This window comes from Daphnia carinata, chromosome 9 (genome assembly GCF_022539665.2).
Source record: "Daphnia carinata strain CSIRO-1 chromosome 9, CSIRO_AGI_Dcar_HiC_V3, whole genome shotgun sequence".
NCBI classification, from domain to species: Eukaryota; Metazoa; Arthropoda; class Branchiopoda; order Diplostraca; family Daphniidae; genus Daphnia; species Daphnia carinata.
In genome coordinates, this window is record NC_081339.1 from 8,905,793 (window position 1) to 9,033,852 (window position 128,060).

Sequence of the window (128,060 nt, forward strand, 5' to 3'; positions counted from 1 at the left end):
CGAACCCTTCAGACCCGTCAGTGATTTCTCTAATAGCCCGCTTTCTGACAAGATCCCTCACTTCTCTGTCACAAACTGCCTCCATCTCTTTGGGCATTACAACAGAGACAGGAATTGTGCGATGAGTAGGTGAAATGCTGAAATCGAGTTTAACGCCATGCGATAAACTATCGAGGATCCATTTATCGTCCGTTACCACCGTCCAACGATCCGCAAAAGCTATCAACCTAGCACCCACTTGCTCTTCCGCCCGGCGTTTAGAACAAATAATAGATTGGGGATTAAAAACGTACCTTTGGCCTCCCCGTAACCAGGAACTAGCCCCAGTCGGTCGTCCTCTTTCCCCTCCAACTCGTTGCGGTGGCTGCTCCCTCGTCTTCCTCGGGCGCAAAACGAAAGGGTGCTTCGATGCTGATTGAGAATGGTCCATTGACCCATTTCCTCTGGACCTGAAACTTGTCTTGGTCTTTGAGATTTTAGCCAATGTTGCGTCCTGCGATGCTTCTTTAAGCATCGACTCCAGGAACTTTCCCGTAAAAAGGAGCTCTCGAGCCTCCTTTCCGGGTGCAAACGCTTCCGGGTCAGCTGTAAGAAAGTCAAAACCGGGTTCCACTAAGGCAACCACCGATCGCCTTCTCTGCCGGGTAACGTGGTGATAGGCGCGAGACCACTGCTGTAGTGCGTCCTTTACCAAATCCTGGGCTTTTCTTTCCGATTCTCCATCACTGAGGGAAAGAATGCGGGTATAGAGGTCTATAAGTGGCGGGCCAATATCCATGATCTTGAGTTGCGTCGTGACCAGCGACTCCTCCGCCGCATTGACTGCTTTTAACTTCCCTTTATCCTTTGCCCGTCTATACATGTAGCCGTCGAGTTTGGGTGGTCTTAACGAAAATTCTTTGTCCACAAAATCAAGCGGAATCCTCTTTGAAATTGCTTTAGATTCGTCAGTTGGTACTCCTTTCGTCAACCAGCTGGAAAGAGCTTCGGTGACCTCTTGTGGCACTACCAACGGTACAGGTTCTTTACTACCATTCGACCTTAGACTACGGGGCTCTGGGGTACGCTCCTTTGATGAACCCGGCCTCGGTGAGCTGGGTACGGCTGGCGACCTGGCCGCTTGCTGCCCTGCCAAACTCTCTGGACTTCGATTTGCTGGGCGCCATGGCCGCTTAAAGAATCCTTGCAGACGATCCTGATCTTCGTGGTCGTCTATCACTATTTCTTCCACCTCATCCTCTTCTTGCGGTGGTCCATAGTCTTCTTCTTGCTCGTCGGTTCTGTGTCTATTGCCACAGTCAAAACTCTCACGACTTGGCTCACGCTCGCTGTCCTCATCCGTATATTGCCTATCCTCCACACGATTATATTCCGCACAAAAACTGTCACGGCGGGAATTATAATTCGCCGTATCACTCCAAAACCCTCGACCGGCCTTACGTGTGTAAAAATCCCGCACGTCATACCCATAGGTTGGTCTGACTCTGCCATAATCTTGGTCGTAACGGTCGTAGATTGGGGCGAGGTAGAGACGGTCGCGATAAAAACCACTCGGCGTAGGACGGGGGGAGGGACCTTTCCCTTTCTTGATAACGTGAATCGTAGTAACTTTGGCGATCACGATAACGAGAGTGTTCTAAAAATTCTCTTTCCTGCTCCCTATTTGAAAAATTTACGGCACGTGGATCAAACCAATCGTTTCTATGCCTATCTCTGTAATTTCCAGGTGCCGACATCCTTACTCTGTAAGAGCTAAAATAAGTCTGAAGAGAGGGGGCGTATCCAGGCATTAGGAAAGGAATAGGTGTTCCTTTGTTTTTGTTTTTTTTTTTGGTTTTTTTTTTCTTTAAAGAACTAAATAAATGGGTCTACACCTTTAGGGTCTAACGAAATGGCATTTCGCAGCACAATTCGGAATTTGCTGAAAGGGTCGTAATTTGTTTTATATCAAAATATTTCTAGTATATAGTCATATACGATTTCTCTAGCATCGGCAAGATACATGAACAAGTTAACACGAAACTCATAGAAAAATCACAAAAGAGCGAGACCACTGAAATACGACAACCCAGGATCCTCTTGGTGATCCAAGAAGGAAGTATTAGTATACTCATTTGCTGTGTCTTACACGCCAAAAAAATACAATACCTTTCTGTCCCTAAACTATCATGGTGTCGTTGCCACACGGATATAATGCTGACATAACGAATTTTCTCAGGAAACGGATAAAAAAGGCATCTTTTTGGACAATAAAAATTTTATTTAGACAAAAAAACGGAGTCCGTCAAAATAAAAAAAATTAACAAGAACACTTTTAACAGAGTAAAATTCAAAATTATCAGAAATCATCGAATTTTCTCATTTTCGTTAGTCCACAGTTGAAAAGCCAGCGTCGTCATCATGAATGATAGCCGCCTAATAACCAGAGCACCCACCAATCTCTTTCAGAAAGAAACCTACTGATCAAGCTCGATGTAGTTAAGCTGATTCGCACTTGACAGTTTCTGTCATCTCAGTCTTCTCCGAAATGACAGATTGGTTATCGGTCACTGCTTTCTTCTCTTCCACGATGCACATCCAAGGGAACATTTGCTTGAGGCACTGTAAAAAAAAATTTTTTAAATTTGATGAGGAAAATAGTTTAATGAAATCGAACTGTACCTCTCGGTATTTAGGATGGGAAATGGCATAAATGAGTGGATTGTAGGCGCAAGATGTTTTAGCCAAAATTACTGGAATGGCAGATACCAACGGAGTAATCTTTGAAACGTCACCAAATGTGCCCAAGATGCAGATAACGGTAAAAGGAGTCCATGCGGTCAACCACATCGAGACGTTCATGATGGAAACCTTGGCAATGCGGATCTCGGCAGACACCTGCTGCTGGTCGTTGTTGCTGCGAAGAGAAGCAACATTCATCTTCTTGGCTTGCGCACGCAGTTCTTCTTCGTGCTTAAAAACAGCATGGACGATGAAGTAATAACAGCCAGCAATGACAATGATTGGCAGAATGTAGTTTGCAATGGTGGCTGCCATAATATGGGTTTTGTTATTCATATTTTGAGAGACATAGTCATACGAACATCTGTTTATTTGTGGTGAGAAAAAGAACTAAATGTTATATGAATATAGCCACGCTTACAGATCAAAATACTCACGTTCCCATGATGCCGTCCATGGCGTACGCACCCCAGCCGATCAGTGGGCAGATGGACCAGCCCAAAGCCCAGATCCAGCTCATGGTGATGATGGTGACAGCGCGGTCTAAATTTCGTTAAGGAAGTGTATCGATTATTTTTAAGGTAATTCTTCTATATAAGAATAATTTTAGTAATTTTTTGAGAAAAATCATACTGAAAGTAAGTGGAGTCCCACTGAATCCCTTCACAATCACATTATAGCGATCGTAAGAGATCATGGTCAATGTGAAAATCTGGTTGTACCCGAAGCAAGCCCCTATTTACAGAAGTCAACAGACGATTAATAGTTAACATCGTATCAAACCATTCAGCGCGTAAAATTATTAATTCGCGGCACACCAAGAAAAGCATGGATTTGGCAGCCCATTTCTCCAAAGCGCCATGGTCCGCCGAGGAAGAAATTGTAGACGCATTCCGGGAAGAGAGCAAGCATCAACAGGAAGTCTGAGACAGCCAAATTCATCACCAAGAGGTTCGCGGGGCTTCGAAGAGCTGGGAAACGGCTGAAGATTTTCAGAACGACAGCGTTCCCGGCAACGGCGCAAGTACCGACGATCAAGTACAGTAAACCCAAAAAGTAATACCAAGCCGGGTGCAGAGCCTTGTAGGAGTGCCAGTGAGGGTGAAGAAAGCTGCGGATATCCTCCGGAGCGTAGGCATAGAGAGTGAAGGTATCGGGCAAAGCCCACGGATCGAAAGCCTGCTTCTGGGCCATAGCCACCACAGCATCACCAGTCAAATTCGCCATTTTTCTAACGGAAAAAAACATCCATTTTTGTCAATTAGTACAACAAATGAAAATTATGGTATATTCAAAATGATGTTTTACCTGGAAAAGAGATTTTGTTTTCAAAGAAGACAAAAGAATCTAGCACAGAAAGAATTGTCAAAGGAAATGACTTTGTAAAGATTGAGGGCTGACAAGCAGAAGAAGCGACCTCGAAAGCAAGAGCTTACAGACTGACGCTATGAATTGAACAGATGAAACGGTCGTTTATATACAGAATTTTCACACGGAAATCAATGTCTTGGCGATGACGTCCTCAAGAAACTTTATTGAATTAGGACTTGTCTAAGCTGTTTACTAGGACAGAAACCATACAAATTGTTTGTGGTTTTTACCCTGATGTTTGTATACAAAAACGATAACGAATAATCATGGCACAATACTCACCCACTAAAATATCACGGTACATTCTTTTAAAGCAAAATTTTATCAAACCATTTACCCTATTTTGAAAAAAACGCAAAAAGTCGGCAAAAATTGCCTTAGAACGTCGTAGTATTTGACCGATACTTTTCGATTTTGGTTCCATGTATAATCATGCTGTTGCATTATTTTTTTTGCACATAGCTTTTTTTTAAAACTGTAATTGATTCGTACGCCATTGGTTATCAAGAATACATCTAACAAACGAGTTAAGCATACGAATCGTCAAACTCTTTCCAATGGATGTTTCTATATTTAGCATTTCAACGGATTTTTAAGAAATGCAAATTGCAAAGACAACGTCCAAAACATAAACTATCGCTACCATAATTCAAATCAAAGTTTTCCTAAGGAATCATTGATGCTTTTCGTCAAGCTACCGTCTAATGTTTTAATATCAACCTTTTTTTAGTAAAGCTATGATGTTGGAGATATATTTACTGCTCCTTCCATTGTTTCAGTTTTAGATCCCTTATTCATCCCCATGATAAGTTCAAAAAGAACCGAATGTCTCTCATATTTCTTCGATTAAACGTAGCTTCGCGTTTAATGAAAACCATATTCAATGCCATCTTGCTGTTCATTTTTCAAGTCAACTATCTTACAGAATATTAGCGTATGCTGAGTTGCGAAATCTCGTCATTCCGCTTAGTAATTCTCGAGTTTTCTCATCATTAAATCCTCAAGGAATATACTTTAATATAATCATTCAAATGGAAAAATTTACATAGTAAGGCATCATTAGACATCAGATCTAAAACATCACGATAATATATCATATCATAATAGCAAACCGATATTAAATCAACTCAAACGCCTGAAAAGCTTTTGTCTACATTGGATTGCCCCCCCCCCCCCCTGACTAAAGGTAAAAGTAAGACAGTCGCTTTCATCATTACTGTGTGTGAGACGGTAAACTACAAATAAAAGTGTACAAAGTTAAAAGTTCCACAAAGTGAAAAACAAAACAGGCAGTGCAAGAGAGACCCCTCCTGCTTTTCAGATGGCAACGTGGGAACGATTACAATAGTTATGGCATGGGTATTTCAAATTTTTCAAGCTTATTTTCCTTGCCCAAGCACATTTAGAAATAGATTCATTTCTTTTGACGAGAGGATTTTTGAAAAATTATGCAAAAGTCTGTAGTAAAACGTTAGGGCAACATGGAGGGTAGTTTTGATACTGTCCATTCGTTATAGTTTTTTTTAATCGAAATAATGCAGGAGAGGCTTTTCTTCAAATGTTTATAGGTAGGCCTACTTCCAAATAACAGCGGAAAAACCTTTCATCACAACCACCTCTACTGATCGCCTAAATCCTGCTGAAAAAAAACAAGCACACACTTTCTTTTTTCATTAACTATCGGCCTGTCATGCCACATCTAATTCCACGCGTAAGGAAGAAGCAGTTTTCATCATTAATGTCACAACCCGCTGATACCACACGCTCACGAAGCCATCAGAAAACCCATCAGGAAAACCATGAAAAAAAAAATCCAGGCTAATGCCCTGTCTGTGCACTACGTGCTCGCCAATATCCCGATTATCAAACACGGTACTATTGTTCAATTGTCGAATCAACCACCAAGGGCGGGGGAAATTCCAACTAAAAATTCTTACTTGGCTCAAAACAGGTTATTCAAGTTGGAAATGCACCTCATTCAAAAAAAATTAAAACTGGTACAAGGTATGGTAGAGACACCACAAGACAGCGGGCCCCTGATTTAGCCATCTGTGAGGGAAAACGGAATTTTCGCGGCGATCTGCAGAGGTCCCTGAGAGCCCATATTACATTGTGTAGATCATTCATGCATTCTTCCTAGAAAAATAAGGTATTTAAAAAAAAACGAAGTCTTCTGCCGTCGTCTACGTTCAAAGTTGCCTACAGCCAAATATATTGCACGCCCATCCAGCATGAATCCTTCTCATTTGAAGCCGACAAAAATTGTTGCTGTCCATCTTTCATGAAATATTGCAGTGGGTGTTTAAAAAAATCGCCGAGCGTGAAACCTACCTTCAGTGTTTTTGTAAAAAAAACCTAGCAATGTGTCACATATGGATTGCAATTCACGAGTATTTCGATGACTTTGCTTTACCGCGTCCAAACTGAAAAAAAAAACGAAGACAAACAAGGGTACCATGAAAAAGTCAGTATATTGCCGGAGAAACGAGAGGCGACCCATTTGATTTTGCGAAAAATGATGCGCAGCCCATAAATGCATGTGTTGGTTAGTTAAGTGTTATAATACTTGATTCAGCGGGAAGTGACTCTTTTAGAGCTCATGGTAGAACAAGAAAACGAGGTGTAGTAGTCTATCCAAGAAGTGTAACAGCTATTGCAAATGTCAAGAGGAAACGCTAAAAAACTTGGTATCAAACATTTTGTACGTTGCAAATTTTCAAAATATATATAAATTTGGTATGCACTTCAAGAGATACAGCACATGTTTCCTTATTAATCCCACACACTTTGATAGAGACAAAAACAGCATACAGTGAAACGTGTTCCAATGAAACCTAAGAAATTGTTACTTTCCGATGTCAACGATTCAATCACGCCTGCTGAAAAGGCGTAGAGTAAAGGTCGGTAGTTATTCTGGTTATAACAGATTTCATAGATGAACAAGCCATGGCCAACAGCGGAATTCGTCGTTGGTTTACGGTGACAGTTTCAGCGATTGACAGTTGATCGTTTTTCGGTTAATTTTGTATGGAGCACACCTTTTTATGAAACGGTCATCTTGAATGCAGATGGAACGTGGCGTTTGTGAATTGGTGAGTACTTTCGATAGAGGCAGTATTATATAGTTTTTCACATCCTTATGATGCTTTGAATTAAAAGCCTTTTATGTGTCCGTATGTCTCTAGAGATGAGAGAATCACGTAAGCCATCCACAGGGCCACGAGAAAGATGGCTGAAGCGTAACGAGTTCCAAGAGGTCCTCCTAACTCTCCACGGCCACACGCAGCCGAGCATCTGCGTAAAGAAATTGTGTAAAATTTTTCCTTCTTTTTTCCAAAGAGAAAAATTAGCGGGAGGAATGGAAGCATGGCCTCACCTCCTTATTACGAGTAGCGCTAACGACAGAACGGCAGTGATAGTAAAAATGGTGATTGAAAATCCAAGACTTCCGGCTTCCACCTTAAATTCGGCTCCCTAAATTATTTGCAGAATGGGAACTTTGTTATCTATCCGTATTTTATTGAATTTAAATTATTTTTTTTTTCTTTTAATTTCTAGTTCGTTACCTTTGAAGCATGGTATATGCTTGCGATCAGCCAAGGTAATCCAAGGCCAAGAAACACGTTGACGGAATTACTTCCGGTAACATTTCCAATAGCGTTATCGGCATATTTCTCATTCATTGCAGCAGCCCGACTTGCAAAAAGATCCGGAAGAGATGTTCCCAGTGCAACAAAAGTGATAGCTGCCCAATGTAGGAATCAATCAGCCAATTTATTCAAATAAATCAGTTTCATCTTTCTTTCTGAACTGTTGTAACGAGAACCACAACATACCGGTGACGGCGTCATCAAGTCCAACGAGACATCCGAAAATGCTGGCCAGGTCTCCAACGATTGCTGTGAGGGCGCCAATGACAGCCAACGAAACAAAGAACGACAGCCAGCCGCCCCAAATTCCCGCTGGCGGAACTAACGCAAATATCAGCTACGATAAAAAAGATGATTAATTCTTCTTCTGGTTGTGCTGGTTGATATTTTGAAACATTCAAACCTTCCATCCAAAAGTCAAGAAGTGCATAACGTAGTCCGACGTAGTGGCATTCTCAATATCGCCTCCGTTTACATTCATAGCCTATATTGATTATGAAGTATTATACGATTATGTCTTATATTAGCTTCAATATAAGGCTAAGTAATAATGTCATTACATCCTTTATCTGGCTGGTCCAAGTATTGTGGTGCACTTCCAACGAGTCCACGTTAGCTGTAGTCATATCCGCTAGACGATTCAATACCGAGTTGAATTCTGTGATACAAAAGAGGGTGTAATAGAAGCATAAATTTTTTTTTGAGCAAGCTACTTGCAAGAACTATGAGAAATGCTAACCTTCATCGTTCGTGATAGTAACGGCCAACTTCGTGATAGATCCTAGAACAGCTCCACCAGTAGGATCGGTTAATTCTACCTCGAAGCATTCGTCTTTGTCCGGTAACATGTCATTCGAAATTGGAATTTCGATAACACGTTTCATCTAATCAAAATAAACCGGTAATGTCGCAGTCTAATCATCCCTTTTTGTTATGTTGCATCGGTTTTCGGACACTGGAGGTTATGAGCGTTTTTGGCTACAGTGCTTAAATGACGTACGTACCTCAGCATGCTTAAACACCAGTTTGCCTTCACCTCCGATGTAGCCCTTACCACTGATGGCGTTTTTGTCTGTGTGAAAGAATAAGTGAACGTCACGGCTTTATATTGCTAATTTTTTTTTTCTTTACAAATTGATTGAATCCAGATTCAATCAATTTGTAAGAAGATGTTCAAATGACTCACCAATAGTACGCCAGTGGACACTCACTTCGCCGTCAGCACCATTTTTACGCAGCACAGGTATTTGAGCTACACCCACAGATTCTTTAACTAAAATGCCTCGTTCTTCAAAAGTAATGGTACCAGGATCTATTACAATAAATGAGAGAATAAACGTTTGCGTTACGCTCTTTGTACAGAGAAAAACCACCAGCGTTGTGGTGTATGATGGGTTTTTCTTTTGTTTGTTGACTGACCATCATCGTTTAGAACAGTAACTTCCATGATGGAAATGCGTCCTAGCGCTACATCCTGCTGCTTCGACGTTCTGGTCCCAGTTAAGCTTAGTTTCAAATAGAACTGCTCGTCCGGTTCGTATTGAGTATCATCCAAGATCTCCACCATTACCTGCGTCAGCAAATAGGCATATTATTACAATGTTTTTTCACTGTAGAAAAAAGAAGCAGTAGTTAACAATTAAATACTTGGTATTCCAACTTACCTGTTTCTCAACTTCGTTGGCCTCGAAAACAACCATTTGATTGAGAGCAACGAAATCTTCTCCTCCCACAGCACTACCATCAATGGTTTCGACTCTGAAATAAAAATAATGAAAAGGCGTAAACATTTAGATATTTTTTTTTGCGTCACATTTTACATCATAAAGTTGTTAGAGAGTAACGACCGAAAGCTATTACCTGACAGACACGGAGTTATCCGTTTTGCCGTGGCGCACGATTGTGATGGGAAATCTGCCGACGCTTTCGGGCACTGTAAAAAAAAAATAAAATGAACCATTTCGCCATATAAAAAGATGGAACGAAAACACGTTTTTCGTGAGCTACAGCCGGTACATGCTTCACTTTATTTTTATTATAATTGTTTTTTTGTTTTTTAAGTTATATGATTGATGGTACGTGCATTTATAAGGGTCTTACCTGCACAGGCAATTGCATGGAATTCGATGGTTGCTTTGTTCTTCGGGGTGGTCTCGATCAACGGGCCAAGGCTGTCAGCATCCGGGTGCTCATTGATGGCATCATAAACCTTCGTTACCACCAAACAAAAGAAAGGCATAAGAAAAATGATGAAATGAAAAGAAATGTGTCAAAAAATATATCATCCCAAATGGGTTGCGCTTCGTGGCTCTAAAGCCCTTGGCTCAATTCAACATCGAAACCAAAGTGAATGAACTCACATAACACAAGCAAAAATTATAACAAATACGGCAGCATTTCCAAAATTAGCAAAACAGTCACTTAAATCATAAACAGGCAAAATCTATAGGCTACTAAGAACTGAATTGTGCGAATCCATGCCGACGTGTGTGAATGAAAGTTATAATTATTGTAAGCTCATAGAAATCAGCCGACGATTCCAATGAGATGAGGAAATCGTTATTTTAACCTGTTTCGCCAAAACTTGAGATGCGTCTAACTCCCGATCGCATGGCACAATATATTTTTAGTAAAAAAAAAAATAATAGCAAACGTTAGAATTTTACTTTTTTTTCAAATAGCACATATTAGGCTTCCACATAACGACATTTGCAACGTCGTCGAATTCTTTAAGAAAAGGAAAGAGTTTGCACTAAGTCAGTAATCGATAAAGAAAACCTTTCTGTGCAGAACGTGGTCATCCAGTAATATGAACAGCACGTTAAGTTAATGTGATTTTTCCGATTTCTATTGGATCACACTACAGCATTTTGAAAAGCTTCACGAAAATATATATATATACATTAACGGAAGGGAAGTCTGTTGGTTGCATTTTAAAGAAACGCTTTCGCCTTCATCGGTTGAGCCTATCTTGTCACTAATCCACCAAAATAACACTCTTAACACGCAAGAGAATTAAACTGAAAATAACATGTTTTCTTGTCATCATCTAACATGCAACGAGCAGCTTTGTGGGAAACACACGAAACAATCGTTCTTCTTTTTTTTTTCTCTTGAATTTCCGAAGATTCAAGCTGTGTCACACTATAAACATGCAAATGAACTCCTGGTAGTAACACAGTACCTTCAACGTATTTTGATCCTTTTGTGTACGCTTCGTTTAGCGTCGCGTTTGCATTTCAGGGAAAAGACAAACCAATGGAAAGTATGTATGCTTGTTGACCAATGCAAACAACAAATTATGCAGTTTACAGATCGTATGGATATGTGAAAGACAATATCGGTGTATACGGTGCTTGCCAAGCACGCTATACATATATACCCGTCAAGTTGGTGTTTACAGCTTACTTAGGCAACGAAAGTTCTCGCATGACGTTTTTTTTTCAAACTTTAACAGAACGAGTTCGTTCAAACTAGTATCTTTAAATTGCTGATTGACGTTAAACATTGGAAAACGAAGGGTTCCCGTTGCTTAATAAAGCTATTATTTATGTGAATAAGTTTAGATATACCTCTTTGAGTTTGATGCTAAGTTGGGGCTGAACTTTCTTGCTGCCGGAGAAAACACGAGTTGCTCCAATTCGGTACCAGGCTCGCGAATGCTCCTTGCTCGTGATAAGCCTGAAGTTTTTTGCACAAATCGAAATTTGGTATCAATCGTTGTTTCTTTTTCATTAATCTACCTAAAACAAGAAAAATCAAACTTACTTGTATGCGGCCAATTTAGCGGCGTCTTCTCCAGTGAGACCCATACGTGTAGCTTGTCGGACCCATTTGGCTAACTCGTTGGGATCAACCTGTCCATCTTTGGTGAGAGTGAGTCCTTCCACCATGGCTTCCACTGTGTTTACACGCAGGACACGACGCGTCAAGTAAGGCGATGGATCATGTCACGCAACGCATGCATTTCAGGGTGGCACACCATTGTATCGGGGTTTTATATAATAGGTGAGCAGCGGGTGTTTATGCACCCCATAGTAGGAAAACCATCGATCACGGGCGAAATCACGAAGAATAAACAGCGCCTTGCATGTGTCGCGAACGAATGGGATGGAGTACCCATGACGAACGACATGAAGGGTTGGGGCGAGAGAAATATTGTACCGAACACGAAGAGAGTTGAGGTGTTTCCGCAGCCACACAGTCGTCATTCAATAAGATACAGTTCGGATGTGGGGCAAGAATCAAACAGAAAGAAAAAAAAAGAAGAAAAACAAAAAGAAAACAAGGTGAATATCATGTCCCATAAGTGTGCATAATAGAGGTCATTCCAAAAGTTGTTTTTGCATTCTCATTATGCCAACCAATCATTTGCTGATCGGCCATAATGTAAAACAACCTCGCCTTATCTTAGATATAGATACAAACGAAATGTGCAGCAAGCCGAAAAAAATAGGTTAAACGAAATGGTGCAGAGCATTCGCAAGACAAACGCTTTTAAGTAAAAAGTTGGTTTAAAAAATAACAATAGAGCTGCTTTTGTTTTACGATTAAGATTGTTAAACACGTGAGGAACAGATTTTGCAACAGCTGCTATCGCACTCAACAACAGCACCAAGGAATATTCCGATCATCCAAAAGTGAAAGACGGTGCGTTTGAAACCGAAAACATTAAGTAAAAGCGACGGAATCACAGATTACGAAATAATCAATTGAATTTTTTTTTTGTGGAAATAGAAGTCAAAAGCATCAAACCTGCTCGACCAACCCCCCAAAAAATTACGCGATTTTTGCGGAAAGGGAGCCGGCAACATCGAATGCCTGACACAGAAGCTGGCCGTGTTATATACTGATGCCGTCAGTGAAGTTATACGTAATGCGTATATAGCGCCAGAACGAGATAAGTGGGCCAAGTTGGAATCACAGAACGAACTTACACTCACCCGGCTGGATGGAACCAAGCTCGATTTGCTTGCCGTTTGCGGTCGCGGCGCTTACGCGTGACTTATTCCACGGGAATCCTTTGTCGGCCAGATACGCCAGGTAGACCAAGATGGGGAATAGTAGGAAAGTGACGACTGCCTCCCAAATTTCAACCTAATGAGGAAGACAAACGAATGGTAGGAAAATGTGATAGAGTTGAATGCAATATCGGCTGGGTGTACCACATTTTTACTGACGCCCATCAAGACGAAGATTAACCAGAGGTAAGCCAATATGCTGAAAACGGCAGTGATTGCGAAGACTCGTAGTCCTTCATTTGAACAAATAATCAATGAAATCAAATCATAAATAAAATAAATAGACTGTTTTTTGGTTGATTTGTAAGATTGCCAGCAGTAACAGGACGCATGAGAAATGGCAGGTTAACCTTTGATTTGGCGTGATTCGACACCAGGAATAGCAGCAACGCAGACCGCGCTAATACCCATCAAATTGAAGGCAGCTGAACCAACAATTGTGCCTGGTCCCAACGAACCGGATTCAAAGTTGTTCCCAACAATCTCTATTATATAAAAAAATAGAATTCATGTATAGGATTAGAATATGTAGATCATGAATACAAAATGTGCAATCATACCTATGATAGACAGGAGGATTTCGGGTGCCGAGGAGCCTAGGGCCATTAGCGTCAAATTGGCCACTGTGTCGTTCCAGATGCGCACCTCAATTACTTCGGGTTCCTGAGAATCACCTCTCGACAGATACACCTACTTGTGCGCATCCATTTTTATGAAGTGATTCCGTAAAAGATGGCGTGATGTAAGGAGAAAGACATGAGTACTACTCACTTTACGGGTTGTGGAAGTGATTTTCTCGATGGCGCCCATAAAGATGTCGGCGATGATGGCCACGCCCATGAAGCAGTACAGCAAGCCAAATAAGTAGAGAAACGCTCGCACCTCGATCGACCACGTAAACTCGCTGATCAGCGGTAAGATCAACGCATGCGAGCAGGTATAGTCATCCAACGTCCCATTGTTTGGCGTCATTTTTTCTCAGAAAGCACTACCTTCAAAATATTCATAAGTGAAAATATTTTTTAAAAAACATACATTCAAACAACCTAACGCCAATTATTTTATTATTAAGGCATGACCAACATAAGCTTCAGTGTTGGTTGTAAAACAAAAATGCCGTTAAGCGGTCTTCGTTTAAGTATGGTTTGACCATGAAAAACTCGTTCCCGTAAAATACCCCGCGTCTCATTGATAACAAACTTTTTTATCCCGCGGGACACGTGATGATGATATTCGGGTGTTTTACAGCGTAACCGTAACCTTACGTGTTTCACAGGAAGGGAGAAAAAAAAATATGATGGAAGAGTTTCAACGGAATGTAAAAAGTCCGACGATGGAGTGTTTTGCTTTCAAGTTGCCAGGTGCGCGAGAACCCAGCACTAGGAACGCAGAGCTAATACAAGGCCATAGAACGAACGTCCCCGCGTACATCAGGTGCTATTTTCCGTCCTCGTGTGACGATGTTATTTTTCGTCTTCCCTTTTTTTTCTTTTTCTTTTTTTTTTTAGATTTCAGGGCCAAAGTTTTTTGGAATAGAAAGGGCGGTAGAGAAACGAACTAGCAATCAGTAGGCAAGGCAACCATCTGTACCGGCGTCATGCCAGATGCCGTCAGATTTCCATATTAAGCCTCTATATGTATATACGGTGTATACAATGCTGAATGGGTATCCTTTACTACTAATCGATGTGAATCCGAGTACAATTGAACTGGCTAGGTCTGAAAATACCGATGGTCTACTTTGAAATAAAAACTTCTGTACATCTCCATGGATACTGTGGCCTCGTCATGATTAATAATGAACGTCTACTTTCGATCCCTGCCGTCACTACTGGCCGGCGGAGAGGTGATGTCATGTCTCAACACGAACATCCTTCACCGCAGCACAGACTATTTCATTGTATTATTCGCACACCAAAGACGAGGTCTGTGCTAGGTGCAAACCTGGCGTGAAATTTTGAAAACAAAAACAAAACAAAAAATGAAGAGGAAAAAAAAGGAACTAGAAAATGGGTGTTTCTGCATGACAGCGGCTTTTCTCACGCTCAAAACAGGAAAAAAAAAGTCGATGCCAAGTTATTAACAAATGCCATCGTGTGACAGTAACCACTCTTCCAGATTGGGTCGAAGAATGAAAGCATTTCAAATTTTTCTCGAACAGCAACCACTTTCAATTTGGCTTGTCGCTTAGACGTGTGATGCGAAACAGAATGGAACCAACAAATCCATGTGTTGCCTACCGTTCGTCGCATTAATGGGCTCCATTTCCTTTAAAAGCACAACTATTTTTGTTTTAATGATCGATTTCAGAGGAAAAATGGCTTCACACACACAAAACAAACGTTCGCTTTTAAATTAGTTTTTTATCCTGGTTTTCACATAGCAAAAAAAAAAAAAACAGAAAAAAAACAAGCGTCGTGTGGGAAAGGTTGCCGCTGACTGTTCGAGCAAAGAAAAACAGTGTGAGGGCGTTACCAACGTCCAATTGATTTCACAAAACAACCGTTACTATTTTGTTATTGTCAATTCGATTTTCCCTAATTCTGCGTTCGTCGGCCAACTAAAAAAAAGACGGGGAAAGAGATAGGGCGGCTTTTACCTGCTGGTCGAAATGAGTGAGGCTGCAGCAGGTTGAAACGAGTTGGTTGGGAGGGCAGCGAGAAAAGATTAGGCAACAACGGAACGACTCGGCGTTCGCAACCAGACTGCTGTTCGCTCTGTCGTGGCTGCTACACCAATTCCCGAGGGGGCTGGCAAATATGAACCGAGTCTCAACACGTTTCTTCGCTCGCCGGATGTTCAAATGAAATGTACTACATTGGCCATTTTAACTCTGATTCAAACTTAAACAACGAGATATCGATTTCTTGAATGCTAACTGTCTCAGAACCTGTTTCACGGCGGCGGCGATTTTTTTAACTTACGACGTTTCATTTTCAAGGTTAAAAAAAAAGATTGGGGGTTAATTCATCTTATAGTTTCAACAATTTGTTATTTGAGGTTTACGATATTTGTGTTAGTTTTCTGTATTTGGAGTCCCCGTCCATATAAGAATGGCGACTTGTTCTTGCGACTCAGCACCACAACAGCAGCTACGAGGAAAAAAGAAATGCCATCAAAATATCAGATGCCCTGCGGGATAGTGTGAACTTTCCCGTTCGCCCGTGCGTTTCAGACTTCTGCATGATATGGGGAGAGGGAGGGGAACGAAGGTAGAAATAAAATAGAAAACGAGTTTTGTACGGTCAGGTGACCATGCTGTGTAGGTGGTGAAGTAATAAAAACGTCTGTGTGCCGCGTGGACGCTTCTGCACTTGCCAAGTATTTTTTGATTCGGCCTTACCGTTAAGACTACTAGATACGACATAGAAACCAATCAATAGTTAAAATACGATGATCCTGCTGTTCTTTTGCTTAGTTCTGCTGTTCAGAAAACTTGTGTCGTGTTTACCTCTTTTGTCATTGTCTCTTGTCGATAGCTTTGAACCCAAGGCTCATAAATCGAACCAGCGTTGCCTTTGTCTAAATGCTACATGCTTTCCAAGTTGCAGTCCTGCATGTACGTCATTTCGATTCACCATTAGTTTCTTATCTCTACAACCGAATTTAATTACTAGTTCTGTTAGTTTGCAATTCTAAATAGCTGAGATTTATCAACAGAATAACAAAAAAATTTTAAACCTACGATGCTGTCGCGTGTGGGCGTCGTGCAGCGCCTCACTCAAGGACACGGCCACAAAAGACTGAACGTGAATCATCATTGAGGCCTATTCTTCCACCTTGCCTGCAGCTAATCCGACTCGGTTGCTTTTTGTTCTCTTCGTCAAGCGCCTCATCCGCCGCGTGTGCATTCCATTGGAGCGTATGTAATGGCACATTTCGTGTATGCCGTGTGCGAGAGGAGTGGCAATCCTTTCTCCAGGCATTCACTGTTCTCAAGAGAAGAAAAAAACCAAACGAAACAAAACAAAACATAAAACTCTCTAAACTATAAGTACATCAATCAAGATGGTTAGATCAATTCAAGAGTGCAAAATAGCTAGTAGACAATAACGTTCGTACGATAAACAAAATGGAACAAACGATCACGTGGTCGAGTTAGCGATGATGGTCTTCAGTTCATGTTTGTATTTTTCCCTTGAAAGACTGACAAAGTTAGCGTGGCCTCGCGCAACAAGGGAAACGTGCAAGTTCTCGCTTGGTTTCTCATGCCACACCACGCGATGCATTTCTTTTTTTTTTTTTTTTTTTTTTTTTTATTCTGCCTCTATCAAGCCTTGTTTCCGACCAAACGACCTGGTTGGCTTTATATAGCGTTTATAGAGAGTAGGGGGCTTCTATAGGCTTTCTAAGCAGCGTGGTATGGAAACCGCTGCTAACATCTGAAACATCCGTGCCGATTGAATGGACAACCAGCGACTGGAAGCTATAAAGGACATGATGATCGGGACGATGCACTTATTTAGACAAGCTGTTGCGGCAGCAAGCTACAATAATACAGTAAAACGGATACGGTATGGTCCCGACTGTTAACGCGACATTGTCTTGTCCGCGCAGTAGTATCTACAAAAGTGAACCTAACATGGGAGTCAAGTAGCTATGGAAGATGTCAGCATAGAACTGAATCAAGGGAAAAAAAATAGTTTTGTTCGTCTTGGGCTTTTAAAATGTTTGATATGATGCGCTAACTTTCCTTGTTTAAACTTTTTCTGGGTGTAGGGGTAACGTTAACGCACACGCGGCTCACACCGTTCGTGAGTTTGATGGAGGCAATAGGGCCTACAAGGATTTGCTGACATTAAAGCAACTTCTTCTGGGTTTGGCCTTGGTTCCCCCGTAACCGCCCACTTGTAACAAAAAGAAATTACGTACGGTTATTTCGCCTGCGGCTGCGCCTTTTTCACCTTGGAAGAAAATGGGCACGAATCCATTCACATTATATAGTTGTCGTTCGAGATTCTAAGAAAGAACTAACATCTTCAAATGGCTCGAATAAGTAAAAACTTAAAGAAATATTGAAAAAAAAAACAAGCAAGGGGGTCGAGTAAATTTTATGCCATTAGTTCCACTGAATTCCGTTTTGTTCTCCGATTGATTCGGATTCCTTGCATTTATTTGTTTGTGGCCCTATAAGAACGACATTGCTTGGATTAATTTGTACTGCTTAGTTTTCGACAATACTTCGAAGCGGCCTTTCAGATGATTTTTGAAAAATATCATATAATCATATCATATCATATAAATAAATAAAAAATGAAACAGCTCACTGAGGATTTCCGTCTAAGTAATTTTGGTTGCGAAATATCCGAAAATTCTATGAGCGCGTTTCCTTACGTAGGCTTCAAACATGACGGAATGTGAACTTTATCGTTAATTCAATTCTGTTTCCCGATGTGTGTTCGTGACGACAGACAGGATATGAGTAATATGACCCCTCTTGCCTATTTTCGTGGGGGAGGTTACACGAACGTTAATCATACAAGCATTTCATTTATGTAATAATTTTGTTGTATTAAATTGACGTTGCGTTCGTATTAGCCCTTTAAAAATGATTCGTTTAAAATTGGTTTATGATTGTGAATGGAATCGTATGATGTGGGGGCTGGCCGATTTTTGCCATAGTTCTAGAAACATGATGATAAAAATAATCACTTTCATATTACGGCCTAGGAATCAGCAACCGAACCCTTTAGCTGTAATCGGAGTACTCCCCCCTGTCCTCGAGAAAAAAAAACAATCGGAAAAAATCGGGGGTGTTTGTCATCGGGTTGGGACCCTGAAAACCCCGATACCCTTTTTTAAACAGTGTTAATGATGCTACTCAAAACTGCATTGACCTATTAAGGAATAAAGAATACCCTTTTCTCCAATGTTGTGAGAGAGGGAAGATTTTGATTTTTTGGTCGGGGCTGTTTGTGTTATGCAATGGAATGCATTAGTTTCCGATTGTGTCCTGCGAGGTTTCAATCGGTGGGTTTAACCGATGTGCAACCCGATTACAGCTATTGATCGATGACATGAACATAATTTATCTTCTGGTTGTCCCTATCACGATTCAACGCCATCAAAGATGTTTTTTTAACGCGGGGCCCCATTTAATCCCGTTTATGTGCCACTTTTAAGGATGGTACTGGCGAATTTTGAAGTGACCCCCGGAGTCCCTGCCCCACTGGAGAAATATCCGCAATATCCCCTGAGTTTGCCGGCGATCGTTCTATTTTTCGGGGGTCGGATGGGGCCCCCGATCACAGCCAACCTGGGCCAGGCCCCAAATTCTATCTCTTTGCTCCCGAGCTTACCTACAACTGGCAACATTGCAGAACATTGGCATGTTTTCCGTAACACGAATGAGTCTGTTTTCTTTACTTAATAAAGATACCGATGTTAAGGCGAAATTAGCTTCAATGTCATCAACTCGAATTTTGTGTAGAAGGCCAATACCTCAAAAAAAGCGTCACACGAAAGCTGTTGTGGAGCCATAAAATTTTTTTTCCCGTGCCATTATTTGAAGTATCCAGAATACAAATACCAGGGAACTATGTATGCAATTATGTAAACATGAAATGTCTTACCTGTTTACATGATTTGAAAGCTTTTGAATCCTTCAACAACACCTACCTGGAAAGTAATTATTAATATATTATAAATTTTTTTCTGCCTACTAATGAAATGAATGCTTAACCTGCGTTCAAAGCCAAATCCATTCAGAGCCACCTGTTGTCATCTGTGAGGATAAAAATAAGAAAAAGAAGTCCCAATTACCCCAAAGTTATACTTGCATCACATTTCTCTGTCTAGTTTCAAAAAACAAGAGATGGATTGCTTAACTGAGTGCATGATTCCATTTGTTAGACACTCACATGAGTTTCACGTAAGCCTAAGCAGTACACAAAGTTTTAGTTCATGCTTATAAATTACGATTGCCTATTTAGATCCGACTAGAACCAGACAGGTAATTGATTGGCACAAGTGGCCACTATAACCGTTTGGGTGAAGATTATACCAGAACACTGCACTGCCTTTCCGAAGCCAAAGAGATTAATTGAATTTTGGAAAAACTGTTGCCCCCCCTTGCCTCAACATAACCCATTTACGGTAATTAAAAACATTAACTAGTAATCCAATCGAAATCTTGATGGTGTGTTAAATTTCGGTTATTCGATTAATCAATTATCCCTTGGTTTTTTTTTTTTTACGTATCCGCCTTTTTACGATACGTGACCATCTCTTCATTATTTTCCAAACATCATATTTGGTATCAAGGCGATTAGTAGTCGGTTCATTTTCATATGTTAAATTTTTCTACACTACCTTGCATGATGCTTTACCAAATCTGTTTGGATGAGCATTTACTACTTAACATAAGTTTAGGCGACTAAAAGTATTTTTCCAAGATTCTTTGGAACCACAACGACAAGCTGCGTAAAGTGTCTCATCTATATAGGTAAAGGGGGGGGGAAATGCTACGTCTTTGTCCGTTTAGTTGTTTAAATCGGATTTCTTCATTTTAATTCAGTCCAACCTCCTATTAATATGAATCTTGCAAACCTTACTTCCCCGCCGGTTGCAACAGTTTTACCTTCAGCATGTTTTACTTAAGAAGAATCTGAGGTATTTTTCCATAAATAGTAATCTTTTATTTCTTTCTTTATTCCTCTAGATTTTCCCGTGTAGCTAATTCCGCTGCTCTACTTGCAGTCTAGGAACATCAGCCGTCCATCCAAGAATCAGGTATGCTACCCTTTTTATATTTACCCTAAACCAAGCCTGTTTGTTGCTTAAAATTTATTTAACCGTAGCCCACGAGAGAAGTGATTTGAGCGTAGAGTTCTTCTACTTTACACTATTTCGAATTTTACCTTTTCAAATGTTCTAACGAATTTTATAATAAGCCGTAGCTTCTCACAGAATAACACAAATTAGTAGAAATCAAAAGGAACCATTTGTTTTTCAAGTATTTTATTGACGGTAATTACGAGAGACTGAAATTGAAACTACAAGTGATTGGTATTAAAGCATAAAGAATGATGACCCTGTTTCACTTAGACAACGGCAAGCTTGAAAACTTGATGTGTTTGCACAATTTTACGCAAAAAAATTGCAGCTTTTGGATTTCATATTCATTTGCGATTCATTTGTTCAAGGCCGCCCGACCACTTGACAACACTCAGGTCACTATCCCCGAAGTCAGACTTGCCGCGATCGCGATCAAAAATTGATCGCCGATCCGATCTTTGAGAAAGATCGGAGATCCCAAAAAATTGATCGCGATCCGATCATTTTTAGCGATCAAACTTTTCGCCATCTAGCTGTAGATTTTGCAGTCGCATGGTTCTCTTTCACCATTATTTTTGCGAACGCCAATTGAGGGAAACTGTTTAGTGATCACCCTCAATGGCCGTCACTGACTGTCGCTGTGACAGCCAATGCAACATTCGTTAAACAGTGTGAATTTTAAGCGCTAGATGTCGCACAAAAATGATCGGTAGAAATGATCGGCAAAAATTGATCGCCGATCCGATCTTTTGCAGTTTGATCGGATCGCCCGATCCGATCAAACTCAAAAGATCGGATCGGAGATCGAGATCGGAAAATTGATCGGCGCGTCAAGTCTGCCCGAAGTAATACAAATATATTCAATTTGCAGCGACTGCAACTTTGAATATATTTAAAGGCCGCCCTACAGGCGTCGAGAAAAGTCGCACTGTCATGTTCCAAAAAAAACAAACAAGCTGCATAGTTAAGAGGCACGCCGTGTCATCGAAGTAAAAATTCTGTGTTTGGCGATGCATTGCGATAAGTTTTTTTCCGATTACTAGCATGGCGGGTGAATCTCAAACGCCATCTATATTTGATCACTGTTGTATTCATGCGATAGCTTATGTGTAACTTAAATTTTCATTTCTTGACTTGTATAAAAGTAGCTTTGCCGATTGACAGGCAATTTGTTCCTGGCAACACAAATTTGTTTAGCTTAGACATACATTGAATCGGCTCGTTCCAGGTTGTACAGCTCATTTTATTAATGATTTTTTTACCGAAGTTCGTTTCTATTTTTACCTTGATTTGTTTGATGTCCATCGTTTTTCCATCTAACAGTACCATCCGCGTACCTTTGCTCGCTTGCTCAACTTCTCTTGTTTGGCTTGTATTTCCGCTAGCTTAAGCTCAGGCGTAAGACGGAGGCAAGCAGAAAATAAAGGTTCGAGGTTAGGACGACGAACCTTTGCTCTCTTGCGTCGCTTCCGTTTTCTACTTGAATTTTCGGCGAGCTTCTTTTCAGGCACAAATTTGAGACTCCGTCGACTCGTAGAATCCGCGTCGCTGGTAACAAGTAGCATGTAAATTAGAAAGGTTTTTCAATACAAGTAAGGCAATAAAAGCACAATTTATCCGTAAACCATCACAGAGATACGAGAATGCTCAAATTTCAATGAGTTTTAGATTGACGCACACACACTGGTAATGGAACAAATTTATGGTATGTGCCACCACATAGTGTCTTCTTTATCGAAAGCTGTGCTTGACTATTGAGTTCCTGTTTTCGATCCAAAGAAACGCGATCAAGCTGATGTCGTGCCGAAAATAGAATTGTAACTGCATGCCGATGAAATTTTGAAAGTGACGCGAAACGATGTGTTAGGCTGTATTCGTTAGTGGCTTCGCCAGCGGAAGATTGATCTGCAAATGGCTTTGGCTTTTCTAATCTTCTCCTTCCTTCTGGCTTTCCTGATTAGTACATCCTCGGCTTTTTCCTTTTTCTTTACTTCCTCAGTAAAGCGCTTGTATTGCTCTTCTATCTTGGGGCGAACGGCGGCCAGAGCCTCTGTTGCTGCATCCAGCTCGGAAAGTGCTGAACCCGCCCAGAATCCCAACTGTATTCTGGCTTCTATCAGTTTATATCTGTTCGTCTGTTGAGCGAAACGCTTTTCAGCTTCGAGCTGCTCACTGTATGATGAAAACATTTTCTGATACTTCGCTGGGTTCTCCTCTTTCAAACGTTGCAATGCCTCGAGTTCAGCAATTAGTTTTTTGAGCTCGTCGTTCTCGCTCTCAAGTTCTTGTATTTTGTCATCTATCTCTTTACCACGACGATGGGGCAACCCGGTTTGACTGTCAATGCCATCAACACGGCCGCCAACCATCAGAGAGTGCAACTTAGGTGTTTCAAATTTTCGTTTCCTCATCTTGGCAAGGCTGTTTAGCTCTTCGTCTTTTCTTTCCCTTGGAAGCATTTTGATAGAATCCGAAGTGGCCGTCGCATTCGATAGGAGTGGTTTTACTGTTTCCAGTGCCCGTTCAGCTTGTGTTATGGCATCTTGTAATATGTCGATTACATCGTTACACATGGATATTTCATCTCTGTATGATTCTGTGGCTATTGCCATAACGCGAAGAGAATCCATTTTCCGTTCGTGGTTCCAAGAATCGAAATCGATCTGATCCTTCAATGGTTCCAATTCTGACAGCTGGCTTTTATGATCTGCATTTTCTCGTTTTAGTTCTTATATCCCGCGAGGTTCGCTAGTAACTGGTGAAGAGGATGAATTGATCTCTGGGCTACGTTCATTAAAAGGTAAGCTCTTCCACCACATACTCTTTGTGCTGTCATCATTATGCAGAAATTTGAACACTTGCTCTCTTGGAACTTCTAGGATCCCCTCTGGTTTTCTTATCGGCGGCGTTGTTAATGTGGGACAAAAGTATCTGCCACAAGTATGTTCATGGTGTAATCCATCAGTATCCGATAGGCATTCGCTGTACACCTCAGGCGTCTCGTCCACGGTTTCTACCATCGTTATCTGCTGCGTTTCAGTGGCATCGGTTGTACCCGCAGATACGTGTTCTCTATCGTAGGCATTTTCCATTGATGAAGACGCTCCTGGAATTTCAGTCAAGACAGCAGATAGAGTTCCCACCACTTCTCTCTGGGTTACGGCTTCGTTGGTTAGCAGATTGCTGTTCCACACTTCAGCCACGTCAGATGTCGGTGACGCAGTTTCTGGTAGTCTGCGTGAGTTTTCTGGTTTATTTGCTGGTTTTGCTTTTCTTGCTGTTTCTGGTGTAAAAGGAAGTTTGCGCCATTCATCGTAGATTACCTCTCCAATCACCATTAAGCCAATTCCCGTAGGAGTCAGCCAAATGAGCGAATATAATATATAGAGCGACACTGTTAAAATAGAGGAAATGATTTCGTAAAACAGCACGTCCATTTTGGCGTATTTATGGGGAATTCGCTGATATTGGATTTCGGCGAGCTGGAGGACGTCTATACACAATTTTCGCCTGCAATAGCGAAAGTACAAGAGCACCCAGCTGGCTTATTTCCCGGGAAATAAAATTTGTAGATTACTGTGATATTGGACAATGTGGTTATTTTGGATTGGGAGTAATTTATTCACGTAGTTCAATAGACGTTTACAAACAGTTATGTAACATTTTCATTTTTGCCGATTGTTGTATCCACAGGAATTGAAATGCCGCATTGGATTTAAAGGTGTTTGGTTGCCATGGTAACCAGTTCCGTCCATATCCGATTTAATATGAGGATGTTCATTAGTACAACAATTAGTACACATCTAATGGCATCGACCCTCACTTTCTCTATTTCCCGAAGACGGATACTTCAAAAAACGTTTCGACAAGCTTATTTTGTGACAAAAACCTTTTGCCTGCATGCCATTATGTGGAAATCTCCAGAGCAAACAAGTATCACAGCGGCGCTGTATACAAACATGGTAGCAGAAAATATCTTCCCTACTTACATGATTCGAAGCTTTTGAATCCTTCACTAACACCGATCTGGAAGGCACATATATCTATAGTTAATATAGAATATATATATAAAATATACATCTCGCTTCAAGCTCAATACATGTAAAACCATGTGACATTAACCTCGTGTTAACGAATTTAGAAACGATATTTCTTTAGATAACGATTCACTATTTTTAAACATTGCATCGTCACTGGCTGTGGCTTGACAGTCGACACAAAGTGAGGATGGAAAAACCCATGTTTTGAAAAATAACACTGGACGATAAATGACATAATGACCCGAAATGGGGTGAAACTGACAACATTGTCACGAGCCGCAATAATTCCCGCTTGCTCCGCTCAATTGCCAATACGCCGTCTTTTGTTTGGACTTTTTTTCGCTTTCTTAAGGAAATCCATGGTCCATACTTAAATTCAAAGCAATGTATTGCTATACTTCTAGTTCTCAATTAGATCCCCAGTGGGAAGGGCAATCGTGTCTAGTTGAGCCACGTGAAATGGACTCCTCGATAAATACATAATATTTAAACAAACGTTTCTAATTTAATGGACTTCAAGAAAAGTTAGAATTGATCAGTCTACGCAGTATCTCGTATGCGCTGAAACCTGAGAGCAGCTGCGCGATACGCTATCTTTCGTGTCAGCTAGAAAGAGAAACATCACATACAGAGTGGAGCGCTCTATGTTCCTCTGTTGGCTGGGCGGAGTATAAGACCTGCGGAAAATTCAATTTTCCTCAGTTATTTCTTAAGTTGTTCAACTTGCACGGCAACAAACGGAACATTGTTGCAATGAAGTTGAGACTGATTTGCTTCACTTTCTTTTTCGTTTGCAGGAGATTCACAGTGATTGGGCAAACAGTGGATTCTAAGGAAAATGATGGAGCCTCAACAGAAACTCTGGTTGCCCCTGGCACACCAGAAGGCCAACTATCTTTAGTGCATCGCTTGGAAATAATGGAAGATGCATTCCGGGCTATAGTTTCCGCACTTTCAAATCAATCCAACGAATTATTCGCTCCAATTAAAGAAATCTTGGTACAACATCCGTCTGTCAGGTCGTTCCTTTCATCAACACCATTTTTAACAAATGCCACTACCGTCCCTGTAAGGGGCATCGATAAAAATGAGACCGTCGAGAGTAGCACACGAGAAACAAAAGGTAATTTAATTGAACACATAAATTGTGCTTTTAAAATTTATAAATAATAAATAATTTACGTTCTATTTTCCCGTTTATGTTTTTATGGAATTTCAGACATCTTCCAACAAGGAGAACACATAGTGGATAACCTTAAAGGAGTGGTGAAGTGTTCGTTGGCTCATTTGGTTGATATTAATACCGTCGATGGTAAAAATTACACAGTTCTGTGCTTTAGAAAATTCGAGACTAAAATCGATTATTTTTGTATAGATTTAAACTCCAGTCTCAACGGATCGGCATTAACTGCTTTTTTCGCTAGCAATGAATCGCTTGAAATCAATTGGCCAATGCCCTCAGATGAGTGTCTGAAATTCAGTACCGGCATTTGGATCAGGGTATACCAGTCTGGTGATGAATACAAATGGCCGGCAGAAACTCTTCTAGCTGTACCCCAAAAGTGCATAAAAAAGAGTTCGAACATTTCGTATTCGATTGTTCTTTCTCCGCCATCACCGTCTGCGGCTGAAAAGGAAGATCCTTGTAATTTTTATTTGACCAAAAATCTGATTCAATGCAGATCTTACGTCATAGAAGTTATCCCCAATTACCAATCGCTTAGAGGAAAAACTTTACGGATAGAAACCGTAATTCCTCCAAAGGTAGTTACGCTTTTAATAACTTATCGTATCACAGTTATTTTTTTACAATAATGACTATGGACAGATAAGTGCAGATGGGAGCATGAAATCGTTACTAACTGCCGTGGCAAATGGAGATGTATTGAAATTGAATTGGGAGGATAATTCTGGTTGCAAGCCTCAGATGACTTCATTAAATCTGAAAATATTTCAAGTAATTTGATAATGACCACCGAATATATAACTGAAGATGATTGAATTAAAAAAAAATAGGATGGATTTGTTGATATTCAAAGACAAAATGTCAGCAATATCAGGATTCCGCGGAGTTGTTTGAGACAACATGTGAATAATGATAACCTATTCACAATGGTTTTACCAGCTAATCCGCAGACATGCCCGATTGATTGGAAGCCATTAGACAAGTGTCGCAAATACAGACTTGAAATCAGTCCCAAGTATACGGACACTTGGAATGGGCCTTCTACTTCATTGGATATACTTGCAAAAGGACAGGAAGGTTGAAGAGGAATTTTCCTGGAATATTTCGTTTCAAATTTGACTTTTATCACACTACGTGTGAACATTCAATATGCCTATTTTTAAATTTAGCTGTATAAGCAGTAACATTTAAATTTATTTGTGAACAATAGCTGCAAACAGTTCGTTTGCTTCGAATGACATCATTTGGAGATGTCCAAGAAAGCATTTCTTTTGTGACCACCGTTGTTGGTCGTCAGACACACCCTATATATGTGACGGACGAAATCACTGTACAAATGGTCGAGATGAACATTACTGCGATCCTGTAAGTTATTTTATCCTCCAGTATTCCGACACAGGAAGAGATTACCAATATCCGCTTTCTTTTTTTTATTGCTGGGTTTTCATGACTGACTCTTGTTCTATAGGTATGCAAAGATGGGTTTAAATGCGGCCGGCAGTGCATACCGAACGAACTAGTTTGCAATGGAAAATTTGATTGTTTCGATGGTTCCGATGAAGACTATACATGCAGCAAGTTTCAATTATTACCCTGATAAACTATTCATTTTATTATCTTTTCTTCCTGAAGGTTACGGCAACATGTGTCAGCAATTCACAAATTCATCCGGAAATTTTTCGTCGCTGATAATCCCCAAGCCTGCCAATGAAATTCACTCGGATAGAATGTCCGATGTTGTCCGTAAAACTACCGTTTTGATATCGGTAGAACCCACTCATCAGATTTGGCTAACGTTCGAAAAATACCTTACTTTCGAAAACATGCATTTTGTTAAAGTAACATCACATTAATATCAGTCAGCTTTGGAATCGTCGCCATGATCTTGCAACTGTTCTATATAATAACATTTCAATGCAGATCTATGACGGGCCTTACTCCACTAGTCCTCTTCTGTTCTCCCGGGGCGGCTCACAAAATCAATTCTCCGTACGATCGTCTTCCAACGAGCTTTATGTAGAATTTCCATCTTATCATGATGTGCAATATGGAATCACTGCCCTTTACGCAAGTGTAAGTAGGCTATAATGGGTCGTGAAAAAGTTGTGAATTAAAAATGAATTCAATAAATCCCGGCATACAATTTGGGGAACTACTTTCAGATAAACGCAACAAGCGAACCGTTTGTACCAGGTAGATATCAGATGTACAATTGCCTGACATGATAAAGTATTTTACGTATTTGTTTTTGTTAAATCTGGATCAGGATGCGGCGGTTATATTAGAGGTGAAGGAGTGATTTCGACGCCAACCTATTCTGCTAATCCCGAAATCACCGACTGCTTTTGGTTTTTGGAAACGAAGAACAGCGAAGATACTCTTGCACTAAGCAACTCGGATTTCGTCTTGTATCAGCGGAGGAAATCAATTTCTACTACTGCGAGGAGCTCTGTATTTGGCCACTTACCTGTAACAGTGCCTCCGCCAGCTGAGTCACCCCCACTTATAGCAAGCTTTTTTTTCCCTCTTTCTTCGCACATTTCTTTTTGTCTGCTAGCATTTAACGTTCATGGCAATTACCGTTTGAAATCAACAGATTTATGACGGGTGGAGTACTGAAGGTCTCGTGCTGTACAATGGGGAAGCTGAAGATCAACAGAGGGCAGTCACCTATTCGATCAGCAACAGAATGATGGTTCATTTACCATCCCCTGAAATACGAGAAGAACCTCCATTCTCCTGGACGGTCTCCAGAGTAAGACTATTGTTCATTCTGTAGTAGATGTAATGAAAATTAAACTCAAAATGTCTTGACTCGCACAGATTTCTACACCACAATGCAACCATACCTTTGATGGATCTAGCGGAATAATCAAAAGCCCCAATTACCCTGTGGTTTATTCGCATTTAAGTGACTGCCGTTGGACCATCGAATTGAAACCTGGTTTAAAAATCCGGCTGCTTTTTGCTTTCTTTGAAACTCAGGATCAAGCAGATTTTCTCTATGTCAGTTAGGTTTAGACAATCGTTTAGAACATTAACAATTCTAGAATTTTTTTGACATTTAGGTTTACGATGGACCGACTATTTACTCGAAGCTCCTGTTAGAAAAATCGGGATCTGTTAGGACACCTTTTGAAATTACCTCGACAAGCAATCAAATGATGATTAGGTTTATAACCGATGCCAGCATTGCTCTTCCTGGTTTTCTTGTTGTTTATTCAACAGTTTAAGTTTTCCTTGCTTCATCAGCAATTCAACAACTTGTAATTTGGCCTCAATATAAAAAGGTTCCCTAGTGTCACGTATAACTGTGTCCTTGCGTCCGCTATGTTGAAAAAAACCTAGACTTAAAAGAACGTGAAACTTCAACCTTATAATAAGCTGAGTTATACCAACATTGACCTATGATGTCAGCCATCACACCACTAGACGAAGATGCAAAGCGAGAGAAAAAAAACTGATTAAACTGAATGTAGATCAAATGAGGCAGGAGGAAGATAAGGTGAGTCTCCTTCGAAATAAAATTCGCAGCCTCCAAAGCTTCATAGATAGGAGCTTCAGAGATATATTTCAGACAGCGAAAAAAAAAAAACCCTGGTGAATGCTAAGCGGGAAAAGGGCCAAAGGTGATCTTCTTGAAGCTAAGGGGATATAAAACAACGATCGCAATACGGAAAGTCGCAAAAGTGCGTAAAGAACTAGACGAGAAACAGATGAGATTGGGATGAAGCACAATAACGATACCACAGATGGTACCAACGCAGACATCACTGTAACTACAAAAGCGAAGATGATGCGAATGAGCAAAAAACAAGCAAAACGGCGGTAACGTATTTGAGCAAACAAGATAGCCAACAGTTTCATTAAACAAGGCCAGGCAACAGACGGTACAAGCGGTAATTCCAGTCTCAGAAAAATTTAAAAAAAATATTCACCTAGACGATTTACACATCGAGTATACGCCTCAAATCAAGCAATGGTAGAAGATAAACACTTACCTTGTGAGAAGAAACAGATCGTCAACAAAAAGACATGGAGATCTCATCCTCTTCTCAATGGGCCTGCGTAAATAAAATTTCGATTACCGATTGACGAGTAAAATCACCATAAAAACTAACTGAGGTTTCTCTAAGGAGAATGTCCTTTCACGAGGAGATTCCGTGTAGGTCTGAATGCACATACATCTGCAGAACACCTTCCCTGCAAAACTCAACTGAGGCTAATATATTCGCTTTCATTGATTTAACAGTGTAACTTGAACGGCAACGCATTAATAATAGACGAATGTTTGTAAGGTTATTGCATTCAGCATCACGGAAGTCGATTAATGAAGTGTTTGATTATGTCGCCTTTGGTGTCGTGGGAAAACTAGCTTCAAATGAACAACCGGAGAGAAAAATGGGATACCATAAACGAGCCTCACTCCACATTAAATCGTACGCGATGCGATCTATATGAAACCACTGCGGCTTCATTTTCGAAAACAAGCAAATTTTGCCAATTAATTACCGCAACTTCGTGGAGAAGCTAATACACTTTAAAATACCTTCGGTTTCAGTTACTTCTAATATAAAATATAAATTAAATTATTAAATATAATAAAAATAAAATAAAATTCTTATATAAACAGAACCATAACATCCCAGAAAATGAATAGTTAATTTAAATACTACAGATGCGTCAATAACGAAATTTTCGATTTATCGGTAGCGTTAAGTAACGAAATCTTTCAGCATATTATTGAATCCGCAATTTCACCAAAAGAAAACAGATTTGGCTGTGAAATGGCGGAATTTTCTAGAGATTCATAAAAACATATGATTGAAGGAAAAAAGGTAATGATTCGAAAGGTAAAAGTTATTATTTTGCCTTTTATTATTTTACTTTTTAAAAGGTAAGATAATAACTCAAAAACCTTTTGAGATTCAGATCTATTACACGGGGTTAAGGCCAACGACACCTCTTAAGTGCAGCGGCACGATCTTCAACGAGATTACAGGAGGCAACGATGGAACCTGAGGCGGCGGTGCGTGTGGGCACGAGTCCTGAGAGATCGCTGAAAAGCGACACTGCGGCAGTGGCTAGACAACCCGAGACGAAAGGCGCAAGGGGAAAGGCGAAACGCCGACCACTGGAAGTGATAGAGGAAGATTGCAGCGAAAACCTACAAGTGGAGGTGGAACCAAAGGCTGGGGTTCAGGAGGACGTAGCAGCGCAACCTGGTCGTCTGGTCCGACAAAGACGGGCACCAGGGTGGATGAAGAACATGCTGTTCTTGTCGGTAATCTGCGCTATTGGACAAAGTCAAACGCACAAAATGAGAGCCCAATTCGTGATGACCGAAGGAGCCGTTTTTCAACCAGAGGGAACCCTAGCGTTAGGCGATTCTGAATGGATCGTCATTTACGATGTGCCAACCAAACGGGGAGCAGGTGATTAAGCGTGTCACCAACTGGGTGGACGAAATGCTGCGTGCGTTTGACAAAGTCGCTACGGGAAATTTCCTAATGGAAGTGAAGCCATTCTTGGAGGGACCTGCGTTCGACTTGGTGGAAATCAAGTCTAGAGCTGAGCGTCGGCGGCAGGATTTCAGGGAGCTAGAGAGCCCTGAAGGGCGATGGAACCCGGCGGAGGCGCGGAATGTTCGACGCTGGAGGTAAGTTACTTAGCTGGTTATTTGGGACCGTTACCACCCAGGAGCTAGAGTCGGTGCATTGAAGGCTCGAATCTTTTGACAAGAAGGGCCTAGAAGTAGTGCATCTTGTTCAGGAACAAGCAACACTCCTGAATGTCACGCTGGGGCACCTGGCGGAACATGAAGCAGAAATTGACAGCTTGATGGCGGCGTCGGGACAGATGCGCCGCGAACAAGCTCAGCTGAGAAAGGCCTTCAACGAGAGCTGGACACACCTGGCGAGAGAGTTGCTTTATCTCCAAAAAGTGGCGAGATCAATCGAGAAAGCTAATTGCGCACTGGACTGGACGGCGGAGGTCCGGCACGGCTGGCAGACTGGGCTGGCTGACACCGCAATAGGGAAGCTGTCACCTCTGATTTGCCCCCCCGAATGTACTGACTCAAGCGTACGTTCGACAGGCGTTACCACAAAGATGGGGACTGACACCGGCGCTTCAAGGGGGTAATGGCTGGAGGGCCTACCAAGAAGCTAGGGTGGAGGCGGTACTTGCAAACGGCAGCATTCGGTTGTTCATTCATTTACCAGCATTCGAATTTAATACGCTTTGCAGATTTACAGCGTTTTTCCGATGCCAGTAGCCACCAGCAAGGGGGAATCGGTTTCCCACTCTTACGCTGGATTGGCTCCGTATCTGGGAGTGTCGCCGGATCGCCAACTGTTTGTAGAGTTCAATGCTTACGAAGCACGAAAATGCGCACCGTTCATGGGCAGTGTATACCCGTTCTTGAAGCCCATTGACAGAAAAGGTAGAATGAAGAGCTGCACGGCGGCCGTGTTTCTGTAGGAGCAGGGAGCCATTCAAAAGAACTGTGGTTTGGATAGTAAAAAGTGGGCATAAAACTGCCTAAGCTCCCAAAGCTTAAATTTTTTTTTAAGAAGGGAATTCCTGAAAATCAAGTTAGAGCATATAAATACCCGGCATAGATCTATTCTATGTCGGAGGACGAAAGTGGGTCTACGCGGGGAAAGACAATGTGACAATAATGCTCCATTGCCCGGGAAGACGGATCGGTGGAATAGGTTTGCCGCAAGTTCTTCCGGCAGCCGAGGTGATTAAAATCCCAAGGCTTTGTTCGGCAACCTCAGATGACTGGGTTCTGCAAGCGAGTTTTCGATAGATGCTGCCAATGATTGTCACAAGTGTCATTTAAGAAGAAGCGACCGGGATGCTGAGCAGCTTGCTGGTGCCGGTGATGGAACATCCACAGCCAGTGGTAATGGTGCGACGAATATTTGGTTACCGTTTAGCCCACCTTTTCTTCCCGTTTTCCCGCACTCTTATGTAATAGTGGAAGGATCGTCTGCAACGCTTTCGTCAGTCAGTAAAAATTAATCACAGCTAAAAGGTCACCGTTAATTCTGAGAAACATAAGTCTCGTTGTTGTATCCTCTAAAGTAGCTCTGTCTGTCGTCACTACGTGAGACAGAGAGTCTAGTAACATGGGGAATAAACCGTATCGGATTGGTAAAATAAATTAAGACATTGTACTACCGACCAACAATAATTGCACAAAGATTACTGAGTTATCAGATAAAGAGCCCAATAATGGAGGATTCTAGTTCGCATCTAAAAGCGGTCGAAGGCCTATGCCGACAATGGGAAGAAAAGGAGAACGTCAAGCGGTACCCATTTGAGTGGGTTATTGGATTTCTGTTTCCAGTGCCTCTTATTGTGTATCTGATGATTGAACATCGGAGGTTGAGGAACCACGTCGATGTCCTGTTAATGGCTCGTGTCGCTGAAGTGCGAGAGCCCAAAAACGGGGACAAATCCGATTCCAGCACGGTGGCGGGAACCTCGTCACCGAACATGGAATAGCCTTAGTAAATGAAGGCACTTTGGCCAGCTGAATGTTGGCCAGCGTTTGTAGGCCAAAGAAAATTCTTGCAATTCTTTTGGAAAGACATGCTCTACGAATTTGTAGTCCTTCCTTTCGGTTTGAGCTCCGCACCTTGGGGCATTCACAAAACTTTTAAGAGTAGTGGTTGCATACCTCAGAAAGAATGGGCTTCGTTTGGTCATTTATCTCGACGACATACTAAAGCGTCAATTCCCGGCAAGCAGCAGAATCAGCGGTTCACAGGAAGAGGTCAACACTAGAAATACTAGGGTCTATTATCAGCACAGAAAAATCGATAGAAAGCCCATCACAAACCATAGAATGCTTAGGCTTATCCATCAATATGGTTACCATGAAGTTCACCCTATATATACCATGAGTTTAATCGCAACGATACGGTGTGGGCTTGAATTGTTAGACCACAAAAAATTAAGCGCATTGGATACAGCGTCGGTATTTGTGTTTTTTTCGATGACGAGTTCGATCAATCGCAACAATTAAGTGTGGGTTTGAATTGTTAGAACTCAAAAACTGAATCGCACTGTATCCAGCGTTGGTTTTTGTGTTTTTGTCGATGCCGAGTTCGATCAAGAGTTTAATGGCATCGATTAAGTGTGGGCTTGAATTGTATCGACACAAAAGATGAAGCGCATTGTATCCAGCGTTGGTTCTTGCGTTTTTGTCGATGCCGAGCTCGATCAAGAGTTCAATCACATCGATTAAGTGTGAGCCTGAATTGTTCGAACACAAAAAATGAAGCGCATTAGATCCGTCGTTGGTTTTTGAATCCTTGTCGATGCCGAGTTCGATCAACAGTTTAATCGCAACGATTAGGTGTGGGCATGAATTGTTAGAACACAAAAAATGAAGCGCATTGGATCCAGCGTTGGTTTTTGCTTTTCTGTAGATGCCGAGATCGATCAAGAGTTCAATCGCATCGATTAAGTGTGGGCTTGAACTGTATCGACACAAAAGATGAAGCGCATTGTATCCAGCGTTGTTTTTTACGTTTTTGTCGACGCCGAGTTCGATCAAGAGTTTAATCGCATCGATTAAGTATGGGCTTGAATTGTTAGAACATAAAAAATGAAGCGCATTGGATCCAGCGTTGGTTTTTGAATCCTTGTCGATGCCGAGTGCAATCAAGAGTTCAATCGCATCGATTAAGTGTGGGCTTGAATTGTATCGACATAAAAGATGAAGCGCATTGGACCCATCGATGATTTTTGCGTCCTTGTCGATGCCGAGTTCGATCAAGACTTTAATCGCATCGACTGAGTGTGGGCTTGAATTGTTAGAACACAACAAATGAACCGCATTCCATCCATTGTCGTCCTTTGCGTCCTTGTCGTTGCCGAGTTCGAACAAGAGTTTAATCGCATCGGTTAAGTATGGGCTTGAATTGTTAGAACACAAAAAATGAAGCGCATTCCATCCATCGTCGTCCTTTGCGTCTATTTCGTTGCCGATTTCGATCAAGAGTTTAATTGCATCGATTAAGTGTGGGCTTGAGTTGTATCGACACAAAATATGAAGCGCATTAGATCCACTGTTGATTTTTGCATCCTTGTCGATGCCGATTTCAATCAAGAGTTTAATCGCATCGGTAAAGTATGGGCTTGAATTGTTAGAACACAAAAAATGAAGCGCATTCCATCCATCGTCGTCCTTTGCGTCCTTTTCGTTGCCGATTCCGATCAAGAGTTTAATCGCATCGTTTAAGTGTGGGCTTGAGTTGTATCGACACAAAAGATGAAGTGCATTAGATCCATTGTTGATTTTTGCGTCCTTGTCGATGCCGATTTCAATCAAGAGTTTAATCGCATCGATTAAGAGTGGGCTTGAATTGTATCGACACAAAAGGTGAAGCGCATTGGATCCATTGTTGATTTTTGCGTCCTTATCGACGTCGAGTTCGATCAAGAGTTTAATCGCATCGATTAAGTGTGGGCTTGAATTGTTAGAACACAAAAAATGAAGTGCATTCCATCCATTGTTGGTTTTTGCGTTTTTGTTGATGCCAAGTTCGATCAAGAGTTCTATCGCATCGATTAGGTTTGGGTTTAAATTGTTAGAACACAAAAAATGAAGCGCATTGGATTCATCGTTGGTTTTTGCGTCCTTGTCGATGCCGAGTTCGATCAAGAATTTAATCGCATCAATTATGTGTGGGGTTGAATTGTTAGAACACAAGAAATGAAGCGCATTCCATCCATCGTTGGTCTTTGCGTTTTTGTTGATGCCAAGTTCGATCAAGAGTTTAATCGCATCAATTATGTGTGGGGTTGAATTGTTAGAACACAAAAAATGAAGCGCATTGGATTCACTGTTGGTTTTTGTATCCTTGTCGATGCCGAGTTCGATCAAGATTTTAATCGCATCGATTACGTGTGGGCTTGAATTGTTAGAACACAGAAAATGAAGAGCATTCCATCCATCGTTGGTTTTTGCGTTTTCGTCGATGCCGAGTTCAGTCAAGAGTTTAATCAAATCGATTAAATGTGGGCTTGAATTGTTAGAACACAGAAAATGAAGAGCATTCCATCCATCGTTGGTTTTTGCGTTTTCGTCGATGCCGAGTTCAGTCAAGAGTTTAATCAAATCGATTAAGTTTGGACTTGAAGTATTTTGACACAAAAGATGAAGTAAATTCCTTCCATTGTTACCCATTTTGTTGAAGTCGATGCCAAATTGCATTAATGATTCGATTTTATTCCTAAAATCTGTTGTTGGAAATTCACTGAGCCGATGGAGGTTTTCTTGTTCTTCGATAAGCTAAATGGAAAATTCTTGTTAGAGGACTCCAATTTCAATGACGAAGAAGGTATTAAACTTGTGTGACTTCATTAGGCCTACTTTGATTTTTATTGATTGAAGTTGATTAACTACTTCATCGGCTGTAATTCTTTCTTCGGGTATCGTGATCAGCATTTGTTCTATCAATTTACGTGCTAAATGCTTCTCGTGTATCTCTATTAAAAATTTTTTTTAACATTTACTTATCATGCTTATGTTATGTATGAACTTTCCTCAAGAGGTAACTTACTACTCATTTTAACAAAATTGTTTTCCTTGATGCTCGTCAAAATTTCTAATTCATTTCCTCCGTAGATATGTCTTCCTTTCAAGAGAATATAACCGAACACGAGACCTTCTGCGTATACGTCGCTTTTGATGGAGCCTCTATTTACTTCATTGCTTTGGTTTTTCTCCAAAATTTCCAACATTTCGGGAGAGAACCAACGTTGAGTCCCCCTTATTCCACTCATTGTGAATGTTCCTCGTTCATTCACTGCTCGTGACAATCCAAAATCAGCCCACTTGATCGTTATCTCTTTACTTTGGTTAGTACGTTTCACAGAAATTAGAATATTTTCAGGCTTGATGTCACGATGGATTACATTCTGTGAATGAATGTATTTGAGACCAGTGGCTAATTGGGAGAAAACCTCGAAATCATTTGGTAACGCAGTTTCTTTATATTTCCGAGGATCGTTCTCATTTAGGAATACCTGATCCAATGATGCGTCGCACAATTCCAAAGCAAAGTAACTAAATCGCAGAAACCATATGGAAATCTCGTTTTAATTCAAAGTTATCGCGTAATAATCTTACTTGAAGTCTACATCGTTTGCGAAGTGGACAAATTTTACTATATTGGGATGGTCCAACTGCTGCAGAATTTTTAACTCGTTGTCAACTTCTTTCGGATTGCTTTGTCCTTCGTCGCTTCCACTCTTCCGAACTCGTTTGACTGCTACACGTCGACCTTTATATGTACCACGATACACATAACCAAATTGACCATTCCATAGGAAATCCTTGCGATAGAATTGGATGCCATCTACATTTACTACAGGAATCGTTGACATTTTTAGACTTAACTGCACCCGAGACTAGCCAGACAAGAGTTTGTGCGAGCAGCTGTTGGAAAATACCGTTTGGCACTGAACAACCCTCACTTGCAACCCGAAACTGCTTTCAGTTTATCAGTCAGTTTATCTGGCTATCAAGCATAAGTGCATAAGTGTAGGGGAGGTAGGGTGTGGTTGGAACAAAAAACTCATTTTTGTTTCCCCCGATTACAAAAATCGCCTAATTAAGCTAAAAAAATATATAGATTTGTATCCAGTTATACAACCAGCAACACAAAAATATTTTTTTGGAGGGGGGGATTCGTCAAAGGTGAACATCTCTTAGGGGTAAAAAAACTGGAGGTACCTCTAGATGTTTCAATTGCCAATCCTTCTCAGCAATTGAAACACGGCTTGAAACGTGGGTTTTTCCATAAGTGCTCGCGTATTTATCGAGGAGCTCCTGTTTTTATAAAGAAACTAAAATGACGATATCTCAGAATCTGGGACACATATTTCGATGAAATTTTTACTAGAATATAAAAAACTTTATTCTACATTTTTAAAGAGCTCGAGATTTTTTAAGATTTTGCGTCGAATTAGTAATTCGCTCTGTCAGTCTTTCCAATAATTTCTTTTAATGTTTTCTGCATACAAAACATTTTATCATAGAGTTTTACTAATTGCGCTTTGCACTGTTCGGTTTCGACATTTATACCTTATCCTATTATTTTCTCATTATCTTTCCTGAAGCTTTTCCACCTTCTTTTCTTTTTATATACCGTAAATATGCTATTAATATCGACTACGTCATTTCTATGATAAACGTAGTATATTTATTAAATTATACTTATTGGCACTGTTGGCGACACCATTTGGAAGGTAAGACAACAAACAATTTAATTCGACTGTTTTAGGTGAATCCGTTTAAAATACGTGTACTTGAAGCCGCGTACGAATTGCACAGTCGGCTTGGCACAAGTCAACCTCAGTTCGCTGTCCCTTTCATGCGGTACAAATAAAACTAACACTGATTACTTTAGTCGCAGCTGTTGAAGGCTGAGGACAAAAAGCGCGGCCAGATTAATGAAAGATGCCTTTCAAGGCGAGGCACCGCTGAAGTCGCTAATAATGTAGCTCTTTATGCCATTTTCCAATCATTTTTATTCTAAAAAATGTCAAATAGCAGTACTGCAATGACAAAAGTTTAATTACTTGGATCGCATCTTTACTCCTTACTTTGTAGTTTCTAGTATAAATGGAAGAGAATCGTTATCATCTCGCCTTAACGACGTAGTGTTACGCAAACTCGCTGATTGTGCTGCAGTGCAAGTGGTGCAACAGGTACACTTATCAGCCGAGCAACTGGCAGTAAACACATTTATTGAATCTAATCAAACATCGCGTTTACGTCAACCTATCTGATGTAGCTACAGAATATATAGAACGTAATCTTGTATTTCGTTTGTCTTTTGCTACGATGCAAACTGTCTCTACAACTGGCAAATCTTACTCTAACCTTTAGCATCCAAAACTATGTGGAAAACAAAAATCGTTATAGGCTAGATACGTGAAAGGATGAACAGTTTAATCAACTACAGTTTCAGAGTAATTTAAGGCCATGGCCTCCAGGATCAGTTTAAGAATTCGAATGGACAGAGCCGGACTCAGTAGGCCTACATACGTCGCCATCATGTTCTTGTAAGTTTCTTCCATTTCGAGGCTCATTCCACTTTCGCCCTTAACTGGTTCCACATCCGTTTCTTCGTTCACTAAAAGGCCAACAAAACATTGCAGAAGATTAAAGAGCCCTGATACCCAAACGCAAATCAACTTTCACCTGGTTTTGGCTCTTTTAGTTGTTCGTCTGCATCCAAATCTTGTAAAACGGTCACAACCGTCTTATTCTGGGTCATGGAAACGATCATGGCGCCTATCAAGATCCACATTAATGGCCTTTTCTTGTAATCCCTAAAAAGTGTTGCCAGGTGTGGTTGTCCAACGAAATGTCGAGCAACCTCAGATCAGTCGTCAACGTATCAAATAATAACGAAGCAAGACGAGCATGTATCGCTCTCCCAACTCTGGCATTGTACTCGTGTACATAAAGTAAAGGACGTCGCTGAGTGGGTGGCCGACCCTGTATAGTTGAAAATTGAGCAATCTCAATGAAACACGAATGTCTGCTGGTGCAGTCTTGTCATTTGTCCCATCTTCCTTTTCGATGTGGTACGTTTGCTCTTCGTATTTAAAGAGCATATTGTTATTCCAAAAATCCCCGTGCAGAATGCAATCCAGGAGACCACGGCTCTCCAGATTGTCGACTAAAACGGTGTCCGGCATTTGTTGCTGTATGTTTGTTAACCATTCAACTATGCCTAGTAATGATTGTTAATAAATAAATTTGAACGAAGAATGTAAAGCTGTTGAAGGCGATAGTGCCCATTAGGGATAACAAGAATACTTCACAGCATACCCACATCAGGTCTGTCTATTTCTTTGGCGAAATTGCACTGTTAATTTCGGGTTTACGCCTTTCGTCGGTTAGGGGCAGAGCTGCCGTAATCGCGATTGAAAATTAATCGCGATTGCGATTTCGATTAAAATTTTAATGGGCGGTCAAATTATTTTAAAATAATCGCAATCGGCGATTAAAGTGGAAAAAATTAATTTTTAATCACGATTATTTTTCGATTATTTAGCGACATCTATGAACGGTAGAGGAAACTATATGAAAGTCTACTCATATCTTTGTCATTTTTGTAGCAGACGCTTTTTTTGAAATGTTCACTTTTTCAATTTTTTTCAATTTAAACAGTGGCAAGCTATTTTCTTACTGCTAGATGGCGCTCAAAAATAATCGGAAAAACAATCGCTAAGAAATTTAATCGCCGATCAAATTTTTTCAACAGACGAATGATCGCCGATCATTCGTCGGTTATCGATTATCTATCTGTTATTCGATTATCGACGGCTACCGATAATCGCTCAAGAAATAATCGGACGGCAAGTCTGGTTAGGGGTAACTAGTATCGAGCGGAGTTTGCGATATTCGCTAAGGTAATCTCTGGTTAACGCTCTTCGTTCGTTAAAAACCAACGAAAAACGTTACCGCGAGTGATTTCCGCAAAGGTGCATTTGGTTAATGGTTTTCGTAGGTTTTTGTGTGTGAAATACGGCATATGTAACCGATTTCCGCATTATACTCCTACAGTCCTACATGGGCAAAGAAGACTAAACAGCATCTTTTATCGTTTTGTCAAAAACGCTCATTCTATTAGTATTTCATACTAAGCAGGTAAACAGCAATATTAAATAAATTTCAGATAAAAAAGAATTTCGTCCTTTAAATAGTTGACAATAGGACAAAGAAATTATTTTTTTATTATAGCATTTTTATTTATCATTGCTGATTTTATGAACCAATTACGTATTACCAACAAAATGAACAAATTATAGTTTTAGGTTATAGGGAAGAAGAATTTTTATTGATGTTCACAACTTAAATGTTGTAGTTAATATCGTGTAATTCCAGTACCAAAAAGAAAAGGAAGTTAAAAATTTTTTATCAAGAATAGAAATTTTATGACAGTGACTGGACTTGAAACCAATACCTTTGTGATTGGAATCTGATATCGTACCAATCTGGCACGTATCAATATAAATCATGTATATTTCAACCAAAATCAATTGTAAGCTAAAATTTGTGTTTCAAATTTGGTTTTGTTGGTTATTTAGACCACATAAAGGGCCATGTCATCCAAAAAGCCTCCTTAAAAATAATTAAGTTAAGTTTCTTAAAAGAAACGTAGAATACCTTTATCTTAAATATATATTTACCTTACATATTACCTAACCAATTTAGTTCGTTATAAAATCTGCTCGATATAAAATATAATCGTTAGATATAATTCAGAACAATGAATAAGTATTGTCTGCTAATTCCAACCCTACTCATTACGCTCTTACCCCGTCCCATCGTCTTTGAAATTTACAGATGTCAAATAGGAAATCTCACAATTTTTACATTTGCAGGAAATATAAATTTTGTGCAATGCAATTAAAAAATAATGCAATCATAGATATCCCGCAAAGCAACTCAAAGCCTTTATTAGACATCCCCAATCCCCCTATTTCCTTCCCCAAAACCTCCAGCTTATTTTGGTCTGCTACAAAGCAGATAAAATTTAAAAAATGGCAATTACGCGAATTTCGCAAATTGGCAACGTTAAAGCAAAGCGTCACCCTTTGTTGTTTGTTCTCGGTCTTTCTTGTCGTTTAGTTAAGTCGATAACGATCTTTTTGTGCTCTTGTTTTCGGGATATTTTTTTAGGAATATCTGTGTTGTACTTAATTTTGTAAAAGTAAACTCGAGGTAAGTTAATGTTATATAAATAGAAAATTCATGTAATATTTTATTTTGAAACGTTATAGGTCCTATTGCGAAAAGTGTACAACGCTTGTCCAGCTGCATCCAGCGAAAACGTTAAGGTACAGCTTTTTCTTAAAGTTTATTTCACGTTTGTAAGCAACGTCATTTTTCAAAAACAAGATGGTCAGATGCAGGATGTCATTCCTTGAGAAATTGGCATCATGGGCCATTCTACCTGGAGTGAAGCATGTTCACGTAAAAAAAAACTACTTGCTATACTGAGAACTCCTGAGTATAGCAAGTATTGATCGGCTATCTGTTATTGTGGAAGTCCATGAAGTGGCACATAGAACGGCAATGATTTAAACCTCACTTGGGATAATCTACTTCTGGGACAAGGTATTAACCTTCCCTTGTTTTTTTAGTGCATCATATCGCCTAATGTTTAATTTCAATATTTATGAAAATATTACAGGTACTTTGAGGCCCATTTAATTTGAGTCAGCTTCGCATATGGATTCTTCGGGCGCTGATGCCATAACGACTCATTATAACGATTTCGAAATGGTTCGTCAGTGCCTTCGCGGCCTTATAGTAGAATTTCTTCAAGGTAATGATATTAAGGTGTTTCCTGCGTTATGGCATTCTAACCAAATTTTCATTCTTTTCAAAATTTTTCTAGGTAGACTTCCTTAAGATGAAGTAAGAGCTTTAGGGAGCGAACTGGGTCTGTCTGAAGAATTACTGGAACGTCACCCGTTTCCAGGTCCCGCATTGTAAATTCGTATCATTTTTCATTTCGAATATTTATTGTTAAATAAATTTATGTACACATTTGGCGAATAAACATTACCTGGAAATCTTTGTGTTATTTTTGTTTATTTTAAATTGAGGGCTACCATAATTATTTTAAATATTTCGAAATAGAAGAGGTGGATAGGAGGGTTTCTGGAAGGTTATGGGTGCATTTTTAATTTCAAATAAAAATTATTATATGGGCCAATTTCGATGGTATTTTCTAACGATTTTCGTCAAAGCAACTTACCGAAAATCGTCGGAAAAAAACCGACGATTTTCGTTTTCGGAAACGTTCCTTCGGTTTTCGTCGGTTAAAGCATGCGTCCCTTGTCCACCGCTTTCAGACCATTTTTCCGTACGAAAACCGTTAACTAAAACTAACAGTGTGACGATAGAGATAGAAAAATATTGAAGGATTTTAATGATTCCTACGTCATACATGGATTTCTCTTCCAAAATGAATTTCGCCACAGGTGGCATATTGGGCAATTCTCCCGTAGACGGATCTTTCCATTTTCTCACAGCGCTCAGAGTAAAGGCGTGATAATGAGTCAATGCCGTGTGGCAGGGCGATAATCGGCATCTCGTATTTCTCCACCATACGGATTAACTATATTAAACTATATTTATCAATATACATAATCTCCCTCATACAGGGTGACTTATGAGAGTAACACTTAACATTTGGCCATACTGGGTTGCAAACAATGACAGCGAAAACACAAATTCTGTGTACTAATGAACAACACAAGCTACAGCTTCTTCGGTGGTGCCAAGTATGGTTGGCCGGTTCGTGTCCCTCCGTTTGCTCCGGCTGGCCGCAATCCGGAGCCGCTAGGCGTTGCTAGTCCGGGATCCCATGCGGGACCATTCACAGTGGGCGGCTGAGTTGGCGAAAACCCATAAAACGGAGTTTCCGGTGACGCACAATGATGATGATGAGCTCTCCGCTTGGTGTTTAGTTAGCGCTGATGAGCTAGGCGGCTGATGAAGGGTGAGCTAGCGGCGAGAGCCTCGGTGCCTGGTTCCAGGGAGCTGTTGTACCAATCCTGCTAATGTTGATGTCCCGTCGATTTCGGCGGAAACAGCGTCCGTGCTGCGTCTCCACTTGGTAAGAATGTGGCTGCTCGCAAATGTCACTAACTCTGCCTGGTATCCACTTTCGTGCTACCCTCACTCTAATGAACTGTTCAACTGATAATGCCGATCCACGCACATCAGGTGAGTGACCCTTCTGGAGAATAGCGTTGGCTGGGCAAAGCTGAGCTGGCTTTCACTGTTGACGCACTCATGAAGAGTGGTTTTAGGCTTCTAGAAGAAATGGCAGGGCTCCTCGAAGGTTCCGACCCTGCACCAACACGGCTGGTGATGGCAATTTGCACAAAGCATTTGCGGACCGGATGGCTGCCATAGCTTGCCATAGCGAACTCCCCCCCTCAAACATCTCTAGTAGCGTTTTGTATTGTGTTTGGACCGAGCGCTCCCCCATTCCATTTGAGGGTATTCGGGGCTCGACGAGGTGTGCCAAAACCTGTGGCGCCTGCAGAAATCTCGGAACTCGTGTTGCCAAACTTTGGAAAGTTGTCTGAAACGAGTTGTTCGGGGGTTCCGAAGTCTGAAAAAAGAAAGTCTATTTCCGCCAGCACCGCCGACGTTGTGAGGCTGCGTAGGGGGTCAGCACATGGCCACTTGCTGTAGTAGTTTACTAGCAGTAAGTACTGTGTTCCCTGAAAATCAAAGATATCTGTTCCAACTTTTTGAAACGGGTTGTCGGTAATCTCTACCGGAAATTGTGGTTGAGCCGGGTTTCAGTTCCGATTCTCTTGGCAGATCGCACATCCCGCAACCAAATTCCGTATATCTTCGTGGAACCCCGGCCAGTAAACCACCGACTTGGCGCGCTCGATGCATTTTATTTCGCCAAAATGGCCATGGTGCACCTCCATCAATATCTTTTGTTTGAGCGAGGGACGACCACTAGGCTCTCCTTCAGAAGTAGGCCTTCTAACTCGGCTAGGTCATGACGGACATTTCAAAACGGTTTTGCTGGTTCTGGGCACAGCCGTTTATGCTCAGGGCAGCCGCGTGACGTTCCATCCCGTAGGACCTGGAGACAAGGGTTCGCAAAAGTGTGTGAAGAACTAGACGAGAAACAGATGAAATTGGGATGAAGCACAATAACGATACCACAGATGGTACCAACGCAGACATAACTGTAAGTACAAAAGCGAAGAGGATGCGAATGAGGAAAAACAAGCAAAAATGGCGGCAACGTATTTGAGGAAACAAGATGGCCAACAGTTTCACTGAATAAGGCCAGTCAACAGACGGTGCAAGTGGTAATTCCAGTCTCAAAACTTTTTTAAAGAAATATTCACCTAGACGATTCACACATCGAATATACGCCTCAATCAAGTAATGGTAGAATATAAACACTTACCTTGTGAGAAGAAACAGACCGTCAACAAAGGACATGGAGATCTCATCCTCTTAACAATGGGCCTGCGTAAATAAAATTTCGATTACTGATTGACGAGTAAAATCACCACAAAAACATAGTGCTCTCCTCCGATTCCGTGTAGGTCTGAATGCATAAAGTCTACAGTCTGCAGAACACCTTCTATGCAAAATTCAACTGGGGCAAACATATTCGCTTTCTTTGATTTAACAGTGTAACTTGAATGGCAACGCACTAATAATACAATATTGTTTGTAGGGTTATTGCATTCAACATCACGAAAGTCGAGTAATGAAGTGTTTGATATGTCGCCTTTGGTGTCGTGGGAAAGCTAGCTTCAAATGAACAACCGGAGAGAAAAACTGGATACCATAAATGAGCCTCACCCCGCTTTAAATCGTACGGGATGCAATCTATATGAAACCACTGCGGCTTCCTTTCCGAAAACAAGCAAATTTCGCCATTAACTAGCGCAACTTCGGGGAGAAGCTAATGTACTTTAAAATACCTTCGGTTTCAGTTTTTTCTCCTTTATGTTCGTTAAATTGAAATACCACCTTTTCAAACATAGGGCATATACTCTTTTGGGCGAGTTACAAAAAGGACTCCAGGGTTTCCGACTTTTGGTTGCAGGTTTCCGGCACTTGGACAACTGGAACCCGACGTTTGAACTACTGGTCCCCGACGTTTGGGCGCAACAGCAAATTGTTGCTGAACCCAACGAGCGCTACACTTTCCGACAAGAGGACTCCCATGCCATCGACATTAGGACTTGAGACCTTTTTTTTACTTGATGATTGGATATAACAAAATAATTACTCTATAGCGATATTTTAATAAAATAAAGTTATTAATTTAAAAAATGATGTATTTATATGGCTAGAATGCGTAAAGTTGTATTTAGAGACTTAATTTAGAATCTGATAGGTAGATGGCGTTAGGTGAAAAAAGAAAAAAAAGGCCAAAATTTTTTTTTTTTTGGGGTAAAACGGATTGCCATATACAACAACTGGCAACATTGTAGAACGTTGGCATCTATTCCATAACATGAATGAATCTGTCTGCTTTAGGATATCAAAACAACTGGAGTACTGGATACCGGTGGACAGTTGGACAATAGTCCAAATTTCCTGCAACGCTCACATCCCGGCGTACCTGAAGGAAACGCCTAATCTAAAAAAATAAAATAAATAATAGATACTGGAATCTTGATAATGTTGAAAGTTGCGCCCAGACGACTATTTCTATTGACCAGTAGACGTTTAGCTACAGCAAGACTACAACTGCCAAAAAGTGATAATCTTAAAGAATTTTAAACACATTGTCATATTCATACACACTTTGTTCATTTTAGATGTTAAAGATGAAATTCCAAAAGCTTATTCTCCTGTGATAGTTGAAGAAAAGTGGTATGAATGGTGGGAATGTAATTCATTCTTTAGGCACCATAAGCCTCCACCGTCCACTGGAAAGTTTTCTATGGTTCTTCCCCCACCAAATATAACTGGTACCCTTCATATTGGGCATGCCCTAACATGTGCCATACAGGATTCTCTTGTTTGCTGGTATTTTTGTTGCAATCAGTTATTTTTACTATTTCTAATAACAGTATTTGAGGTAGGAATAGAATGAAAGGGAAAGATACTATATGGATCCCTGGATGTGACCATGCTGGCATTGCAACTCAAGCTATAGTGGAGAAAAATCTGAAATCTCAAAACATCACACGTGAACAGCTGGGGCGCAAAAAGTTTGAGGAAGAAATTTGGAAATGGAAAGGTGAAAAAGAAAACACAATTTACCAACAGCTCAAAGCATTAGGTGCAACCTTGAACTGGGAGAAAGCAGTATTCACAATGGATCCAGTATGCCTTCATTAATGAAAACTTTAAACAGTGAACGTAACATCTTTTAAAGTAGATTCCTTTCAGGATTTCTGTATATTGAGATTGAATTCGAGAAGTTTTATTGCATTTTGTTATAAGTTCTTTTGATTAATTTATACATATTTTGACTTACTTTTTTTAAATATATTTTTAGAAGATGTGCTATGCAGTCAATGAAGCGTTTATTCAACTACACCGCAAAGGAAAAATTTATCGGAAAGAAAGCCTCGTGAATTGGTCTTGTCAGTTACGATCGGCAATTTCAGACATAGAAGTTGAACATCAGTTGGTTGATGGACCCAAGGGAATATTGGTACCAGGATATGATAAACCCATAACGTTCGGCAACATTTATCAGTTTGAGTACAAACTGTGGGACTCAAACGAACGAATCATGGTGTCTACAACGAGACCGGAAACCATATTGGGTGACATGGCAATCGCAGTTCACCCAGAAGATATGCGCTATAAACATTATATTGGTAGATCTGTCATCCATCCAGTTCTCCATACCAAGCTGCCCATAATAGCAGATTCTGAAGTGGATCAGCACTTTGGCACAGGTAACTTAAATTTTCCCTTTGGCTTTAATAATGGACCAAAATGGTTCATTAGTCTGTTACGGAGCATTGTATTACCAAGAGCAAACAAAGAGTCGCTTCCCGATACCCGACTTTGTGGCTGCAAAGCTATTCTAGGCTAACGTTTCTCTTAAATAATATTCTAGCTTGAAAGTGCATCATTTAAGACTGCTGGTTTATGTAGTATTTCTTGTGTAGGTGCTCTAAAGGTTACTCCTGCTCATGATCCAAAGGATTATGAAATAGCAAAAAGACATGGCCTGGAAATGTTTAGTGTATTCGACGATCGTGGAATTTCAAACAATAACTGCAACCAATTCCATGTACGCTGAATTAATATTATTATTTTTTCTTTAAACTGTTTATGTATTATTTGGATATTCTTAGGGATTACCTCGATTCGAACTCAGGGAAAAGATGGTAGATTTCCTACGAGACAACAACCTATTGCGGGGAATTTTACCACATCAGATGAGCGTCCCGGTCTGTAGTCGCTCGGGTGACATAATTGAACCACTTCTACGACCACAGGTTTGTCAAATAAGTGTAAAAACAATTCCTGTTCAGATGTTGTTAATTGTATCTTCTGCACTTACACTTTTTTTTTTCTAGTACTTTTTCTATATCTATTCGGCTTCGGCCATTTACCACTACCTAAAAATTTGTATTGGTTCTTTCCTAGTGGTTCGTTGACACTCAAGAGATGGCCCAAAAAGCTATGGAAGCGGTAGAAAGTGGCAAGTTAAAAATCTATCCTCCTCAGTTCGAACGTGTTTGGTTTGAATGGCTTGGCAATATCAAGGACTGGTGTATTTCTCGCCAACTTTGGTGGGGCCATCGCGTTCCTGCGTATAACCTCGCTGGGGCAAAAGAAACTGCAATTTGGATTGCAGCGCATAATACCGAGAAAGCTGTTGAGCACGCCAAAAATCACGGTTTTGATTTTTCAGCTGTCAAGCAGGATGAAGACGTCCTTGACACGTGGTTCTCTTCCTCGCTCTTTCCTTTTTCTGTGTGTGGATGGCCTGAACATGTAAAATCAATTTTCGGACATTTATTTTTGTTTCAAATGTTCAAAATTCTCTCTTTTTTCCCCCTCTTTTTGATGCAGACGGTGGACCTTCGAAAATTGTTTCCTCTGGATCTTATGGAAACAGGACACGATATTCTGTTTTTCTGGGTTGCACGGATGGTAATGATGAGTTTGGAGCTAACAGGAGAGTTACCCTTCAAGGTACTGTTTTTGAAGATTGTCCTCTTTTCAATTCATTTACTTTAGAATATCAAACTGTTTCAACTGTTTAGGAAATTCTTTTACATGGCATCATTTGTGACAGCCAAGGACGCAAGATGTCTAAATCTTTGGGAAATGTCATCGATCCCTTAGACATAGTGTATGGCACATCACTAAAGGTAATCTGGCTGACTAGTTGAATTTCTTCAATCGTACTTATTTACATCAGTGTATGGAAGACAAATTGGAATCCAGTTTCAAGAAAGGACATCTGTCTTCAAAAGAATTCGAAAAAGCTATTGCCGAAAAGAGGACAGTCTTTCCTAGCGGAATTCCACAAACTGGCGCAGACGCATTGAGATTTACCCTATGTTCCTACAATGTCAAGAGTAAGACATGTTTGCTATAAACATTCGCTCAATTTAAATATTTTAATTCGTGATACGCGGGAAATTTTCAGGTCATTTTATTAACCTGGACATGGCAATGCTAAAAAGAAACCGTCTGTTTTGCAACAAAATATGGCAGGTTTCTCGTTTTTTGTTTCTTCTTTTGGACGAAATCTCTCCAAAAACTGGTTCAGACTCCTTTTCCTGGTTGAATGAGCCAAATAATTCATCTCTGGTCAACCAGTGGATAATGAATGGCTTAGCCGAGATGGTCAGCCAAATTGACGGTGCAATGACGCGCTATGATTTTCACCATGCCACGGACGCGCTTTACAATTTCTTGTATGCCAAGCTGTGTGATGTTTATTTGGAAGCGATTAAACCTTTGACTGGGGCAGATAAAGAAGAATCTGTCCTTGTCCTAGTCGTGTGCTTAGACACAGCACTTCGCTGTCTGGTCCCCTTCATGCCGTTCCTGAGTATAGCTGTTTGTATTTTATTCATTAAGAATACCTAAATGACGTACTTCTACAGGTGAAGAGCTGTATCAGAGGCTCCATACGAAACTTGCTGATCTCGGAATTCCATCCTCACGATCTGTGAGCATTCTGGTTGCCGAATATCCATCCAAAGACGAGGTTTCTTCGAATTTTAATACTTTTATTTTAATATTCTCTCATATTAAAAGTTTATTTTTATAGTTCGGCCTGTGGAGAAACGTTGAGCTTGAAAAAACAGTTGATTCGGTTTTACGAGCTGTTACAGAATTGCGAAACATGAAGTTAGAATACGGCTTAGCCAAATCAAAACCTGATGGTATGACCTACACAGTTAAACATATTACATTTTATGGACTAAAATCAAATTCATTTGATAGCTTTCTTCGTCTGCCCCTCTGAACGAGTTTTGAGCCAAACTGATCAGTATTCAAAGCTAATGTCGACGATTGCAGGGCTTAAATCTGTCACCATTTATGGCGACATGTGCCTAACAAATTCCAGTGAAAAGGCCTGGGTATCCCGTACAGTTGAAACTTGCTCTGTTCATCTTAATCTAACGGGAATGATTGATCGAAAAATTGAGTTGAAGAAAAATCAAGAGAAACTGAAAAAGCTTGTTGAAAACCTTGCGCGGCTAGAAGCGAATATGGGTACCGCCTCGTACCGTTCTAGTGCTCCAGCTCATGTGCAAGAGACTCACCGACTCAAAGTAGCCTCTCTGAAAACTGAAATTTGTCAGTTAAAAGAATACGCAAAAGAACTTGACAAAATATAAATACTTTGAATGCAATCTAGTTAAAAATTTCTTTTTGTCCTCTGAACCCATGAAACTGTATTATACGTCAAAGAATCATTGGGCAGCATATTGCCCATACATCATGCCATTTCCCTTAAAAAAGAAAACGTATTAATTAGTAAATGCGAGTTATAGAAATACATTTTGCACTTTACATTAGATATAAAGGCTTATAACTTCAAAACGTCTTAATGTTGATAATTACGCACTAAATTCACGGATATTGCAAGCAGTACGTACAATATCGCAGTATAAGGGCTGGGAAGGTGTTCACATTCGCGTAAATTGCGCAATCACGCAAAAGAAAATTGTATCAGTCTTGAAACAACAAAGCATAAAAGGGTAGCTACTAACAACGGTCAGTTTTAACATAAACCACCGCTATGGGTTTATGCCACGGATAAGTTATCTCTGTTCTTCACGGACAATTATTTACACACACACATATACATATACATACAGCATTTTGTTTCGTTGGTACGTAAGCGTCCTGATGTGATTTAAAATTGAAAAAAAGTAAAAAAAAAAATTCTGAAGTGGATGAGTTAAAATTGGATTTTTGAAAATACCGTCCGTTTCGTATGCAAGTTTTTAAATAACACATCTGGTAGGTTTTCTCGGTACGGTGTAGCAGTATATTGCAGAAAAATGTGGCGGTTTTCCCTATGCTTTGTTTGCCAAACCTGACACATTTCACTGCAACCTCCTACAAGAACCTCGAAAAAGTACTTCACTGCAGTCGGCCATTCGCCAGCATGGTTATCCGCTGTGACACCAAACGAAAACATAAAATTAATTATTATTTAAAAATAATTATATTTAAATATTTCTTTTTATTACCATTTTTTTATTTTCTAATTTTTAAAATATATTTCTTTTAAAATTAAAATAAATTAGAATGTAAATTTTTAAAAAATATGAGTATTAAGGTACTAGTGGCAACCATGCGCGTCCTGTTTTCCGCCTCAAGCAAGCTTCTTCTTCGCGAGAGCTGCGTCTACTGCTCATTCACTTTAGTTTGCGAGCTTGGTTCAGCGCCTGGTCGCGATCTTATCCGTGATCATCTCGGCCAAGCCGTGAGTTGTAACTTTAATCATGGTAAGAGTGTTTTCAGTTATATTTGTTTCCATTTTCTAAATTGTTTTATTAAGTTATTTTCTCCTGCTTAACTGCTATGTTGTTACATTTAACAGGCCTATAAGGATACTGGCAAGCCGGTGGCTGAAGAGGCTGTAATTCACAAAATCCGAATTACGCTAACTTCCCGCAATGTGCCGTCTCTTGAGAAAGGTATGGCTCTTATTTAACTATTCTCATCACATTTTCTTTCATGTATTTGTTTATTATCAGTGTGCTCTGAGTTGGTTGGTGCCGCTAAGGATAAAAACCTGCGCGTGAAGGGACCAGTCCGCATGCCCACCAAAACTCTTCGTATCACCACACGTAAGACTCCTTGTGGTGAGGGATCTAAGACTTGGGATAGGTAAGTTGAATCATAGAATCTTCCTTTACATTCTTCTAACTCCTGGTATTCTACTTAGATTTCAAATGCGCATTCACAAGCGTATCATTGATCTCCAAAGCCCAGCTGAGATTGTCAAGCAGATCACATCTTTCTCAATTGAACCTGGTGTGGAGGTTGAAGTTACCATTGCTGACGCCTAAACGTCACCTTGTGCCTACTTGTTATATGTTGAAATGTGGCAAGTCAATAAAAGGCATATAAAAACTATTTTTTTGGTTTATGTCAAATAATTTTTATTGTTAATGCTACCTGGTTATGCAATCATAAGTGAAATAGGTTTACGTACCTGTCAACAGCTCCTCTGTGATAAGAAACCAGTGAATGGGAACAGACCAGTTTAAAAATGTTCAAGTATTGCTTGTAACAAATAAATCAGATCCCTTAAATGGAATTAGGCAAAACACATTGACAGTTGTTTGTGTACTACAGCAGTTTACCAGTAACCTTCCAAATAGTGTTAGATGCGTCAAAGTTTATTGCGAAACTCATGATTGGCATGATGGAAAATGTCTGCAACGGGAATTTTGAAAGTTTCGAAAGAACATCGTTTACACGTACTAACCTACATGTAATAAATAATTTCATATACTGTCGCTGTCATTTACGCAATGGGTAAATGTCTTTGCACAACATATGCATTAAATAAACTATTGATCAAGTATGTTTGTTATTTTAAAAACAAGTGGCTTGCATTTGGTTAGTGAGTTGCGAGTGAAAAGAAAGAGCTATCTCGAGTTTCCTGCGTAGTGCAACTTGACCCATGAACTTTCCCAACATCTGTCTCAGTACTCGGGTCACAATAAATCCCTCTTGCGCTGCTTCAGCTTTCGTTTATTTTTTTTCTCCGGTCGAAAGATCCCCCTCGTAGTTCGGTATATACTTCTGGCGTCTTGAGTTAAACGAATCAGTCCGTGCCGCCACTAGAAGCTCGTCGTTTCCTAACGCGATACCAGTAATATTTTTCCGTTCACCAGTGAATAGTGGATCATAGCACATTTGTTTTGAGGCAGGTGGGACGTATTTCTTGTCTATTTGGTTTCATATAGATCGTGTAATAAGTATAATTCCTAGTATATAAAGTGTAGAAATGAGGAGGAAAAGATCTTTGAAAGCACTGTGCAAATCAACGTTCAAAACGAAAAAGAATTTTGAACAGGAGTTTGCTGCCTAACGAACTGAATTCAAATCTTTGAAAGCTAAACTACTATTGTTGTTAACACTTCTTTCTTTTTTTCTGAATTGATGTAAAAAGGTTTTTTAGATGCAGTGATGGCCAAAATCTTCATACCGTTGGTGTTCTTACTGTGGGACGTTGCCTTAACGCTGGCAATGCGGGGATACGTGCTGACAGGACCGAAAAGTCTTCTTTCTAACAGTGTCGAAACTTTTTGCGTTTCCATTGAAGGCAGCTATACGATAGCCAATTGCACTTTGGATCTAATGGCCAGAGAAGGTGATGACGTATATGCATCGTCCAGTCGCCGTATTAAAGGTAAAATAACGTACGTGACGTACCTTTAATTTTCACTCTTTGTATTCCTACATTTTACTTCTTGCCTTTTGCTCAAGAACGAATATTGAAATACCGATTAAAGAAGCAATCATTTTTCAGACAGGCATGGCACTAATTTAAATTTGTTTGCTATTTGCTGCGCCGTTAGATCCAAAAGATTGCATCAAATTGGCAGTGCCCGTTACTGGCGAATCGATGGCTCGTTTGCGCTGGCGAATGCGTTTCGAAAATTTGCCTGATTACACGGTGGACAATATTAAGCCAGTAGCGCTTAGGCAACTCGAAACCATCCACTTGATTCAGACTGATAAAGCTTGGTATACTCCAGGCCAGCTGGTTCGCTTTAGAATACTTAGTATGAATCACATCCTGTATCCTTTACTAGAACCGGTTTGTATCGTTCCTTTGCACGCCTCTATGTGTTGATCACAATAACAAGGTCACGTAACACAAGGTCATTTTTTGGTTGCATTCAGGTTAAGCGTGTTTGGGTAGAAGATCCAACTGGGGCAACTATAGTCCAATGGACTAATCTAACCACGGCTCACGGTATCCATCAATTAGAACTGCAGCTGTCTGTCGAGCCTGTTCAAGTAAACACATCGGCTTAACAAGTGTCTTTTAAGCGAAAACTAATCACAAATGTTTTAAATTTTTTTTCAGGGTGTATGGAAAATTCAAATGGAAAGAGAATCACAAGAAAGAGGTGTTCAGTATTTTGAAGTGCGCGAATACGTCTTACCAAAGTTCGAAGTCAATATCAATGCGCCACCGTTCATCGCCTACAACCAGGAAAGAGACAAATCAGTTCAAAAAATTCAAATCTCCATCTGCGCAAAGTAATCCTTAATTTCAAAGTTACTTCACATAAAAACACGAGTCCACACGACATGGCTAAAAATCAACAACACTCCAGTTAATTATAACGCATGTCTCGGATGTAATTCGAATGCCAAGTACCATTGAAATTATTAGTTATCTGAGGGTAGAAATAGCATTCATAACAAGCTCGTTTTGAAGACTGATTCTTATAAAAAATAATTCCAAAAAATTTGATATTCCCCTTTCACAGGTATAGCTATGGTCAACCAGTGCGTGGCAACGTGAGAGCCAACATTAAAGTGAAGTCAGATTCTCGGTATTCTCACCGGCGTTATTCAATGACACCAATGCCAGTCATCGACTTTGATAGGACTGGTGCCCTGAACGGGGACACTGGTTGCTACATCCTCAAACTGCCAGGCGATCAAATTGGTATTTCCACTTACAGTGGATCCCTCCAAAAGAGTCTCCAAGTAAGACGTCACCTACAATATCTTTTCCAAACCGGCATTTTCAGATAACAAAAATTCTAATGCACCACAAGTCTTATCCTTTGTTGAATTTTATCTCTTCGTTTTTTGCTTAGGTCTTAGCTATTGTTACGGAACAGGGTACTGGGATCGAAATGAACAGTACTTGGAGCACAGAAATTCAACGCCAGACAATGTCCGTCGATATCGCGACATGGAGCAGCAGCACCTTCAAAAGTGGTTTGCCTTACTACGGGAAAATCAAAGTGACCACGGCTGATAATCAACCAGCTGTGGGTACCGCCGTTGAAATTTGCGCCAACCCAACGATCGTTCGTGATGAGAATGAACACGGCAAAAAAGAGAAAGCTCAGCAAAAGCCCAGTGGAAAGCGTCCAAGCGTCATCGATGTTCCAAAATACTGTTCTCTCCGTGAAGCTGATGCAAACGGATTTGTCAGTTTTGAACTGCTCCCTAGTGAGCCAGACATAACTGAATATAACATCAAAGTAATGACCTGAATGAACTTCGGTTGTTGAGGTATGATCTACAATTTTTGTTATTGACACAGGCTACGATACCTTCTCCGGGAAGGAGTCGCCGTGCCATAGGTCCTCAGCTAGACATCATTACCGAGGCCCAATTCAATATTCGCAGTCTGTACTCACCCAGTAAAAACTTTATGGTCTTTGTGCCGCCTCCGAACTATCCGAAAGCTGTCGCTTGTCTCTCCGTCCTTCCTGTCAAGCTCTATTTCACTGCAGATAAGGACATCAACTTTAACGTTCACTATGTGGTCAGCCTCCATTCATAATAATAATTTGGACCCAGTATTGGCTAAATTCTCTACAATAGGTTATGGCGAGAGGCGATGTGATGCATACAGGTGTGAAACAAGTCAAATTCCGCGAAGAAGACAACATAGACCTGAGTTTGGGAGAAACGCTGCTCAACAAACGCGACAACGGTGGGTCAGAGCTGGATGCAGACGTGGAAGCTTCCTTGAAGCATGTTGGCGATCTAGAATTTGAAATTGAAATTCTTCCCGAATACTCACCTAAAATAGCATTGCTGGCGTACTATGTTCGAGATGACAAGGAGGTAGTGACGGCTCACATCGATATACCCATCGAAAACTGCTTCCCAAATCCAGTACATTGCAATTGTATGACTCTTTATTCTAATGGTTCATAACACACTTGACATTTGCATAGGTAAAATTGTCTTGGTCATCGCCGAGAAAGCAGCCTGGTCAGAATGTTACCATGAATTTAAAAGGTACTGCTGGGTCGATTTGCGGTTATTCCGTGGTCGATCGCAGCGTCACCTATGCAAGGCCGGATTTGCAGCTGTCCGAATCAAAAATCTACAATCGTTTACCTGATCTTCACATCCCGGCTGGTAGTAATCCTCAGCAAGTCACACCGGATTGGAAATATTGCGAAAAAAGTGTGAAAACAAAGTTGGATTTTGAACCACGTAACGTCAACCAATTTCTTGTCGTTTTCCTTTCAAACAGAAAATGGTGAATCGGACTTTGACGATCTTCGACGTCGAAAACGATCGTATTTCATAGGGCATTTCAGCGCGCAGTTCAAAGATGCCATGGAAGCCTTCGACGTACTTCAATGAAACAAACCCAGGATCGATCATTTTTTTCTGATAATTTCTTTTATTTATTTTTAGAACGCTGGAATTCTTGTCATGTCGGATTTGAACATTGAAACTAGACCCTGTACAGAAGTATCGAGAACGTTCCCCATGTATCTCATGCGACGCGGAGGACTGGACCCGAAATTTAGAAGCTTACGTGGTAAAGCCAATATTATTTCTTCCTAGCTACATTCGAATTAGTTTTGTATTTTGCTTGACTGCCAAATAGTTAACAAAAAAAAACAATACTTCTTTTAGTGAGCGCAGAATCAATGCCAGCCGAATCCAGGACATTTCTTAGTGCGGTGGAAGATGGTTAGTTACCATCCATTATTTTGGTCGTCTTCCAGTGAATGATATAAAATAATCTGTTTGGTTTTTGTTTTGGCTTCAGTGAATTCTTATGACAGCGTCGTCGACTTGCAATCGGCTGTTAGTGTCCGTTCCTACTTCCCCGAGACCTGGCTTTGGGATTTGGTTACTCTTAAGTACTCGAAATGAATGTTAAAGTCTGTTTGCCAATAGGTGTTGTAATCTTGAATGGACTTTGTGTTGATTCTCTTAGTTCCAAAGGAGAATTTGGCAAAGCAGTCACCCTTCCTCACACCATCACCACATGGGTGGGACGGGCACTTTGCGTCTCGGAGTCCCAAGGTTTCGGCATGACTGCGGCCGTAGATATTGAAGCCTTTCAACCCTTTTTCGTTGAGGTCCACTTGCCTTACTCGGTGAAAAGGACAGAGAAACTTCAGCTCAAAATCTCCGTATTTAATTACGCACCTCATTCGCTGCCTATTCGATTGACGCTGGCCTATTCAGAACAATTCGAATTGATAAGCGACTCCGATTCGACGTTGTTGTGTGTTCCAGCCCGAAACAACGTCGTTCATCATTTTGTTATCCACGCCATCGAGATGGGCAAGCACAACGTATCTGTATCTGCCACGATTGACGACAATTTTCCAGGAGAATGCGGACCCGAAATTCTACCGAGTGCCAGGTACATTTTCCGCGGATAAAAAAAATGCGATATATTAAAATAATGCCATTATATTTTTAAGCGATAATGTGATTAAAGAATTGCTGGTAATACCAGAGGGTTTTCCCGTTGAGCGTATTTATTCTCATATGGCTTGCCCCAAAGGTAAGCTTATGATAAAATGACAGCAAAAAAAAAAAAACGTAACCTAACTGTTTACATGCAATTAATCGTAACAGATTTCGACGAGGATAAGGCTCTCATCTGGGATTTGTCTCTACCCGAGGACCTGGTTGAAGGATCGGCAAGGGCTTGGGTTACTGCCGTTGGTGATCTTATGGGACCTGCATTGCAAGTAAAATAATCACCAAACGTGACCTGTTATTTTAATTCTAATTTAGCAGTAGAGGATTTTTCATTTTTGAATTTTGTTCAGTTAAAAATGCACATTTATGTTCGATAGGGTTTATCGGGTCTCGTTCGTTTTCCAACGGGATGTGGCGAGCAAAACATGATCCTCTTCACACCGAATATTTACGTCACCCAGTATTTGGAGGCTACCAAGCAATTGGAACCTGCTTTTAAAGCTAAAGCCGTGAATTTCATGAAGAGCGGTTAGTTATTACAAGCACTCATTCGAATTATTTTCCATTTGCTAAAGTAGTTCATCCCTCTTGTTTGCGCGGACCCCGTGGTTTATGTCGACTTCTATTAGGCTACCAACGGGAATTAACATACCGACATGACGATGGCTCTTATTCGGCTTTTGGTAAAAATGATCCACAAGGCTCATTATGGCTAACTGCTTTCGTTGTCAAATCGTTTGCTGCCGCACGCCGTTACATCCACATCGATGACAATGAACTTCAAACGTCCGTCAGATGGCTCCAGTCGAAACAGTTGGAAAACGGATGTTTTCCTGTTGTTGGCACTGTTCTTCATGCCGATTTAAAGGTTTCATTCTTTCTTTTTAGGATGTCCACTTGAAATACTGGACAAAAATAAGTCAAGTAATTTTCTCTAAAACGTTTCATTTCTCTAGGGCGGTTTGGCAGAAAGTGATGAAAACTTAGCTCCATTGACAGCCTTCACGTTAATATCACTCTTGGAAATGTACTCGGAGGACAACAAAACGACGGAAAGAAAAAAAACGATGTTGGCTGTGAAAAAGTTATTGGACAATACGTTACCTTGTCTGGAATCCGAAGAGTCTGAGATGGCCGATGTGTACACCAGAGCATTGACCGCCTACGCTTTAACATTGGCAAATCAGTTTGAATCCGCTCGACATCACATCGACTGGCTAATGGCTCACGCGCAAAACAACAATTCTTTACTTTGGTGGCAGAAACCCGGTGTGTTAAACATTTTTTTTTTTAATTCCCATTTCCAAAGTTAGAATTCAATTGAAACGTTTGATTGTATTGCCGACAAGCAATTTCCACGAATACTTTTGGCTTTCTTTATTGCCGACGATTAATTGAAAGTTGAACATTGAGCAGGAAGTGGGCCAGCACTGAACGTTGAAATGACGTCATACGTCTTGCTGAGCTTAGTGAAACTGGGCAGTAACCAGGACTTACTGAAAGCTCGCTCGATCGTCCGTTGGCTGTCCAAGCAGCGCAATAGCGAAGGAGGATTCGTTTCAACTCAAGATACAGTTGTCGCTTTACAGGTAAATACAATTCCTGGTTTAAGCTCAGTTTTATCATTTGAATTAAGCTTTTTAATTTAAAAACAAAAATGATTTAGGCTATTGCAGCGTATGCTTCGTTTATCGGAGCGCAATCAGTTGATATGGAGATACTCATCACAGCTGGCGTTTACGAAAATTATGTCCGTATTCGCGAATACGATCGTCTCGTGCAGCGCCGAATCGATCTTCCATCGCCGTTGGCGACAGAAGTTCACATTGACACTGTCGGCGAGGGAAGCGGTTGTGCGATCCTCCAGGTTTGTTATAGTGGAAGCATTAACTCAAACTTCCTTTACACCAGTTCAACCATTTGCTTTCTTGTTTCCGCTAGGCTACGCTTCGTTACAACGTTCGAACGGCACCACCAGCGTAAATTTCAACATTTTTTTTATTATTCTGTTTTTAAGCTTCCATGATAAACGCTATTTGATTGTATAGCGCATTGTTCCACCTGAACGTGAGCACAGCACAGGAGATGGGTGGAGTAGGAGAGAAATGTCGGCAACAGTTGGTCGTTTGCAGTCGATATCTCGGATCTAAAAATCACGAATCGAATATGGCGCTGATCGAGATCGGATTTGTATCCGGCTATGAAGTTGACAAAGCTTCGCTTAATGTAAGACAAACACACAGATATTAAGAGTGTATTTATCTGGGGATTAAGGCACAGATCGCCAAAGTGCATAACGTTACATAACGTACCATGGCATTTGAAATGATTTCCTTCTTCTTTGCTTACTCTTTGTGCCATAGAAAAACACACTGCCTGGGGTGAAGCGTCACGAGGTTACGGGAGATACGGTGGTTCTCTATTTCGACCAAATTACTTCGCACAAAGATGTTTGCGTTTCGCTAGTCGCTCAACACGTGTACCAGGTCGAAGATGCCAAGGAGGCCAACGTCAAGATTTATGATTATTATCAACCTGAACATGGCAAAATCATCTCCTACAATTTACCGAACGGTACGAGCTCTCACACATCACCAGTTCGCAAAGATGACCTAATTGTTTGATTTGTGTTTTGTTTTTTTCCCACCTTTTTTTATTTCTCACGGCCTTTGGCAGGATGTGCCTTGTCAGAAGCAAGCCCACAGCCACTGCAAGCAGTGCCTTTGGCTGATGCAATGATACTCTCTTCAGCTTCCCCGCCACTTGTGTCTAGAAAGGGAGTCCAGATAAGTGATACGGTATCGGCAGCCGATGCTGTCATCATTGAACCAATACCAACGAAGGAGGTTGTAAGCGAGCCTCAAGGTATGTTAGGCCATTTCACTGTGAAGAGTACGATGAACAACAGCCGCATTGCGCGAATGAATGACGCTGAAGACGTAGATGTCGCGAAAAGTCCTAGACTCGCCAATTTTGATCTGGATGTTTCAGATAGAGGTGAAGGGCCTGTTCCAGTCTTCGCACCCCCAGGTGGTTGAAATATTTCAACCCAATTTATGTTGTGTTTTTCAATTGGAGTTTTGCATTTTTTTTTCGAACGCTAACGAATCTGTTGTTTTGCGCGTTTCACAGGTCACTTACGTGGTTGTCCGCGTTGTGCCCTAGGCTTACCTGGAGATTTTCCATCGTTGTATTGCCAGTCGAAAACTGTTTATATAGCTGAAACCCGACCATCGCGTGGTCAGCGGCTAAGGCTAGTTAACGATATTTCATCGCAGCACCTGAAACCAGTGAAAATGAATTCGTCGATCGATTTGCTGCTTGAGCCTAACTGCGAATGCCATTTTTTCAAACCAGGTATCTACTCGTGAACATTCACACCAATCTATGGAATACATGCATGACTTTTTTTGTTTGTTTAGAAACCACCAATCGAAGTGTCGTCGTACTCGGTCTTCCGGTCACATCGCTTCCTTCTTCTCCCGCTAAATTGGCGGTCGGACCAGAACTATTGATTATCGATTCAAATCCGAAGCAAATAAATATCAAGTCGATTCGCAACAAATGCGGTCGAATGGTGCCATAATATCTAACAAATGGTTTGCTTTGTTATGTCACATTACTGCATTTAATACATTTGCGTTGCAACCGTTCAATTAGTTAGCCTGTCCAGTCCACGTCAAAAATGATTACCGTATTTTTTTTTACCTATTCATCCGATGATGTATCATGTGCTGAATTCTGTAAGTGTACTCGTTTCTTTACCGCTGTCCAACGTAATGATGGTAGCTCTTCATTCATTGTACTCTTATTTAGTTCAATAAACTAGGAAATAGAATTGATCCAATGAAACCAGTGAAAGCTATACACATCTGTCAATAACAAATGTGTATTAGGCAACTAATTTGCATCACTTTTTGTAGTTTCATCGTCCGAAATCATTTAACGCTGGCGCTCATTCTTCTTTGACTCGTTTTCCCTTTTTTTAAATTCTAATTGTGCAATGAAGTACTACATGTCAGATTCGGTGTGAATTTAGGACAGAGTAATAGGCACGAAGTTTTGACGACTGAAACTATAGTTGTATCACTTGGCTAGTTTTATTACATAAAATCGTACAAGTCTTCAGGGGAAAAAAACTGATGTCAATAATGGAGAGAGCAACATAACGAAAAGTAGTTGGTATTTTCTTAACTTCGAAGACAAACTACGTATACACTTTCAGACTATGAGTTACAAAATGGCGACAAAGCGGGCAGATCGGATTCGATTCTTGTATGGTATCCACACAAGTTTGACACAAACAAAAGTGACGACATGGGAGCAAAATGACACACTTGAAATGATCGTGGCAAATAACACACAATTTATCTTCCCGCTCTTGTTCCAACTGGCGCAGTAAATGGCCGGTAGAATGGTTTTCCATTTCAAGTTTTCCACCTTGTTGCAGCGAAGACGGTCTTTTGAATTTTGGCATACGTAACCAAGAATTTCCCGCTATCCAACTCTTTGCTATTTGCCAATAAAACAAGACGGATTTCAAGAAAAAGAAGAAAACCAATGAAATGACTATTGCAAGAAGCACTCCAAACAAAGAAGAGGGTGGAATGTCACTAAGTTCATAATGTACACTTTTAAAAAACACGAGAATGGCATTAGCTATTCGTAAAAAATAGTCCCACATCAATTGCAGTAACCAACTGATTGCTGAGGTAACTCCACAGGCAATTGATAACAAAAGGTTGGGTCCTAGTTGGACAAGAAAGATGGTGCTATTCCCGATAAGTATCAGTAAGGCTTTAGCATTGATGAGAGTGCATAGGATTAGGTCAAGTACACTTTCAAATATTGCATGTACCAGCAAATGAAGCTGGATGAAAAAGGTTTTGAAGGAATTCACACAACTAAAAATGGCTAGAACAATGTGATCTCCAGTATCACCTAAGAATTTGAGCACAGTTTCAAATACGTCAGTTAAATCTTGGATAAACAAAACAAAATCATTTTTTGCTGACAACAGACCATCAGCCAAAGAAAACATACAAGAAATGGTAGTTTCAACAATAAAAATCATTGACTGCCATAAAAATTTCCCAAATAAAGTGACAAATTGGAAAATATTTGCCATTGTTGATCCTGTGCATTGTATGTAGCTTTCAATCTCATGTGTGATACTGGTTAAAATGTTTGACATTCTCCAACAATATCAATTGAACTCCTTCCGACAGTCTGGACAATTAGTTCCTGTTACAAAACTTTTCAATTAAACATTCGCAATCATTAATTATTCAAGGTTTACTGTAGTCAGGCTGGTTTAAACGATGCCATTTTCAAATGCGGCTGTTAGGTTTTACAGTACACTCTTACCGGTTTTGTTTTTGAAACTGCAGCGCCTCTAGCGATGATTGAGAGAGTGATAAGCTAAAAGCTAAATTATTTCGCCTTTCAAACTTACATTACTAGGATATCAAACCGAAGGTGGTAGATGGAAAACAATTACTTCACAAACTTGAAATGTCAATTTATTGGGTTTGTAAATGCAAACCGTTTGTGTTATCACCTTCTTAGTGTAATAAACCTATGGGTTCAATCCTGTCAAAGCTTCATACGAGCATTTTCAACATAACACCCGTTCCGATTTGAAAACTTTTTTCCCCAATACGCGTTTCATAGAACTTTCTAGGTCACACTATCAATGCAATGAAGAAATGTCTTTTGTAATTGAATTAATGATTACAAATGTTTTATTTAATCTTGGCAAGATTTAGCTCGTAAAGAAGCACAGTTGGCGTAACATCTTCTGCATGAAAAGAAAACTCAATTCAATCAATGGAAGGGTTTTAGATGGTCGGCTTTCTTCGTATACAATACGTTGTATATCCGTTTGGGGAAAAAATACGTCTTGCAGAGTTGCCGGCCAGAAATCGTTCAATCGCGACGAGTGAAGGCGTGAAATGACTTGACGTTGTGACTACATTGGGTGCAAACACCATCGAATAAGGAAGAGGGGGAGGTGGTGCTTGGAGACAGTCACGGCCATCCTAAGGTAATCTTTCTGTGTATAAAAGGCAATTGGTTTTACGCCCCATTGTGATCGCATAGTCCACTCTATAGATATACGATTTGCCTAACACTAAAGCTGCTGCTGCTTATAAAATTGTGTGCAATCAACTAAAATGAGCGCAGGAAACGTATAATCATTAATTACTGATGAAATGTGTACATCAGCGCGTGCGCATCGCGGAAACGTGTATGCTGATTGTGTAGATGTGTGGAGGAGATGTATTGATTTTAGAGCACTGCCAACTGTTTTGCTCTGTCGCTTCTACATCCGCACCCCGAAACAACATTCAGGTTTGAAACACACGCAATCCAAGGCGTAAGATTCAGCCAATGGGCCCTGTAGATCAGTCCCACGGCTTGGCTATTAGGTGTTGGCACTCAGGCATCGCGATACGAATTCGCTTAGCTCAAGAGCAGATCAACACACCATTCTGAATTATTCATTAGGCGCCTCGGCTCAGCTGCTTTGTATCCTTCATACAGTCAGAATGGTGGATCAATGTTTAGAACGCCAGAAAATGGCTAAAAGAATGGCAAAAGCGACGAAATAACGCAGACTTACCAGCAGAAAATAAATAAAATAAAAAATCGAAATGCAAAAAAAAAAAAAAAGAAGGAAACAACAAAACAAAAAGCGGACGGCCCATGATAAAGAGACATCGTGCTCTTGCGATTTACCGCACTTCTTCAAGAGTCACGGTCTGTGATGGCATATAGGCCTGCTCGAACCAAACGAGTCATCCATCCCAATCCGAAATGTTTTTCCCTTCTCCTCGTATGACGTACACTACGAAGAAATGTAGTGGTTCGACGAGAACGTGTATGTGTCATCTCTGCACACAGCGCCCGTTATTGATAGCAGCGAAACACAGGAAAGACATATTTCTACTGTCAAATCCGCAAAAGGGATCGGACGTGAACGTTTGTTCCCTTTTCTTTTTTTCTTTCTCCAGGTGGAATTTGCGTGTATTTCGTTTTAATGCGCTTCCTTCATATTTCAATTGCACCATCTCGTTTTGCTAGATGCGAGTCGGGTATAAGTTAGGGTAAGCTATTGAACAGAAGCCTAACCACAAAGTTTAGGAAATTAGCACGAGGGTATAATCGTTTGATGTACTACCGGTTTGGCACATGTAATCAACTGGATGCCCGTCGAATGGGAAATTATGTTGCCCTTCGCAATCCATGCTCTTGTCAAAATGCATAACGAGCCTCATGTGCATATACGAGGTTGTAAAGAAAAAAATACGAAATTCTTTGTCAGAATAGTTAACACAATACAATATATTTTCAAGCAAGGGAAATCAAGAATAATGGCGGCGTAAATGCACTACTTTATTATTCTTTTTTTTTTCTCTCTTTACCTTTAGGGGAAAAAAAACGTGAGTAAAACGGGAGATCAATACTTTTGCTTGTTACCTCATTTCAGCTTAGATGTTGTAGAAAGCCCGAAAGCTGTCCGTGTATCGCCTGCATGTGCACACAAAAGCAAAGCGCTTGATGGGCCCGCTAAACCCGGCACACGATGACCGGGTGTTTCATTATCGTTTGTCCAAGTGCCTTTGAGACGATTAAAAGAAACGGATCTACTAGATACGATGATCCACGTTGGATTAACTCTCTTGCATGTAACAATACTTTTCACTGATGGGGTGGGGAGTGTGTAGTAGTGGGGGGGGGTGGGGTGGGGTGGAGCGAGGGGTTATTCGAAGAGAGAGGAAGGAGAACACAGGAAAGCTTTTTCCTGCACACGCCACTGGGTTTGTTTGCAGCAGAATCCGAGATGGTTACAGGATCCCTGCATATGCAAATTGAGGGCTCCTTTTTTCTTCGTAGAGTGTACCACTTCGAAAGGTTAGCGGAGACGACGAACGAGTACGTTCTCGGCTGAGACATGTGACAAATATCTTGGGGAGACCCATACTATTTGACGCTGTCCAGGGAATATAGTATGCATCTATACATACAAATAGATTCTATCACGAAATCATTGGGGCTTGTGCGACTGTCCAAGAACATGCCCAACGAAACATGTCCGACTGTCAAAACGATACAAGTTGCGTAAGACGACCCCTATAATGGACCGTAGATGCCACGACTGCGTGTTCTCTCCCTCTTTCTATCCTTGGTTCCAATCAAACGTTCGCCTTTGCATGTTACAGAGAAAAATAACTGTAGTGTATCGAGTTGCGTTCCCCACGCCCAAGGTCGTCGCAACAGCTCGTGTCGTCGGAATGGAAAAAAATGTGTTTGCTGTTGGCGTATTTCGGGGTGGGGTAAGAAACGGCAAACTTATTACGTAACGGGTTCGAAATTTTCGTTTTTCAAAGTGATGAATAACAAACAACAGGGTAATAGCTAACCTCACCTACATTCCCCATTTTCCAAACCTTTAGAAATGAGAACGACAAGAGAATAACTTGGGTCGTTTGCTGTTAGTACCAGCAACACAGAAAGGGGGGGACGGCAACACAAAAAAGGTAGAGAATGTTTCATTCGTCCTTCATTAGAGCAGTGATAAATAGGAAAACGCGTAATATGGAGCACACGTGCATGAAGCGCGCAGCATTAAAGAATACGCTGCTGGAAAAGTCAGTGTGCAACTCTATACATGTGTAGCCCACAAAACAACAAAAAGGGGGTATGGCCATTGGGATCGGACCACTGGCTTATTTGGACACGAGCGTCAAGCCTATATTGCTGCGGCACCAACTGCGTGGGGGGAAAGAAAACCAGTCCGCGCCCGCGGGTCAACTAAATCGAAACGACGCACGTAGACCTCGTCTAGTTAAAATCGATAAAGCAAAACATTGTATGCAGGAGAAAAAAAAAAACACATACTAGCCGCTTTTGTTTAGGTGCTACACCAAAGACCTTTTTTTTTTTTTTTTTTTTTGGGTTGACGCCCCCCTCTTTTCGGTGGCCTTTCCCTTTGCGTCCTAACGAAATATCGGAACGCCGTTCTCCCAAAAGTTGGGTAGCAGTGACTCGGCTGAGACCTGCGCGAACAGCAGACGTCTGTGTTCGTCTGAAGGCGGTCAGTGGACTTTTTTGACTGTAGTTAGTCAGTTGGGCAGTCGCTGTTTCGCCGAAGTTGCCCCCAAAAACCGACACAACAGTTTGCAATCACAGCTGCAATCCGACGTAATCTCTGAACGTGTTGGTGACATCGTTCAAGAAAACAAGAAGACAAAAACATACAAAAGAACCGCACAGGTATTGTTAACGAATCATTTCTCCATTGCGCAGAATCGGCCGGTTTGTTTTGGGGTTTATTAGAGTGAAATAGCTAGAGGGCGAGGTAGTGGCCGAAGCAAAAACAGTATACAAGTCGAATGAGTTTTTTATTTTTCTTTCTTTTCTTTTTCCAATCGAATTTGTGGGTCACTTTAATGGACACTTACGTTCTTTTTGGGGGGCTTGCAAAGGCATGGTTATTTATTTTCTTTGTAAAGGGCAACGTAATCGCCGAAGCGAGACGTTGAAGGATCTCCGCCATCTTGCCAGTATATCTAACGATTGGCAGCCTTAAAAAAAAAAAAGAATGTGTATGAAATAAAAAGAAAATAAGACAACTGGGTGAAGAAAACAGATCATCAAAATGGTGTTAGCTAAAGGGCGTTATTTGTTTTTCTCGAGACCATTATTTTCATTTGGTAGTGGAAGTCGTATTTTTTGCGTGTCTTTTCTTGCTGTCGAACCCGTCAGTGAAGTCCCATTTGTTTATTTGCGAAGTGCTGGCTCCAGTTGAATGTAGAATAACCAATCGATTGAAGGGCCGCGCCAATAACACGTGGCAGTATTCAAGCCAACATCTCAGATATTATTCTGTCCCTTTATTCATGTGTAGTGTACGTTGAATATAGAGAGGATACATTTCTTGTGCTCTTCTCTGTGTAAAATGCATTTGCGTTTTGCAAGAAATTACGCAGCTGATGTGTTATCGAAAGGTTTTTAGGACATCATTTGACTGCCTGCAACGGTTAGTGTGTATGTCCATTGAATTTTATGGCAGGCATTCTTATTTTGGCGGATATCATATAAAGACTTATTCATTCGTCCTACTTCACGCCTATGCATCTTGAATTTTGGCATCATTCAAAACAAGTAGATTAAAATAAAAAAAAAATGATTAAAAAAAAAAAAAAATCGTATTGCACGTACGTCAATTCAAATGAGAGGTGATATTTTTAACTTCTCTCGAGTTTTGCTAGTCTCGCCAACCAAATAACAACCAGTTGGCCAAGTGCCCATTATGGTTCTCTACCATTTTTCCACGTAACGACACGCGCCGTTTTCATTCAGAAACCTTGACAGAACATTTGAGCGAAAGGCTTGTGCCCGCCATCTGGACAAAAAAACACACAATACACATTTTGCCTCTTGGCGTTGTTGTACTGGCCTCACTCCTTCCATTTTTGTTTACGTGTGTGCCAAAAAGAAGTCGATGAAGCAGCTGAAAGTAGTCTTTGCTACCATTTTTGTGTGTGTGTGTGTGTGTTTCGCGCTAGTTTGTGTTGTTATTAATTAGTTTGTAAACCACGACGTAGAGATGATTGAGGCGAATTTCCTTCCGGGAACGAGCAAAGGGAACGACGTGCTCTTGCCAAGAGCAACGAACCGTTAATTCGTAATGGATCTCCTCTTTTTTTTTTTCTCCGCATCGTTGTCTTTTCGTCCAGCAAGACCCTCTCTCTCTCTTGAGAGAGACACAGAGTCATAGGGACGCAAAAAAAAAAAAAAAAAAAGGGAGAAATTGAGGATGAAGGCAGACGTGGCAAATGAAATGGCAATCTCTATCATCTCCTTCCCTTTTGTTTCCTCCTCTTCGTTATCAAAAGTCTCGACTCTTTACGAGAATCCTCTCGTGTGAGAAGAAATAGGAAAAAAAAAAAAAAAGAAGAAAAGTTTGATATTTCCGTAACGTTTCGATTACAGATCAGGTTGTCCGAATGTGGCTTGTGAAAGCGACGCGATGCTGGGCCTATTAGAAATAAGGGGGGGGGGAGGGAAGGAAACGGCAGTGATGAATAAATTGGTATTTGAGTACGTGCTTTCTACTCCGACACGTACGGCAATAATCAACTTTCACGCTCGAACCGCGATGGCTATACCTTCGTCGCCCTGGCGACCGTCGCACACACCAACCTTACAGATGTTTAAGAACGCATCGGGTGAATCGAATCGGCCCAGTTGTGTTATCTCGTATTCAATGCTAATGCTTTTTCTTTCGTTTCATTCGTTGTATTCACGATGTTTCGCTTGTTATCCGACATATTTAACAGAACGTTACGCTTTGAGTCAAGTTATTTTTGTTTTTTAAATGAACATTCGTAAGAGTAAATTATTCCAGTATATAAACATCTCGTTCTTTATTTAGTAGTCTAAATAAAACGTAAGATAAAGGCAGAGTTAGGGCCTTTGTTCGTATAGAGTGTTGATTCTGAAAGTCACGAGATCGATCTATTGGTGGTGGTGGTGGTGGGGGGGGGGGGTACATTTTCTAGCGATGCGAATTGGGAAATTTCATGGAATTGTCCTGATCGACAACGTAATCGTCTTGTTTGTTGAAAATGGAACACGGGAGTGGCGGCGAGTTTTTCGATATCTTTCCTGCCTTATCAATTTCGTGTTGAAGGTGATAAAAAAAATCGCATTTTGTGTGAAACATTTCATTCGCATTCGCTGCGAACCCAAGAACTCGGGCCTTTTGAATTTTATGGCCGTCTCTTTTTTTTTTTTTTTTTTTTTTTTCAATTGAGCTTTTTTCCACTTTCTGTTGAGCTGGATGTCTCCTGCCAAAAAACGCTGATAGACGGTAACCATAGCCGTGGCAGTGGAAGACGTGGTTGTACAGAAGATGATTGTCGTCTACCGCATCGATGTCGTGGCACTGCCAATCATCTGATAAATCTCCCCTGAGCTGCGTGGCACTAAGCAAAGGGCTTCGAAATTATTGATCTTTCTCGTGCGATTACTTTTGATTTATTTATTTATTTTTTACTTCGCTTTTGGGTGCGTTCGTGTGTGTGTCTGTGTGTATGTATATGAGGCAATGGACTGAAGGGAAGGCTAGTTCGAGGACGAGAGTGGATCCACTTAACGGCGGACAGGAAAGGGCGAAAAGCAGTTGATGCCAACTATGTCATTAACTCGTAGTACATTAGACTGTGCGGTGACTTTGAAACTGGCGAGGGGGTTATCGGCCGCGCATTCTCTCAATCAGTCGCAAATAATACTTCCGTCGTGCGAGAGATCTCTTTGTGTTTCCACCACTCTCATTATTTCTTGTATAATCTAGCCCCGAAGATTGCCACGCTATAAATATAAGGAGGCTTAAACATTGAGGCCCCTTGTAACGGGAGATGATTTGTATGTATCACGACGCCGTAATGTCATGTGATCCTGCGTCTAATGTTTAAAAAGGAAGCGACCAGATCGAGGCTCGCATCATATATCGACATCACTCGTTATTGGGCGAGACATTGTTCTCTTTTTTGCGCCGGGCTTTATATTGTACTGCTGCTATGCGCCTCTAGTACGTACATTCACGTCGACAAAAGCCAGGGGGGGGGGGGGACATAATGGGAAAATGTGAGGATGGCTTTATATATCAACTATGGATGGAGTCTTGCCGCACTTGATCAGGCAAAAATGGCTTACAAATTTCGATTTTGAATGCCTATTCAAAATAGCTGGCTGTTCAAAGATACAAGGTACGGGAAACTATGCCAGCTCAATGGGCACGGAACGTTGATACGGTTCGTGCTTGTGAAAGTGTTTGCGTTTTCAACCGCGTCTAAAATTAGCAATCTATCCACATGCCAATAATTTCAGTTAATGGTCCAACGGTAATGAGTGCATCATTAATCATAATAGTAGCGGCCATCGTAGTTGGTGAAATGGAAGACAAGATCAATGTTACGTCATGAAACAAGTGGCGTCATATCGGTGGAGCCTCAAGCACTTCACACTGGAAAATACGAAAGAACAGTGAGAAGAGATCTTGTCGTTACCAATTGATATTACCTAGTCGATTATGTCTTTTTTCTTTTTCAAACTATATTACGTTTTTTCGAAAAGGACTTGCGTTCAAATCGTATGATCGCACAACCTCGTTTCGAAATAGTTTGCGTAAGTATTTGCGTATTTTAGCCTAACACTCTTATCTTTTCTCAATGTTTTGTGTACTCCAGCTGAAAACGCACGCCATCTGTTCCATCGATATGACGACAACAACAAAAAAATCGAACCCCAAATCGCACCGAAGAATGCCGAGTTCGCTCTCCGCTTCGCGTTCTAAATAACTGCAATAAAAAAAAAAGAAAAAGAAAGAAAAGCAGACGAGAGGTTCCAGGTGTTTGTGCAGTTGCAACAAATCTCTTGATTATGACCCACCGCATTCCCGATCGAACGTGTCATCAGCGAAAGGAAGACCAAACGAAACACGGCATTGATCGTTTGAGCGACCAGAAGGTCGTAGCGTATCGCGTCAAAGTATAATCTCCATTTATCATTGCGAAGCGGCTCGCCTCTCTGAAATCGTAAACCCCCCCACCCCTTCCCATTTCTTTTTTGTTTTTTATTTGTGGGGATATATTTTTAGGTTATCTGATCCCGGAAAAGTCGTGAACTTGTGAATGGTCACGTCGATGGCGAGACAAACTTGCGTAGTTTGGAAAGACCCAAAACGAAAGGTCGAAAATGCAAACAAGTACAACTTGTTTTATATTTTTTTAAGGCCCACCCCCATCTCGGTTTGTTCTTGTCGGCTCGTAAGTGCGACCACAATGTTTGCCCAACTTCTTTCGCCCCAATGAACTATTTTCCGACAATGCGACCTTGTGTGACGTACGTTTCCTCAAATAGCGTTATTTGTTTTGTTTTTATTTTTTTTTCCCCTTTCTTCTATTCCGGCGAAATTGTTTGAATGACGATCCAAACACACAACGTAAAAAGCAACGGAATTCGCGTTGTCGAAGGGATCTGTTTATACCGTCTGTTTATTCAACAGCCATTAGATAGATAGACGCGCAAAAAAAGAATGTAATGTTCGAAATAAAAATAAAGTTTAAGGTTATTGTATTAAGTAAACTGAAAGAGGGCAAACAAAACAAAAATGGCGCTTGGTTTAGACCAAGAGGGAAAAAAAAAATCCGCAGTATATCGTTTTTTTTTTTTTCTTGGAAATATTTTATTTCCAGGCCATATCGACATCGTCGTTCCGTCAGATCTTATTACAAGCACTTTTTTTTTTTTTTTTTTTTTTTTTTGCTGGAAAATAATATAGTCCCTTCTTAGGATAAGATGTTTACAATGACAAAGGGGGGGGGGGGCGCATAGCGAGGATCAAATTTTTTGGGGTTATCTCTTCAAGTATATCTTTTGGGCGTTGGCTGCACATGTCGTCTTTCGTTTCTTAATTCCCGTCCTAACAAACAGTGAATAATAAATGAATCGAAATATGTCTGGATGTGTTAAATATGAGACTTTGTATTTTATTTTATTTTTTTTTTTTTTTAAACAATCTTATTTGTATACGTATGCAGGTGCCGAGGAGTTATTTAAACTAATATTCAAATTAATAACGGTCGTCCTACTTCTGGGAACATGGGAGACGAGCCGACAACAAAGAAAAAGGTAAGAACATTTCTCCGTTTCACAATTACCAATTAGATCGTTGAATACTCGGTAAATAGTGCACGTCCTTTTTTTTTTTTTTTTTTTTTTCTTTTCTTTTGTTTTCGTTTTCGTTTTGGTTTACGACATGTATGGCAAACAAAAGTTTACCATATGACGTCTGGCGTGTGCGTCGTCTTTATTAAAAGTAGGCAGCACAATATTATGCATCATCATCTCCCGGGCATCAGCCTTGCATTATTGACTCGCTGTGTCGGTATCTTACCACAAACAAAGCTTCTTATTTTTGTTTCCTACATGTTTTTCTTTTTCGGATTTGTTTTTCTTTTTTTTTTTTTTTTGCTCGTCGCGTGCATGAAATGATAGTTCCAATGCTGCCATAACGTTCGTTCGCTCCGCCCAAACGTTGTATTAAAATTTTTTTCGTTTTGTTATCGAGGCATCTGTTATTGAAACAGAGGCTTGTGAATGGCAAGTTCTGACGGAATACATTTCCACATAAATCATGTTCCATCATCGTACGATGGATGATTGATTTGTGTGTTGTTTTTCTTTTCAAATTTGAGAGCCCCATTCTTTCGACTGTCGGGACGAGAACGTGACCGCTGTATTTCTCTATTGGCCCTAGCATATTGGAAAACACCTAATGAATGAGACGGGCAAGCAATTTCCCTTGATTACGTACGACGGCAAGAAAGGACAAAAAAAAAAAAAAAATTAAATGGGGCAGCCAACCGTGGTCTATCTCCTTTACATGTTAGAGCGACGCTGGCACGTAATAGGCAACCCACTTGGGCGTACGACATGTAACAAATGGGCATGGCTAAAAAAAAGCAGGTCCGCACCTTCCGGCCCGCAATTTGCCGCATCAGACACGCCCTTGCGACTCTTGATTAATTTCTGTGTTAAGCCGCTCCGAGACAGCCAAGAAGAATACGAGATTCCACGAGCAAAAAATCGATTTGCTCAACGCTAGTCGTCTTTTGCTTTTACGTCGCGTCCTTTTTTTTTTTTTTACACCTTTTGTTTATTAAATCGCGATTTTTTTTTTCTTGGCAAATGAAATGGAAGGGAAAGTTTTGCGCACGACTGACAACTTTAAAGCTCTTCTTTTTGTTTTATTTTTTAACTTGTGCGACATGCCGTGTGTAACCAATAAACAGTTGGTTGTCATTTGATTTGCCTGTATAGAATTGCAGCCAATCAAAAATGTCAAAGGAAAAGGAATGTGTTTCTCCCTTTTATTTTTCCCAACATTGATCTTTTGAATAATCACGAAAAGAGAGATGGGTGCGAGTTTTGCAGCACAAATAGTTTATAGCACCATCGCTTTCTCCGTGTTTTGTGCCTTGACTTTGAAAAAAAAAAACAAAAAAACGAGAGCTTTGTAAAAGAGGAAGTCTATTCAAATGCTGTTTGGTTTTTGAAAAGCTCGTGACTTCGCTATAAAGTCGTGATTTTGTAGAGTAAACTTGGGTGCCGGGGATTTGGCCGCTTGGTGACGAGAGTTTCCAACCGGCGCTTCTTTCAAGCGAATCGTTTTCGCCCTGCCAGACGAACCCCTCCACCCTCGGAAACAAACGAAATAGGGTCGCTGTTTTTGTTTTGTTTTTTTCTGTTGTAAGGGCTAGTCAATAGCCATAACATGTTGAAGGAGTTTATATTTTTCTTTTGTTTTTATTCGTTACAGAAGTTCCTATAGTGCAAAAACGGCTGTGTAGATGTGGGGTATTTTTTTTGTGTGTGTGTGTGTGTGTCTGCTGTTATCCGCATCGACGGATCAAGTGGCCTGCGCCAGTATGGGGCGGTTTTTATTGCACGGTTCAACTATTTCTTATCTCTTGTTCATTTATGATGGCCATCTTGTTGTCTACGGGGAGCATTGGCAAAGATAACGTTTCGATCTCCGCATGGATTTAGGTTGAAGTGGACATAAAAGATAGCGGCTACCATTTTGCTCTTACCTTTTTTTTTTTTTTTTCATGTTTTATTTTATTTTATTTTTTTTTTCTCTCCCCGTCTCCGTTGTTGTTATAATAGTAATGGGTATCGATCGATGGAACGCTTCCAAAGGCCATGACTGTTGCTCGATCGAGTCCCTCTTTTCTTTTTTCGCGCTTGTCCTCCTTTCCTCGAGCTAATGACCGTGACTCGCTGCATAACTCTCCAACACCCCGCCAGTCTTTTGTTCCATATTCCTCGCCATCTTTGCTTGTCATTCTTTTCACATCGTCGCTCTTTAGATTGACAAGTTGAGATAGAGTCTAACGCAAAGTAGGATGGCTGCCACTGGTGAAGAATTGGCCTCAGCCACGCATTTTTTTTCTAACGTTGGGAAAAAAAAATAAAAATAAAAATAATACGACGAGGACGAGGAGAAGTTTGGGCTGGAACAGATCAATAAGACTAGCCCCCCTCCGCTCCCCGCTTTATTCTTGCGAAGTGGTCACACCAGTACGTTCGTGCATCCAGCCTTCGTTGATCTATCGTCTGCTGCAGTCATATTCAGGGGGGGGGGGGGGGGGGTTCAATACGTTGTTGTAGCTCTCGAAACGTTACGCCATCATCGTCGTCGTCGTCGTCGTCGTCGTCGTAGATGATGGAAAGTTAGCTTGCTCTTCACGTACGCCACTCGTCTTCCGCCTGATGGCTCCAAGTCTATCCTTCTTTAACTTTCTACTCATCTCCTAGCCTGTTGTGTGTGTGTGTGTGTCTGTGTGCATCGCCAGCCTATTTCATTATCCGTTTCTTTTTTTTTGTTTTTTTTTCCTTTTCCAACAACCGGCGCACACACACAAACGAACGTTTTCTGATACCCGAACGGACCCGGCATGCGGCTCGATGGCGCTCCTCGTTTTTCATGAAAAGCAGGAAAAGAAAATCAAAAAAAAAAAAAAAAAAGAAAGAAAGAAGGGAAACAAAAAGGAACTGGGCGAAAGTTTTGTCGGCCAACTTGCGGTTTGGCTTGGGCTCGAGGAGCCCGTGCTGATTGTGTCACTGGTACAAGATCGTCTTTTATGCAGCACGCTTCGCTTGGAATGTCAGTTTGGAAATGGAAAGAAAAAGGTGGGGCGGGGGGGGGGAGGGGAGAATTCCTCCTCTTCGATATGCCGAGAAGTTGCGCGTTGTTCTATGATGCCCCTCTACTCCTGAGACTAGATTCGAATGACGGAGAGGAGAATGTATTAAAAAAAAAAAAAAAAAAAAATAGGGAAAGAGGAAGGAAACGTCAAAGAGAATCGCATCTCTTGGCTTTCGTGCCCAGTGACGCGGACTCGGTTTTTTTTTTTTTTTTTTTCTGTTGTTGTTTTTTTTAATTTTTTGTGACAACACCATCTACCGTTAGGCTCTCGTCGCATGGCGAGTGGGAAGCGCGGCTTGCAATTCAATTAACTTAATTGTGTTTGATTAGTGAAGCAGCCAACTGTGTAAGGGGAGAATGGGGGGGGGGGGGAGGGAGTCTGACTCGCTTCACGTCTCTACGTAGCCGCTTTGACTGACAAACGAGATTGCTGTTGTGCTGGCTTGTACATATGACGTGTCAGGTGATATCGTTGCGCATTGTTGTGGCAATTCAAAAGGACTTTTGACTATGGCCATCGGAAGATGTTCAACCTTTCGTCTATTGATCGAGAGCCACTGTGACGGGCCTCTACCGTATGAAATGCCCTCGTGGCGAACGCGCGGCACGACAAATAATAGCCAACGTGTAAAACATTTGATTTGCGGAACCGAAAATTGTTAGATGTAGCTAAACGCTTCCTCGGCTATGCGGTGGTAGAACATCTCGTTGGAATTGTATTAGATTACATTCAACGTCTTATCTTCGGCTTACATTTACGGCCGCAATATGAAACTGCGCCATCGAGCTGTGCGTCTACCAATAACATGGAAAGAATGCTGAAAACGCGTTAAACGTGACAGTGTCGAAGCGTGTAGACACACAGTCACGTGCATTTTTACGTGCGCATTTTAGGGGAATACAGAGCAACATTCAAGGTAGTCCCATTGTCATTTTTCGCGTGAACGGAATAGGACTTTGCCATGCAAACTGTGTGCATTGATTCTTTGAGAGGTACAGTAAATCAAGTGCACGACTATTTGATTCTTATGATGTCGTTGCGTTCCCTGTTGCCTACCGCGTGAATAATTAACGAAATGTATGAAAGGAGCCGAACTAGAAAAATGCGCCCATCCGGAATGCCCATAACATCCTTGTTTTAAGCCGACGCACACGAGCGCCCAAGAGTGCGCGCTGTTTATATTAGCCAATAACACAGTGACTATCTACCATTTTTTTCGGTCATCGGCTTTATTTTATTTTATTTTTTTTTTTTCTTTTCTTTTCTTTCGGAGCAAGAGATTGCCGCACAGCCACTGCTCGGCCAGTGGCGTAAAGCCGTTGTCGGCTTGACAGCAAAAAAAAAAAAAAAAAGGGAAGTCGCTATAGCGAGAGATTGATGTGTCCCACCAGTACCCGACCAAATCTACGATGCCACGTCTCTGCAGCATTGGCCTTTCCCTATTTTGGGTTTATTTTATTTTATTTTATTTTGTTTTCTTCCCTTTCCTTTCTTTCTTAGTTGGTTCTCTTGTCTACCGCCCCAAGAGACGCTGAAATCGGACGCAAACCGGAATGAGGAGCTCGTTTCCGATTTGATACCATCTTTTAGTCTGCGAAGAGGGGGTGGGGGGGGGGGGGGGGGGGGACGCCAAGAGACCCAACCCGTCTTTGAGGCGAAATGGGGCAAAAGGGCTGGCCGTACCCACTTGCTCGCTATTTTGCAGCCGCATTTTTTGTGTGTGTGTGTGTGTGTGCGTCATTTGCGTTACGAGTCTCTACTCCGTTCCCATTTAAACTGCCCCATTTTTTTCCCCGCCAAATCTTTGGTAGATGTTGACTACTTTGAAGCAAAAAGGTAGATCACCTTGTTCTTGGCTGAGTATCACGCCGGTTAGCTGTGAATTTCACCTCCAGTTTTTTTTTTCCGGCCATTCAATCGATGTGAGTTGTTCTTGTTTTGGGGGAAGCGGCGTCCTTCAACATATAACATAATGTAACGAAGGATTGCACGTGATTGATTTTTTTTTTTTCCTTATTTCTTTATCCTTATTATGTTTTTGTTTTTTTTTACTGTTGTTTCATGACGATCTCGTATTTTTATTTGCAAGTTTACGTATGTTGTTCATTTCTGCATCCTTGGGAGAGAGAGAGAGAGTGAGATAGAAAAACAAAAACAAACAAAAGACAATTCCTATTGGTGCGTTTGTCATCCTTGTTTGTCCTGTCTCCACAGAGAGTTGACGATTACTGGCAACTTTAACAACGGATGTCGGTTAGCCACTGCTGCTTCGAATGCAGGCAACGGGGATGCGGCAGCCCGTCTTGTTCTGACACAGTCCCTTAGGACAGTCAGCCAAAAAGGGAGTTGAAAAAAAAAACAAAAAAAAAAAACAGAAAGAAAATCTGAAAAAAAAAGGAATAAAAAGTCTGCAAAGGAAAGGACTAAAATAAAAAAAAAAAAAAAAAAACAACAAAACACGGCGAATCGTATCAACCGAGCCGCTATTGACTTTTCTCTAAACTCTCGTCGGCTCTGTGTGTGTGTGTGTGTTGCTATTCGTGTTTTATGCGACAAAGCGGGGCTTACCTTCAGTTCAAAAGAACCGACCTACTACTTGGTGTATATCTGTGATTTCGAGAACTCGACAACTATCGAAGCCTTGCGCTTGACCATAAGCTTCTCGAAAAAAAAACAAAAAAAAACATTTCAAATAAAAATTGGGAAACGAAGAGAAATAAAAAGCGCAAATCAATCGAGTCCGTCACCAGGTGATTGGCTTTGCGGCTTGTTTTTTTTTTTTTTTTTTTTTTCGTTTTTTTTTTTTAAGCTGATGATTCGGCCTGCGTGTGGACCGCGTTTTTTTGTTTTGAAATCAAGGGGACTGAGTTGAAGCGGGAGCGCAAGCTTCGTGTGTGCTGGGTGGGGGCGCGGCACACAGCGCTGGCCTCACGCACACGCCTCACTCGCCATCATCAAAGTGCACGGCGCCGCCGCGTCTGCCCGTAGCGCCGCTTCTCAAGTCACTGTGGACTTGCAGCAGCGACGTCAACACCGTCAGCGCCGGGGCAGGCGACGGCAGCGTTACTCTAGAAGCGCCGCCGGCGGCGGCGGCAGCAGCAGCAGTGGCAACGCCAGGGCCGGTAGCGCGACTGGTGCCCACCAGCGTCTCAAGCGGCTCGGAGTCGTAGCCGAGCGTTCAAAGTCGCAAGATCGCAGTCAAAACGCGCACTCGACCGCCAATCCCCGCTGTTGGCCGGCCGCTTCGGCCAATCAAGGACGGCAGGCAGCGCACCAGGCGGTGGCCGAATGCGCGGACGTGACGTCGGCTGATCGCATCCAACACCGAGTTTTGCATCCGGATTCGATCCAATCGCGCGCGAGTGAAACTAGCAATCAATTGCCGTCGTCTGGTGCCGCTTTCGGAACGGGATTGCGAATCAACAGCTCGTATTGGGTCGTGTTCAATACGTGCTGTTCGCAATTAGTGGCCGGCGGGTTCAGTTTGAACGTTGAAACGGCCAGTGCGGCAGGTGACGGCAATTCGCCGTTTGGCGCTCGGCCGAATCGAGATTCTCCTGGAGACTCGAGCGAAGCGATTCCCGAATATTTCCATCAACATTCTTGCTCGCGAGAGCAAGAGGAAAAAGAAGAAGAAGAAGAAGAAGAAGAAGAAGAAGAAGAAGAAGAAGGGCCCAGCCGTCATCGTCACGACGCAGCAGCAGCAGCATCAGCAGCTGTGGCGACGGAACAAGACTCGGACGCAGACGCAGAGGACGAACAAGAAGAGTCTGACGAAATCGAGACGGGAACGGCAAGCGAAGGTGCAACAGACGAACAAGTAGAGGACGAGGAGGAGGAAGTGGAGGAATTGATATCGTCCAATAGTTTGAGCAGTTCGCCGCCTTGCCCGGACACAACGCCACCGCCTCTGCCGCCGCTCTTCATCTTTCATCCATCGTCGAAGACGTCGTCCGCTTCACCTCCTCACATGCGGAGGTGTCGCGATTCCGATTCAGACTCGCCGTCCAGCACATCCCGTCACATCGCCAACACCGCAGCTGCTGCTGCCTCTGCCGCTGCCGCTGCCGCTGCCCGGTCCGGCAACGTAGCTCCAGTCCTTACGGCCAGCCGGACCGGGGCAGCAGCAGGAGCTGGCGCCGCCTGGTACGCCACCGACACGGGTATTACCTATATATATACACACACACACTCTTTTATATAGATATTCAACCACGTTGTGTGTGTATGTGTGTGTGTGTGTTAGATCCATACGCGAGAGCCGGGGGAACCCCGGCAAACAGCCAAACTAGAAACATCGGTGGGGGGGGGGGAGGGGGGTAATATAGCGCAAATAAAAGTAACCGAAACTGACTGCAGTCCCGCATAGGACGTTAAACTCAAAGGGGGATGGGGGGGGGGTATTCGAATTTAAAAAAAAAAAAAAAAAAAAAAAAAGAAACAACCTCGAATGGAAAGCCTGTTCAATTATGTCGCGACGCATGCATGTCCCTTGTCCACATTGAATTTGGCTTTACATTTTTTGTTGTTGTTGTTGGTTACCTACGCTATTGGAGACAGTCCATTTTGTTTAGGATTGATTGAAGAGAAAGCTATAAGAAGGCCTACATGCCCGTCATTGATTTTTGCCCCGCTCAGTGCGCCCCTCCTTTGCTTTATTCCCATTTTTCTTGCCTTTTTTTTTTTTTTTTTTTTTTTTTTTTGAAACTCGCTCACTGCAATGTAGCAAATGTACAACGTAAAGAAGAAGAAGGAAAAAAAAAAAAGAAAAAAACGGTTTAACCGGGTCGTACGTGTGTGTCGATGGGAACGCATCTTTTTGAAGGCAACACAAAAATCGGATATGAAATGGGGAAGCGATTTTCTTCTGGCTCTAGGAAAATGGTTTTTTTTTTTTTTTTTTTTTTTTTTTTTTGGGAAAGACGATGGAGTTGCCTAGTAGGCATCATTAGGATTCCTCGGTACAACGCAACGATGAACGGTACTTTAATAATGGCGTTTAAGACGTTGTGTTTTCTGCCGGTAACGGGCCGTGATGGACGTCGTTTCGAATCAATTGTAGCGCCAGAATAAATAAGAAAAAAAAAAAAAAAAAAATCTACGTCGAACTCTCTAAATCTATTCGATTTAGAGTTTGACATTGTTTAGGGTGTGCCTTTATTTTATTTTTTTTTTTTTTTCCCAAAATTTCGTCAAAGGCCAAGTTGACTTTGATGTAGATTCGCCCAGTTATTGATCCCATCCAAACTTGTCCAAAGGAAAAGAAGAAGAAGAAGAAGGAAAAAAAAAACGGGGGCCATTGTAAATAGCTGGCAAAAGTTGGTTGACGTCTTTTGCCGAGTGTGGCACCGTGATACCGAATACGGTATTGTGTGCGAGATATATACAACGCATCCAATAAAAAAAGTAAACTTTACTTCAAAAAAAAAAAAAGAAAAAAAAAAAAAAAAAAGATGTATTGTATTCGCCGGGCCTACTCGCCTACCGACGTTCATTTCCACGTCCTTTTTTTTTTTTTGTTTTTTTTTTTATCCCTAATTTTAAACGCGTGGGTGACATCGTCTATGCGCATCAACGTTCGAAAATGATGTTAACAAGCGGACGGGTCGGAACGAGTTAAAGAACAGTCCAACAACAACAACAACTTAGCTTTTACTTATTTGTTTGCCATTTGCGATTAAAAAAAAAAAAAAAAAGAAGAAGAAGAAGAAATCAAAGAGCCTTAACATTACTCATTGGACTGCCGTTTTTTTTTTTTTTTTTGGGATGATGTCGCAGTTCAGTTAACAACGTTCCGGCCGTTGGCCACAGCAGCCAAAGCTCCAACGGCCGCTGTTGCTGCTGCTGCTGGTGGCGCCATTTCCAACACGAGCCCTGGTGGCAACGGCGTCGCTCCTGCCAAAGCGAAGAGTCGCACTCTCGATTCATCGGACACGTCCGATTACGAAAACCTCAGCTCTTGCACGTCGGGTCGCTATGCCACTTTGCCCACACAGTCTCACTTTAGCGATTGCGGAGCTGCGAGTGCCAAGGCGAGTGGCAACGAGAGCGGGTCGTATCGCGACCCCTACGCCACGGCGTCGTCTACGACGGCGGCAGGGGTCCTCTTCCGACCGGCCGGCGGCGCCGGATCGTTTGCTGACAATGGCAGCGAACCGTTTCCATCGGCCGATCATCATCAGGCTAGCGCTCACACGTTGTCTCTGCATCGGCCCATCAAACGTTCGCATTGGCTCAACCAAAACGGCCGACCGTCTGACGTCCTGGCTCGAGTCTTCCAAGCCAATCAAGACTGGCTCGATTCAAACGATCCGCAGGACGCCGGAGCCAACTCGTCATCGTCGGCCAATGTCACCGTGTCCACCATCAAGGATGGTCGTGCAACTCATCGCACCAGGTAGCTCGTCTTCACCCCATCGGTTCGCATCCTCTTCAGTTTCGTCCCTCTGTTTCGAGAATTCAGTTCAAATCGGAATTTTCTATATTTGATGGATCTTCGTTTTTCCTTTTTTTTTTTTTTTTTTTTCTTTTCTCTCTGGATTTTGAAATGGTTAATGGATTTCCTTTTTTTTTTTTTTTTAAATCCCTACAACGGCATGTGGTTTTCGTTTTTTTTTTTTTTTTTTTTTCCTGTAAACTCTTTTTTGTGTGTATGTTTGATACGTACCTTTCAAAAGAGTAATGGTTTAGATTGTAAGATTCGAGGCAAACACGGAAGGTTTTAGTTTTTCGATCCGTCTTCAAAATGGAGGGGGAGGGGGGGGGGGGTTCTGGTCGAAAGGGAAGAGGTACAGTACCTTGAAGTCGTACGATGTGTCTCGTGCAATCCGGCAGAGTTATTGATAGCGTGACTCGGGTTTGTTGGGGTTCAGCGGGATTAGGGTTGCATGAGAAATAAGGAATCAATCCAGCAACAAGAACGATGAATCATGCCCTAACTCGTCACGTTGTCCAATGGTCTCTTAACCTGGTATGGTCGGTGCATTGACAGTCTCGAAAGCGGACTGTAGCGCTCCTCTCTCTCCCCCCCCCCCCTTCATTTCCGTATCGTCTCTTCTTGCTAACACACAGTTACGCAATTTGACTTGCCTTTAATAAATGCGAGAGAGTACCGTAAGCCCATAGACAGTGAGGCTACAAACATTGCGGGCTGGCCGGCCGGCTTGCGTGTTCAGTATTGCGCAAACAATAAATGCCCGTGCCCTAATAATTCTCCGTTGAATTATTTATTCTTCGGTTTAGGTATTTTTTTTTTTTATATATATTTTTCTTTTTTTTTAATGTTTGTCGTTATAAACATAAAAAAAAAATTGTTTCGATGATGAAGTTGAATATTGATTATTCCCTCTCCGTCTCCTATACGTTTGTGGGCCCGAGCGATTGTCAAAGTAAAAAAAAAAAAAAAAAAAAAAAAAAGTGAGACTGTGACATGAAGAGCCAAACTCGCGACGTGCCAGACAGTTGCGCATACCGCTAGGAAAAATCTTAACATTTTTTATTTGTATGCAAGACAGTTTGCTCTGTTGACGAGCATGGATATATATGTATATACATATCGGTTGACGAACGCCTCTAAACAACAAAAACAAAAAAAAGAAAGGGGAGGGTAAATTCGATTGTTTGCCATGTATGTCTTCTCATTTCTTGGTATGTGACGATTACCGCTGTTGACACAATTTTCTTTTTTCTTTTCCTTTTTTCTCTCTCCTTTTTTTTTTTTTTTTTCTTGCTGTTCTTGTTTGTCTTTGCCGCCCCCATTTTCAACCGTACGCACCGATCTGCGAACGGCGTTTTTTTTTTTTCGTTGTTCGCTACATAGTCAACACGCAGGAGATGGCGGGTAAGTGATCAATACTTTGGCGCTTTTCAAGTCTGTAGCCATGATCACATGCATCGTTCCTACACACAAGTTTACCATAAAAACTATGGCGACCTCTATATCATGTTGAAAGGGTTGTAGCAGTTCACTGTTCACATGATTTTCTACAGGAATTTTTTTTGTTTTCTTTAAATAATGGCTGCCTTTTTTTTTTTTCTCATGAAAGAAAAACAAAACAAAACAAAACAAAACAAAACAAACAAACAAACAAACAAACAAACAACGTACGAACGCCCATTCACTTTCGGGAAAACAACAAATAGGCGTGGCATGCCGCCGCCTGGTGGAGTTTTCCAACTGCCTCCAGCGATGGGATCATTGCAACGTTTCGATCACGGAGCGGGCGAAGTGCGTCAGTTAACGGGACCCGTTTTAGCTCCCAATTCATCGGCCAGCGCTCTTCTAATGAACGCCCCTTTAGGCGGCGTTCCTACCTCGCTGTTGCTGCAACAACAACAACAACAACAACAACAACAACAGCAACAACAACAACAGCAACAACAACAATTGCTGCCGCTCATGTCTTTCGGCCCACCGTTCCTAATGCAACCGACAGCCACGTCAGCCATGTCGCTGCCGGCTAGTGTTAGCAGTAGCATAGCTCACCTCCAGCAACACCATCAGCAGCAACAACAACAACAACAACAGCAGCAGCAAGTTCAATTACAGCAGCAACAACAGCAACGCGAGGGGGGCAATCGCAATAATCACAGCGGCCACACGCACGCCATCCAACTGCAAACGTCTTTGGAAATGGCGCCCGTTGTTTGCCCCGCCCTCTGCGAGATTCGCACCCAATTGCAAGAATTGACCCGATCTGTTGAGTCTTGTCAAAACGAGGTCAGCAGACAATCAGTTTTCGCCGTGCGCCACCAACTATTCTCATACGAAATCCCATTTTTCTTTCCTTTCATTTTTTTTTTTTTTTTTTTTTTCTCATCTTTCTTTTGCCTTTCGTTTAATGGATGCAAAAACGAATGGGTGCGCTTGTTGTGTGACAGGTGAGCGACATGAAACGTGACATGTCCACTATACGACACGAGGTCGAATCAGTTCACCACGTCAAAGAAGATATTGACGATCTGCGCGACTGCATCGATAAGTTACAAGAACAAAATCGACGTAGGAAGATGAGATTACTCGAACAGGTATCCGCAACTATGCCTGTGGATTGCCTACTGTTTGTTCGGATCTTTTTCCATTTCTTTTTTTTTTTTTTTTTTTTTTTTTCACATTGGCTGACAAACTCTAATGTCGCATCTTCTTTTTGTCGGTTTTCTTTTTTCGCATTTGCATGATTGCATTAGGCTTTTTTTTTTCGATTACTTTTAACGTTTCTATTTTGAAAATCTTAAATTTCAAAACGACAGAAGAACCCATCGCGACATGTTAGCCTCGAGAGTAGTATTGCAACCGCCCTTACGTGCGATCGATATTGAAAGAGAACGCGATAAGCTCACTCAAATAAAAACGCCTGTCTTTATTTGATTTTTATTTTCGTTTTCTCGAAGGAAATTTTTTTTTTATTTTCTATATATGCGCCATCGCTGATTTGACTTGACACGTTGCATAGCCGATGCAATGCATGTCCATCAACTAAGCTTGGCTCCATTGATTTCGGTTCGTTTGCATTCTTCTCAGCTTCAGTTCGCTTCATTAGCGGTGTTCGGTTGCAGTGATATAGGAAAAAGGGCATTGGTGTCATCAGTTCGCTGTGCGCAAAAAAAAAAAGATGAGGCAGATGGAAGGTCATTCTGGTACAGTTCGAACTACGATGACTACAGTCGGCAAATGTGCGTTCAAACTTCCGACGTCGCTCTATCGCTGATATCTTTTTCTTTCAACTTTTTCTATTTATTTATTATTTATTTATTTTTTTCTTCTAGCGAAAACTAGCCGAAAAGCGTGTTTTCCCTGTGTGTCCGATTTGAACATGGAAGCGCACGCGCTGTCTTTGACAGACTCGTTTTTTTTTTGTTGTACCTGTTGTTTGCTTGTTTCAATTTTGTTCTTTCTGTGCTTGCATCGTTTTGATCTATATTTGTTTTTGAGCAGATGGTTATTGCACTTGGCGCGTGAAACATTGAACGATAGAGATTTGAAAGCGCCGCTTTTCACGTCGTAACTTTTGTAGCGCGTGGAGAGGGAAGCATGTTCTCAATCCGTGCGATTCAGTCAGTTGCACCTTTTTTGTTTTGCACATCACTTTTTGATATTTCAATTAAACTGGTCGATCGCGTTTTTTGTCGGTACGAAACTGAAGTGGATGAATTGAACTCCCCAACTTAGAGTTGTGCACTTATTTTTTCATGTGTGCACGTAACGCACACAAAGAGGAAGACGGGGCAAAAAAGATCGGGCTGTACGCAGTTTTACAAGCTGGCACATAGCCCACCATCTTTTTTTTTTTTTTTTTTTTTTTGAAAAAATCAGATTGGTTCTTATATTTCACGTGTTTTTTTTTTTTCCCATAACAGGGACTGACGGGCTTCCTCATCTACGCCATATTTGCCGCCGTGCTTGGAATGCTCCAGTTCGGATACAATACGGGAGTCATCAACGCACCGCAAGGAGTACGTAACCACTTATCCGATTCAACCGTTGCGCCTTACGCGAATGTTGGTTTTGTCCCCCTCCTCTTTCATTTTTATTGCCTACGTTGTTGGCGGGATTCAGGTGATCGAGGAGTTTATCAAAGATGCCTACCACTCACGTTACGGAGTTAAGATTGCCGATGGCTGGGAGAAAATCATCTTTTCAATCACCGTCTCCATTTTTGCGATTGGCGGGATGATTGGCGGCGTCGGAGGCGGATTCGTCGCCAATCGATTTGGCAGGTTGGTTCGAAAATCTACCGCCTGTTTAATGAATTTCTTGATTTCTCAGCATATCGACAATAAATCCGAGTGTTACGTTTGATTCTGATTGGCTTTCAAAGGAAACGTGGCCTCCTGCTGAATAATGCAACGGGTATTCTCGGAGCTGCTCTGATGGCTTTCTCCAAAGCGGCTCAGTCCTACGAAATGCTCATCATTGGAAGACTGATCATCGGATTCAATTGCGGTACGTGCCTGTGATTAATCACCCGACTATTTCAATTCTAAACGTTTTTATTTATTTATATTTATTAATTTAATTTTTTTTTTTTTTTTTTTTTTTTTTTTTTTTTTTTAAGGATTGAATACGTCGTTGGTCCCTATGTACATTTCGGAAATCGCTCCGCTCAATTTGCGCGGTGGCTTGGGGACGGTGAACCAATTGGGGGTCACCGTTGGAATCCTTTTCTCGCAGATTTTAGGCATTCAAGAAATTCTCGGCACCGAAAGTGGATGGCCGCTGTTACTAGGTAAGAATTCGTGATTTATGACACATTCTCGTGAGCGGCCACTGGAAGTGGCAACGTTTCGCTCGCCTCGCGTGTTTTCACTTCAAAATGAAAAGTTTGCTCGTTTTTCGATTCGTTCTTTTATGGACATGTTGTGTGTTGCAGGTTTAGCCGTATGCCCTGCCATCTTGCAATTAGTCCTTTTTTCGTTCTGCCCCGAATCTCCGCGCTATCTCCTCATCACAGCCAATCGCGAAGAAGAAGCCAGGATTGGTGAGATTTGGTTGTTTATCGATTCTTGTGGCATGTCGCTGATTCCCTTCCGTTTGATTATTTTGTGCCAATTGCAGCAATGAAACGTTTGAGGGCCTCTAGCCAGATTGAAGAAGACATGGAAGAAATGCGAGTCGAGGGTGAGTTTTATCCTCCTCTTACCTTTCTTTTTTTTTTTTGCGATTGTGGCGCTCATTTGTCATATTTGATTGCGTTCTATTCTTTTTCTTTCTCGAAATGGCTTTGATTCGTGACTCGAAAAATAATGAAAACCAACGATGCAGCCCAACAATCTGAAGCGCACATGGGAATGTTGGAATTGCTCAAATCGCGCGCCTTGCTCATGCCCCTTGGCATTGGCATAGTTATGCAGCTTTCGCAGCAATTGTCGGGTAAGTGTTTCACAAGTGTGTGCATCGCATTCTCCCAACTCTATTTTACAAGTGTTTCTTTCTTGCCACGGTGGCCTATACCACGTCGGCTAACACGTTAAAATACAGGAATCAATGCCGTGCTGTACTATTCCACTGAGCTTTTCATCGGTGCTGGTTTAGCTAGCGAATCTGCCAAATACGCCACTATTGGTATGATTAGAAAATCATTTGTTTTTTTTTGTTTTTTTTTTAATCATGTGAAAGAAGCATGAAATTGACCGTTTGAAAATTGCCAATAGGTGTGGGCGCCATTATGGTGGGCATGACCCTCGTGTCGATTCCATTAATGGATCGGGCTGGCCGTCGCACCCTTCATCTATGGGGTCTTGGGGGCATGTTCATTTTCAGCATATTCATCACTATCTCTTTGCTTGTTATGGTACGTATTTCTACGAAATGCTGTTTTTTTTTTTTGGTTTGCCTTAAATTTTTAGCCGTCAAGAAAAGAGCCATCTAGCGGGTTTTGTAGAGACATAGTACTAAAATGTTGGAATTAGGAAAAATATTTACCTACACGATTTTGTTTCAAATGTAGGAATTAATCGAATGGGTTCGCTACGTGGCGGTCGTGGCTACACTAACCTTTGTGCTGTTCTTCGCCGTTGGTCCCGGCTCCATTCCATGGATGATTACAGCTGAATTATTCAGTCAAGGCCCACGACCGGCTGCCATGTCCATCGCCGTACTGGTAAACTGGCTGGCAAATTTTCTTGTTGGTCTCTTCTTTTTGCCTCTCAAGGTAAACTATTGACGTTTCAAATGGAATTTTTGAAAAAAAAAAAAAACACATTAATTAACGTTGCCAATGCGTTCACGTTTAATCGCTTTCAAACAGGGGGCGCTACACAACTACATTTTCTTGCCATTCAGCGTCCTGTTGGCATTCTTCTGGGTATTCACTTACAAAATCGTGCCAGAAACGAAAAACAAGACGTTTGACGAAATTTCGGCTCTATTTCGCCGCAATGATCGGTAAAACATAATTATTTTTCTTTCACTTTCCCTCGTTCCGCCACGACGTCTTCCACTGCATTTTTTCCCCAAACCAATGTTACGCCAATCGACGACGGTTTGTTGTTTTCCTTTTTACCCGGGTGTTGGACATTTATTGTCTAGTTTTACTTACGTCGTTGTCTGCCCTTTTACCTGCTGTCGCCTGTCAGTTATGCACCTTTCTCACGTACTTACACTTCTTACATTTACTTTGAACGCACGATTATGCATTATTTTTTTTTTTTTCTGTTGATCAACCAAATTATTTTTGTTAATTTCTTTCAATAATCTTTTGATTTAATTCATTTATTTTTTTATGTTGGTATATTTTACCTTTGGTAGAATTAACCGCGTATGATTTGATTCGCACGGGTTTGGCCTGTTTGGTGTGTTTTTTTTTTTGTGTGTGTTTGTCTTGTTTTATCCTTTATTTGTTGTTGTGCTCATGCAGAGTTCACCCGAAAGTTGGTTATGCCCCAGCCGCAACCTCCGAAGACAAGCACCAGAGTTCGTTATAAGCAATATATTATTTGTTACTTTCTCACGTGAATGATCAAATCAACATTTGGCCTGCCGAAAAGTTCCGTAGATATCAGCAAAAGGCTTGCAAGAGCCTAGCTTTCCGTAAATGGGGGGAAAAAAATTGGTTGATGATGACGGATTGTGCCAAATGAGGACTGTTTGCTCGTAATGCCTTTTTCTTTGTGTTGTGCTTCATCATACTCAGAAAAAACCGTTTCTCATCGTCAATATATATCGTTTGTAGTGCTGCAGCAAGTATTTCTTGGTTCGCTTTCGTCCCCTTTGTTATTTTGGGTTTCATTGTTTCAATGTTTGGATGTGAGAAAAGGCTTTCATTACCACGGGCTACGATCGATAAATGAATCTTGTCTTCTTAAACAAGAAAGAACAACGCAACAACGGCAAACTCATTGGTTTTGGTGCATTGTCTGTATTAGTCTGAATGCAGTGTAGAGATGCCACAAGGGCATATTTTATTACAATCCCGCACGATCCGGCAAGAGGCGGTCTTCTTTGACCAAATTTATTGCCAATATCCGCCGTGCTGCAACAGAAATGTTGGAAAGAGAAAGCGGAGCACTGTTGAGATCTAACGTTTGCGATTAACGTTTCAGTGAGGAATTCGCAACGCAGAATTGCATTCTGACTTCCAGTGGCGTTGGATCTAGCACCCTTGCCGTTCCTGTGCCATCCGGCACTCCTGCTCACACAGAGAGCACGGCGCTTCTGGCCGACATCCGTACCATCAAAATCAACGCGTCGTAGTAGGAATCAGAATCCATTTTCCCATAAACTATTTCTTCATCCTTCCATTTATGTCCTCTTATCTCTTTGGCCTCTCTCCCACTAATTTATCTCATCTCCCCATGTTCTCGTACAATAACCGTGTTGAGAAACATGGCTTCCTAAATCAGAAGTACATCGGTACATCAGTAGCCTTTTTGTTCGATACACAAAGACGAAGAATACCGGCTCAACATGGAAGCTCGACTCCTCTTTCATTCTTTTTTATTATACATATACATATGAAAAAAAAGAGGTTTTAAAAAACGTTCAAAAAGGAAAAAAAGAAAAGAAACACTTTGTTCCGAGTTTAAATTTGACAACTTGTACCAAAACTTGAATATTTGATAAGTCGCACCATCTCGGTTCTTAGCCAAGTTATTTGGTAAACAATCGAACATACTTTTTTTTTTAAATCAATAATTTTGTTTTGTTTTATATATTGTACGTGCAAATTATGATTTCCAACATTTGTTGTGAGAATGTGACCATTTTGTGTTGTTATAATGGTGGTTACTTTAATTTATTTTGTGTTGTTGATATGTTGATATCGATCCAAATGTGAGCGGATCACATCTTTTCGGGCTCTGAAAAGACAGTTCCTGATTGCAAATACTGTGGTGCGGCATCGTCAAAAGATACAGACTGTTTTGTTTCTTGATGCAAACATATTACGCGTACGCATACAGTACATACGCTTCAACATTCCCCTCGTAATTTTTTTTTTTTCAAGGCTTTTCCTTTGTGGAAGTAACCCGGGACAAAACAACAGTGAAATCTTATTCAACCTCAGTTATGGGGATAAAGTGAAACGGGAAAGACACACAAATAAATACGCAGTCAATGGTTTACAAAAATAAATACAAAACATGTTTGATTACTTGAGCGAACACAACTCTGGAAACAATTTTCGTTTTATTTATTTATTTTATTATTATTATTATTATTTATTCCTTAAAATTCACCGTCAGTCAGAGCCATGCCGTACGTAGTGGGACAGAATTCTTGGGCCAGTAAGCCGTACAGAGATTTGTCCGGAACAAATGGTCGGTTACCGGCGTCGTAGACGTGCGTGAGATAACTGAATCGCAAATCTTCGAAGTCCGACTGGTCGGCTTCTGGATGGTAAAAGGCGTTCTGGCGTCGATTGTTGATAGCATAGAATGCACGAGGAGACTGAAGGATCATGGAGCTATTTCGGCAAGTCAACATTTTCTCTGCAGGAAGCTCGGTTCTATCGCAAAAATACTTGATGGAATCGGTTAACGTAGCTGGACCAAGACTTATGTATTCCTCTGGCTTGAAAGCGAATACCATGTACTTCATTAGAAACTGAAGAAACGGATGACTGGCTTCAAAGGCCATAACGCCGTTTTCGACCCCTAAATGAACCGAAATAGAGAAAAGAAAAAAACCGGTGAAAACAGAAAATTCACATAATTGCAATGTTCATTGTAATTACAATCCGGCAAAAAATCCACGAGTCCGGCGGTATTCTTGAGACAGTAGAGAGGCCGGAAAACGAGGCAATCCAAATCCAGATAAACACCACCGTATTTCCAAAGCATAGCAACTCGCACGGCATCACTTCGATGGGTTAGCGGATGAACTGACGGATTCAATCGGCCTTGCTGCTGAAGACGCCATAACGGTGTATTCCTAAGATGTTGCAGTAAATCTTCTCGAACAAGTTTGACATTATTTTCCCACTCCTGGAAGAGCCTGTTTGTAATCGCACAATTTCTTCTTTGGCTGGTTTGTTCGTTTTTCACATTCGCTTGCTTCGTTGGCCCACTGTTTTCCATATGTACAGAGATCATAGCGTAAGGATTGGATCGCGCTGTTGATTCGATGCTGCAAGCTTGTCGTGCGGTCAGACAAGGTTCTCCGGACGTCTCCAAAAAGAAAATATTTTGGGCTTTTTCATTTCTCTGCCCACGCGATGCGGACGACTCAACAGCACATAAATTGTCCGCACCAGGAAGTAAACGGCTTTTCCCTGTAAATGACACCAGATTCAAACACTGATTCAGAGATTCACACGGGATATTAGAACGAGTACATAGTCATTTGAAAGCTACGTTGATATGCCAGAGGAACGCCATTTGGTATTCAGTTTACCAGAAACTCAGTATTTTCTCTTGCTATTTAATTTGGCTTCTGACAAATTTTTGAGAGATCACGCATCACCATAATAGCCCGTCTCCCTGTGTAGTACTAATGATTTAGGGTGCCACTAATGAATGACATTGCGTTCCCTTTCAAATAACTTCTTATGCTTGCAGTAAGATATGAAATGGGGTTTCATGGTGGAAGCTGAATAGCAAAAATCTGCCCAGTGCAAGGCCAGGGTTGGTAAAGTTAGGCTTATGTGACATCGTGTCGCATATAGAAATAATTTAATTTAAATTTAAGAACGCGTAATAGATATTCAACACTATTGCCTCAAATGGGTGGTTTATTAAGGAATCAATGTTCGGTTGTCATAAGGCGTCGCTGCTAAAGTTTATACGATTTCTGCAAAAATAAAATAAAATTTAGGTTTCTGAAGTATTACAACTAGAATCAAGTGGCGTTGTCCTACGTGATATCTTGATGCGAAAAATTCCTTTGAATGCACTAGAGATTGTTTCATTAAAAAAAAATTTGTTTGCCATTCTAACGCATTTCATGTGAAACATTAAGCACCTCTTCAGTTGTGTGCCGTATAACAGTTTTTTTTTATTTTCGGAAAAATTTCTAAGTCTGATATTTGATTAGATTTCTATTGAAAGTTAATGCCAGTAATGATAATATCATTTCAAAATGTTGTATAATCTGAGATTTCTTGTGAACATACGTAAACGTTTAGTCAGAAAGCTAATTCTTGTTTTCGATGCCGTAGATCACGCATAGAACCGTGTTCATGTAAACACCCTTAAGAATGTGATTTTCTTTTTTTTTTGTTCCTGCTCATTGTACCATGGTAATTAAAACGATGGTCGAGCCAAACTGTTGCGATCCAACATTAAGAAGCCGTAACAGTAAAACATTTCTGTTGTGGTATTGGCTAAAGTCGATGTGCTTACGATACTCTTCTGCTTAGTTTAGTATGAGTATTACCACGACAGATGCCTGTAATAGCGAACACACGTTGCCTAATGAGGAAAAAAAAATTCAAGGTCGAGCATTTCTAATTCATTACAGGGTTAGTCTGCCTCATTTCTGTACAAATGAAGCAGACAAAAGGCTGTCTCGTGCCGTGCTCATTTAACTACGTTTCCTTTGAAACTTTCAAAACAAGTCGGAATCATACGCAACGCCCTTAATACTCTGCTCTTTTTGCATCCAGCGTGTGGGTCTTTTAGCGTCTCGGAAACAGATCCAAGAAAAAAGTGGCCATACCAACGAAGCAGACGACATGGAACTAGGGAATACCACAAAATACCTGTTGTCGAGCGATCGAAAGAGTTGGCGCAATAAACCAAGCAGTAGAGCAAAAAGGCGAAAGCCAATATTTTTCGCAACTTTTTGCGTGTGGAACGCGATAACGTTTTATTGTACACCATGCTCAATGGCGTCCAGATTTCTTTCATTTAAAGGCCGTTCTCGTGAAGGGTTTTCTCACAACATTCGACTTCGCTCTGTTAAAACTGTGGAGATTTCACAAGGTTTGTTTAACCGTAGGATGCTACAAGCCATGCCAGAAAGAATAACGGGTCTTTCTTAGTGACATTGCCATGGAACTTGAAGTGGCACTATTTTTTTTGTACGTCCGTCGTATTCCCACAGGTCCATTAGTAGCGTTCTGCCCCGATTACCTGAGACCCGACTCGCTACCGGAACGGGCTGGCGCGACAAACTCAATGTGCGTTTTCTTTAACATTTTTTGAAAATTCTTTCAACCATCGCGTCAACACCTTTCGGTAATAAGCGGAATATCTGTATCGACCGAACGCTATTTAAAGTATCCATTACATTGCCATATTAGTCAACTAGTCAAAGCTTAACGCACAAATTTAAAAAGCCAAAAACAGTAGAATTTCATTACTACAATGACATTTTGATAAATCCTCTTTGCACAACCCGTTTTTTATGTTTTCCATAGGTTTCAGCAAACATTTATTGAGTGCGTCACATCAGCTAAAAATCCAAAACCATTGAGAAGCATTTAGTCTCTTGTGTCTGAGCGGCTCTAGAGCTTTTGAAGGAAAGTGTGCGATTGTGGCGTCTGCTTCCGCTTCTTGCTTTACTTGTGTTTTTGTTATCCTCAGAACATAGTAGTTCATCAAGCCCATTCCGTAGCTCGTATTTCATCCTCGCATCTCGTTATTTTGCGAAAACCCATTGAAAGAGTATAGAGTTTATTTAGTGAAAGAAGGCTTTCCATCTCTGGTTTACCACTGGACATCAATTCCGAAAAATGTGCTATAAGTTAATAACGTTTGATTTCACGGGGACGTTAATGCGTTTCCGAATTCCACCCCACGTCCAGTACGAAAGAATAGCCAACTTGTACGGAGTGGAAATAAAAAACAACCAAGCTTTTCGCCAAAATTTTAAAACAGCTTTTAAAACCGTTGCCAACGAACACCCAAATTTTGGTTGCAACACTAACCTACACTGGTAAATGCAATGTATTACATATCAAATTGTGCTACAAAAATGTATTTTCGGGTCAATTTAAGGACACAATGGTGGGTAAATGTGGTGAAAAACACTTTCATTGGAGCAGGTGTTGAAGATAGCCCACGTTTAGATGTGGTTGCTTGGCATCTAATTAAACTGTACAGCACAACTGAAGGCTGGGAAGTGGTTCCAGGTATAAGCCTTATGTCTTTTGTACCCTATTGGACTAAATAATTTGTGCATAAGGTGTAAAAAAAGTGCTACATTTATTGAAACAGAAGGGTAAAAGACTTGGTGTTATTTCCAACATGGACCCTAGGTTGAATAACATTCTACAGGAAGCTGGGCTCATACACAATTTTGAATTTATTTTGACATCCTATGAAGCTAAATGTTTTAAACCTCAGGCTGATATTTTCAAACTAGCTTTGGAAAAATATAGCAAAGAATCTACTAAACCTTCTGAGTCCTGCCACATTGGTGACAGCTACAAGGAGGACTATCTAGGTAAAAGTGTTTTACTGCAGTATTTAGGAATTCCAGGACACTAAACTTTTTTACAGGAGCTGTTCAAGCTGGATGGAATGCTATTCTAGTGAATGAGTCTTCCAACTCATTGGATATAAATAAGTGGTGTGCCAATTTTGAAAAATTTGATGACACACTACTTTCTTAAACTGGTTGATTAATGCTTGTATACACGTTTTCTGTTGTAATAAAGGTCAAATTTGTCCATCATAATTACATATTGTCATTAGCTTCTGTTGATTATTACTTCAGAGAGTTAAGCTGTCCTGAGTTTCATGAAACTATTTGCTTATGGGCATACTTCATCCCAATGATTTACATTTCTTACCGGATGTTTGTTCTCTACGAACTACATGGCCGTTGTTATAAAAACCGTTTCAGATTGCAATGATCTGAAGCAAATTTAAATACCGATATATACTGAATTATTTGGTGTATTTCAAAGAAAAAAAAAATACCAACTTGGGACAAAACCGTTTATAGAATTTGGCTCCGCAAGATTTATGGTATAGAGGTTGGATAGAAATCATAGAAACATAAGACTGTACTTGTGTTATAATTCAATTCATACTTAAAATGAAGAATGTATCGTTTTTAGTTGAATTTTAATCCTCGCATTGCCGATTCGAGATTCTAAGAATAAAAAGGTTTCAGTAAATCGTTTAATTATATAATGTTTTTGATACAAACATTAAAATCCCAGATAGCAAGAAGTCCATCCACTCCGGCAGTAGAAAACTTCGTAGCATTAGCTTTATTTCCGGTATGCAAACATACACTTGTAATGGCGTTCTGATGAAGAGTGCCTAATGATGTATCGTTGGTTTCTGTGCGTGCTTGGCGATCCAGGCTCTGAAATTTTTTCATAGCACTAACACCAGATGATTCCTTCTTCAGTGATGCATCCAATTTTCCTGCAAATTGTACCTTCCCTGTATCATTCACCTCAAAAAGCATTGGACAACAACCATGTCCCTATAATGGAAGAGAATACAAAAACACAAACAAACAAACATTAAAAAACCATTTGATAATAAGTAACTAAATACATCCGTTCAACGCGCAATACCGCAGCTATGAGTCGATTTTCCGATACCCACAAGCAGGCTAAAAATGGTAAGAAATCAGTGCGAATCACAGAGACCGCCATTCCTTTAGACGCATCGGCTACGGATATGGATGAATCATGGCCAACCCAAGCGATTCGGTCACCACTAGAGCTGAAATTAACGCTATGCACCCAGCCACCTTCGAATTTGAGGGATAATACATTAAGCAGACTGTGTATAAATAAACATTTCATTAGCTCAGATGTACCAGCTCCATTAGTCGAGTTGGAAAATTCCGCCATCATCAGACCCAGGGGCATTTTAGAGCCCCAAGAGGTTGACATTGGGCGTTCTTCGATTTCTTTGATGTAAGCAGAGAAAACTCGAACTTTGAAATCTGTAGACCCAGCAGCTAACAACACATCATTTGGATGCCAGTCCAAACAAGTCTAGAAAATAAGACCTTTATGAAGTAATACAAATAAATTTGAATTTCAATAATTTTTCCAAATAATACCACAGTAGACCGGATTGGTTTTTTAATATGTTTTGATACCCACCAATCATTTTCTTTCTCAAAATAACAGACTGAAATAAGTCGAGCACCAGATCCAACAGCAAACTTGTTTTCTAGGATAAGGAAAAAATAAAAATAAATTATTTTCTTTTATTACTAACTACATATTTAATAAAGAAGCATACCTAGTGGGGACCAACGAACACATGTTGCTGCACGATTAATTCTCAGTAAAACAAGTGTAGGCTTCCATTTCTTCTCTTCGGATTGAGTCCAAACATATGCATTACGGTCCGCCGAACATGTAACAATACTTTGTTGAAAATCAACATTAGTAATGTTACAATTTTATTTCAATGGGATCTGACTTACCGATTGGTATTTGGAGCCCAATCAATGCCAGTGACTTTTAAGTCATGCTCTTTCAAAATTTCTTCTAGTTTCCATTCTCCTCTCTGAAAGTGGTAAATATGAACTTCAGGGCTATTGGGTGAAATGGCCAACTCTACAGTTCAGTAAAAGAGAGCCAAATGATCTTTCATCTTACAGTGATAATCCACAAAACATTGTACTAACTTGTGCGGTCTTTGTTCCAGGCATGGGCAGTAATAGGATCAATTCCAAAACTCAGTGATTCTGGCATATTTAATACAACTAGTATTTATCCGCGGACTCTGGTCAGTCAACGCGGAAATTCTGACTAGGTGTTAACTGTCAACAAGCGATTTCCAAGTTCCAATGGCCTACACCCAATTTCTCAACCAGTCAATTTTTTTGCGATAAGCATACTTAACTTTAACGAGCATGGCCAAGCAACTTCGTGTTTTAAAAGGTCTGCAACTCTGCACAATGCCAGCAGCCCAGCATAATTCTCTTCTCGATTATTAAGGCCTGTGAAGTATAACTACCATAACGGCGAGAAGATGGACCCACCGAAAGCCAACCAGAAGAAAAGGAAAAAGGTTACACCATCTACCGCTCGATTTTGTCATCTCGTTGAAAATCCTTAATGTTGCCTACAGATAAAGATGAATAAAAAAAAATTGAAGGTACAGTATTGAAATGTCAATAGTTTACATATTGGTCCCCGTTGATTTTAAAGTGATTTAAAGTAAATAAGTGAAATATCTTTGAAATAAAGCAAGTTTTATTTCGGCGGAGGTATACACAAAACATTTCGCAGATCCAACGTCAGTTTCATCGTTTGTCAGGTGATAGCTATTGATGCCAGCTCCACCACTGTTACTATTTGATAATCACTACTTTCCTATGACAAATCCTATCAAACCCCCTCTTTATTTCAGTTGACTTGGAAAATTAATCAAAGGAAAATGTTTAAATATGAAAACTTCAACAGACACTTGACGGCTAGCTATTTACATTAATATACAGTACCCGCTCTCAGTATCCGAAGATCCACCGTTTTCAGGGCTTTTTAACACGGGCTCTTACGGTGACGGGTTTCTTGCGTGGACGGATAAACAAGAGGGGGAAATAATCGGCGCAGGTAAATAAAAATTTGGGCTATCACTAATCTAAAAGCAGGGCATTTTTTTACACTTGGTAAAATTTTTTTAAAATTTTTATCATCAATAGTTGTTAGTTGTTAGTAGCATGCTAGTCAACAGACATCCGACCAACGCGTTCGGCAACATGGTGGCTTACGGAATAACCATACTATTAAAAAAATTATTTACTTATGTACCATTCGCGACTATTCCACTTTCACAGCTTAATGATTAAAAAAAAAAAGATGAGAAACCGGTATTTTCTCTTTCGTACTAATTACGTGCCTCACGCATACGATCTTAATGGGTAACCCCCTTCATGCAACGTTTTAAATTTTACACCATTATTTCTGTTGCTCTTCTCGATGTCCTATAAATAATACATTTTTCATTTACCCAATTGCTCTCGCATCATTACATTTATGTGGGCTGGAATAGATTGTTCTGAGGTATTGATAAGGATTTTACAAAAAAGGGGAGAGTGGGGTGTGTTGGGACACTTTCTTTTTGTCTATAAATTCGATATAAATTCCTCGATTTTCTTTTTGTTTGTGCTAATCTATTCCCTGCTTCTTCATTTACCTCCATGCTTTTTTGAGATTTTTTGAAGAAATTATATGCCTTCTACAGATTTATGAAGTTTTGAAAAATTTGAGGGAGGAGCCTGTGGTGCTGGGTGAATTGGGATACTAGGGTGGTTGACGTAGGACAGCCTCAGCTTCTAATTATAAAATACATTTTAAAAATTGTGATAAATCAGTAGGATACTACTAAATAAACTCTTTATTGAAGAAAAGTTGTTATTGCAATTCAGATGTAAATGAATAATTTTCCTTATAGTTTAAGAAATTCCTTATAAACAGATAGCGAAAAAATGAAGGGGCCTGGCTTAGGATATCGATTATTAAAATCGATTATTGGTTACTAAAGATTCGGGAAAATAACGTTAAACACTTACACTAATAAATTTAGTGACTTTTTTTTTTACTAATTAGTATCGTAGTATTATTATGTTTTCGTTGTCCCGCTATTTGGAGCTCAGCCTTCAACCCCACCCATACTCTCCCATTTCAAGCACATCTGCTGTCCCAACCAACCTCAAAAAAGGCTTTTGGTAAAAATACCATTTCACCCCAAAATAATGGTCCTAAAATAATTTTTTTGCGAACGATAGAAAAATGGATAAACAAAATGTTTGTATGTGTAAAATATTAACCACTTGTATTACCGCGAAGAAAAACACTAAATAGCGGCGAAAAAATTTAACGAAGAAAATAAATTTTTTTTATTTTTAAAATAACTTCTGTATTTTTTTATATATTCTTTTGAAACTTTTATCCTCAACAGAAAACATGTTTACAAAACCTTATAATTTTTTTTAAATTTGAAATTAACATTTACTATTTTCCCTCCAGTTATACCACTTCACCCACTGTCCCGGCTCACCCCACTTTCCCCTATTAGTGATTGTGATCTTTCCGTTCTTGATAGCCTTCATAGAAGAACGTGGAGGGCACATTGTAGTGTGTCATCAAGCTGTACTAGGTCGTCTCGGCGTATGTCTAACCTAGACAGGTTAGATTCTTAGTTTTTTTATTTGTGTGGTGAAGTTTCTCGTTGATGTTTGGCTCATTGCCAAATAATAGTAGTAGTTTCACCGCTTCAAGCGTTTGTACATGCCCTGGGTTGTAGAATATGCCGGGCTGGTTGTAGTGGTCAATAATTGACCTATAGAGGGTGTTGAGGTAGCCTTGAGCTGCTTTCCAGTGAGTTTAATGTTGTACGTGGTTATGAGGCGAAACTGGTTCTTCGACCTCCGTTTATTGGGTATCTCTGTGTTGAGGACCCTTCTATAGGTGGTTTTAATCAACCACGGTTCGTACGTCATTCAACGGAAGTCTCTCCTTATTTTTCTTGCGTGTTTAATGAATATCGGTATGGTGGACGAGTTCCTTCGAAGTCCCAGTAGTTGCGCGTAATGTATAGCTTTAATGCTATGTTCTGGTGGGTTGGAGACCGAGTGGAGGTAAGATTCAGATGCCGTTTTTATCGTGTAAGGGCAAACCTTGATTGCATACATCACGGATGATATCGGGACTGTGATGTCCAGGAAGTCGCCTTGCTTAGCGGGCTTTGTCGATGTGTATTGAATGTGCTCATTGGAGATTGATTCAATCATGGTTGCCCAGCCGTCTGTCTGGTCACCATTGGTGGTGATTTTTGAGTATGTCATCGATAAATCTTTGGAACAAGAGGAGCGTCACAGGTGTTTCAGTTATTAACCCCCGGGTGAAGGAGTGCATATAGCAATTGGCAAAATATACCGAGATGCAACAGCCCATGGCTGTGCCTTTGGTCTGGTGGTAAAACCCTTTGTCTTTGAAGTTGATGATTGATTTGCATAGCACTGTTGTATTACATTACATATTACATTAAAATAAAAAAGTCAATTGAGATTATGTAAGTTTATTTATAAAGTATGTTAATTTGTAAACATTCGTCAAATAAAATACATGTTACAAACAAACAAATGTTATTCAATTATAGACATATCTAGTTCATCATTAATATTATTTATAGCAACATTAAGGGCATGTGAGGAAACAATAGCGGGAAAAGATGATCTAAGCTCTAAAACTATTTCTTCTAGTAGATCCATTGTAGATAGCTGCAAAAACAATGATAAGTTATAGGGAAACTTTTTTTTCTTGTAAATTTAGAAAACATACCTCATTATTTTGATAGCGCGCCCAAAGCTGGAACAGTACGGAATTCTTAAGTTGGGTCTCTTTCTTCCGGTGAGCCCTTATTTTGTCATGGCAGAGTAGCGTGCTAGTAAGGGAAACTTCTTCGGCCAGTTTCCGCAATATCATTGTCATCTTGTAGAATTTTAAATTAGATCCGCCTGCCAACTACAAACATTTTTGTTATTAATTATTCATTACATATTATTGTTCAAATTTAAATTACCTTGTTCCATTGGTGGTGCATTCCTTCGCAGTCGTTATTGGTACGCGTTAAGATGTTGAAGCATGACCAGTTCTCAGGAGTCCAGAACTTGCCCCGAATCCAATTCCGCTCCATATAATCCATGAGTGCTGAAAGTTCGCTAGGTGCTGAGCTCTTCAACGCGTCAAACACACCAGGAATTTTACCAGCTACAAAAAATTAAAGTTCACAAATGTTATTTATGACAATTAAATATAACATTTGTGTGCTATTTACCTGGAAGATATGCAAGGCATAGCAGGCGAAACACAAAGTCTCGCACTGGATTCGGTCCCTTGTTGTTGTAGAGGGTGGCAAGGTGAAGATCCCGGACCTTTTTCAGAACGGCTTGGCACCAGTGGAAATTGCAGCCAAAGTGCTGGCAATCCACAAAGTGCCTGCGGACAGCCGTAAATATAGCACGTTCGAAATCGGTCTTGATCCGCTGGACTCTAGGAAGGGGGATTATATCCTATTACAATATAAAATTTATTATTTTTACATAACAAACTATTTGTAAATGAGATAGTATCTATACCTTTATCTTCTCGAAGACAGCGCTATAGTCGGCTGCTCTTCTCCTGGTCATGCAAATCTCTTCTTTCTATTCGCCGCCGGCAACTATCTTCAACTTCCTCGGCTTTAGCACCCATAAATCTTCTTCATCAATTTTATTTCAAAGTCAATATAAATATTAACTTAATCCTTTGGCATACGTCACTTGATGAGTAATGCTATGTCATGCTCGGCCATCCACTCTGGTGGTAGAATCCTCTTCTTGGTAAAGAAGTTGAGGAATTGTTAAAATGTTAAATTACAAATAAATTATTTTTCGCCCATCTACCGTTATCTACCATCTCCTCTCTCATCCATTCTCTTGTATCTCAACAGTTCTTCTTGCTCCTGGTGAGGAACTAGCTTTCATACAGGCGAAGATTCATTAACATTCTTCTACTATTCATAGTAAACTTAACCGCAAATGTTATTAAAAACCTCAGAAGAAATGTAACCACGGAGAATCGAACATAGGACTACCCGTGTCACAGGTTAGAGCGCTACCGATATGGTAAGACTTGCTTGTTATTCGTTGCTGATAGTTGTATGAGCAAGTACAACATGAGTGCAACTGGAAAAGTTATTTATGCACTAAAAAGTAAGAAAAATTTAATAAATATTTCTGGTGTGGCCGTTGTAGTATTTTATTAAATGAACTATATTAGATATAACATATTTAATGGTCCCCTGCAATTTAAATTAAAATAGGATAAAAGATAAATATTTGGTGAACCATTTAAGTTATGAATTAACACCATCGACTTTTTACAAAGGGAAATGGATATAAACCGACGCTCTTACGCAATATGTTGCCTACCGGATTGGAGGCATATCGTTCCTATTGCAACAAAATAAAATAAATAGGACTATTTCTAAGGAGAAATAGGACTGATGCCGAGGAGAAATAGGACTGCTGGCATGGAGAAATAGGACTGTCCTAAAAGTTTTGAAAAGTCAGTCCTATTTCTCCCAGTCCTATTTCTCCGGTAGAAATAGGACTGGAAATTTTCAGTCCTATTTCTCCAGTCCTATTTCGTTTCAGTCCTATTTCACCGCCAATCTAGCAGACGCGCAAAAACGAGGGGAAGTTGAAAAGCAATCAGCAACTGTAGAACACCCCTCCAGCGGTTTGTACTTGGAGTAGTCGGATGGCCAAGTCAAGCGTGACTATCAAGCATGGTGTATTATAAAAACGGCCTGTCAGCGCGCAATACCTCCTGCTCCAAAAACTAAATTGCCAGACAGGCCTAATATCCCAAACCGTGCTCCACTTTCCATTGTTTGGTAATTAATATAGAATTGAAATCAGTGGAAAAAACTGTGGAAAGTGCAACCTAGCGCCGCGCGTAGCCAGCTTACGTTATGATGAAAGGGAAAAAAAAAGATTAATACTGGATTCTAACTCGGGTCTCCCGCACTGCAATCAGGAGTGCTATCCACTGTACCGTCCTGCTGTTGTAAAATAACGCCTCCTTAGCTGTTTACAATAGGAAATCAGGATATCTGTAAATCTACTCAACAGATGGCTCTTTAACGCTGCCAGCTCCGCCCACAAAATCGATGAAATTTCAACCACGAGTCCCAGCATACCCGTATGGCATTTACAGACAGCGTGGAGCAACCAGGTTTCTATGACTCTGGCATAGGGAATTTGTAAAAAAAACTCTTTCCAAAATAAATATTTCGGAAATGATTGATTTGGGGGTGTTAGAATGGACAAAGTAGCTTGCAAAAAATGCAAAAAATAAAATTTTAATAAACTGGAAAATTGAAAAGGGAAGAACTAATTTAATACTAAGGAAATAACTAACTTATTACTGCCACAGCTGTTTTCAAGTAAGTAGCTTTCGAGCGATTAAAAAAAGCTGTATTTTCAATTTTTGCGATAACTACACGAATAGTTTTAGTATATTTTCTTAAACTTATGCCTCAGTGTTGAATGGAATTTTACATTACACAGTATTTTTTATAATTTCATTTCATAAATACCCTTTTCACTTATTGAAGTTGCCTAATCTGGTACGTGTTCAGTTTGGGTCCGCTCTACCCTATTATGTTTTTATTCTAATTTCAGAAATTAAATAACGATAATCCATTCGATATTGGGTCAAATAAAAATTAGTCGAACAAAAATACAGATGCTCTAATGGAAAACCAACCATCCGGCAACGTAGTATTATGCGAATATAACAACAAATGACGCGATAAAGGCAACGTTGAATCAAGCCTATAAGTTTCAGTAAAAAAATACACTTTCATCAGGAAAAAAATTGCACTCATTCCATATTTACTTAAGCTTTCTGGGATTTTTTGTTTTGTAACATTCGCCTGTTATATGAATTGTGTCAGTTTTTCAGGTACCATAATGTACATATCGTAGAAGTCTTAATCTGAATTGGGCACTAAGACTTCCTGACTATAATTTCTTGTACAGGAAGTAGCCTTAATTTGAATAACATACTAGTTGGAATGTATGTTGGCTTGGCAGAACCGTAGCTAATGTAAAGCATTTTCCCCGTAGGGTAGATGATTTTAGGCTACGTGTTTAAGACCATTTAATAAATGGCGAACTCGGAGGCGTATTACCCACAATCACGAATGTATTATTCTAGGCTAGGGCATAGGAGTACACAGGCAGATCATGGTCGTTTCAAAGACTGACTTGCACATCTAGAATCAGTGCTTGTTTAAGACGAATCTGAATAATCACGAAAAATGGTCTTTTTACGATCGTAATTGTGTGTTGAAGCAGCTGATAAGCTTGATTACTTTAAACTGAAATACCCTATTGGATCACTTATTTAAACGATGAAATAAACAATAATTAAATAATAATATGCAACGAGAACCTGAAGAGAATAAGAGGCGGTATGCCAACCGCATATGAAAACATTTTCACTTAGCGTACAGCAACACTTTTTTTCCGGAAAACCATGATGAATCGGTTACTAGAAGGTTTATCTTTTAGTATTCAAGGGAGACTAAAATACAACAAATTTGAATCGTTGGCCGAGTGCACAGACCGAGATGGCGGGCAGACTTGCCGCGCCGATCAATTTTCCGATTTCGATCGCCGATCCGATCTTTTAAATTTAATGGGATCAGGCGATCCGATCAAGGTTCAAAAGATCGGATCTGCGATCAAATTTTTGCCGATCATTTTTACCGATCATTTTTGTGCGACATCTAATGCTGATAATTCACACTGTTTAACGAATGTAGCATTGGCTGTCACAGCGGCAGTCACTGACGGCCATTGAGGGTTAAAAATAAACAATTTCCCTCAATTGGCATTCAACAAAAATAGTAGTGAAAGAGAACCACGTGACTGTAAAATCTACAGCGAAAAGTTTCATCGCTAAAAACGATCAGATCGCGATCAATTTTTTGGATCGAAGATCGGATCGGCGATCAATTTTTGATCGCTCTCGCGGTAAGTCTGATGGCGGGTATGGTAGCGGAAGAAGCACAAGTATGGTCCTGATTTAATGCTTTCAGTCCAAATACGTTGAACCAATAGGGAATTCAATAAGGTAAAGGAGCCATTAAACCGACTTAGTACAAAAGTGGATTCGAACACTCATTTAAAAAAAAATAGCTGAAAACATGGAGAAGTTGCAATGAAAATTGTACATGAGGAGAAACGTGAGTATTCCGAGCCATCCCCGCAGTCATGCCCTCCAGTTGATAAATCGGAAGACTTATATTTTGGTAACAATGATAGGGGCTTTCACAAAATATGTAAAGCCATGTAAATGTAAATGTGTTGTATAGCAAGGGAAAGTTTAAGTTATAATAAATGATTCCATTGTAGAGAAACTGGATACCGAGTTGCCCCTAAATAACAAATTTTAAACCTAGTCCTCGGAAAGGTTGTGATGGGAATGAAAAATGAACTTGCGCCGGTCGAGAAACGACGTGATACAGGAAGCATCGTAGGCCCCTGTTTACATCATGCATTCACAGACCAATGGAATGGTATCAATTTAAATTTCGTTCATGCAAAATTAGCACATTCTGTAATTAGTCCCATGTGATTATTTTCCTACAAAGAAAAGACATACAAGTCCCTTATGAATTTCAGATGATGTTTAATAATGACTTGTGTGAACAAGAACAGTTTCCTAATAATATGGATAATGTTTGTGTGACTGGAGCGCAAATTATTATGGGGAATCAGAAGATGATGACAACAATATTACAGTAACTGTTGTGATTATACCAGATTTTTTAAAAATAGAAATAGATATGTTGTTTTCATCAAGTCTTGTGTTAACCAACTCATTCTTCTTAGAACTACTGGAATTGTAGTAGATGGAGTGATACACTACGCACCATGGCTCTCTAGCCTTTCCAGGCCGTGATTTCCCCGTTAAAAGTGGGTAATGGTAGGGCAGTTCTCACCACCGATGAATGGCCTTCAATTCTCTTATGCTTCTCGCGGAGCCGCTTCATTTTTTCCCGGTACTTATCTTCCAAGTCCCGGTCTTTTTCCTTTTCGGCGGCCGTGGAAACTTGCGCTAACTTCTCGTGGAGGGTGATTAGCGCCGCCCATCTTGCTTCCGCTTGATCCAAGTATCGCTCCTTGTTTATCCTATCGGCATCCATCAGTGCGATGTTCTCTAGTAACTCCTTGCGGATATACTCTCGATCTTCTAACATCTCAAGCCTGGAACCCCCGACCGTGTCTGCGCGTGAGGACGTACGGAAAGGCTCGGTCCGTCTGATCGGGCTGTTTTCCAGTACTGGCCGACTGTCTTCTCGTAAGTCTCGGGCGTCTTCTTTTGCCTGATTAGTAATATCCTTGAGCTCTTCTTTAACCGTCTCTACTATCATGGGAATGTGTTCTTCCCACTAGGTGGCTTGGCGGGCCTGCTCCATTAACTCGGAGGCGGAGTTTAAGGCACCGTTACTTCTCTCATGAATGGTGTTTATCAATGTCGTAAGCGACTCTAATCTTTTTTCTAGCTCGGCGTAGTCTTTGATTTTTCCTTCTAATAGCTCGACTCGCTCGGTCAACGAGTCGACTTCTTCCTCCTCGGCCTTTTTGGGCATTTCCCCTTGCAACATTTCCAAAGCTGTTTGCGTCTGCCGAGTGGATGTAGCCTGATTTACCCACATCTCCTTCATCCGCCGTACCTCGGTTTCAACCTGGCTTAACCGATGCTCGTTTTGAGAGTCGTCGGAGGATGCCGAAATTTCAGCCGGGCGCGAAGGTCTGTTGGGTCGGACCGACATATTAAAACTTAAACGTGTTGGTTGAAAAATATTTTATTGAGGCAACAACAATAGTAATAGCAACAATAAGATTTCAGACCGAGTACGGAGATCTCAAGATCTCGTCCTTGTCTGAGGAAGATAGGAGCCCGGTCCGGGCCAACTTTCGGGCCAACTTGGTGTTGACTTTCTCCTCCTCAACGATCCTTTTCCACATCCGTGGGGTGTTGGTGGAAGACTTGGACCGTTATGGGGTCTCTTGAGGAGCGTTTAAAGGTGTTGTCAAGGGTCTGGCCGGTAGGGCGGCGGAGGTTGATGGCTCTGGTGCTAGGGCGCAGCAACTGGAGCAACACGAGGTAAGTCCGACGCTTTTTAGCTTCCTCGCTTGCCTTTTGGACTCCAGAGATAACATCCGCGTGGGATTCCTTGACCGCCTGCAAGGAGGCGAGCTGAGCCCTCTCGTGCTCATTGAGGTATCGTTCCGGTGCGTCAACGATTTTTTGCACAGGACGGGTGTAGGGGGCTGGCCGGGACCTCTTCTCAGAAGCTTTCCGGAAAGACAAAGGAGATTTTATATATTATATTTATTTTTATTATTATATTTTATATATATTTTGGGTCGGCGCCTCCGGCTCGAAGGACCAAATGTGGAAATTTCTCCACCGTCGGGGACTGCCGACTCTGTAGTTGTGTTTTTTGTAGTGGGGGATGTGAAGGCCTAGTCCGTTATAGGTACCAGCGTATTTCCAGGCGGGGTCTCGATGGAGATCTGCCGGGTGATTGAAGTGACGGTCCCTTATGAGGGACGTAGCCGTAGATTAGGTGGGCTTGTGGGCCAGACTTACAATAGCGCCAAAAAGCTCAGCACCTAAGGAAGAAATAATTACTGATAACGAATATACTTACTATTGATAGCAGCGAGTGAAAGCCAAGTAGTGGGGCGACGACTCAAGAAGACGGCAGGCAGGCAGCGACCGGTTGCAGGCAGCAGGTGAAGCGGCGGGTGACGGAGGACAACAGGTGAGACGGTGGGCAGCAGGCAAGTCGGCGGTACAACACAACAGGGCAAAATAAGGAATACTAAAGAGGGACTTTACCAAAAAGACGTGTAGACTGGATCGGTGTAAAAATGTGAGTGTGTTACTTAGGCCTAATCGGCCCTTATATACCCTTACACAAACCCACCGTTGACAAGTAAATTAATTAGGCGAACATAAACTTCAACGCTGGTCCAGAGGTCGCCGCTGGTTTTCCTTTATTCTAGCCGCGGAATGACCCCTTCCTACGATGCTGCAACTCCCCGTACCCCGACGCTTGGAGGGATTTTCTTGCGGCTATCCTTCCCTCCTTCTCCCGTTGGTTCTTGAGATCCAGTGCGGTCGTCTATCACTAGAGACCGCTCTCCATATATATGTAGGTATATATATATGATATGTATGTATATATGTATGATAGTCAGCATATTACAATATCGTATTCTGGGCTCCCTGTTTTCATTATTCAGCCAAGCGGCGCCAGCGGTCTTTCCTCCGGCCACGCTTACTCTCCCTACCGTTGTACGGTAGGTCTATTCGATATCCCGGGATTTGGCTGGATTTCTCCGCCTGGAGGTTCTATACCTCCGTCTCCCGAGTCCTAGCCTGTATTTCCTCCTCAAGCTCCGGCCTGGCTCTCTAATTGTGAGTCGGACGTCAGATTTTCTGACACTCCTCGTCCGTTAAAAACAAATGAAAAAAATTTACAGCGAGTGATTATTGCAAAGCTGCACTTGGTTATCGGTTATCGTCGGTTTTCGTGTGTGAAATATGGCATGTAAAAACGATTCTCGCATTACACCCCTACATACCCTACATTGATAAGAAGAAGAATTAACCAACTAGTTATAGTCTTGAAGGTTATGAAAGAAGAATTTGTTATAGATTTTTACACTTTAAGTATTGGAGATAATATCGCATAATTTCAGTATTAAAAAATAAAGTTATAAAAATTGTTACTGAGAAGTGAAAGTTTGATGAAATAGACTAGCATCGAAACAAAGACCTTTGTGATGGCAGCCTCGTTTCTTACCAATCTGGCACGTAAGAAGGTAGTTAAATTATCAGTATAATAACAAGCATAAATATTTTATGCCTAATATAACGCATACAACAATTGGAATGTAACAATTACGAATTTGTTTTAAAAATTGAAACATCTCTTTTTAAATACATGGATTTCTCGTTACGTGTGGTTTCTAATAGGTTGACAAATGCAGGAGCATGTAAAGTATGGGAACGAAAATCAAAATGTCGGTGGCGGGAATAATTTGGTGGAATCTATCATTTCTGGGAACAACTCGATATGCCTGATAATGAAAATCATACATTCTTTGCTTGGAATAATTTGAACACAAAAAAAATTTTGGAACTATGAATAAAAATCTCTTCAATTTATCCCAAATGCGCTGCGCATGTAGCAGAATTGGACGGGCAAATGACAACGGATTTTCTGGGCTTAAATAAAATTGATCCTATTTTCACCCAGGAATGTCGGTATAGAGTAGTTTCAAAATTTTCTAACAAGAAAACTTCTGCAAGTTGGTACATTAGGTGATCAAATTTATGCAATGTTTTTGATTTCCAAAACTTATACCCAAACTCCATAAACTGATGTTTTGTTAATGCAATACGGCTACATATCCATTGCTGATGACGAATAGTAAGAGTCCAGGGAGGATTAATCCAATTTCCTATTCCTTTTTGCAGAGATTTAAAATATGCGCGCTTAGTAGCAGACAAACTCACTGTCTTATGGAAAATATGCCAATATTCTGCAATGTTGCCAGTTGTAGGTAAATTCGGGAGCAAAGAGATAGAATCTGGGGCCTGGCCGAGATTGGCTGTGATCGGGAACCCCCTCTGACCCCCGAACAATGGAACGATCGCAAGCAAACTGACGGAATATTGCGGATATTTCTCCTCGGTTGTGGTAAATAACTGTTCCGTTCACTCAAATTTATTGCAAGACTAGCACAAACATTAGGGCGTACAAACTGAGAAACTGACTTTTGAGCGGCACTTTAGAAAAAGCAGTTAGAGCGAGATTTTTTTGGCTCGAGAGTTGAAGAGTGAATGAATAGCGTGGTGCGAAGCGTAGGTGAAAAAAGGCTCTAGCTCGTCCACGCTATCTCTTGGCATATTGCTGCGTATTTCTACTGCAGGAGCTAGATTGCGTATATAAAACCTTGTGCCTTAACTGACAGATTTTTCTGCAACATACTGTACTTGCATAAGGAAGAATAAGAGATAGATTCTAAATAGCAGAAATTTCAATACCATTTTAACTAAAAATACTTATCAATTAAAAAAGCTTAACTTCCATATGGATAGAATAAATGAATTTTGAGTAAAACGGATTGTCATCTTGCTTACGGAATTACAGGCCTATTCCAGCGTAGACTGTTATGAAAATTCCTTAATCCATTCACTGACAATGGTGGCCATCTGTTGGCTGGACTGGAGGACGAACGCGTGTTCGAATTCGTGAGGGCAGATAATAGCTCTGGCTTTAGGCACTTGGCGCAGCAAGTTGTGGCAGTACTCCAATGGGCACCAACGGTCGTTGGTTCCGAAATACAGCACAAGCCTGTCGCGCCATCCAACAACATCCACGTCACGATTTGAATGAACGACAATTAAAGACTTATACACTAATCACCTGTCACTGTGAAGACGAATATCTTTGGCATTCAATTCATCTACCATCTTGAGCTGGTCGCGAGCCAAAAATAAAGAACGTTCCAGCGCCTGTGGGTTTAGGAGACTCATGGAAGTTCTCACGTTTACGGGAACTATAGCCGGTGTACCAGAAGCCGATGTCGTCGAATTTTCACTAGACAATTTATTTCCTGTCGAACCCGTACAACGGGAGAAGCTATTAAAACCTGGAAATGTTTTGAAGAATTGGACATTGTTGTGTTACGCATGGTCCATTGAATGATCGTTATTTTCCACGATTCTTTAAGCCGATTGAGCAAATTTGCAGCGATGACGAAAAGTTTTCTTAATGGACCAGCGATTGGCCACAGTTTCCATCCATTCGGAGTTTTAGCAATTCGCGCAAGAGTAGGAAATAGTAGGTAAGCCACAGCTTTGTGTATCTTACAATATTGTTTGACTAGCTGGATACAAATTTTAGCTCCAGTAGAGTGCCCAATGAAGTGTACATTCACATCAGTAAGAACATAAGTATCAATAAATTTGATTTTATGTTTCACTTGACCATCAAGCGTATAGAGCTCTGGTTGGTCTGAGGGAATTTTGCCAGTACTGTTAGAAAGACAAACATAGATTAATTTTAAGGCACTTACCCTTTACAGTTGGTAAAACTGTATTTTTAGGAATATCATGGCTTGCATGACTAATTCCCCATATCACATATTCATCTGGCAGTTCATCGTAAAGTGATTTAACAAAGTCTTCGTAGTAGCCAATGAGCCCTGGATTACCTAAAACAGGACAACAGCAACAGCAAGAAGAGCCATGCAAGGAGAAAATGTGTAATGCCACGCTAGGTCAACAACCAGAGCGTAGACCCTGGAAGTAACCATTTCTGGAATAAAAATTTACCTGGAATTACAATGATTAAATGCCTCTTTTTGATCGGCTGATCAATCCAACCACCAATTGTTATCACACGAGTTGGTATTTGGTCAATGACGACATATCCTTCCTCCATTTTCCTTTAGCACAAGACCACACTGTAATATTAAAAACACACAGAAACAAGAAATGAGATTTCTAAGAGCTCTTAACAGGTAGGTGACATGTGTAGATGTGTGAGTGGACGCAGACAAAGAGTTTTAGATTCGTAAGCCGATGCAATACATTCTACCATAGATAAAAGCCACACCCTGAGTTTATTTTCAATTTGATATCGATAACGAAGCCTCAGTAGGCTACCTCTTTTATCAAACCATATGTTTCTTTTTTGTCACCAGTCCTCCCTGTTTTTTTTTACGCTGTAGATACAGTTAGTGTAACAAAAATTTTAAACACAAAGTTAAGATATTTTGTAAATGCCGGAAAAAATGCTTCGATACAAGATACTACCGAAAAAAAAAACAGTTAGGATAACATATTTAAAATGTTTTTAAAAATTCACATTTTAGGCTAAAGATAAGATAAAATAGGATACAAGATAGGCTACTTAGTAATAACGCAAAAATAATAAAAAATAAATTCAGAATCGATTATTAATTGAAGTTCTGAGTTGCATCGAATTTGTAGCTTCACAATTCATTTATTTGGTTTGGACAAAGGATGTCTAAAACAATGAGAGCCGAGAATTTTACTCCAAATAAATGAACTTGGCGCCGTTAGATGGGGTCGAAAGTATCTTGAATCTTTTCGGTAACTTTAGGCTAAAATTGGCTTAGCATAAAGATAAAAATCTTTTTTTTTTTGCTCAAATTAACGCCAGATACAAGTTATCGAAAAGATACCAGAAGTAATTTAACATATTCCATTCTATCTTATTTTTCCGAAAGATAAGGTCCACTGTTTGCCACCTTCGACGAAAAAATGTTGAAAATTGTTTCGTTGTCAATCGTATTTGCCTCAGTCTAGATGTGGGGTTTGGTGAATATTCGCCCTTGTTGTTAAAAGTCCATCTCACTGTTTATCTATCTATTATCTCCGTTAACTTTCTAATTTCTCTCCTTATCATTAGTTGCCTATCGTTTCGGTTGCCGCTTAGTCCAACTTATTCTTACTTTCTCGCAGTTTTGTTCACTTCCCAGGGTCGTCTGCAACCTACTAATCAGTCAAGTCAGTTACGTCTAAGCGTCACAACTAGTCTAAGAACGTCTAAATTCCCCTCGTGGTTACCCTCTAAAGCAGCTGTTGTCTGTCGTCTCAGTGCGGAGACAGTCTAATGAGCTTTCGGTTGTGAAACAACCGCTGCAGACTGGTAAAATAAATCAAACATTTTACAACTGACAAACATAATTGCGTTATTCAAAGATTGAGTTATTATTGGTCCTTCGAACCGGAGCTCGTACAGATTCCACATCTTGCAATAATTGTGAAGACAGCCTATCAAGTACAATGGGCAGACCGGTAACACCTACTCCCATCCCAGAGGCACCCGTTCCTGTTGCACCTATGAATGAAGATATAGTTCACGGAGAAGTACTGAGATGGAAGAGGCTCAGGACAAATACACTCCGTCAGATCACGAGTACCTCTCACGTATACATTTCTAGTTACGTCCCCATAACAGATGCGTGGAATTGCGGAATTACAGTGCTTAACAGAGTACGTAACAATGCGAGTTAAGTTCAATGCAGTATTAATGCAGTAAAATAGACATGTTGTAAACTAATTATTTTAAATAATTATTTGAATTTTGTGAGGATATATCTCCCAATCCCCAAAACCAAACAGGACTCTGTTGGAATCACCTACAAATTTAATTATCCGGGAATGAAGCCTCCTTGATTGATCTGCTACTAAGCTACGGCGCGGAAAAAGTGATGATATGAATGCTGTCGGAAATTCCGACGTCCGAACTTGTCAGGGGAACAGGTGTTGACTGGACCATAGCAGGAGTACCAGGGTTGGAGCCGACGGTGGATGGGACAAAAAGCAGAACAAGCGGAAAAACGATAGAGACAGGAGCACTCGGAACCGAAAGGACGGTAGCAGGGGTAAGTCCATCACTAAGCAGGAACTAGTCTGGAGCTCCCGGCAATTGATTGAGATAGGCCGATAGACGACATAAATTTAAAAATGCAACGGAAACTAACAGGATAACGGCTGGCATAAATTGATCAAAAGGCCGGTTCTCGGGAAATATTATTGAAATTTGCTGACTGCTTTTACATATACGTAGGAAGGTCTCTAGCGCTGAGAAGCAGAATAGAATAGTAGAAACCATTAGGACTGGAGCCAGTTTCAGCATAGGGAGAGACGAGCATAACCGGAGGAGAGACTGGCCAGGAGTCGGTCAAGGAGACAGAGGGCTTGGAGGGGAAGAAGGATCCCGCAGCTCAAAGAAAGAGGAACATCAGCGACACCTGTACCAGGGCTTAAGTTTATGTTCCATGTATTGCATAAAATCTTCAACGGTGTTTTGTTTGTATGAGTATATAAAGGCCGGTTTAGCCCAGTAATACAAACACAATTTTTCACAGAAATCCCCGGAGTCGGTCTCTCCTAGTAAATACGTCGTCGTTTTTGCCTGTCTTTCGCCGTCATTTGCTTGCTGTGTCGTCACTCATTTTCTGCCGGCCGCCTCTGCCTCACTGTGTCCATCGTCCATCGGGTTACCGTGTCCATTATCTATCATCGGTGTACATCCCCTGGTCGGTCGTCCGTCTTTGTTGTCCCCACACCGTCTGCAGTTTGTGTCGTCTATCGCTGCCCTAAGCGCCAGACCTCTGTCAGGGATTCTTCCACTACTTTACAAGTATATATTTCACATAGTTTGTTTCCGTCTTGTTGCCCGCGTTGTCGTGTGTGTCCGGGTAATTACCGTCATACACCACCGAGAAAATATTGGCTGGAATTCGAGAACGATTCCAGCTTAACGTAATAAACACTTGGCCCGTCTTGCACCGTTCGGCTTTTGTGTACTTCAGGGACGAATATACGTTCTCCACCCATACGCTGGGTTCTATAACGTACCAGACCACTACCTTACTCTAAGTCTGCAGTCTCCGACACTTGGATTTGCGTTAGCGCAAATCCCAAAGAAGCCACGAACCCAAATTTTATCAGCGTATACCAACTCCTACTACAAGCACCCAACAGTGGACCTCCTATGTCACCTAAAGATGTCCCGTGTCGTAATTCTGCTGAATTCGTTTGTTGTTATCGTGTCCGGCTTCTTATTACTACTTCAAAGGGTCTCTATACCATATGGTATACCCGAACTTCTACACCAGATACCCACAGTAAACGAAACCCAGATAACAACCCAGATAAGAACGAGAGCTTGCCCGGACTACCAGAAACTGCGTCACGCATTTCTACCCAACCGTATGTACTGAGTGAAAATACATCGAGCACTACATCGTGTAACGGTCTATCAGACAATTGCAGCTGCTCCAGCGAGGAATCTGACACACGATGATTTTAGAAGTACTTGCCCTACTAGCGCACTTCGTCTTAGGGATATCATAGAGACGTCGGTATATCCGATTTGAGTCCGTCGTCTTTCGACGCCATTGAGACATCCTGTGGACGTAACTAATGGGACATCCTTCCAACATCCTTAGCCGGACATCTCAGAGATATCCAATAAGGAGATGAAATTCTCTTTCGGGTAGCGGTCCACAATGGGACATACATCGGATGTCCAAACGGGGACGTACCGCAAAAATGAGAATGTCCACATCCAAAGGACGTCAAAAACCGGACTTGTTTTCTTATATAGGGACTAATAATAAAAAAGGGTTTATAATGCATCATTAAGGCAGTTTATTATTCAGTTATAGCCGGCAATCGCGATACAATTAAGAAACACTGTGATTTAAGAGGGGCCATACAAAGAAGAACCCGTTCTCAGGAATGGTAGTTGGTATACGAACGGCTTTCCAAAGCACGTCAATCAAGCGAAATGCCTCGAGATTAGGTGACAACTGAGATGCTAAGTGTTCGTGTATGGCTGCTGACGGCAATAGGTATGTGTACATATCATTTAGCTCTAAATACGTGGTAGATTCCAGCCACAATTACGTCATCCCATCCTAAAAATATACACAATGGAATGATGAACCAGACTGAAGTTATGCTAACGAACACAGATAAGTATCAAATGAATTACCTAACACTTTGCACAATATTGGCCAAAACTCACTGGAGCTGCTGTTCGTTAACGGAAGGCCATCGACGTTAAAGAAAATCAGCATCTCGTCTGGAATTGGCAAGCATTTCGATTTCATAGCTACTAAGATAGCATATAGAGCAGGTTCTACTTGTAGATGGTGGTATTTCCCAGGTGGCAAATCGATGACATCGACCCTTCCTCTTTTCGATGACATCAGCATCCTCCAATCACGAGGCAAAAAGTTTATGCCGGCGTCGTTATTCGATCTCTTAAGCAAATTATTAACACGACTGCATGGAATATTGCATTCCACTAGCCAATCAGCCAAGCTCTTCTTGCAATTCGTCTCCATTTGGCTGTGGTCATGTGTAATGTCAGTGTCATCAACATCATGAATATCCCAATCAAAGGCATAATCATCAGGATCCTCCAACTCACTTGAGTGTAGTACAAGTCTTTCTGAATCATCATCAGAATCATGCTCTACATGAGTTTGAGCACCGTTGTCATGTAATGGTAACGATGAAAGAAAAGATATGTTATCTGGGCCATTGACGTAAGCTGTGAATGAACTTTCATTTCTCTGATGGTTAACAACAATTAAAATATGAGCAGCAGCGCTGTGAGAGTAATGCAAACATTAGGTGTTATCAGTACACATCTGAATTATAATATAAACATGCTTACCTATTCACTTCTGAGTCAGGAGGTCGGAGAAAAATGAAGGACTTTATTTTATGAGAGTCTGTTATTAGTGAAGACCCTAAACCTTTCAAAATGAATCTAAGATTTTTTTTTCTTCAAATTTTCCACGATCATGGAAGGCATGCTAGTGTATTTTTATAAAAAAAACTATCACGACATGGCTTGCAAATGAAAGAATACGAGCTTAGCTCATCCATGAGTCAGTATCCAGTATCATTATTTCATACGATAAATTTGCCTTTTTTTCTTTAGTTTATTCACTTTGTTCTATCCTTTCAGCTTAATTTTTCTTAATGTTGGCTTTTTTCTTTCTGTTGTTATTCCTTTCCTTTTTCCTTTTCTTCGATGCGTTCAGCCCAATTTTTTTTTTTACTTTTCGATTTGACTTTATCTCGTTTCTTAATTCATTTGTCAAGCAATTCCACAGTTTTCTACCTATTGCAATACAGTGAGTTTTTTATAAAAATACACTGGCATGCTTTCCATGATCTTGGAAAATTTCATGAAAATAATCTTAGATTCATTTTAAAAGGTTCAGTGTCTTCACTAATAACAGACTCTCATAAAAAAAGTCCTTCATGGTAGAAAATAATTAAAATTGATTTGTAGTTGTTAGTAGCTTTGTTAACGTGAAGTGCGAAGCTTTCTTATATTTCACTGTAGTATGTGATGTGAATTAGGTAACCAATAGCTGCTTGAAAATGTGCATAAGGGGAAAACAAGACACGAAGAACGTAAAAAATCATTTATAATTGCTGGAAAAATGCGAATTCTTACCAGAGACGTAGATGGTTCTCTTGGACTAAAGGTGAATTTCTTTAACAAAAGATTGCTCTTTAGCAAAAGCCATGCGTTAACTATTCAAATTTGACTCATATACGTTCCTACGCAAATTGAATATTCCAGTTTTGCTCGAACTATTTATTGCTTTGCTAAAAAGCGCTCCAAGATAACAGTCAGCAGTCACCGCCTGGCATAGTTATAGCAGTAGGTTATGATTTTAATATATTTATTTGGCTCTTTGTAATTGTGAAAATAATTGAAAATGTGAAAAATTATAATATTCTTTTTTTTGTCCTCGCCTCAGACGATAGTTTAAGTTTGTAATATTATTCCTATAAACATTATTTATCAAATGTTAATAATAATAAACTAGTCTTCGTGTTAACATATCTTTGTTCCCAGAACCACAAGAGCCCCGCGGAACTCATTCAGTTTACGTATTCACAACGAATCCGTGGTCTTTACCTATGGCATGAGCATCGACAAAGGGAAGTTATAAGGGAGATGGATTGGGGGTTGGGGGAATGATCAAAGAGGGTTGACAGAACATGGTTAAGTGCAAAAAACATATTTCTTATATTATATTTAAAGAAGCAATAGTAGTTCAATAAACAAAAATTGTGAAAAATGAACTTTATTTAACGGGATATTAGCAATAGATAAATAATAACATAATCCAAAATCAGACTGCTACCGAATAAATAATCAAAGATTAACTAGCGTACATACGCTAACATTGTTTGATCTCGGCAAACCTTATAGAAGGTCACGGTTTCAGCAACCTTTGTACATTCCAACTTCCACGGAATAGGAGATGGGAAATTCATTTTGGAAACAAATTAAAGTTTGTAGGAATATGGAAATTTAGCGGAGAAAAAGGCCCAGTCCAATGGAGAAAAAGACCCACTTTTAAATTTGGAAAAAAGTGGGCCTTTTCGTGCGGGCCTTTTTCGTATGGGCCTTTTTCTCCGCCAATCAGCCAACGTACCAAACACTTTCACCGATTCACCCTGAACTTTAAAACAATAGCCAGCCTCAAGGAGTTTCAGTTCATCGACTATTGGCCGCAAAAACACGTTAAACCCATACTTTTTTACTTGTTCATTATAAAAAATTGCAAGCAAATAAATAGATTTATATTTAGAACAAAATTTGCCTTCGAGATTTCCGATGGAAAAGTAAGAGAAACACAAGTTTCTGCGTATAGCTGCCGCAAGGATTACATAGTTCAATTTCGTCAATGTATAGAGGAATTTGCAAAGCTTTTGGGTGACGTAAAAAAAAGTTGCTACTTTGGAAAAGACTACCATCCTCAAAACTAGACCATACGTTCGGGATGGCTAACTTCTCTCTACAAATTGCTGCATAAACATCGGGGATGTCTAGGGGCTGCTTGAGTTGTTCCAAAAGAGAAATTTTACGTAACTTTCCTTCAGCATTTCTTGTTGATAGCCAGTTCTTTGACGTCCGAAATTCCCATGGTGGTAAGGAAGCTCTACCTTTTTCGGTATAATCATTCCCATATGTGAGTGGAAAAAATTGAACTGTAAATTTTCATTTTTCATTTCTGCAAATAAATCTTGCGCAGAATAATGTTTTTTTCGCAATTTAAATGACTTCAGTGTGTGAACACCCATGTTTTTTAAATAAAGATGCTGCTTCGAGTTTTGCAGCAACCATTTTTTGGACCAAAACCGCAGTTCCTTTTAGAACAGATTGGATGTCGACTTGCGTTATCTTATGATCGGACATAATTAGCATGACAAACTTGGCTGCTTAAAGAGATTTCATCAATAATCTGGCCTAATTGTTCAATTTGATTGTTCAGTGATTAGAATTAATATGGAAAATAAGTGTATTATCGGAACCTTCTGTTTCGATTGGTGGTGAAATAGGACTGAAACGAAATAGGACTGGAGAAATAGGACTGGGAGAAATAGGACTGACTTTTAAAAACTTTTAGAACAGTCCTATTTCTCCATGGCATACGTCCTATTTCTCCTCGGCATCAGTCCTATTTCTCCTTAGAAATAAGACTATTTCATTTACCTTCTTCTAAGGGGAACGATGAGCCTCCAATCCTTCTGCAATGTATTGCGTAAGAGCGGCGGCTTTATATCCATTTCCCTTTTTAAAAAAACCGATGGTGTTAACTCATTAGATAAATGGTTCACAAAACTTTTTTCTTATCCTGTTTTAATTTAAAGTACAGGAGAACATGAACAATATTGTATTTAATAGAGTTCATTTAACAAAATACTATTAGACATACTACAGAAATATTTATTACTTATATTGCACATTATGTGGTCATAACCAACTTTTCCAATTGAACTAATGTTTTACTATTTCATACATCTTTCGTTATATACAGCTCTTACATATTCTGATTTTGGTCTAATAGTATTTTATTAAATGAACTCTATTAGATTCAAAATAATTCATGTTCCCCAGCAATTAAAATTAAAATAGGATAAGAGATAAAAAATTTGTGAACCACTTAAATAATGAGTAAACGCCATCGGTTTTTGAAAAAGAGAAATAAATATAAGCCGGCGCTCTTACGGAGGCTCATCGTTCCCTTTGGAACAAGGTAAAGGAAATAGAACTATTTCTAAGGAGAAATAGGACTGATGCCGAAGAGAAATAGGACTGTCCTAAAAGTTTTTAAAAGTCAGTCCTATTTCTCCTAGTCCTATTTCGTTTCAGTCCTATTTCACCGGCTACCTCTGTTTCTATCACTTCTTCATTTGCATCACAATCATTTCAACATGACCATTCTGATGTAGAAGACCCCCCTGCAATATTTCCTGTTGGGGAATTACTGTCAAAAAAGTTAAAAGACCATTTAGATATTCCATCGAGAAGGTTCAACAGATAATTTTTTAATTCATGACTTTAAAAAAATTCCACACAGCACGCTGCTGTCCTTTAGACGAAAATTTTTGGTCCTCACTGGATCACTAGGGCGTACATAAGACGCGGCGAAATTCTTAGATGACGTGTTTTGGCTGCCTTCTGCACATCTAGATGTCCGGCAGAAACAGAGCCCGTGTGCGTCTTTTACCAGTCGTCCACAACGAGTTTAGGCGGTAAACTGGACCACTTTTGGACCGAATAGTAAATTAATTTTAAAAGATGTGACTGGGGCTGGTATCGAAAACGGATCTCGGGCATCACAGTCGGACGCTCTTTCCACATGACGACAATATTTTTATAAAAATAATAATTTTCAAACAATACAATAGAAACAGAAAAATACTTAAGTTTTGTTTCGACACAGGTAAAAAAAAATTTTTTAAACATAAAGTTAAAGTTAAAATTAAGTTAGACAGTTAAAATTAAGTATGATTTGTAAATTTGTTAAGAAAACGAATTATTTGAGACAAAAGTCCTATTATAACTATTGCTTGTTTTGAGGATTTTTATGCTAAATAAAATATATTTTTCTAACTCCCTCATTTCAATGAAATTTACAGTATAAATTTACTTACCAGTTTAGTTGCAAAGCATAAATTTTGAACATTCTACGTTTGAATTTCATGTATGTCAAAACTGGCAACACAGGATTTGGCCAAATGTGGGACTAAAGACGTCAAGAACAGCTATGGTGATTTCCTAGACAACAAGGGTGGCTACCGTACATCTATTTTCGCGCCTATATCAGGCCCGTCCTGGTTGTCCTAGTGGGACGGATTTAGGATGATTTCTGGCTTTCAATTGTTGTGTGGGATATTACTTTGAAAGCAGTTTTCATTTGCCTGAAAAAAGCACTGTGAAACGTGTAATGTTGTGTATGTAAGTGTTTGTTTAAATTTGACGCCGATTTGAACTTTTCAATATGGAAGCATTTTGCTTCGAAAACAAAGAACTACTTTCAAATACTGGGTTTTTTGCATGTACTGCTCTGTAATGTTTAAGCAAAGCTCTGCCATGAGTTGTTTTAAAATTACATACCCCACTTGGCAATCATGATGGTCAACCCTATAGCCACATCAGCCTGACTTGGCAGTAAGATATAAAATGGCTATTGCCATGTCAGGTTGACATGACAAATTCGCCTGCCACGACTGTTGCAATGTCAGGTTGACATGACAAATTCGCCTGCCACGGCTATTGCCATGTCAAATGAAATTACATACACTTGGTTTCATGGGTATATATATATATATATATATATATTTGCATGTAAATGTATATTCAAATAATAACAATTGTAATATAATTTTATACTTCTCCTTGAAGAGTTATAAAAATAAAAGGTTATTTTTTGTTGCATCTGTAAATATATGTTTTTTTCCATAGTTTTCCTTAACTTGTTGTTTGTAATGTATTGTTTACCGAGTTCTAAATACTAAAGACAAGTTTGCTAGATTGGGAATGCAATACAATTTCACCGATTTTAGCAAAGTCGCAACGACATTTATGATGTGACAATAATACAGCCACGCTTTAGTCGCACGTAGATATATGCTTATTTTCATCATAACATGAACATATTCAGTCATAACAGTTTTCTTTGTACATATCAAACATAGCAAATTTACGAAATAGTGTCACAGTGTAACCAAGGTACGACATGTGGAACATTTGAAATACTTGGCTAAATCAAATTGTTTTTGAATATTCTCACAAGCCCAGTGACACCACTCTGTAACGAACTCTTAGCCTAGGTAAAGCTTCAAATTAAGCCAAACTTATAACAAATACCTTAATAGTTCGTTGGTAGGGAGAAATGCACAGATACACTTCACTAGTACTTTATTGAATTTTAGAATTTGCAAAAAGACGTCTGCTTTAGACAAATGGAAATTTAGAAGGGATCGGCCTTTGCCGAAATCGGCCACCAAGAAAGCTCTGTTCCACAGCGCCCCTAGCGGCTGACACAAATAATAATAATAATAATAAGTAAATATAAAAAACGGTGGGTCTTCTTACTAGACTTCCGAATCAAGAAAGGCCCTGGTTATTTTCCTTTTCAAAATCTGCAACACACTCCAGGCAACTGTCACAGAGCACAACATTGGGTGTGGTATTTTTAATATTCTTTTTACAGTCATCACATTTGTATCTCGGATGATTGTTCTTAAAATCAACTGTAAGGAAGTATTATATTAGATTACTTTTGTTATACTAAATCACGCGTTTCACTGCTAACTTAATCAAGCTTATTGTGGCTATCCAGGCTTCCTCCATAAGTAATTTCTGAAATTTTGGAAGTTCTACTTCTACCTCCTCTTCTGGTTACTGTGCTGCTAACCATTTCAGGCATAGGGCTGATATCATGTTCTTCCACTAAGCTCTTAGTACGAAGAATTTCAGCAGCTTTCTCACTTCCAATAACCCACGTCCAAAAAACTGTTTCGGTTCAAAGGTATGTTAAAGTATTTTTCATAAGAAATTACTTATTACATGTCTTACCTCTAGATTTTTCAGTTGCTAATTTGCTGATGAATCTGGCAGGTGTAATTTTATAGTTATCAAACCTCTTTGTTTTCCTTGGTCGCCCGGCTCTTGGCTTGAAGTTTTGCAGCTTCAGCTTCGCTTCAGAGTTCAGCCAACTCAACATCTGCGATTTTTTCGTTTTTCCGCTGGCCGGTTGCTACTAGGTCAACTGGAGCTGGAACAACTGTCACATGAACAGTAGCAGGAATTTCAGCAGACGCAAGAGTTTCAGCAGACCCAGGATTTTCAGCAGACGCAGGAGTGTCCATGAATTCGCGGAAGAAATCATCATGTTCCATTTCGGTGATTACTTCCTGTAAAAGTGAATCCGTCGAATCAACTATTAACCCAATTTGTTGTTTCATTTAAGGATCTTCGTTTACTATAGGTGAAAATTATGGAATAGTCTGACCATCTAAAATGATGTAGTACAATTTATTTTATTGTTTCGGTTATAAAATTACACTAATTAACGTTTTTCTTCAACTATCGTGTAAGGAACGGCCAGCCGTACTCCTTACATTCCCCGCTCCTTTCCCATGCCTGCAACCCTCTTTTCTTCTTCCGCCAACAGGTTATCTACCGATGACTGGCCTTCAACCTTCCTTCACCTTGGCCTTCACACTTGTCAATTCTTCACATAGGCGTTACATTTACACGCAGAATATTTATTCCCGTTGGGACACCTAATCCTAAACGACCTTGCTTCTCCGTATAAATGGGGAACCGAATTTGTCAATGTTGTATGTTTCGTTTTATTGTAGAATGGAATCTGTTCAAAAAAATTAATTTTTAAATATTTCTTTATGCAGGAAGAAAATTGTAATTATGTAGAAAAGGGTAATACCTTTCAAGGCGATTCGTAGTGTTATTTCCCATACCGAAAAGAGAAAGTCGGTAGCACATCGACCACAGCTCTGGTGCTTTGAACCAGTAAATGGCAAAATAATCACCGAATCCGTCGGGTTCTATATAGGTAATTTCAAAAATTAGCATAAGATATTTAGGTAGCAATTATAAGTTTTCTTACCGATTTTGCAGAGCTCACAGGATTTGTGTACCAGATCCATTTCAGAATGCCAATACACTGTGGCTCTGAATGATTCGTAGATCTTCCCCCTTTTGTCGAGCACTAGATGTGCTTCTTCCAGACGTTTATCCACTGTGCATAATACTTGGAAATGGCACAGTAGACGGTTGCGGATGGGAAGAGCTCTTGAACAGATGCCAATTCGCCGCAAACCTTGTCGGTAATTATAACTTTCGCTTTGGAAATGTTGTGGTAAACATAGAAAAACTGAGTTTGTATTAGATACGTTTCAGATGAACAAGTGAACCAACAAAATACCTCAGTGAAGATCTTCAGGCCAGCTTGGATTGCTTTGTAGTTTCTTCTTTAAGAAAAAAAATATGCAATCGGTTGCTTAACGCCATAGTGTCCACCAAGAGAAGAGAGTAAAGGGGCATCGTCATTTTGTTTAGCTTGTATGCCCCATCCAATTGTAGAACTTCTCCGTACTTTATATACAGATCCCTTTGTGCCTTCAAGTGGATGTAAATCATGCTGATGACGTAATCGTCGTCATGCACAACTTTTATCACGTTGCCAGGAGCGTTTGCATACGTGCTCAAAAGAGTAGCAGCGGTAGCCGGTGAAATAGGACTGAAACGAAATAGGACTGGGGAAATAGGACTGAAAATTTCCAGTCCTATTTCTACCGGAGAAATAGGACTGGGAGAAATAGGACTGACTTTTTAAAACTTTTTGGACAGTCCTATTTCTCCTCGGCATCAGTCCTATTTCTCCATAGAAATAGTCCTATTTCATTTACCTCGTTCCTACGGGAACGATGAGCCTCCATTCCGGTAGCCAATGTATTATGTAAGAGGGCCGGCTTATATCCATTTCTCTTTTTTAAAAACCGATGGCGTTTACTCATTATTTAAATGGTTCACAAATTTTTTATCTCTTATCCTATTTTAATTTTAATTGCTGGCGAACATGAATTATTTTAAACCTAATAGAGTTCATTTAATAAAATACTATTAGAGCAAAATCAGAATATGTAAGAGCTGTATATAACGAAAGCTCTATGAAATAGTAAAACATTCGTTCAATTGGAGAAGTTGGTTATGACCACATAATGTACAATATTGTCGCGCACTCGTCTTAAAAGATCAGAGTCAAGGAGTGTATTCAAGGTTTACACGCTACCACAGTGTCCAAAAGACTAACTAAAGTTGTGCCCGCCAGCCGCCCACAACACAGTCGATGGGTCGAGTCCCGCCGGATGGGATCTGGTGACCGTCCGGTCACACCTATCTCATGTAACGACGACAAATCCCGGCGGATGTGGTGCGGCCGACTGGAATTGGAGCGCGTCCGGTTCGATAGTCGCGACAGATCCCCCTCTTCAAGCCCTACTCGTCCCGAGTAGGACCGCGAGCGGCCGACGCGACCACGAACAGACAGGCTAACAGCTACAGATACCAAGTAAACGATAACAGAATAGGCATAACTACGAAAAAAAGAAACCCAAAACCACAAACAAAATAAAACAAAAGAGAAGAAAAAACAAACAAAAGAAAATCAAACCAAAAAAAACAAACAAAAAAAAAACAACCATCAATCAAAGAAAAGAAAAGAAAAAGAAGAGAAGAAAGGGGCAAAAAAAGCAAAAAACAAAACAACAACACGTAAAGAGCGTTAAGTACGATACACTCATGAGGGAGCTCCCCCAACTGCTCCTTCTACCGCCGGCGACTCGTCACGTTCGGCCTCCTCCAAAGTCTCGTGCTGGGCGAGACGGGCCTCCAGTTGCCGGACCCGAAGGTGTAGCCACGCGACCACCGCCAGCGTCGGAATGATCGTGCTGATAAGGGACGCAAACCAATCGTAACCGGAGAATTCTGATACCGGAGTCTCGTCCATTCTCCGCAGCAAATCCTGGACCTCCTTCAAGTTCCGCTGGGCCTCTTCACGCGTCTTGGGGTCTACGAACAGCTCGGTAGGGCTCCGTGTCGGTGGTGCGGGTGCTACCGTGATCTCTGTCTTCCGTGGTCGAGCTGTCGGCGAGTATAGGTCGGGGGCGTCTACAGGCGTCGCCTCGAGCGTGGTTCCTCCCTCCGCACTCGCCGGAAAGATCCACTCGTCCGAATGTGCGGTACAGGCTGGCGGCAGCTGGAAAACATCTACCGGGTTCAGCTTCAGCGTCTGTCAAGGGGGGCCCGAGAACCCGGTTGGACACGACACGACAATTTCTTGGCTTTTGGTAGCCGAAAGCATCCAACGTCGTCGCCCGAGGTACGCCGTGCGGGAGCCCTCCCAAGTTGTTAACTGCTGATGGCACCAGCGCTCCACCTCCCGTGCGTCATCTCTCCAAAGTGCGAAAGCGCAAGAGGGTCTTGTAGTCTTCCATAACAACCCAGTGTAGAAGCGGCATATCGGAGCTTCGCCACCGCAATGGGAGGTCTCTCCTGGTGTCAAGACCTGCAGGTCGGGGGCTAGAGCGATGGTCTCCGGTAGCTCCAATTGTCTGCCGGCTCTGCCGTTTTCTATAGCTTCAGGTAAATTGACGATCTGATACAGGTGGAATAGGTGGTTCCGATCCACTAGGGGAAGGTCTATGAGGATCCGGATGACACCCTCTGCTACTCGTAACCTCACTTTAGCGTCCCTGTACAAGGTCCAGGTACCCCAAGCCCGGAACCGGTCATGAGGTCCCACCAGGAGGCAGTTGTCGATGAATTGACTCCAACACTGTCTTGACTTGCTTCGGCGGGAACAATCTTGCGGGGAGGTGTCCCCCGGCCACGGCGCTCAAACCTGCCTCTACATCGGTGGCGAAGTCCTCCAACCAGGTTAGGCCTTGTTCCACAGTCTCAAAGGCTCGGTCGACCGCGAGCCATGTCACCCACCTCTCTTCCTCCGCTGCCTGTGTGCGCAAAACTTGGGCCTGTAAATGTCGAAGAGAAGTGGACAGATTATTGTCTTCGGTCAGCAAACCACGTAAGATTTCCGCGTGTGACTGTAGTTCCCACAGGGTGGCGTTGACCACCATTGCCTGGTGCTCCACAACATGGGCTATCTCCTTATTCTGCTCCAACGTCCGGGACACGGTCTGGCTAAGGTGAAGCACATCCTTCTCGGTGGCGGTGCCGAACATCCATTTTAACAGGTCGCCCCCTCCATCAATTACCCCTCGCACCCGACAGTGGGCGCGCGTTGGAGGTACCACTACCGGGGTGAGCCGTTCCTTCGTCTTCAATAGGCGGTCCGCGGCTCGCTGCTTCCGGGCCTTGATGTATTCTTGGGTCATGATTTGGAATTTGTTATCCCCAGCGTAAGGCTTCAAGTCGCGCAGCCAGAAATCGAGACGTTCCAGCATAGATAGCGCGGGTCTAGTCGCCAACTCGGTCACAATAGTCCATGTGGACTCGCTGAAGGCCACTTGCCCTTTCTCGAGGAATGCGACGCTGCCTCGGACTACTAGATCGGAAGCGGGCGGCGCACCGGTCGCTGTTAACAGAAGGAACAATTGGGCCAAAAGGGGTAGCCCGTAGCGCAACGGAGGCCGCCTGTTGCGTAGGGGGCGTTGAATTCTCCGGCCTCCGTCGGCTTCAGGTGGTAGGGGGCTCTCGGCCGCGGCCAAGACTTCCGGTTCCGGTTCCGCTGGCACAGATGGGGTAACGATTCTCGGTGGGCTCGGCACCTGCAACCCATCCAGGCTTCCCCGCGGAGAAATAACTGTAGTATCGGGTACTTCGGAGAGGGGTTCCTCTTGTTCTTCCCAACTATCATCCGGTGGGTGGAACGGTTTCATACGGCTGACGTGGACTATGTCCGTCTTCCGCCCATTGGGTAGCCGAACCTCGTAGTTTACCGAGGTGGTCTGCCTCACAACGCGGTAGGGTCCCAACCAGCGGTGGAAAAGCTTTTCGGCGTGGGCCACCTTACGTATCGGCTTGTAGACTAAGACGAGAGTATCTGGTTGGAAACTAGCATCGCGGCGTTTGGCATCGAAGGCCGCCTTCTGTTTCCGATGCACTTCCTCAAGTCGCATTTGAACGGTGGCGTGGGCGTGTACTAAGCGCTCGCGAAGCTGCGTCACATATTCAACTGGGGAGTCAGCGTCACTCTCACTAGTAACAATGCCACCAATCCCTAGGTTGAGGTCCGACGGGAGCAATGGCTCCCTCCCGTACATGAGGAAGAACGGGCTGAAACCCGTCGACTCCTGCCTGCTGGTGTTGTAGGCGAAGCAAACATACGGCAAGACTTCGTCCCAATCACGGTGGTCGCTGCTAACATACATGGACAGCATGTCCGCTAGGACATGATTCATCCTCTCCACCTGTCCGTTGGCGCTTGGGTGAAACGCGGATGTTGTTTTGTGGTTCGTGCTCAGCAGGCGAGTGACCTCTTGAAACAATTCGGCAATGAAGCACCGGCCACGGTCCGTGACAATGGTTTCGGGGGACCCATGTCGCAAACAAATTTGTTCCACGAAGAAGCCCGCTACGTCAGGAGCGGTACCGGTAGGCATTGCTCGAGTCTCCACCCACTTGGTGAAGTAATCCACCGCCACGATGATTTGTCGATTGCCCGCCTTGGACAATGGGAAGGGCCCTAGTAGGTCGATGCCGACCCGTTGGAAAGGTCGCGACGACCTCATGGACTGGAGGAACCCAGCAGGCTTATCAGCTATCCCTTTCCGGGATTGGCAGCTTGGGCACGATCGTACGTAGGCCCACACATGTTCTGCCATCTTCAGCCAATAGAAACGTCGTTTGATCCTGGCAAGCGTACGGTTAACTCCCAGGTGACCCGACACCGTGCTATCATGGTATTCGGTTAGAATTTGGCGCCTCATCGAGGGGGGGACACACAAGCGAAGCTGTGGTCTTCCGTCCAGCCATACTCGACGATGCAGCACGCGATGGTCCAGGCAATAAGCCTTGGGTGCCTTCAGCCCCTTTTCCAACGCTTCAATGTGTTTAGCAAACGGGTGGAAAGACTCTTGTTCCTGCCGCCAATCCAGACCCGGTGCGGGGTCAACGTCAAGCTTGGCCAGCATCAGGCACCGATCGTCCTCTTCTTCCTGCTGGGGTTTATCAACCGGGAATCTCG

General features: G+C 41.0%; 13 protein-coding genes and 1 pseudogene across 19 annotated transcripts; 6 read left to right on the forward strand and 8 right to left on the reverse strand.

Annotated features, from left to right (window-relative positions):
* Window positions 1–2,239: 2,239 nt before the first annotated feature.
* LOC130685725 (compound eye opsin BCRH2-like) lies at window positions 2,240–19,385 on the reverse strand. Its single transcript, XM_057509048.2, has 6 exons — window positions 19,378–19,385; window positions 3,540–3,952; window positions 3,355–3,456; window positions 3,159–3,264; window positions 2,662–3,085; window positions 2,240–2,601 (listed from the first exon to the last, which is right to left on the reverse strand). The coding sequence occupies exons 2-6, from the start codon at window positions 3,946–3,948 to the stop codon at window positions 2,479–2,481; spliced, it is 1,164 nt and encodes a 387-aa protein (XP_057365031.1). The 5' UTR covers window positions 3,949–3,952; window positions 19,378–19,385; the 3' UTR covers window positions 2,240–2,478.
* On the reverse strand, window positions 6,545–15,478 carry LOC130685721 (sodium/calcium exchanger 3-like). 4 transcript variants are annotated; one of them, XM_057509044.1, is made up of 21 exons: window positions 15,465–15,478; window positions 13,535–13,751; window positions 13,324–13,453; window positions 13,114–13,248; window positions 12,908–12,996; window positions 12,680–12,839; window positions 11,511–11,643; window positions 11,315–11,423; window positions 9,843–9,951; window positions 9,603–9,675; window positions 9,407–9,500; window positions 9,162–9,312; window positions 8,929–9,054; window positions 8,747–8,814; window positions 8,482–8,626; window positions 8,303–8,400; window positions 8,146–8,226; window positions 7,929–8,079; window positions 7,659–7,837; window positions 7,469–7,566; window positions 6,545–7,386 (listed from the first exon to the last, which is right to left on the reverse strand). In XM_057509044.1, exons 2-21 carry the CDS (start codon window positions 13,733–13,735, stop codon window positions 7,245–7,247), a joined length of 2,472 nt encoding a protein of 823 aa, XP_057365027.1. In that variant the 5' UTR covers window positions 13,736–13,751; window positions 15,465–15,478; the 3' UTR covers window positions 6,545–7,244. The 4 variants fall into 4 exon arrangements, with proteins under 4 accessions (XP_057365027.1, XP_057365026.1, XP_057365028.1 ...); XM_057509043.1 differs by lacking the exon at window positions 15,465–15,478 and adding an exon at window positions 15,363–15,460 and having other exon boundaries at window positions 13,535–13,755; XM_057509045.1 differs by lacking the exon at window positions 15,465–15,478 and having other exon boundaries at window positions 12,686–12,839; window positions 13,535–13,755.
* Window positions 19,386–19,465: 80 nt separating the features above from the next.
* Window positions 19,466–110,621, reverse strand: LOC130685729 (lipid droplet-associated hydrolase-like). The gene is made up of 5 exons (XM_059496999.1): window positions 110,602–110,621; window positions 110,179–110,535; window positions 109,883–110,143; window positions 109,597–109,810; window positions 19,466–19,477 (listed from the first exon to the last, which is right to left on the reverse strand). The coding sequence occupies exons 1-4, from the start codon at window positions 110,619–110,621 to the stop codon at window positions 109,627–109,629; spliced, it is 822 nt and encodes a 273-aa protein (XP_059352982.1). The 3' UTR covers window positions 19,466–19,477; window positions 109,597–109,626.
* LOC130685734 (uncharacterized) lies at window positions 25,274–29,064 on the forward strand. Its single transcript, XM_057509058.2, has 14 exons — window positions 25,274–25,702; window positions 25,799–25,891; window positions 25,955–26,343; window positions 26,408–26,536; window positions 26,596–26,842; window positions 26,976–27,130; window positions 27,234–27,339; window positions 27,398–27,603; window positions 27,686–27,838; window positions 27,928–27,958; window positions 28,032–28,273; window positions 28,362–28,520; window positions 28,589–28,771; window positions 28,834–29,064. The coding sequence occupies exons 1-14, from the start codon at window positions 25,333–25,335 to the stop codon at window positions 28,996–28,998; spliced, it is 2,628 nt and encodes an 875-aa protein (XP_057365041.1). The 5' UTR covers window positions 25,274–25,332; the 3' UTR covers window positions 28,999–29,064.
* On the reverse strand, window positions 32,994–37,213 carry LOC130685719 (ankyrin-2-like). Its single transcript, XM_057509040.1, has 4 exons — window positions 36,921–37,213; window positions 36,352–36,857; window positions 36,162–36,277; window positions 32,994–36,080 (listed from the first exon to the last, which is right to left on the reverse strand). Exons 1-4 carry the CDS (start codon window positions 37,175–37,177, stop codon window positions 33,735–33,737), a joined length of 3,225 nt encoding a protein of 1,074 aa, XP_057365023.1. The 5' UTR covers window positions 37,178–37,213; the 3' UTR covers window positions 32,994–33,734.
* Window positions 38,747–43,750, reverse strand: LOC130685706 (uncharacterized; annotated as a pseudogene).
* Window positions 45,908–50,167, forward strand: LOC130685720 (valine--tRNA ligase-like). 2 transcript variants are annotated; one of them, XM_057509041.2, is made up of 14 exons: window positions 45,908–46,080; window positions 46,142–46,352; window positions 46,409–46,652; window positions 46,828–47,236; window positions 47,453–47,577; window positions 47,642–47,785; window positions 47,937–48,287; window positions 48,366–48,488; window positions 48,560–48,667; window positions 48,718–48,877; window positions 48,949–49,356; window positions 49,412–49,515; window positions 49,579–49,693; window positions 49,755–50,167. In XM_057509041.2, exons 1-14 carry the CDS (start codon window positions 46,002–46,004, stop codon window positions 50,150–50,152), a joined length of 2,979 nt encoding a protein of 992 aa, XP_057365024.1. In that variant the 5' UTR covers window positions 45,908–46,001; the 3' UTR covers window positions 50,153–50,167. The 2 variants fall into 2 exon arrangements, with proteins under 2 accessions (XP_057365024.1, XP_057365025.1); XM_057509042.2 differs by lacking the exon at window positions 45,908–46,080 and having other exon boundaries at window positions 46,221–46,352; window positions 46,415–46,652.
* Window positions 51,113–51,903, forward strand: LOC130685731 (small ribosomal subunit protein uS10-like). The gene is made up of 4 exons (XM_057509055.2): window positions 51,113–51,271; window positions 51,367–51,463; window positions 51,524–51,656; window positions 51,715–51,903. The coding sequence occupies exons 1-4, from the start codon at window positions 51,269–51,271 to the stop codon at window positions 51,836–51,838; spliced, it is 357 nt and encodes a 118-aa protein (XP_057365038.1). The 5' UTR covers window positions 51,113–51,268; the 3' UTR covers window positions 51,839–51,903.
* On the forward strand, window positions 52,529–61,063 carry LOC130685718 (pregnancy zone protein-like). The gene is made up of 28 exons (XM_057509037.2): window positions 52,529–52,708; window positions 52,960–53,190; window positions 53,360–53,601; window positions 53,688–53,804; window positions 53,875–54,050; window positions 54,284–54,506; window positions 54,620–55,012; window positions 55,075–55,299; window positions 55,359–55,655; window positions 55,718–55,952; window positions 56,023–56,123; window positions 56,190–56,316; window positions 56,415–56,471; window positions 56,551–56,644; window positions 56,722–57,156; window positions 57,218–57,300; window positions 57,375–57,490; window positions 57,599–57,749; window positions 57,851–58,089; window positions 58,178–58,490; window positions 58,638–58,810; window positions 58,888–59,088; window positions 59,163–59,200; window positions 59,270–59,447; window positions 59,585–59,795; window positions 59,898–60,251; window positions 60,354–60,578; window positions 60,644–61,063. The coding sequence occupies exons 2-28, from the start codon at window positions 52,968–52,970 to the stop codon at window positions 60,805–60,807; spliced, it is 5,391 nt and encodes a 1,796-aa protein (XP_057365020.1). The 5' UTR covers window positions 52,529–52,708; window positions 52,960–52,967; the 3' UTR covers window positions 60,808–61,063.
* On the reverse strand, window positions 61,300–62,608 carry LOC130685728 (uncharacterized). The gene is made up of 2 exons (XM_057509052.2): window positions 62,521–62,608; window positions 61,300–62,465 (listed from the first exon to the last, which is right to left on the reverse strand). Exon 2 carries the CDS (start codon window positions 62,413–62,415, stop codon window positions 61,429–61,431), a length of 987 nt encoding a protein of 328 aa, XP_057365035.1. The 5' UTR covers window positions 62,416–62,465; window positions 62,521–62,608; the 3' UTR covers window positions 61,300–61,428.
* Window positions 77,899–89,511, forward strand: LOC130685733 (uncharacterized). Of its 3 annotated transcripts, none has more exons than XM_059496863.1 (17): window positions 77,899–79,170; window positions 80,786–81,404; window positions 82,827–82,847; window positions 83,150–83,726; window positions 83,888–84,034; window positions 85,364–85,459; window positions 85,563–85,723; window positions 85,825–85,949; window positions 86,062–86,232; window positions 86,377–86,484; window positions 86,562–86,624; window positions 86,769–86,876; window positions 86,985–87,068; window positions 87,158–87,297; window positions 87,454–87,657; window positions 87,754–87,890; window positions 88,363–88,451. In XM_059496863.1, the coding sequence occupies exons 1-17, from the start codon at window positions 78,978–78,980 to the stop codon at window positions 88,427–88,429; spliced, it is 3,021 nt and encodes a 1,006-aa protein (XP_059352846.1). In that variant the 5' UTR covers window positions 77,899–78,977; the 3' UTR covers window positions 88,430–88,451. The 3 variants fall into 3 exon arrangements, with proteins under 3 accessions (XP_059352846.1, XP_059352845.1, XP_057365040.1); XM_057509057.2 differs by lacking the exon at window positions 88,363–88,451 and adding an exon at window positions 89,048–89,511 and having other exon boundaries at window positions 78,311–79,170; XM_059496862.1 differs by lacking the exons at window positions 82,827–82,847; window positions 88,363–88,451 and adding an exon at window positions 89,048–89,511.
* On the reverse strand, window positions 89,651–92,946 carry LOC130685727 (lactosylceramide 4-alpha-galactosyltransferase-like). Its single transcript, XM_057509050.2, has 3 exons — window positions 92,644–92,946; window positions 90,679–91,215; window positions 89,651–90,598 (listed from the first exon to the last, which is right to left on the reverse strand). Exons 1-3 carry the CDS (start codon window positions 92,789–92,791, stop codon window positions 90,171–90,173), a joined length of 1,113 nt encoding a protein of 370 aa, XP_057365033.1. The 5' UTR covers window positions 92,792–92,946; the 3' UTR covers window positions 89,651–90,170.
* Window positions 93,479–94,546, forward strand: LOC130685730 (rhythmically expressed gene 2 protein-like). The gene is made up of 4 exons (XM_057509054.2): window positions 93,479–93,821; window positions 93,884–94,017; window positions 94,071–94,331; window positions 94,388–94,546. Exons 1-4 carry the CDS (start codon window positions 93,619–93,621, stop codon window positions 94,498–94,500), a joined length of 711 nt encoding a protein of 236 aa, XP_057365037.1. The 5' UTR covers window positions 93,479–93,618; the 3' UTR covers window positions 94,501–94,546.
* On the reverse strand, window positions 94,941–96,715 carry LOC130685736 (actin-related protein 2/3 complex subunit 1A-B-like). The gene is made up of 8 exons (XM_057509059.2): window positions 96,495–96,715; window positions 96,291–96,423; window positions 96,104–96,231; window positions 95,919–96,031; window positions 95,670–95,850; window positions 95,422–95,600; window positions 95,043–95,327; window positions 94,941–94,985 (listed from the first exon to the last, which is right to left on the reverse strand). The coding sequence occupies exons 1-8, from the start codon at window positions 96,559–96,561 to the stop codon at window positions 94,947–94,949; spliced, it is 1,125 nt and encodes a 374-aa protein (XP_057365042.1). The 5' UTR covers window positions 96,562–96,715; the 3' UTR covers window positions 94,941–94,946.
* Window positions 110,622–128,060: the final 17,439 nt, after the last annotated feature.

What these genes read in the sequence shown, in the direction of transcription:
- LOC130685734 (XM_057509058.2), top strand. Translation starts at nt 25,333, where the DNA reads ATGAAGTTGAGACTGATTTGCTTCACTTTCTTTTTCGTTTGCAGGAGA. An exon ending in TAGCACACGAGAAACAAAAG is followed by an intron (nt 25,703 to 25,798) that starts GTAATTTAATTG and finishes ATGGAATTTCAG; the next exon opens with ACATCTTCCAACAAGGAGAA. An exon ending in TAAATCTGAAAATATTTCAA is followed by an intron (nt 26,537 to 26,595) that starts GTAATTTGATAA and finishes AAAAAAAAATAG; the next exon opens with GATGGATTTGTTGATATTCA.
- LOC130685731 (XM_057509055.2), top strand. An exon ending in TGTGCCGTCTCTTGAGAAAG is followed by an intron (nt 51,464 to 51,523) that starts GTATGGCTCTTA and finishes GTTTATTATCAG; the next exon opens with TGTGCTCTGAGTTGGTTGGT. An exon ending in GGATCTAAGACTTGGGATAG is followed by an intron (nt 51,657 to 51,714) that starts GTAAGTTGAATC and finishes TATTCTACTTAG; the next exon opens with ATTTCAAATGCGCATTCACA.
- LOC130685720 (XM_057509041.2), top strand. Translation starts at nt 46,002, where the DNA reads ATGTTGAAAGTTGCGCCCAGACGACTATTTCTATTGACCAGTAGACGT. An exon ending in TGTGTGGATGGCCTGAACAT is followed by an intron (nt 48,288 to 48,365) that starts GTAAAATCAATT and finishes TTTTTGATGCAG; the next exon opens with ACGGTGGACCTTCGAAAATT. An exon ending in CAGGAGAGTTACCCTTCAAG is followed by an intron (nt 48,489 to 48,559) that starts GTACTGTTTTTG and finishes TCAACTGTTTAG; the next exon opens with GAAATTCTTTTACATGGCAT.
- LOC130685719 (XM_057509040.1), bottom strand. Translation starts at nt 37,177, where the DNA reads ATGTCAACGATTCCTGTAGTAAATGTAGATGGCATCCAATTCTATCGC. An exon ending in CAATTTTGTTAAAATGAGTA is followed by an intron (nt 36,278 to 36,351) that starts GTAAGTTACCTC and finishes AATTTTTAATAG; the next exon opens with AGATACACGAGAAGCATTTA. An exon ending in TTCAATCAATAAAAATCAAA is followed by an intron (nt 36,081 to 36,161) that starts GTAGGCCTAATG and finishes TTTTCCATTTAG; the next exon opens with CTTATCGAAGAACAAGAAAA.
- LOC130685730 (XM_057509054.2), top strand. Translation starts at nt 93,619, where the DNA reads ATGTGCTATAAGTTAATAACGTTTGATTTCACGGGGACGTTAATGCGT. An exon ending in TGCAACACTAACCTACACTG is followed by an intron (nt 93,822 to 93,883) that starts GTAAATGCAATG and finishes GGTCAATTTAAG; the next exon opens with GACACAATGGTGGGTAAATG. An exon ending in AGGCTGGGAAGTGGTTCCAG is followed by an intron (nt 94,018 to 94,070) that starts GTATAAGCCTTA and finishes TTTGTGCATAAG; the next exon opens with GTGTAAAAAAAGTGCTACAT.
- LOC130685725 (XM_057509048.2), bottom strand. Translation starts at nt 3,948, where the DNA reads ATGGCGAATTTGACTGGTGATGCTGTGGTGGCTATGGCCCAGAAGCAG. An exon ending in CCAAATCCATGCTTTTCTTG is followed by an intron (nt 3,457 to 3,539) that starts GTGTGCCGCGAA and finishes TTCTGTAAATAG; the next exon opens with GGGCTTGCTTCGGGTACAAC. An exon ending in CCCATCCTAAATACCGAGAG is followed by an intron (nt 2,602 to 2,661) that starts GTACAGTTCGAT and finishes TTTTTTTTACAG; the next exon opens with TGCCTCAAGCAAATGTTCCC.
- LOC130685718 (XM_057509037.2), top strand. Translation starts at nt 52,968, where the DNA reads ATGGCCAAAATCTTCATACCGTTGGTGTTCTTACTGTGGGACGTTGCC. An exon ending in TGTCTGTCGAGCCTGTTCAA is followed by an intron (nt 53,805 to 53,874) that starts GTAAACACATCG and finishes ATTTTTTTTCAG; the next exon opens with GGTGTATGGAAAATTCAAAT. An exon ending in TTCTTCATGCCGATTTAAAG is followed by an intron (nt 58,090 to 58,177) that starts GTTTCATTCTTT and finishes TCATTTCTCTAG; the next exon opens with GGCGGTTTGGCAGAAAGTGA.
- LOC130685727 (XM_057509050.2), bottom strand. Translation starts at nt 92,791, where the DNA reads ATGAAAGAAATCTGGACGCCATTGAGCATGGTGTACAATAAAACGTTA. An exon ending in TTTCGATCGCTCGACAACAG is followed by an intron (nt 91,216 to 92,643) that starts GTATTTTGTGGT and finishes TGTCATTTACAG; the next exon opens with GGAAAAGCCGTTTACTTCCT. An exon ending in CGTGGATTTTTTGCCGGATT is followed by an intron (nt 90,599 to 90,678) that starts GTAATTACAATG and finishes CGGTTCATTTAG; the next exon opens with GGGTCGAAAACGGCGTTATG.
- LOC130685736 (XM_057509059.2), bottom strand. Translation starts at nt 96,561, where the DNA reads ATGCCAGAATCACTGAGTTTTGGAATTGATCCTATTACTGCCCATGCC. An exon ending in CTGGAACAAAGACCGCACAA is followed by an intron (nt 96,424 to 96,494) that starts GTTAGTACAATG and finishes ACTGAACTGTAG; the next exon opens with AGTTGGCCATTTCACCCAAT. An exon ending in AAAATCGACTCATAGCTGCG is followed by an intron (nt 95,328 to 95,421) that starts GTATTGCGCGTT and finishes CTTCCATTATAG; the next exon opens with GGACATGGTTGTTGTCCAAT.
- LOC130685729 (XM_059496999.1), bottom strand. Translation starts at nt 110,621, where the DNA reads ATGAACTGCCAGATGAATAT. An exon ending in ATGAACTGCCAGATGAATAT is followed by an intron (nt 110,536 to 110,601) that starts GTGATATGGGGA and finishes CCAACTGTAAAG; the next exon opens with GGTAAGTGCCTTAAAATTAA. An exon ending in ATTCGTCTTCACAGTGACAG is followed by an intron (nt 109,811 to 109,882) that starts GTGATTAGTGTA and finishes ATGGCGCGACAG; the next exon opens with GCTTGTGCTGTATTTCGGAA.
- LOC130685733 (XM_057509057.2), top strand. Translation starts at nt 78,978, where the DNA reads ATGCGGAGGTGTCGCGATTCCGATTCAGACTCGCCGTCCAGCACATCC. An exon ending in TCATCAACGCACCGCAAGGA is followed by an intron (nt 85,460 to 85,562) that starts GTACGTAACCAC and finishes GGCGGGATTCAG; the next exon opens with GTGATCGAGGAGTTTATCAA. An exon ending in CTATCTCTTTGCTTGTTATG is followed by an intron (nt 87,298 to 87,453) that starts GTACGTATTTCT and finishes TTTCAAATGTAG; the next exon opens with GAATTAATCGAATGGGTTCG.
- LOC130685728 (XM_057509052.2), bottom strand. Translation starts at nt 62,415, where the DNA reads ATGTCAAACATTTTAACCAGTATCACACATGAGATTGAAAGCTACATA.
- LOC130685721 (XM_057509044.1), bottom strand. Translation starts at nt 13,735, where the DNA reads ATGACGCCAAACAATGGGACGTTGGATGACTATACCTGCTCGCATGCG. An exon ending in TACTGTTCTAAACGATGATG is followed by an intron (nt 9,055 to 9,161) that starts GTCAGTCAACAA and finishes TTATTGTAATAG; the next exon opens with ATCCTGGTACCATTACTTTT. An exon ending in TCTTGACTTTTGGATGGAAG is followed by an intron (nt 8,080 to 8,145) that starts GTTTGAATGTTT and finishes TTTTTATCGTAG; the next exon opens with CTGATATTTGCGTTAGTTCC.